This window comes from Agelaius phoeniceus, chromosome 4 (genome assembly GCF_051311805.1).
Source record: "Agelaius phoeniceus isolate bAgePho1 chromosome 4, bAgePho1.hap1, whole genome shotgun sequence".
Classification (NCBI taxonomy): domain Eukaryota; kingdom Metazoa; phylum Chordata; class Aves; order Passeriformes; family Icteridae; genus Agelaius; species Agelaius phoeniceus.
This window is the reverse complement of record NC_135268.1, coordinates 66488273-66632451: the sequence shown is the minus strand read 5'-3', so window position 1 is coordinate 66632451 and position 144179 is coordinate 66488273. Positions and strand designations below refer to the sequence as shown.

The 144179-nt window shown below is 45.2% G+C and overlaps 1 protein-coding gene across 3 annotated transcripts; it reads left to right on the top strand.

Annotated features, from left to right (window-relative positions):
• The first annotated feature begins 82423 nt into the window (after positions 1-82423).
• On the top strand, positions 82424-137954 carry FGFR3 (fibroblast growth factor receptor 3). Of its 3 annotated transcripts, none has more exons than XM_077177810.1 (18): positions 82424-82549; positions 82737-82965; positions 103666-103929; positions 108238-108291; positions 114237-114406; positions 119099-119222; positions 119641-119831; positions 124344-124488; positions 127084-127271; positions 128128-128273; positions 128380-128501; positions 129727-129837; positions 129972-130162; positions 130849-130971; positions 132584-132654; positions 134072-134209; positions 134688-134793; positions 134882-137954. In XM_077177810.1, the coding sequence occupies exons 2-18, from the start codon at positions 82788-82790 to the stop codon at positions 135044-135046; spliced, it is 2487 nt and encodes an 828-aa protein (XP_077033925.1). In that variant the 5' UTR covers positions 82424-82549; positions 82737-82787; the 3' UTR covers positions 135047-137954. The 3 variants fall into 3 exon arrangements, with proteins under 3 accessions (XP_077033925.1, XP_077033924.1, XP_077033923.1); XM_077177809.1 differs by having other exon boundaries at positions 128125-128273; XM_077177808.1 differs by having other exon boundaries at positions 127084-127278; positions 128129-128273.
• The last annotated feature ends 6225 nt before the right edge of the window (positions 137955-144179 follow it).

The window sequence follows — 144179 nt, the reverse complement described above, 5'->3', positions numbered from 1 at the left end:
TGTTAAAACAAAACCGACGCCAATCTGGCACACTGGTGTTTTATTCTGTTTTAGTGCTGGAATAGTTCCCTCCAGCAGAAAACAAACAAATAAAAAAAAAACCAAAAAGCTGCAACGACAACAACAACAAAAAACCCAAACAAAGAAGCAAACAAACAAAGCAACATAACCAAACAAACAAAATAAAAAGTCTGAACCTCAGAAAGGAAAATAATTCGGTCCAGGCTAAGGGTATTTCTGACAGTCCCAAAAGAATAACTTCACATGAAGGAAGCTGTTTTAAGAAACAAGGACATTAAGGTGATTTCCACACCATTTCGGGGCTTTCTATGATAACCTTATTATGCCAACTTTTTCAGTCTTCTGTGCCTGAAATCAAGCCTTGTCATAGAAGCCCGTGTTCCCAACACCTCCAAGAGCCAGAACTGCTTTCATGTAGGAACCAAAATCCAGACTTTTAGGTGTCAGCATACCTGTGTGTAAGTGAAGGCATATGTTTGTAACTCTGTTGGTTTCCTTGTTAGGAGGAAGCTTATTGTTAATACCAGAGGGTCAAACTGTATGAAGTGAATTTGTGCAGGAATTCACCAAAACCACATCAGCTCTCTGACAGGAAGGACCTAAAGAAAGGAATTAGCAGGATCGGATGTGGTGCCTTCTGACAGAGGGCCAAACCTACAAGGTCAAAACAAGAAGCCAGTGAAAAAATAGATTTATGCTTAAAATGAAATGTGCACAATTCCCCTTTTTATTGCCATGCTCTGGATTAAAGAGCTATTGCATGGAAGTTTATATATCCAATAGCCCTAGGCTCAAAAAGCCCATTTCACCATAACTTAGTCCTCATTCAACAGGGCTGCAGATGCAGCATTTCTAGTGGTATTTTCCCCACTTTCTTCCCCAAAGGAACAGGGATCTGCACGATTTTTCCCAGGGCTGTACATCCCAGGCTGCTTTGGAGCACCATGCAGCTGAGCCACCACAGCCAGGGCTCCCTGCACGTTTCCCTCTCTCTTTACCCCATCCACCACCTTGCCCAGGGTTTTTAAGGACAGGGTGACATTCTTCAGCCTGGAAAGGGGATGTTCCCATTGCCCAAGGTGGACTGTCAGAAGTGCACAGGATCCCTTTCCCTGTGAATACGAGGCTTTGCCCATGCAGACCACATAACCACAGTGATAAGTAGCTGCTTCCTGAGGCATGGGAGCAAATGTCCTGCAAGAACAGTGTGAGAACCCACATTCCAAACTTCAGCCTGAAAGTGCTGACCTGTGCTGAAAATAGCCTCAGCAGATTGCATGGGGAGGCTCATTGTTCTGTCTCTCATGGCCTTAACTATTCACTGGCAAATGTTCAGGTGGTGAGTAAGCTTCTCATTCCAGTCTGTCCCTTATTGCCTGGTTGGGAGCAGCTCCTTGGAGAGAACCCCCTTGTTCCACGTGCCTCATGTTTAACCTGATCCTGTCCTTCCAGGTCAGGCATCTCCAGAAGGGAACATCCTACAAATGGAAAATATTTACCTTCAAGATATTACCATCCAGGTGAAGGGTGATTCAGATGAGTTTCCAGCTCTATGCTTAAAAACTGCTTAATCAGGTTCACCAATTTTCGACACTTTCATCAGCGTGTTTTAGACATGCTTAGTGAGATGTCAGCATCAAAACTTCACTCCTTGTTCAGTACTGCCCACCATGAAGGCACCTGAAAGGGGACCACTGCTTACATCTCCTCAGGAGCCACCTCAGTGGACCAGAATTGATCCACACGAGGACAGAGAGCTGAACGAGGCACCTGTAAGTGCACCTGTGTTATCCAAGGGGACAGCAGGTTTCCATCCACCCAGAATGGAATTTTCATCACTTTCCTTTTCATACCAGCTGTGGGAAGCAGCAAGTGATTTGTTTACTCCACATGGCTCAGCTTTACCAGGCTAGAAGTTTTTACTAGGACTTGTAAACTCTGTGGTGGCACTGGGAGTAATTAACACCATCTTTGCTCATGCTGCCTGCCCACACCTGGGATGCACTCTGCACATCCCTAGGCCAACCTGCAAAGCCTCTGCTCTGCTCTTTTACCCACAAGGTCACCATTCCTTGCCCATGAACCAGAGCAGGAGGGAAATAAGAGGGCACAAGCTGCTGTTGAAATGGGGCACACAGAGGTGTGGGTACAGTGCTCCTGGGGTGACTGCTGAGGTGCCGTGCCTTTGGCAAGATGTCAAGATGCACAGCTGGCTAATATAGACCCTTCTTTTCTCCAGAGCCACCTCAGAACCAGCTATTGATTCTTAAGGCAGTAATATTCATCTGGCATCTCATTCATTCCAAGTTAATTGCTTAAATGGGTGGAAAAGGAAATTTGTGAAACGAAATGTGCTGCTGCATCGGGCATAAAGGAAACTTCATCCCTATTAAGCTGAAAATGCTTCCCAAAGACAACACATAGGCTCTGCTGTGCTGAGGCACTTTAGTTCAATTCTTCAGTGGGGCCACTGTTTAAAGAAAGCATTACCAACTCAGTCACAGCAAGCTTCTGTGCTTCAGCTTCCCAGTCGCTCAGTTTACTCTTCAGGATGGTTTCCCCTACAGCTTAAAAATATGACCTTGGAAAGAATTGCTAAATAAGTAAATACTTGAGTCTACCAGGGTTTTCTTCCTAGATCCTAACCCTGGCACAGGTTGAAGCCTTGCAACTATGTCCTATCTGCTAAGGAGACTTCTGTTGGTATTGAGTGGCATATTGTTTAGAGAAATAACACATTTTCATTACGGAAGGAGAGAAATATTCCAAATAAGCTGCTGGTCAAACACACATTTTTATGCATGTCAGCAGCTTGAGAAGAATAAGGAGAAGGGAGCAGTTTCATTTTAAGTGATTCACTGAAGAAAAGTTCCAGTTTACATTACCATGAATTTCTCCTTCAGAGTGCTTCTCATTTTCAGGATGCAATTTTGTGCTTCCTTCTCACAGCAGACTTTTCACAATCTTTGTAGCAGTGCTCATTTTAGAATTGGCTGTTTCACCTCTCTAAATAAAGCTGCTTTAGTACCTGCATTAATTCCTTGCCCTGGCCATTACTAACATTAAAACATGCCTTTATGCAGAGATACTGCCACTGCAGCTATTCACTGAATTATTGAAACTAGTTGGTGTCTTTTAAAGCAGCTCTTTTAACGTTTCTATTCATTATTTGTTTTTACTGGTGACCTCCATTGTATTGGCTCACAGTTAGGTAAGTCTGGAGAAGTTTCTTTTCCCTGAATTAAGGCCTGATGAAGGTCTGAGGGGTGTTCAAGGGATTGGCCCAGATGCCATCCTGGGGTCTGCTGCCATCAGCTTTCCTGTGCCTGTGAGCAATTTTCTCCAGGAAAAAAACCCAAAAAACAACAAACCAGTCAAAGGAGACTTTAATCCTCTGTGGAGTGTTTTTTCTTCCCCAGCTCTGGTACTGCCATGTGACGAGCTGTTCTCTCCTTACACCTTAGCTACCAGCAGCCTCAAGGAGCCAATGCAACCCATGATTGCCAAAATAGAGACCTGTTCCTGTGCTCTCGTGGTCCTCAAGGCTCTCCAGCTCAGTGGCAGTAGGGTAAGCCAGGCATTGCCAGCTCCTATGGGTTCCTAATCCAGAGCTCCCATTCCCAGCTCTTGGTTCAGAGACCTGGTGCGGTCTAGGAGTGCATGACTTTGCTGGAGAACATCTCCTCCAACTGCAAGGGCCTGCTCAGTTTAAGTTTTCTCAAAAGGAAACTAAAAAACACCTTTTTTTTTTTTCTATTTTTTTCCCCTGAAGAAAATGCCATATTGTCATGTTTGTGGTTTTGTTTAAGGGGTGAGGTGAAAACTACTGTGCAGTCAAATTCTGTGGGATATGGTTGAGTGGTCAGTTCAAGAGTTAAAATTACAGGCAGTCAGAGAAAGGTGAGAGAGAAAAAAAGGAGGAGCAGCAAAGAACTAAAAGGAACTGTCAGAGATTGAAGTGGAGCAAGGCAAATCTGGAGGAATGGTGCTGAGAAAGTCAGGATTTTTTTGAAAGTGGCAGAACAAGTTTTGTGCAGTTTGGTGCAAGTCTGTAGCTGTGAATTCATTGGCCTCACTTCAGGCATCAGCAAAACAGGCAAAAATTCTTTAAACTCAATATTCCCTCATATTCTGACTAAAGGGGCATTTAGCTGCTTTTTTGGTACTGAAACACTTCACTTTGCTGCTCTGGAAGGAGGTGGCTGCAATGAGGTTGGTAATGACAGCAGACAGCAAGATTTGGTGCTCAAGCAATGAGAACACCATTGCCTTGCTGGGCAACTGGCTTCACCAAGGCTGAGGAAACAACAATTTAACCTGGATCTCTAAGCCCATCCTTTTTCTATCAGGCATGCACAGAAACAGCAAATCAATTCCTCCTTCTCTATGTCAGCAGCTTTCTTGTTTCTGGAGAACCTCTCTGAATCCATTTCAGTGAATTTCCAGCTTCAGTACTGCTTCCAGGCTTTGGCTTCCCCCCAGGACTGCTGCTCTATTTTCTGCACAGCAAAACAAAGCTAGAAGTTTCTGTAAGGGTCTCTTGTAATGAAAATAAGGAGACTGACAAAAAACTAACCATTAATGCTCACTCCCACTGACATACCATGTCTGTTCATCCTTGTGGCTCTTGTTTTGCACTTGTTACTGCAGTGTATGGTTTAGAAGTAACTTCACCCTTGCTCTTTTCATGGGCACTGTTTCTAAACATGGGAGATTTCAGCAAAACAGCCACACACACCAGACACATACACCCCACCCCAAATACTAATCAGGTACTTCTGTAGGACAACCAATTTCATCTGGGGGAGGTGGAAATTATTTACAAGAAAGAGACACTTGTAAGAAAAAGGCCCTAAGAAGTAAGCCCGTAAACTGCACCTTTGAACATAAAAACCACTTTTTCTCAATCAAAACTGCTGCCCAGAGGACATGTCATACATTCTGTACAGCATCAACATTTCTACTGATGCAGAAGGTCAAGGCAGCCACTCTGTCTAGTCCATGTCTGCCATTCCTGCTGGAGGGCAGAGGGAAAAATGAGCTTTACCTGTGACACAGCTCAACACCACAACAGCATCAGGCTCTGTCCAGAACCGTGGGATTTAATGCAGCATTTCACAATCCCAGATGATTTTTAAGTGAAGCTTATAAGAAAGAAAGGCTGATGAATATTTACTCAGGAGTTTGTTCATGATTTGGCTGAGGTTACACTTCCAGAAGCCTGTGACTGGTGCTCTGCACTCTTGTTCATCAATGCACGGAGTGTTGTGGATGGTTATGGAGCAACCTCGGTTTCAGAGGAAGGGTGTGCAAGTTCAACAAAACATTGGTGTCCAAAGGAGTCTGAGGTGAAGGAGACCTCTAAAGAGCTATTAATTGAGCTAAAAAGAAAACCTTGTGAGAACACTTCAGCTTTCATAGGTTTTCTGCCCCGGGGAGATCTGCAAAGAGGGAGCCGAAAGATAAAGAAACATACTCATATTTGCCTGTTTGTTTGCCTTGGTGTCAGTTATCTGGTACTTGATAAATGCAGGAATTGTATTCACTCAACTGCTAGGATGATGAAATTTTACTTTCTTCATCTGCTGTGGTTCTGGCAAGACATAAAGAATAACAAAAACCAAGTTATTAGGAAACGCAATGGCTGAACCCTGGAATTGCTCAGGTTTAACTGACCTCTCTCAACGAGAACAGCACTCACTGCCTTCATATTTTAGGCTTAGGTCAGGAACCAAGTTCCTGAATAAATGTGCAAACCTTCCCAAAGTCTTGAGTTTGGTCTATTGAGGCTTTCATCTGCCTTCCAGAGAGATTAGGAATGGTACTAGAAGAACTAATTTCTGGAATCCAGGACGAGCAGGACTCTCACAAATCACTCCAATACAGGTTTAGTTCAAGGCAAGAGTACTGTGGAGCACTCAGTTATTCTGATATTTTTTCCTCTAGGAGAAAAGTAGTCATTCATATATCTGGACAAACTTGCCTTGCTTCCTTTCCAACCTAAATGAACACTTTGCTCTCAGTTTGGCTTCAGTACACAACAGTGAAAATGAGAAAAGGATCCAACAACACATTAATAGATTCCAGAAATTCTGTACAATGTCAATAAAGAAGTCGCTGAGCTATTTCAAAAAATGTGAAGTATTTGCAAGATATCATGAAGTGAAATAAATTGTTCCTCTTATGGCTCGTAAAAGAAGCCCTGGGAAATGTAGAAAGGATTCCAATTATTATTTTATCAGAAAGAAAATAATAATTGATTTATATTTAAGCTAAATTGTAGTAATTTATTAGAAAGATTGTTTCACTTGTAACCAAATAACTTGATTTGCAGCATGTCATTTCCACTGAGTGCAAATTTCAGGCAAACAGAAAATCCTCTTCTGCTAAATGGTTTCATCATCTTTTGTATAAATATTCTACAAATGCTCATGGTTATGCAAGCCCTAAATGAAAGATATTTTCTCAGAAAAGGTAAGGAACAAGCCCAAGAAAATTAGTAAAATACAGATAGGTCTAATAGGGGACATCTAATTAACAGTAACTCAAAAGTCACCTATGGATTAAATCAGTGCAAAAACTTTTTCCTACATGGTAAAGGAGGAATTGAGATGTCCAAATCACCTCTAACACAGGCAGCAGACAACTGGTAGGAATCTGAATTTTGGACAAATGTTTCTGCAGGAACATCTGGACAGCACATAAGCTCTAATTTCCTCTGGTGGAGTTGGGTCTCTGGTGGTTTTACTCTTCAGCTGTGAAATGGAGGTGTCTACTGTATTTTCCTTCCTCACCAGAATGTTGTGAGACTGACTCAGAATAAAACTTCCAACAGCTGGCTCTGAGGAGTGGAGGGGTTGTCTGAGATGTTAGTTTGCATTGCAGTGTCAGGAATGGTACCCACTTGATTGTCTGATAGCTACAGGGATTGATTTCTATCCAAGTGCTAAGAAAATAATTAGAGAATGTTGGGTTTCCACTTCCCTTTACCTTGTTTCCTTTCTCAAAGGCTGCTTTTTTGGGTTTACAGAACGAGATTAGTTATCACTAACTGTGGATATCACTATTTATTCAGCTTGTCAAGATGGATTGTTTTTTATTGCCTAGAAGGGAGTGCCTGCTATTTCCATTTTTGTGAGAAAAATGGGAGTTAAGACATATATCTGGAAGTAGCCTATAGTGATGACACAGGAGATCACAGACCTCTGACCACACCAGAGATTTCAAAGAGAATTTAAACACCTTAAACATTGTGGTGGGCTTGGTCACGCCATCCTACCAGAGTCATTTTAAGCTGGTTCAGGTAACTGAATTTAATTCTCCAGAATCTGGGTGTTGCTGCTGTGGTGGAACCTTCCTTTATTGCTTTGTTTTATTTTCACCAAGCAAAAGTAAATGCCAAGCACCTGATGAGGGTGAGCAATTCTTGTTTTAGAATACATTAACTACACAGCCCAAAATGTGGAATCTCTTGTCCTTTTGATTCATCCATACACCTAATTTGGGTTTCATTTCTACCCACCTCAGTTTAAGACCCAGCACCATGTAAGTGATAGAAAGACACAGGCATCTTTCTAAGTGGGATTTCTGGGGAATAAACTCCTGAATTAACAACTTGGTCTTCAAAGAAGAATCTGGTAAAGGAAAACAAAGTTATTCTGAAAACCACCACTGTTTATTATGTCCCTGGAGATCTTTATCATTCCAGAATAGCTGCAGACCTCACAAACACTGGAGAACATAGGAAATCTTGTGTTTTATCATGAATATTTTTTAATTCACTTTAAAATAGTAAAAAATCCAGCCTCCACTGAATTCCTGTACATTCAAAGGCAAAATGTAAATATTCCCCTAGAGAACAGTCTACTGGACAACTAAGGAAATGGAGAAAATTAAATTCAGGTGAATATATAATAAAAAACAACTCCTTTCATGTAGCTGCATTATTATAATTCATCTCTAACCTCTTGCTGAATTCTTAATGATGACAAAACTAATTTGTGGCAGTGGCATTAATGTTGAAATATCACACTTCAGCACAGCTTTTTTTCATTCTCTGAACTTTCATTCTCTTCCTCACTTTTCTGACTTTTCACCTCTGCTCTCTGAGCTTTTAATCAGACATATTGTGTAGGGGCTTCTAAAATTTTGTTCCAGCTCTTATTTTTTGAGGGAAAGTTTTATTTGTTTGTTTGGGGGTTTTTGGAAGGGAATAAACCTGTCACTAAAGAAATGTTAAAGGTCCCTTTTTGTCTCTGGGACTATTTCTGCATTTAAGTCTCTTGGGCCAGGACTGACTAGACCATGCTGCTCAAAGCCTTTTCCTTTGTGTAGGCAATAATTCTAATCAGTGCCATTTCTGATTTAGGGAATTCATCCTCTGACTTCATTAGAAATTGATAAGCTCATTTGCTAAATAGCCTCAAAAATTAGGTTTGTGTTGTCCTGAAAAAAAATATCTCCCTGGTGTTGGTATAAGTCTAAAGCAAATCAATTTTTTATCCTTCCCCATCTAAGTACCTCAGAATTCAGTGCATTCCCTCGTGTGCAGAGAGGTTGTAAATGTATTTCTGATTCCACTCATAGGTGAGCAACCAGGGCACAGAGCAAAGAAGGGATTTGCCCAGGGCCATACAGACACTTTGTGGAGGGCAGGGACTTGAACCAGCTTTCCCACATTCCTTCTCTGGTTCAGTGAGGGACCAAGGCAATTTCAGTCCCTAGACACCACGGGGTTCTTTGCCTGACCTGCTCTCCTGTTTCCCAGCACAGTAGCCAGGTACAATATTTTCTGCAAGATCATTCCACTTTCCTAGAGTTCCAACTTGCCTGCTTTCCTATGGATGTGCTCACTATTTCCCTCAGAAAATGCTGGCAGGAAGAATAGTGATTGTACAGTCAGTCAAAGAGCTCCAGATTTAGCAGAAACATTGTCAGAGTGGCACTTCTGGTGGCAGAGTCACAGGCAAGTGGGCTTCCTGCAAATATGCTATGTTTCTTCTTCAACAAGTTTCTGGTATACTGGTATATATATAAATCCTTTTTTTTTTTTTTTTAATCTAGGGTTTCCTCTTCAGAACTGTGCAAGAACTGCTCTGTCCTTTTCAAGGCTATAGGAATGATGAGTTACTTTTTGCCATCTCTGAAATATCTCCACTGGGATAATCTGGAAGCTCCTTACATGTAGTATTGCTCTTGTCTTGTAATATTTTGGTGCAAGCAATACTCTAAATTGCAGAGACTGTGCTTGCTTTAAAATGCTACCAATTTCTACAGTGAAGCCTAGTGTTTCTCAAACTTAGTAGGAAGAATAGAGGAAAAAAAATTAGGTGATGAATGAATTCTGTGTCTTCACTGCACTGGTAAATTCTAATACACAACTCAGGAGAGAAGAAAAAGGTTTTGAGGGATTCTAGGGACCTTTCTCATGTCTGTATGTGCAAAACACATGACAGCAAAACTAATTTGATTTATCTTCACATGACTGCTAGTGATAATTTCAGTCTGAGATTAACACCTGTATATCAGCAGGGAATGTGGGCATGCATTGAGGGGGAGGACAGAACAGCAGTAACACTATACAGCTGTTTATTAATTAACTGATAAAAGACTGCTGGTCAAAAAAATATGTGTTAAAACACCATCCTAATGTTCATGCCCTTCAGTGTATGAGCAGTTTTACTAAGGCTTCTTGGTTCAGTATTTTTGGGACTGTTTAGCATGTTTAGAACTGTTCTTGGTATTTTCCTACTTAAATCTCATATTTATCATAGTTCACAAGATCCCTCCGTGCTCAGCCCCACAAAGATGACAGAATCTTTGCGGGCACTGGTTTCACAACTGGCATCTATATCCCTTACAAGAAATAATATTCAGGAGAAAGATTTCTGAGGTGATCACACAGGAATAATAGAAATTAGGTTGGCTGCAGCTAGAAAACCACAGCATTCCCTCAATAAAATACAACGATAGGTAGTGCTCATCCTATGGGCGAGATGCTTTATCCCAACACATCTTTCTGGGAAACACTGAATTATCAGTCAGTTCAGCACTCCTGCCAGTCACCAGATGCATCCCCCAAAAGGGCACCGTGTGGCCAGTGCCAGTGTGAGGTCTGCAGCTCCCCTGCCCTGCTGAGGCTCATCCAGGAGCTGCTGGATGCTGTCACCTCATTGATGCCCCATCAAACTTGTGGGGCCTCTCTCGTGCCTCCAACCACAGGCGACTCCGTGTCTCTGAGCCTCTGAGAAATGATGTGCCAGAGTGCTGGGCTCCTTTGGAAACAGAGCTGTGACTTCCCAGGGAGAAGCATCCACAGAGAGCTAAGGAAGGTTTCTGGGCAGCAGCCAAGCTAATTCCTGCTCTCTTTTCCACCAAAATAAACCCGAAACTGTGTGACAGAAGCAGAGAAGCACATCAGCACCTCAAACCCCACACAGCTGAGATCCCCCTGCATCTGCCCACAGCAGCACCTTCCCTGTGCACACGGGCATGCCCTGCCTGGGACACAATTGGCCCGGGGCTTGTGGAGTTTGTCCTCAATCCCCCTCTGGACGAGCTCTCCTTGCAATTCCAAAAACGTAGTTCAGTAGCACAGCACAGCTTGGCTGATGACGAGGGGACACAGAGCAACTTTGGAAACACAAACTGGCACGGGGAGAGAGTCTTCTTGGCTTTGAAAGGACAGCACACACGTTCAGAGCCAGAATGTGTAAAGGCTTTTGTTCACAAACAGAAATCCCTTGTGCTGACAGGCTCCGAACAAGGCTGGCACTCTTGTGAACGCAATATGAAAGTTGCCTTGTACTGGGATTAGCTGAGTGAACAGTTAGCAGCAAATAATTGACTCAGAAAATTTAGAAGGATAGTACTCCAATATTAAAAAAAAAAAAAAAAGAAACAACAAAAAAAAACTGACTGTGAAAGCTGTGCTGTTTTGACTTTGTTCTCTCTCCATAAAATCAGCAAATGTTTCAGGAGAATGCTCTTCAGCCCAAGAGTGGCTCATGGTCTGCCTGTTACAAATATTCACTCTTCAAGGTGTGATATTCAGTCTGGGTACTGTGACTGTTGTCTATTTGCATCTCTGGAGCAATGAACTGCTCCCTGCAGCAGCAGGGCTCTTTTCCTCCACCTTACCCAAGGCTATGTAAAGTGAGTAAGGTCAGATCCCTGTGCCAAGTCACAGAGGGATTCTCAGCCAAATTTGTCTTGCTCTGTCACAGGCACATCATAATGTCAGAGACATAAGCTCTGCTGGCAAAATTGTTACCTTCCTGTAGAGGGTTCTTCACTGACAAGCAAGAAAATGGAGTGTCCACATGGACACTCTCTCCTGGCCTCAGCTCTCCCATCTGAGGCAGGATTGGCTTCCCTTGGACAAGGAGCTGCTCCATAAACTGGAGATGGAGCACAAACAGGCTGAGAAAGCTCTCTCACATGCCTTGAAGGCTTCTGTGGAGGAAAGAGGCTGAAGCCAGATTGAGCTGTTGTGCTGAAATTTTTGTTTCTGATCAAAGCCCTGTATTTTACAGGCCATTTTTCTTACTTTTTAATTTCTCCTCTAATTAATTAATTAATTCCAGATCAGTTTGGAAAAAAAAATTGCTCAAATGTCACTTTTCTCTGTGAACATTCATATGTCCCAGCTTCTCCAGACCAAGCATTCTCCAAAGAGGTCATGAGCACAGACATTATAAAATCCCAAGATTATTCCCAGCACTGTCCCCTCACTTCAGGCAGATATGAGGCTTGGTTCTGCACTACTGCTGTAATTTCACTGCAATGGTTTAGATCCTAGACCCTGTTGTGTTAATTACCTGGAATGGAGCTAATGATTACTGAATAAGTCAATTTGTGTAATGTGACTAACACTGAGAAAAGAAGAGTGAACTAAGCCTAAAAATTACTGGATTAAAAATTATGATGTTTGAATTTTTTTAGAAGTAATTAGATTTTTTTCTTTGCTAAAACTGAGTTCCACATTTCCCCTCAGTATCAAGCTTTCTGCAATGACAAGAACCTTCTTGCTGTCTCAAAGATCAGTGCCTTGTTGTTTTGCAGGGCTCATCTGGGAAAGCACCAGCATTGGCAAAAGCCCCAGTGTTTTGTGGGGACTGGGAGGGCTGTCCTGGGCAAGCAAGAATCTCAGAGAGGGACCTCAATGCCAAGGAAAACAGATTGTGCACATGATTCAGGTCCATTTGAGAGCAGTTTGGGACTAACAAATGCCCTTGAGTGGTTCCCTTGCATGGCTCAAGCCCTGTGTGTGCTGCCATCAGCTGTCTGGGATTGAGGATTTAGGGGTTTGTTGTTGTATTTCTTACATACCTGTCACAAGGCTGTGGGTCCTGTGAATCACAGAATCATAGAACAGTTTGGATTCAAAGGCATCTTAAAGATCCTCTTGCTCCAGCCCCTGTGCATGGGCAGGGACACCTTCCACTAGGCCAGGCTGTTCAAAGCCCCATCCAGCCTGGCCTTGAACACTTCCAGCAATGGGGCAGCCACAGCTTGTTCCAGCACCTCATCACCTTCACAGTAAAGAATTTCTTCCTAATATCCAACCTAAATTTCCCCACTTTTAATTTGCATCCATTACTCCTCGTCCTGTCCCTGCAGTTACTGTGAAGAGCCCCTCTCCAGCCTCCCTGTAGGCCCTGTTCAGACACTGCAAGGCTGCTGTGAGGCCTCCACACAGCCCTCCCTTCTCCAGGCTGAGCAGCCTCCCATTTCTAAGCCTGTATTCACACCTCACACTCTGTCCCACCAGGCTGTAACCACTGAGGAGCCCCAGGGAGGGTGAGTGGAAGCTGTTCTGGGGGAATTTCAAGACCAATGGCAAGCCTGTGAGACCCAAGCCTGAGCCCAGGTGGGGAAGCTTCAGGCCTTTAAAAGGACACTTTTACCTGCTTTCCTCTCTGCCACACAATGTGAAGTAGCATCTGTTCCCCACTTGCAGGACATGCCTCCAAATGGGCCTTTTTTTCCCCTTTTCCACACTTACAACCCCTTCTTCATTTCTTTACTCAGTCACTATCTCACATAGAGGGACTCTATGCAAAACCATCTGAGAGTGAATGGGAAAGACCCTTCCACTGACTATGTGGTTAGGACTCACAGGCACAAGCATTTTCCAGCAGCACTGAAAGGATTAATTGAAATGTTGAGCCAGAGCAGTAATTATTTTACCAAACAGTGAAACGCTATTCAGCCCTCACTTTTCAACTGCTACTGATGCAATCAAGGCCAAACGGAGCCAAGATATAAAATTACTGCTGCAGCCCAGCATTTTAAAAGCAATTAAAAGTGAGAGGTGCCCATGATTACAGTGTAAGAAAGAGGGTTTTCATTAAACAAATGGGTGTAATGCTTGCTCTGAAACCCTGCTTCCCAGCAAAACAAAACACACAGGACTGGACTCACTTCTGACTTTCCAGAATGAATCCATTCACTTGAGGAGAGTTACTCCAGATTTATTCGGTGAGATCAGAGTCACACCTGCACAATGAGAGACGTTAGAGGTGCTTTTGCTTTGCTTTGTGGTACTTTCCTGTAAGTGTATTTTTGTCTCTTCCTATTTGCAGTTCAAATACTGGGAAAACAATAAAAGTCCCAAAGAAGAAACTCAACTGGGTTGGGGAGCAGGAAGTGAAAATATTCCAGTCTTCATGTTTATTCTTGCCATAGGAATAAATAGGGCTTGGTTCAGTGCACAGCTCTGTCACAGCATGTTGTGCAAGCCCAAGGTTTGCTTCTCCTGAGGCTGGTGAAGCTTCACTGACTGCTGTGAAATCACCTCTGCAGTGAGCAAATAGAAGCTGGCTGATGCTCAGAGGGGACAGCAGTTATCTGGAACTGCTGAGTGATCTGCTCTCTCAGTGATCCTCACCCTCATGCTAGCCGTGAAGAGCCCTGCACATTTATCACTGTGAATCTGCCTCCTCTAGTCAGTGGAGGTGAAGGACATTTCCCCCATCTGCATTTCATGCTCTTATTTATCAACCATCTTTTCACATTTTTGTTCCTTAATACACTCTGAACTTCCAAAAAAAAATTCAACCACGTTTGCTGAAATTTTCCATGTTTCATTTCTGACCAAAGGTGGGCCCTGATTTTTTGAAAAGCCAGAGGAATATTCCATTGGCTGCTTGTGAACTGAAAAGAAGTGCCAAAACAAAGAAACTCTTTCTCCCATTTGAGACATGCCATTAGGGAGTGAAACACCAACCATCCAGCATAAAGGAGCTGCACACAAAACTTATGAAGGTCTAACCCCACCATTCAACAGGCAATAGAGCTACACCTGGACTTGCACAAGCAATGGCAGCTTGGAAACCATATGTTCAGTTGCTTTTCCTATGTATCCAACTGAAACCCTGCAGAAACCTGCAGCATCCTTCCACCCATCTGACAACAATTCAGCTGGACCTGAATATCAGCAATAATGTGGTGAGCTGTAGGGCTTCTGTCTGGATATTTTCTGTTTTGTTGCTAGTTGGATACTTATCACCCCAAAAGGCTCCCTGCATACCCTTCTGCCTTGTATCCACCTTTTATCACCAAAGCAAACATTCTTCCTAACAACTGTCCTGGTTCTAGCCTGAATTGCCAAAAAATACTCTCTGACTCTGAACAGATAACATGGCCAGTAATTTTCTACCTTTCATGGCCAACACAGAACTGGTTAGTCTCCTTCCAAAAGAACCAAACCCTGAGATAAAAAAGTCTTTGTAGATTTTCATAGGAGGAGGAGGAGGGACTATTCCATCATTGAAGGGATCTTGAAAGTTTGCAGAGATCTCCTTGATCCAGTATTGGAAAGCTCTCCTGAATGCAATTGCCTGCATAGCTTTGCTTTGGAAAATGTGAAGAATGCCAACCTTTCCTGCTATTTAAATTTAACTTTTCTTTCTTTCACTCCCATTTCTGTTTCTTTCTGCCCATTGTGATGTTATCCCTAAGCTGTTGGGAGTGTTTTGTGCTTTCTCTCTGCACTAGTGGCTGGCTACAGAGTTGTTCAGCGCCCAGAAGGAGCTCTCTGGGGCAGGACTGGAACACGTTAGGGAAGTTTATTATGGCCCCTGCCTTGGCTGGCACACTGGGATTGAGGTGGGTGCCTCCAGAGCTCAAAGCCCAGGTTGTTGCAGGCCGGGTTCAGAGCCAGGCTGCGGGGCTGGAGCAGCAGCAGCTCCGGTCCTCTGCGGATTAGCACAGAGGGGGACTTGTGAATGCTCCATGTGATATCTGCTCGGGAGGTAAACAGAGGATTTCAGTCTCCTGGGCTGTCAAACCAACTCCTTTGACAAGCTCTAAATTCACTTAAAGCCATGTAATTTGAACATGCTGTGGGGTCCAAGTCTGCTTCACCCTTGATACTGCGTAAATGGGCCCATTAAGGTTTAGCCAAGTTTTGTGTGGTTTGTTCCCAAACAGTCACCCTGACGCCTACTTCGGGGAGATAAGCTCTCCTCTGCCAGAGCACAATAGGGACTGCTCACAGGGTGAGAATCCACGGCTTTAAAATCATCAGAGGGGGAAAAAAGAGCAAAAAAAAGAGCTGTGCCCAAAAAACGTTATTAAACCTCAGCAACTTTGTTGTCCCAGATAAAGACGGTGTTTGCTAAGCTGTGATTTCATCAGCACTTGAATCATAAGCACAGTCTTTTATAAGTCAGGCATAAACTTTTACCATGGGACAGAACTTTGCATACAACTCGTCATCTATGAGAGAAACATTTTTTTTCTTTCTAATGTTAAGAAATATAAACATCATGTAGATACCTCTAAGTGCCAGGACAAGAAAATTGCATGCAGAAAAACATCATATTGCACTTATGTTTTGATTCGAAGTTTTGGGAGGTTTTTTTTTGAAGTCACTGCAGCATCAATGCAGTCTCAGCCCTCAGATTTTTCTCACAGTTCTTCTCTGAAGCAGCACCAAACACCACTTGGCAATCATATGAACCAGATGCATCTTCCATAACACTGAGTATCAGTCTCAAATGGGATGATTTGGCAAATCTGTTCCAAACTTCAACAAAAAGTACAAGCTGAACACTGTCACCTAAATATTTCTGGGAGAAAAAAAATCTGCCTTTTTGATTGGAGCCATACCAACTTCTTCAAAACAACATCTATGATTATCTTAAAGATATTTTTAAGATTCTATTTTTAAGATTTTTCCAGTGGCATCTCTGGGTAGGAGCCCAAATTATTGCCACAGGTAGGAAAAATCAGTTAAGGAGAAAGAAACAGGAGGCTGAGTGTCCCACAGATGCTGATTGAAGCCACAGGGTACATAAGGTTGCAAAGGACCAGTATTCATCTGAGTTGTTGTTTTCAAACATCTTAGAAGAGAGCATGGTTTAAAAAAAAAAATTGCTGAGAAATTGGAGACATAAGAACTCACTGTTGGTCATGCTTGTGACAGAGTAGGGCATGGAGAGGACCTGCACACAGCTGGGCAGGGTTAGAGCACTCCTGAGGGTACTGGGGGCAGGCAAAGCACAGGGCACCAAGCCTCCCAGCAGGGTCACAAACCATGCCCTTCCACACCCACAGCACCTGGTTAGAGCCACGTCCTGGCAGTTTGAGCATGGCTGTGTGACAGCACAGGCAGCCAAAGGAAGCTCTTCTTGCAGCAGACTGCTCCTTGCCCAAAGAGAGCTGGCCAGATTGTGTTATGGCTATCTGCTATCACTGGCAATATTTGCTTTATCGGTTTTGTGCCTTAGTCATCTCTATGGCATGTAATAAGTTTGCAGTGGTGGGTCAACCCTCTTTTTGTTCATATTATCCTTTGAAGGGCTGTGCTTGCAGTAGGCCCAGTGCAGAATAATTTGGATGTTGATACATTCCCACCCTGAAGGCCAGTGAAAGGCTCCCACCGACTGCTGCAGGGCAAATTCCCTCTGTTTTTTTTAAGAAGAAAGCCTATAAAAACAACTGGGAAGCAGCCCTGACCCCCTCCTGGAGCTGGATTCAATCTCATTTCACAGGACTCCTAAAGCCAAACCCCACCTTTCTGGTCCACACTTCACTCCCTGAGCCTCTGCAGCTTTCCAAGTCCCTCATCACCATTCTCCTTCGGGCTTCCTGAGTGCACACAGACCTTCTGCATCATTCCCCGGTGTTTAGGCTCAGGAGTGTCCCTTTGCATCGTGAGCTGGATGAGATGAATGCCTTTATATCAGCTGGAAAGGAGGAAACATCACCCTGCAAAACCAGCAGCCCTCCAAGCACCAAAGCTGCCGGTTCTCCAGGTGTGTCTTGGCCCCACTCAGGCACATTTGCTGGCCTTCCTTAGCCCCTTGGTGCTGCTTCAATGTTTTCCTATACACCTGGTGCTCTGTCCCTTGCCTAGGCTTCCCCCTCTTCCCTGTGTCAGTTTTCCAGCCCTCCAGTGTGGAAAGGACTATTTCTCTTACACGGTGAGACTTCAGGGAAAGTGAATGAACAGAAGAGAGCACTTAGAGCCCAGACATTGAAAGGCTTCTTACACAAAACACAAAAGAGCTTTTCTTCTCATCAGTGTTTTCAAGAGACAAAAGAAAACACATTTTCTGAAGTGTTCCTTGGAGATACTTTGTTTTGAAGTGGTTAAAGAATTTCGAATGTGAGATAAGGGGGAGACACTGGCATGGAGCAAGGATAACAGCTTGTTCCTCCAAGGGCTAGGATTAAATTGCAGGGAATGCTGGCACTCAGCCCAAGCTCAGCTTCCCCGGCCCCGACACTTGCTTGAAAAGGTAGAACTTGAAACATGTGCTTTGCACTCTCTTCTTATCATCACCCTCCCTGCTTCAGCCATTGTTCATGTGCTCTGGCACTCACAAAGCCTGCATCTAGGCTTTGCTCAGGACAGCATTGATAAGCCAGATGATGAATGTGGAAAACTCCTCCCTGAGAGGGTTTGATTGGAGCTGCATTTGAAGTTGCTGTCAAAGCACTCTTCTGTTGTTTTTTGTTGTTCCGTGCCCAGCATCAGCACAGTCCCATTCTGCAGGAGGCTGCACAATGTGAAGCAGAAATGCTCCACTTACAGGTGACTCATTATCAGGCTGGCAGTACTTATTGCTGGATTATATCAGCTTTTGTTTTGACATTATGAAACTCAGGATGCCTTCAATTAGCAGTTTACACTCTGTCTCCTCACCTGCCTCTGCTCTTTTTTTTCAGCAGCAGAGACTTGCTTGCAGACATTTCAAGCTTAGCATTATTCAAGCCATAAACTGTGCAAATCACTCACTAAGTCCTCCCCGCTCAGTTTGCAGGCATTGCTGACAGATATGAGATGTTTCACCTATCTAACCCTCAACACACAAGTTCTCACAGCAGATGGGTGAGTGGGGATTTTCATGTTCTCAAAGGCAGCATGGAGTGGCAGATTGGTCAGGTCTGTGAATCAGAAAATACTGCAAGGCCTTTTTTGTGTGCTGACAGAGAGTGTCAAGACCTGTGTTTGCCTACATCCATTTATCATGGCTTGGTATGTTCAAAAATGTTGTTGTTCTTCATTAACTCTTTCATCTGTAAAAAGCCAGGATCTTCATCCTGTCTTTGCAGCTGCATTCCTGGGGCTCCCAGGTTAATTGATTAATGAAGTGGAGCTGCTGGTATCTGAGGAAGAGAGGGCATCTTGATTTAATGTAGATACCACAAAGATGGTCACTGGAGGCCTGGTGTAAACACAGGGGGCTGGTATGCAAAAAGAAAGACAGACCCCTGAGAGCCCTATGTGTTAAATGGGAAGGCAGAATAGCATTTTACCCTTTTAAAATAAGGGAGGAGGTGGGAGCTGATGGAAATTAGGGCAGGAAACACACAGTGCCTTGTCTGAGATCAACAAGTTAGCAGTGGGACACCTAAAAGCCAGGACCCAGCCATGTGTCCTAGCCACAAATTAATCAATTTTCAGTTTTAGGTGGGTATGTCTTGTTAAGTATGTGAGCTATGTGTCTATCCCTGGCTTACTCATTATCTCCTGGAGAGAAATGAAGAACAGCCCCAACCCTAACTGGACAGAAGGCAGGGACACACAGTGAGCCTTAAAGCCCCCTGCTGGCTCCTAAACCCAGCCCCTGTAAGCAGGTAAGCTTTTAGCTGCTCCCTATCTCAATCTCCAAGAGCAATTCTGGCATGTACGAGCCTGGCTGGGCTGCAGGTGATTCTCTGTTCATCATGTGCCCAATCATAACAGGTCCCAGATCCAACACAGCTAGGCACAAATATTACTGCTGCAAAGGTTAGGATTCCCCTGGAGATCAAAGAGAATCATAAAACCCACTTCCCAGTTAGGGTACAAAACATACTGGCACTGTACTGGGGCAAAAAATGACCCATCAGCATCAGAAATGTCAGTTTGAATCTTGATCTTCTTGTGACTTCGAAGGACACTGCTGTGTGGTTTGTGTTGGCTCAGTTTCATTTGGTTTAGGGCTTTGGGAGACAAAATACAGATTCTAGCCCATATATCATAAGTAGTTGTATCACAGAGTTTGGCCTGTGTTGTCTTTGACATATTGTATACATGCAGCTTTATTTAAGTAACAGCTGGGATGTATGAACATATGTCATCTATCAAAGATTGGAGAGGGAAATGCATGAGCTGGTGCATTTTTGTATAACTTGCTGTCATCACATTCAAAAATAATTAAGTCTCAAACAAAAATACTTGTTGCTCCATCTGACCATGGAAATCTTCCTTTAACCTTATGGCCTGCATGGTTGAGTAACTGTAAGGAAAAGTTTAAGTGGATAGTACAGAGATCAAAAGAACTCTATCCATTATAAATTATTGGAGTCTCTTGTGCTTCAAAAAAACCCAGAGTCAGGTTCTGTTTCTGTTCCTGTGGGTTGTTGTTGTTTTAACCTGTTTCTTTAACTTCTTATTTTGATGCTGACTGTGCCCATCGGCCAAAGCCTGAAAATAATCATAAAATCAGGGACAGTAAGCTCTATGGAGTTAGGACACTTCATGTTTCACTCTTGGAGTGGCAGGGCTCAAGGATAAAAATAAAGGTTAGTGATTTGGGGCCCTTTCATGGACTGACAAACCTTAAGGGATCAAGCCCCTAGGGAAAACATTGTGTGTCTATGGGGACTTTGCAGGAGGCATCAGATTCCCACTTCCCTGGGTAACACAGGTGATATGGGTGTGATACAGGTGTGATACAGGGGATGGGAGAGCCTGTGGAGATCAGAGCACACCTTTGTGGGATGGATGAAATTCCACCCAAATCAAGACAGTGTCTGAAATGCATTGCTTTGGTAAAATAGCTTCTCAACAAAAGCTCCAAAAGATCCAAACACTGGCTACTGCTCACTTTAGCCTCGCTCAGACAGCAAAGGCAGCTGGACTTTGAAATACTGAATCTAGGCTAGGATAGCCTTTGTTCTTCATGCCACATTAGCAAAGTCAGTGAGGCATAAAGGAAAGACATGAAAATTGTATTTATCTTCTGCCTATCTCACCTACAGATCTACAGATTGTCTTCTCCCATCCTCAGAATACAGAAGCTGACATTTTAAAGAAGACCCAAAGCTGATCTAATCCAGCATCTTGACTCTGACAGTAGCCAGTGGCAAATACTTGAGATAACTGCATTAAATCATGACTGCAGGCAAATTTTAAGTAATCTTCCCTCTCAGAATACTCCTTTTGCACTGGAATAATTAAGGAATGACTTCATCTCTTAACAGGGAGTACTAGCCCTCCAAATGTACTTGCTGTTAGGATGTGTAACTTATGCCCAGGTATCTTCATTATTGCTAGGAATATACTTCTAACACCCAGGTATCTTCATTATTGCTAGGAATATACTTTCTGGATATGGCTAAGCCTCTCCCTGCAGCAGGGAGTGCCTTATGCCTTCACCTACCAGGAGATGGTGTTTGTTTTTATTTAGATGCCAGTTCCCCTGGAAGCCATGGTGCTTTTGCACTATGAGTTTGGAGAAACTCCTTAGAATGCCTCCCAGAAACTTATTTCTATCACATTCTCTGGTATTTGCCTCCTTTCTTGTTTTGTACAACCACTGCCTATCTGGGCCCCTCCAGTTTGAGGTGCTGTGTCCTTGGGTCCATTCCTCCCAGCAGCAAAGGCTCACACACATCTCAGCCAAATTCAGGCATCTCAGGAAGCTGACCTGAGGAGACATCTCCAGAGGACAGCTGGGATTTGATGATCATGACCCTTAAGGATCATGACCCATTCTTTCTCAGAAGGGAAAGCTGAGCTTCTCAGTGCCAACGTCTTGCATCAAGGGCAATCAAGGCATCTCCATCATGAGTTTGCCTACAACCACTCCTACCTGCAATCCACCTGCATGTCCTCTTCTGAGCCTTATCTTGATTTAGTGAAACACCATGTCTAACCATGCTCTAAGAACAGGACTCTTTCGAAAGGTGACAAGATTTACAAATATGCAGTAAACCAGTTACAGATTGCATTCAGATTTGGCTTTAAAATGCTCAACAAGTAACACCAGCTGAGGATTGTCTTCACAGCCTTCTCATGTCCTGAATTTCAGCACATGCCAGATCATGTCTTTCCCATTCCAAGCTGCTGGGTGGAAGCAGAGCTGTCACGCTGCTCTCCATTAACACCACCACTGTTCTGCTCCTCACACCCAGACTTTCTCACAGAAACCCAATTCCTTGCATGAGATGTAGGTGGGTTTCTAAGATCTAAATTTCCCTGGAAGCCTTTTCCTTACTTAAAAACATTTCCTACAGGCCTATCTGTAACTCAGTCTCTGAAAAGGCTTGACATGGATGCCACGTATCTCCACAGGCTTGCTGCTGCCCCGAGCTTGATCCTGTTATTCTGCTGCAAATAACATCATTTCACTTGTATGCATGACTCTTCAGCCAAAACCATAATCTGAACTCTGTGTGCTGGTTCTGAAGAGCTTCCCACTCCATTTCAGCACGTTGATTTAAATGTCCTTTGTGGAAAACGCTGTTAAACCCATATGGACTGGTTTTGCCATCACCAGCACTGTTCCAGTTATCCCTCTGTGAAATGCTGCCAGATCAGGAGAGCTGTGTTTTACTCTCCCTCATCCTACAGCAACTGACAGCACTGCACAGTCCCATGGTTCATGTTTAACTTAATCTACGGCTGTTGGAATTACTGGTTACTATCAAAAGACAGGAAGGAAAGAATGGAAAATCTTATTCCACAGGGCTGTGGTCAACTGAGTGTTGAAACTGGCATAGCTGACATTAGAAAGACACAGAGTGAGACAGCATATAAGTAGGAATTAAGAAAAATGATGAGCTGTGAGGATAACCCAGGTCTGTTAAGTGTCCTGCAGTCCAGGCTGGGAGTCAAAGTTCCTTAGAAGGGCATCAGATGAGCTGTTCTGCTCTCCCCATGGAAATGATGCCATGGGCAGTGGGTGACCTCTATATCTGGCTTTGCCCATTTTTGCAGCTAATGGGAGACTTTTGGTAGATGAATGAATTTTGAGAAAGAACCACTCTGGTTTCTAGCTGAGGTCTTGCAGGCCTTAACCTTGCTGGAGAAAGCAAGGCCCACAGGGTGAAATACTTTGAGACAAGGGTCATACAAAACCATGTGTGTATGGCTATTTATCATGCTCTGCACCCACACAGACCTCAACAAGCTGCCTGCAGATTTGTACCTGTACCCACCCCCAGAAGATGCTTCCTCATGGCTTTTCATCTTCTAGTGAAATGTCGGGGCAAATAGTGAGCGATTGTTTCCTCCAATTGTTGCCGCCATCCTCCACCACCCTTAAAATTATTCATTCTAAAGGAAATTTCAAAAAGCTTTTGTTTGAAAATTCCCTCCCTCTAATTGAGTGCATTGTACAGAGATCAAAGCACTGTTTTCAGTGGGTCTTGGTAGGCAGGAGTTTTCTGAACAGACTCCAAGCTTTTGCTGTAGAAAGGGTCAAAATGACCTTTGCTTTTTCCCCCTCCCACATTTATAATTAGTGACTGTTAATTCACATTACCTGGCATGGTCTAGACTTCACCTCTAGGTTGATAATTCTTACAGCCTTGTTGTTTTCTACAGAGTGGAAGAGTAAACAGTGCTCCTAAATCACACATTTGAATCTTGGAGCGTGGACCTAGAAAGGAGAATATCCCACTCAAAGTCTTTTTTATGGATACATTTCACCTCTATCAGGTTTCCTCTTGTGGGACAAAAGTAGAGGGAAGCAGAGGACTTACTGAACTCACAGCAAACCAATGTTAAAGAGACCAGATCCCACATGTGGGTGAGTTTCCTAATCTAGGACTCTTAGAGGTAGGCAGAGCAAAAAATAACTCATTTTGTAGCCCTAAACATGACAGAAATATTCATCACAACGAGGAACAGGGACTGTTAAGGACCGAAAAAAGAATAATAAACAAGCAAATTTTATACATCATCCCTGGGGAAAATCTCCTCCCACGCACAAGTGTCAGATGCTAGTCTTGGCTTGACTAATGGTAAAACACTAAAAAAGGGAAGGAGATGGGCACTCCAGCATGGCTTCAAAGCTGCATCTCATGGAAGGAGACATTCATCACCTGCAGGAAGTCCTGCATTTAGAAGGGCCAATGGGTTATCAGAGAAAAGCAGTGGTGGAATGGCTCCAGAGAGAAATATTTAATGGAAAAAAAGCAAAATAGAAGAGCAGAGAAAGATAATGTGAGGATTTACTCGTAAACAGACACATTTCACTGCTGCCAAATCAGCAATCTTACTAATGAGGGTTTAGAGAGTCTCTTGCCAAATAACTAATATTACAGTGTGTAAAAAAGCTCAGGTTTTCTAAATGCATGACTCTCCAGCCAAAACCAGCTGAATGCTTCCTCATTTAATGCTCAGTAAAATGTTTTATTTAAATATCCCATAATGCTTCCAGTGTTTCTAGCATACTGAAATGCAATATGTATCATTTAAAACCTGAAAATACAAGCACTCTGCAGGTTTGTTCAAGCTACCAAATATATCATATTGTCCAATGCTGCTATATTTAGGACCATTTTAAGGAGAGACATAAGTCCAAAACAGTATTCATGTTACAGTAGTTTCCCAGTCTCAGACAATTTTTTTCCTAATTTTCAAAGTCTGCAACAATCCATCTGGAATTTTACATCCATGATCTTTTGGAAGAACGGGTTTTTCTCTCTGGAAAGTTTGAAGTAGAAGTGGACAAAGCTTCTTTGAGACCTTGAGATTCAACAAATGAGGTGTTTTCATTCTTGGAATAGTTGCCCAGTTTGTGTTTATTTTGGCTCATCTGATTGTACATGGCTGGAGCTACAGACAACCAGGCAGGATCAATGCTTTTCACCAGCTTTTAGGAATGTTGTTTAGGGACAAGGACTGGAGACCTGGCCCAACAGATGGAATTTAAAAAATGGGCCAACACACTGGAGTTAAAAGCTGAAAATCTTAACATGAAAGATCATCAAGTCCAAGAGGCAGCTAAATTACATTTGCCTAAATGAATGAGGCTCTTCATATATGGTACTGTGGGGTTATTTGAGAAGGAGGAGGACTGTCAAATTCACATTAAATGCAACATAATTTTTCCAGTGGTTCCCTTAGCCCTTTCTCCCTGGCAGAGCTGTCTCCAGGGGATGTCCTGCTGGGCTGCAGCTCCCCTTCCCAGCAGTGAAGTTAAAGTCCTGCCCCCACTGCTGATCCTCAGCCACATCCACCTTTGTGTTCCTGGACTTTGTACCTAACTTCTTCACCTTCTGACCCACTGGGGTCAAATCACTTTGGATGTTTCCAGCAACTGGAAGTTCATTTTCCTCCAACTATCCTTTGACTATTCCAGCATTGAATGTTTGCAAAGATGTGACTAAGCTGTGCAAGTAGCACAAATTGTTGAATCTTGTTTACACTTACCCTTTCCTACGCCCTTTCTTAGGCACCTGCTACTGGCCAAGGCTTAGAATTAAGATAGTGGGATGACAGGGTCTTTATAAACTAATTACTATGTTCTTGAGCTTTTATACCACATTGTTTCTGTTATTTTATAATAAACATAAATCTGTGTGAGTGATGAGTCTGTATTACTTTCAGGAAAAAGGATGTTTCTTCTTTTAGGTGGAGCACTGATCTGTGTGTGCTTATTAACTATCCTTTCTGTCTCATCCACAAAGGAAGTGAATTTAGGACTGGCAACTCAACAGAAGGTGTGGCTGCAGCCATGGCAGTTCAATCCAGGCAGAACATTCACAGCAGCACTGGCAAATGGTGGTGCTGGGTTTAGCAGTGGCACTGCCAGTGAGGATCATGGTCCCAGGAGAATTCTCACCAAAGCTCTTGCGGTGGGGTCTTTGCTGCTGCTGCCATTTGCTCCAAACATTTACCCTCTGAATCCACATTCCACATTTCTGATGGAAATTTAAGCCTGTTTTTAGAGACTGCTGCCTTTCCAAGCTTGATGCCCAGTGTGAGCTCAAACCAAGGACATCCAGGTGGCCAAAGCTGTTCTGCACTCCTACACACAACTCGATTTCTCTACTGTAACCTTAATTCAACCCACAGACACCAGAAAGGCAAAAGCTCTGCTGAAACCACATGGCTTCACTTCCACAGCATTGCATCAGCCCTGAATTTTGAAAAGTCCTATGCCCTTTGCAATGCCAAGGTGTTTGGGAGAAGTCACAGAGGCTGAGCCAACCCCTCACACTTCCTTGCCCCACTTTGCCATTACAGCACTTTTTGTGTCATATCACCCAAAATATTAAAGACCAGCATGGAATGACACATGTCAAACACCACTCCAGCCAACAGATTACCAACATGTAATCATGTGAAAATTAATGATTGGAAAAGAAAACAAATATTTTGTGGTTTCTAATTATAAATATGCTTATGCAGCTACAGTAATAATGTTTGTTTGATCTTAGCCAATCTGCTTCAATAAATGTAATGTAAAATACCTCCTAGAAGGAGTTCAGGATACTGAAGAGTTGGAAATTGACTCGGATGAATAATAAAGAAAACAACTTTCCTTTTAAATTAAAAGCCAAGCTGATGGAGGCGTACAAGAGGAATTTTCAAATGTGACAGTCAATGATTAGAAGCTTGTCTGTGTTCAGTTGTACACATATAAGTGCCAGTGAAACAGAAAACTGCTTACAAGGAAAAAATTCATTCCAGGTCCTGGATGGGAGAGTAGATGAGAGAGGAGCAGCAGCATCAAGGCTTGTGTCACTTGATCTGCAGCCTTCTAGGCAATGTCATTATTCTTTTCAAGTTACTGTATAAGCTGCCTGGATAAAGAAGCTGTGTCTCTGCAGCATGAGGGTGCTCTGTCTCTGGAAAGTCTCAGTCACTTGGAAACAGAAGTGGTAAATGCTGGCAGTTTTAGCAGAGTCATTTTTCCATCACCTGCAAGTTGTTTTTTGTCTCCAATCTCTTCAACACAAATAGCTTGATTTGGGGGAAAAAAAAAAGTGAGTACACAAAGAAAAACAGAATGGGAAGGAAACATGTTTGAAGTGAGCATTTATCTGGGTCCTGTTGTAACTTCTGTATTTTCAGGGTTCACAGGTTGCCCACTTCATATTACAAAAAATCATAGATAAGCACTCTACAAAATCCTGAGATTTTCTTTAAAAATCGTGAGATGTTTGATACATGAGCAACAAACTTTTACTACTTTGAATTCTAAAAATTAAAGCATCATGGCCCATATTCTCGGCCTCTTCTTTGCAACTGCTGCTTATTTCTTTGGGTTTTCTTAAAGGTAAATTCTTGTGTAGTCACCCTTAGGAAAACAGTCATAAAAAGTTCACAGAGGCTGGTGATTTTGGCTCAGTCAGGTGCTTATCCAGATGAATGCAGACAGCAATGTCATGGTCCTGCTAGAAATCTCACAATGTTCTGTGGTTTTGCTAAAGGTCCATCAGGTGGGATAAAGAGATGAGTATGAAAATTCAGCTTTCAGTTGGAAAAGAAAGGGACATCTAGGCTTTTATATTGCAGAGAAATATTTATATGTGTGAGGCTGAGGCTCAGATGTTGGTTCAGATCCTAAAGGCATGACTTTTACAGCGAGATGTCAACATTTTTGACTGAGTTTCTCAGGTCTAAAGGCCTGGCTCAGAGTTCAGGCCATGGGATTAGGATTTTAGTGGTACTCCAAAATGCTGAGCCAGTATGGGGAAAATCTGAGGTTGATTGCACAGGGAGGACACTAATTGAACATGTGCCTCTGTTACAGGTGCTGTTTATATACAGACCAGTCTATACATGTTTAAAAAACCTGTATATTAACAGCAGCAAGCTCTGGGAGCATTGAGAATGCTCATGGTGTAATTCAATGATGATCCCAGTTTACAAACCTGGGATGCAATAGCTGCAATGAAGGAATGCACAGCTTGGATTCTTCTCAAGCAACAGTGAAATGTGAATGATAAAGCTACCATGTAAACAGCAGCACATTCTAACACCACCTTTTACACCTCTGAGCCTTGTTTGGAAGGTTACTGTAGGAAACCCAGATCTGGTGCATGAGACATATGAGACACATGAGACACAACTACTGGCAGGATGCAAAATGATTCCAAGTGCTGTGGTTCAAGATATGCTTCCCTGTATCCAAGAGTGACATGGGGACAGCCAGAGCAATGCCTGGCTTGGCACCTCTGCACAAAGGAAACAGGCACCACCTCACCTACAAACAAAAGCTGGAATTTTATGTCTTCTGTGACAGTCACAAAGAGACATCCATCAGTCTGTATGCAGCATGTATGCCACAGAATTATAGAATGGTTTGTGTTGGAAGGGACCTTGCAGATCATCTCATTCCAACCCCCAGGCCATGGGCAGGGTCACTTCCACTGGACCAGTTCACTCAAAGCCCCACCCAACTTGGCCTTGGATACTGCCAGGGATGGGGCATCCACAACTTCTCTGGGCAGCCTCTCCCAGAATCTCACCACTTTCACAGGAAAGAATTTCATCCTAATATTTAACCTAAACATCATCATCATCATCATCATCATCATCATCATCATCCTCCTACTATTTAATCTAAATCAAGTCTCTTTCAGATTAAAGCTGTTTTCCCTTGTAATGTGGGTATGCAGTCCAGCACCAAAAGAACATTCCAGAGTCAGGCTGCTGCTGCTGCAGGAAATTCTGAAAGCTGTGGGTCACAGTGGATGAGTCTGGCTATGGAGGGTCAGACCTTTGCTCTGCTCCTACCTCAGCCTGCAAGGGACCTCAAGGAAACCATCATTTAACTTGGGTGTCAGACAGGTGAATGATGGGCAGCTCCTCCACAGGGCAGAGGCATAAGGTCACGGCTCTTAACAGAGCTACAAGCAGCACAGCAATGTTCATTCTGGCACTGAGGCTCAGCTGGGACATGAGCACATTGCTCCCAGTGGCTGCAGAGCCTCTCCAAACCCAGGCTGGGTCTCCCTGCAGGGCCAGCAGCAAGGAATGAGCAGGAATGCAGACTGCAGCTCTGGGATGGAGCAGCCTGGATCCATTTTCCCGGAGCTTGCTTTGGGGGATGTTTTCGTTTATCCAGCTCAGCCATTTGTATTTGCTGCTTTGCTATTTCACCTCAGAAGAGCTTGCTAAGCAATTCTTCTGGGCTGCAAGCACTGGCAGGGTGCAGCCTTCCACCAGACACTGCTGGGACTCTTCTCCAGCTCTGTGGAATGAGTCACTTCAGCATTCTCTCCTCCCCTCTTCTCCTGCTCCCTGGGCACAGAGACATTTGTGAGACACAAAAGGATAAAAGTTCTCCTCTAAACTGCCAGCCTCGTGCTGACACTTCTTGCCACACAACTGACAGGACTGAGCTTATAAAAATAAATCTCGACAATGAAGAGCTCAGGATATTGTTAAACTCAAAAAGATCCATTTGCTCAGCTGGGGAGGTCCTCTGGAAATCACCATCCACGGGGATTTCACCTTGGTTTCCTTCTGTTGAGACAATCACTTTTATTATGATCAAAACATGCCTTGACTGAATAAAGAATTTGGAAATAGATTTGAAGATTATCTTACTTCCCCTCCATATTTTGTGCTCAGGGTTAATCGGCCTTGCTGTTTTAATTATTTAAATTGTTTTTCCATGCTTTACCTCCCCTGTGAATTTGACTGTCCTGGAATTCCAGGCTGAGCTTCTTCTTACTGGTTCTTATTGTGCTGCTCTCCAGCTGAATTCGAAAAGCCCTTGTAGTGCCCGGTATCTCTGGAATGTACTTGGACACTCGATCAAGTCGACTCCCCAATCTTCCTTTTATTGTCCTATTTATCTGGAGGACAGGAGGGAAATGGGTCACATGGAGACAGCCTGAGGGAAGTCACAGGTAGCTGGGGCTGTGTCCAGCTCTGAAGGGATTACCTCAAGCCTCCCAAGCACCCACTCCTGGCTTTTTAGATGCAATCCAGGAGAACCATTCTGCTGAGGGCTCCTTTCTTCACCCACTGCCTTGGGAACTCATCCCTGCCCCAGGAAGAATGTAGGAGATATTCTGGGGAAATTAAATGGCATAATGGCACAGCCACTCCGAGGAGCTTGAGCCCATCAACAAGGGCACTCTACCAGGAACCCAGATTTCTTTGGTTTCATTCCCCTTTACAATAATCTTCTTTTGTGTTGGCATTTTTGCCTCAAAGCCTGTTGTCGGCAGGTTCTGATCCTTTCTCTCTGACTGCTGGACTACAAATTCCCGGGAGAAGGATCCCAGTCTCCCCACATCTACAAAGCACCAGAGGCATCCCCTGTGCAAGGAGGCCAAGCTGTGTCCCCGGTGTGAAAGGTGGTGCTTGTTGGTGGACATGAGCCTCTCCAGTGTGCAGTGCATTGTTCTTCACAAGTCTGCTCCCTGACTTGTCCAGCAGTTTTGTGTTGGAGTGCCCATGCCTCAGTTTTCCCAGCCACTGGAAGCATTTCAGTGAGGTTATCAGTGCTATTAAGAAGGAACACACTCTCCTCATGGAGTGGGACCAGAGGCGTGGTGCAGAGGTGCTCTAAGTGGTGGTTCTCAGATATGAACTGATTGGTTCCTTAGATCTTATGAGAAAGAGGACAGCCCTTACCAGGGTAAAAAAAAAAAAAAAAAAAAAAAGGCATTTTAAGCAGCAAATGCAGAGAGCTTTTATTTTGCAGCCTAGCAGCGACTGAATTTCACGCCCTTTCTCACTGAAATGGACCTAGGATTTCTTCCCTCAATTTTTCCTGCCTCAAAATCCAGGTTGGTTTGTTGAAATAAGAAGTAAACATAATGACTTTAATGGGATGAGCTTGCAGGGCTGTTGGCTGACTGAGGCCACCCAGCTAGAGTTCAGTGTGAGACAGTCTGCACCTTATAAGGCCAAGAGATGAAGGCATTTAAAACAAAAAAATAAAGGATCTGAACATGTTATTTAAATCATGGTGAAGGCAATTTTTTTTAATTCTTTTTTTCCCCTTCTGGTTCATGACAAAACCTGATATATGCAAGTGAATATAATGTCTAACATTTGTTAAACCCAGACTGAAGGCCAGCCAGATAGCTCTGAAAACAAACTGTGAATATTTTAAATGGAGTGAGATATACATGACCGAGTAAATAAAGGGCACATACCACATAAGAAAAATTGGACAAAGTTCAAATGCTATTCATCTTGGAGAAAGGCTTTTGAGCAGAGCAGTGCAGCTTGAAACACTTGCATGTGCTTTAGGGTCCATTACTGGGGTCTGGCTTTTGGGGGCAAGGGGAGTAAAATCATTAAAAAGAAAAAGGAAAAAAAAATTGCCAGCCCAGGTATTGCATGCTCTTAGGTAACTCTGAAGTGCTAGAAAAAGAGAATAAGGGTTGTATTAGGCAATAGGTGGAAGTGGTCCAACATGTCAAGAGTTCAGTGCTACTTCTAGGACTTAAGTGCTAATAAAATAAGCTTCTAAACTGCTGAAGGCACATGTCCAGCCCCAAATGCTGTCCAGTTCCTTAGCAGTTATTACTTTTTCTGTCTCTTCTAGCATTTTTAACTCTACTTCTCTGAGTTCAGACATGCTCCCAAATTTGGCTTGTTTTGTCTTTCTTTGGATGCTTTTTCAGTTGACACCATTCTGGAAATTGAAACCCTTGAACTGAAATTCCTGCTACACATAATGCCACTTCTCCAATGTTTAAAAACTTGTCTCACTCTGCTTGTGGGTTTGGTGGGAATCCCAGCCATGAAAAAAGATGACATACACGAACATATACAAGAAAAAATACGAATACAAAGAATACATACAAGGAAAAAAAGGATATAATTTACCCATATATCAGTATATCAGTATATTTACCCATATATCAGTACCCATATATCAGTAATTTGCTCTGTGCAAGCAGTCGGTTCAACTTTATGGCTGGAGAGAAGTTGCCCAAAAGGAAAAAAAAAAAGGATTTGTGAAAAAAAATATTATTTTTAGGAATGTTAGGACTGGACTTGGGACCTGACAAGTGGTAACTTGTGTTTAGGGGTACATGATAATAAATAAGTGATAGCTCGACATCCCAGTGGCACTGATGGAAGTTTTTAAGCTCTCAGCAGAGTTGAAGCATGCTGGCTGGCTGGGGAGGTTTGCAAGGCAGTTTATTCTGGTGAGAACTGGAGACATTCTTGTGGGGCAGCAGGAGAGTTGACAGAACTGCACCCACGATCTCCTCGCAGCCCCTTCCCCAAAACCCAGCTTATCACTCTCCCCCTCAGCCAAAAGCTGACAGCTCCTGGCAGCCTGGCCTGGCGTGGCTGTTGCTTTTAATCACATTGCTTAATTTCTGTTTTCACTCTGTGCTCATGTGCCTGCTGCCCATGAACTCTGCATTTTAGCAGCAGCGCGTCAAAGGAGCGCTCAGCCGCGCTTTGGAGGATGAGCAGGGGGGGCTCGTTTGTCATCTCCCACAATTTGGGCAGCTCGGCCTGTTTGGATATCTCCACGGGACCTGTTTGCCAGGGTGGAAGGCTACAATATTTTTCCAAAGGCTCTTCTCTCAATCAAATGACAGGGGTCTTTGTGCTACCTCATGGGAGTCCCTCTCACCCCACACTGCCCCTGGAATAAAAAAGCAGAGAAGCACGCTGTTTAAATATGCATATAAAGCTCTGCTGCACAATAGATTAACTGCTGTCAGCTTTCTATTTAGTGTGAGGAAAAAACAGTAGAGATTTTTAATTGATAATTCAGAAAGACACTCCATTGAATGGTGTTAATAATTACATCTGCCTATTCTGAGCTCTTCATCTACGCAGGGGTAATAGAGCCTTGTCCCTCAGGGACTGGAGCCCAGCTGAGAAGGCGGGACACCAAGCAAAGGAGTTGTAATTTGTATTTTGTCAACAAAAGCTGCTTAATCCTCCAGAAAGGCATCCTTCAGAGAGGCAAGCCTTTGTCCCAGGGTTTTCAGAGTGGAGGGGGAGGATGGAGAGGGAGGGAGAGAGGGAGAAAAGGGAATTACTGGCCACATGTAATTTATGGTTGAAAAGGTTCATTTATAGCTATCCCACTGTTGTATGCTTAGCCTGAGACCCTACTAGCTTCTCATTCTCTCATCAAGTTTGCCTTTTGTGGCTATAGGAATGGTAATGATTTGAGGAGAGGCTGGTCATGGTTGTTAAGAGTCATCTAGCATGATCAGAACTGAAGTCTCAAATTGATATTCATGTCTAAATACATTTCGGCAGCATGAAATTTGGGGGTCCTTGCAGTAACCATCTAGGAGCAGGCAGTCATGATGCAGTGCTATGCATACATGTATTTATTAGCCTCCTTTCTATAAGTTTTCTAAGTTTCAGATGACACAAAGTGTTTTCAGCATCTGGCAGAAATTTTTAATGTATAAGAGGAATAAATAGATAATGAAAGGATTGGAATTGGAGATGTAGCTACGAGCTCTGGTGACCAGAACATACTATCTAGTTTTGCTTTCAGGTCACATCCAAGCCAGAAGACACCTATTTTAGTTTGGGTACAGTGAGAAGCCCTGAAACACAAAGCAAGAAGCCCTGTAAGGGCAGCAGCTGCTTGGCACCCATGCCTCATTAGGCTGGCATCTCATGGGAGCAGCATCACCCTGTTCTCCCATCTGACTTCCATTCTGGACATTCTGTGCAGGTCCCCAGCCCATGAGACAGAGCATTGAACACCTTCACAGCAGATATTTCAGCAGGCTGGCCACAGGTACCAGCAGAGCTGATGTGCTCACCCTGAACCTTTGCAAGGTGTGATTGCCCATGTGTGGAGTCAGCCTCATGCCCAGAACAGTGAGAATCCTCCACCCCAGGAGTCTGAAAGGTGCAAGATAGGCCATGAGTAATTACAAGGAGTGATCTACAAAAAAATAAAAATGGGCTGAAGCCAACAAACCTTCTGCCATCCTCAGGCTCAAGTCCTGTGGTGTAGCACCACTTCCAAAAAGCTGTTCAGGTGTACTTTGCTACGTGTGGATCCTCATTTGTCCACCAATGGGTGTCTGGCCAGGCACCTTCTCTGCAATGGGCTCCTCCTGGCTTCAAGGCAGAGAAATGGCTGGGGGATAAAGGCTGAGAGAGGAAGAAGGATCTTCCTCAGTACAGGACAAAAAGTTGCTGGCAGCAAGGGGGCCATATCAGTGTGGGGCAGTTGCAAAGCACAGCCTGGCCAGCAAAGCGTTTACTCCCTAAGCTGAGGTTAAGTTATTGTTCAGGAAACTCATTATTGGAAATGTAATGCCAAACTGCACATCTAAACACACCCAAATCTGAGGACATTTGAAATCCAAATTTGCACCTTAATTTGTATTTTGTCATGGAGTCCTGGGTCTGTGACCAACCCAAAAGCCTCATTTCAATTTATATCAATTCATTCCATAAAAATTGGTTATTTGAAGCTGGGCTGGCATGGGGATAGGCCAGCCTCCAGAACTGGATCTGAGCTTGATGCTTTTGATCCATCCTTATATATTTTCCTTCCTTACAGCTTCCTCCTTTCTTCCTTCTTCTCTCCCATCCTGCCCACCTTCTCTCTATCTTTCTAAATGAAATTGCACACCCTGTCCCACTTCTAGATGATGGCCTTGTCATAGAAAGTTTAATTTCAAGTTCCAGTGTACTTTGAGGATTTCCATTCTCTTAAAGAATGTCATTTTAAAGGATGAGCAGAAGCAGCAAGGGCATTTCTGGGACAGAAAGAAAAGGCACTTTGCAAACCAGATCAATAAGTGTTCCTGCAGCAGACTAATCATTAATTTATGCATATGGCGTGTTATCAGTGCATCCTTCCAACAGGAAACTCAGAAAGCAGAAGTTATTCTCCTCTGTGCAGTTCATACCATGGATGATTTCTTCACTCAAAGGCATTTTTCAGGAGATCAATGGGACTAAGCCACTGTCACGCCACAATTACTGCACAACCTCCAGTGAACTCCTCACCCTCCAACCTCAGGGAGGTTTTACCTGGCTTGCAGACCTATAATACCAGTGTTTCTTTATGTCCTGACAGCTACCCAGTCTGCAAGCATGTTAGAGTACTTTTTCATCCAATTTTTTAGCAAATCAAGAGTTGAAGGCCATTGCCACATTTCTATGTTCTGCCTTTGTCTCAAGTTTCACTGCAGATTTGATCTTTGTGAAAGCAAACAGGGACAAATAATTGTATGTACATATGGACAGAGGAAAAAATGGTTCCTGGAGACAATCCACTGAATGCAAATTGTAATTTAAAATCATTACCCAGGTAATGAATTTGTCCCTTCTGCATTACCTCTGCTAATACATGCAGTAAATGCCTCTGAGTAAATGTCTCTCAGCAAATGTCTCTTAGCAATGGGCTGTCATTTAGTTTTAACTGTGTTTTAACACAGCAGTTTCCTTGCCCATGCCTCTCTAAACACCTTTGATCTTGCATTTGGGCCATTAGGAACAGGTTATTACCTGGTTACTAATGCTGGGTCTGTGTAATTTCTCTGTGGCATTACCTGAGTTAACAATTGAGTCATAGGGAAAAGGGCTCCGTGCACCATGGGACCAGGGCAGACACCTGGGCTGCTTTGGGGTGGCTGAAGCAGGGTGGTGATGGCTGGTGGGACAGTGCTGGGTGCTGGCTCCTGGCACAGCATTGGCTGGTATTGATGTGTGCCTGTGTTGATATGCTGCAGCCACAGGAGCAGGGGTCACTTGCCTGTTTAGAAGCGTCACGCTTGCTTTACTTCCCTTTGGTAACTGTTTGCATTACCTCTCCTTGCCTTTATTATTACTGAAGGGGGACCAGTGTGTTCTTAATTGCAAAAAAGACTTGGACATGTACCTGATAAACCAGAAAAACAGGATAGGAACAATGTCTTGAGGGAAGCTTACTGCTCTTACAGAGTCAGTGACTTGGTAGAGGAGCTGCTGAGAGTGGGATCAGGATCTCCTCCCAGTTATTTCCCTCTGTATCCCCACATCTCCATGGAATAGGAGAGGTTTTTCTGGTCTGTAAATAAAACCAGAACAGAGACTTTTTTTTTTTTTGGTCCTCTCATCATTCACAAGATGAACATTAGATCACTTAAAAACCCATTAACTAAAATCCTTTTGCTGAGGCAGGAACTGAATCAGCTTGACCAAAACACGCTGCTCCGTGCCTGTGTTTGTGAGAGGATGACTCCAAATAACACTTGGGGTTTACTCACAAAACAAAAACAGTGTGTTTCTGTTGAGCCAAAACCCATTTAAGGGTTTCATATGCAGCAGACCAGCTTCAGCCAAAGAGGCCGTGCCAGACTGCTGAATTCACTCAAACTTTTCCGTTTGTCTAAATCAAGAGGGAAAAAAAGGCACTTTCAGCAAGGGAATTAAATAGTTGCACTAATTTACCCCTTCCCCGTGCTCCTTGGGCAGTGTGTCAAAGGGAAGTCCTTGTCCATCTTTTCAATGGGGAAGATGGAAGAAAGAAAGAAAGAGATAAATTAAGTTTTTCCTTTCATAACTTAACCAAATGCTATCAGCTCATTGCTAGCAACTGAGGTGGTCTTTTTACTTCTCCTGCATAATTTTTCTGAGTTTTGCTATATTTCAGGTGAGAAAACTCATATTGTCATCAAGAAATGAGGTTTTAGGTTATTTAGCTGTGCCAGTTCTATTCGCTTCCTACATAAACCAGAAAAAAACATTTCACTGCTACCCCACATTTCATTATCTGTTCTTATCTTGCTGGTTGAATTTTCTCACTGTTTATTTCTATTCCATGAGAAATTACTTATCCCAGAAGCAATATTTTCCCAGCAAACTGCCAGCATTGTTACAATTTTCCATTTTTTTTTTTCTTCCACCCCCACTTGTTATGATTTGCATTGACAGAAGAAGGTGGGCTAGCAGGGTTCTCCCAGGCTCTGGATTCAGTCCTGGCCCTCAGGACATGCCATCCCTGCCAGAACTGGCCAGGAACCATCCAAGCTCAGCCCAGCCCTCACTCCCTCCACTGCTGCTGGGAGCCTGTGTCAGAGCAGCCCTGCTCAGGTGGCTGAAAAACATCTTCTATCTCCTGGCTATGTCTATTAGTGACCAGTTTATAGCCATTTGTTCTTGTGCCAACTGAGTCTTTTGCTTTAATAGCTCTTTTCCCTCCTTTGTATTTACATCCCTGCTGTATTTATAGGCAGCAGTCATGTTCCCTTCATTTTGCTGGGCTTAACAAATCAATCTCTTTTAGTCCTGTCTCATAAAACAGGCTTTCCAGGCCCTGATTATCCTCCATCCTAGTTGCTTTTCTCTGCACCTGTTCCTGTTTGAATTCATCTTTTGTGATAAAGTCAAACCAGTTTAAAATCACTGAAATATCCCACTGACTCAAGGAGACTGGATTTGATTATTTTTCCAGCCAGAAGCATTGTAATAAAGCTCAGTATTATTTTATGAGGGCTATGAACAAAAGCTATGTATTTTCTTAGGTTCAGGTATTATCTAATTATTACTTGAGGACCACACTACTTAATAAAGCTGCTTTTCTGACTGCTCAGGAGACACGTGGCTGTGATTGGCATGAAGCAGATGCTTGCTCTGCCTGTGACATCGTTCCATTCTGTGCTGGGAGAGAATCTATTTATTTAACTCTACCAGTTAACCTTTATTTTTTAAAGTTTGCAATATCATCCATCAAACTGGGAGGATTGCTTTTCACAGGTGCAAATGAGTCATCACATGTTTGCCAGCTTGGAAAACATTTAGAAAATTAGGGGCTAGAACTTCAAGAAGGAAAAAAAAAAAAATAAAGGGAAGAGAAAAGAAACTTAAGGAACTACAGTCAGTGTCACTGCCCTTGCTGGGTTGTGGCTGTTCCACACGAAGCAGAGATGGGTTTTCTTCCATCTCAGGTTTTGTGCTGGTTTCTGAGATCCTTGTCAGCAAACATCAGTGGTTCTAAAGCTGAGCCCATCCCGTAATGAAACAGTTATCCCAGCCTTAAAGGCAGGATTAGCTACCCGAAGTGGAGCAGAGAGCCCCTCTGCACTTTTTAACACCTCATGAAGAGATCTGGCTGCCAACAAAAGGAAAATCCTAATGTGTAAAAAATGCATAATAATAAGGACTTTGGCTGAGTGGAATTCCATCACGGATCAGATGAAATTGCCTTGTGCAACTTGCTGAGGGCTCCATGCTATGCTAAATGACCTTTGTACCATGTAAAATGGGCACTGCAGCAGGATGCAGGGAGGATCAGGGGCTGGGCTGCTCTTTTATTTTCCCCCCCTATGGAGTTCAAGCTTGTCAAGAATACAACAAAAACGAGAGGGAGAAAGAGGGGGAAGAAACGTCCCATTGAATTTTTCAGAATGATTTTTGTCAGAGGAGAAGGAACATCTGTGTTTATGAAGGGTCTGAGGAGGGGACACAGAGAAGGCAGGATGCCCCTGGCTGCTCCTGGGCACCCAGGGAAGTGTGCAAAGCCCCATTCCAGTGGTAAAATCCAACCTGTGCTGCAATATTTCAAGGCTACATCTGAAAAGGACCCTGCCTTTGCCCTCAGTCTTGTCTGCCTGCTTTGCACTTGTGAGGCAGCAGTGATTCCCAGAGGATTTGGGTCTGAGATTCAGTGGGTCTGGATGCTCAGCACCCTAAAAACCAAGCCTTTTCTTCCTCAAAATGATGAAAACCTCATGACAGCCCCATTAGATCATGTGTCTGAGAAGGGCTGTGGTGGCCAGGCAGGTTCATGTCCCTCTCCACATGGGACTGATCATCACCTGAGACCATCCATGGGTGCCCCTAGAACCTGTCAGGAGCTTTTCTTTCTTCTTTTTCTTCTTCTTTTCTTTCTTCTTCTTCTTTTTTTTTTTTTTTTTTCCTTGCTGGGGTTTCCTCACCTCCCTCAGAAGCACTTGGGGCTGACCAGAGCTGGAAAGGTGAAGCAGGGAAGGACAGAGGGGCCTACACTACATTTGGCACCATATTTGAGACCAGCAGTCAGCCTCTCTCAGCTCTGACTGGCAGGAGCTGTGGGGCTCTTTCCTTTTGCTTGAAGTAAGGGCTGTGAGCCTTTCTGTGGAGCCAAGGGGGAATTCTACTTCACAATTTCTCTCCTGTGTTGTGATCAAAGATGCCCTTGAGGAATCCTCCACCAACAGCACAGCTCTGAGTCTCTGACTGTAAATCTGCAGTTTATTACTGCAGGGCAATGGTTTTATCCCATGGAGGTGGACATGTGGAGCAGCTGCCCAGTGGTGACTTTGGGACTGGACTTGTGTTGCAGAGCTGCCTGTCATGAAGGAAGACTGAGCTCAGCATCATCAGGTCTGCAGTCAGTTCTGTTTGTGCTGGGAGCCCAGGCACAATCTTACACCTGCCACTAGCATAGGATGCTCCCTTAGTAAAATGAAAAATAAATAAATAGACTCCCAAAACTGATGAAAGGGATCCCAGGTATCTCACCTGTAGGTCTGCAGAAGCAGGATATGAGCATCTGTTGTCATACACTCAGTGGCTTTGTATTTGATCTGGCTGTGCATCAAGTGTCAAACTTCCCAAGAGCTCACAATTCAAACCATGGCTAGATTTCAAAACAAATGTTTTTCACCAGAGCTCACCAGGTCAGCAGCCACCCTGAAAGCTTGCCCAGGAGGGTGATGAAGAGTTCTGAAAGAAGCAAGCTGATTGCAGTGCAGAGCACCCAAAGATCAGCCCCTGAGTTGTTGTCAAGACTTGTAGTTCTGCTGTTACCTTCTGCTCCCAAACAATCCTGCACTGCCCCACAGGTTCACACCCACGTACCCCGAAGGGTGAGCAAGCCTGAACAGGCTGAGATGAGAATCTGCACCCTGGCATTGGGTGCCTGAAGTGCTGCAGTCTCCTGAGGGCTGTCCATGCTGCCTTGCAGCTCTTCAGACAAAGATTCCCCCAGAAAAGACACAAAACTCACACAGAATTCCTGCAGGCCAAAAGGCACATGGAAAACACAGCCAGAGAGGAGCTGGAGTCCTGGGTTCTTCTTCTACCCACTCCAGTACCATTTTGCATGACTCAAAATTGTTTATTCACTCTACCTCCAAATCTCTTTTCGCCTATCTATGGAATTCATACCCACCTGCCAGGAATTTTTCACTAATTAGCTGGGTCTGGGAATGTTGGAAGAGCTGTTGCTGAAACACAAAGGGGATTTAAAAAAATACTATTATATTTGCTAAATCTTGTTCCTCCCCCCACTACTCCCTCCACCCACTGCCCATGGCCAGAAGGCTACACTCCACCTTCTGAGGGCATTGCAGAGCAAGTGCTTCCACAAATCTCCCTGGAACTTCCCTCCACATGGGCTGGTATCATCACTCAGAGACCTGATCCATCTGGAGATAACAGGAGTAATTTATATTTTGTGGCAGCTCATCTTCTTGCCCAGACATCCTCAGTGCTGAAGCAGGGTGGAATCTTTGGAGGACAGGAAGGAGAAATTGCCCTTGATAACCTCTTTTTATGTTGGCAGCAGCAACATTTGACTCTGGTGATGTCCAATGCCCCTTCCCTGGCTGAGAAAACCACAGAACAGACACAGGAAGCATACCTGTTGTAATTCCAGCTTTTCCTCCCATGCTGCCTCCCCTTGGAGGGGTTTTGCTCTTAATGCAGAGTTGGATCTCCAGGCAAGGGCTCAGGGGTGGAGGTTCCCTCTGCCCCATCACACTCCATGTGAGAGCACCAAGGCAGCTGAGCAAAGTTCCTCCAGCCCCAGTGATGGACCTCAGACCTCTGCAGCTCTGAGGAAGGACCATTCCCCAGGGACACCACTGGACACACAGTCCTGTTTGTGCTTTTTGGTCAGCACACTGCAAGCACTGCCCTGTGCCCCACAGCAGAGTCAGTGGTGCTCTGCCAGCCCCCACCACTCCACAGTGTCTTCCTCCAGCACCAACCAGTCCCCCCACAGCAACCCCTTTCTTCTTCAGTTCAAAGTGCTCTGGCACTTCATCTGGAAAATTCTTTAAATCTACATTACCTCTGCCTTATTTAATCTTTTCGGGAGCACTGACAACCAGCGCATGAAAAAAAAAGAGATTTTAAGCTGAAAAGAAAGCAGCCCCTGATCACTTCTTGGGGCTAAGTTACACACTGAATTGGAAACTGGAAGGTGAAAAGAATATGTTACCTTTTAAGTGTCACGTTTTTCTCTGCAAAAATGCCTTTTAGCTGAGCTGTTGCAGAAGGCATAGAAATAGCATCAAGCCATGGCCTTAGATCTTGCTCTGTGCTTAGCTCCTAAACAGGTGCCTTTGGTGCTGGCTTTGCTTTTGCAGAAATGGGGGCCACCAGGCATTTACTTGGAATTTGGAAATCTCTCAGACTTGGGAAGATTTCTGTCTCTATGTTGAAGCACTGAGAGTCCCCACTGCTTACAACACTTCATAGCACAAATCAGATCCATCCTCAGCATCAGCAGCACACGGAGAGACCTGGACACAGCAGATACCAGAAGGAAAAGCAAAGAGGAATTTGTAGGCAGCACCAATGTAGCTGAACATTATAAATCCCTATCTGTCACATCTGAGAGGTGGAAGCCACAATGCCACTTGGAGATAGCCTGGGTTTCAGCTGAGGGGCTGCAGACTGCGTATCTGAGGTGAAGGATGTGCAGCAGCACACGGTACAAACATTCCCCCCATGCTGCAGGACACAGGGCAGGCAGCACTTCCATGATCCTGGCTGGATCCCCATCCACAGGACTATTTTGGGACACAGTCAGGGGAGGACACAGCCCAGAGCACATCACCTCTCCAGGAGGCACAGCTGCCTCCAGCTGATTATGGGTCAAAACACATCCAAGGTCACCACAGCCCCAAAGTGCCTCCCTGCATCAAAGCATCTGTTTACCTAGGGTGGAAAAAACACCATCTAGCCCATGGCACATCCCAGCAGGACTCTTCACACACTTCTGGTGGATTTGCAGGTGCCCATGATAGAGAGGAGATGGGCAAAGGTGCTGGGGCAGGACAGGGAGATGCATGGGTTCACTGCACAGGCCCAAGGCAGATGGAAGAAAGGCTGGAGCAGCACTCCAGGGCTGGTTTTTCCCTGTGAATCTCACAAATATCAGAATCTTCAACATCTTTGCTGCAGCTGCACCCCCATCTGCACCAGGCTCACATCCTTGGGGTCCAGTCCCTCCTACCTGGTGGCTGTCTCTTGGCCCCCTTTCACCAGCCACCCCTGTCCTCTCATTTCTGAGTTTAGCTCTGAAATACTTTTGTGTCTGACCCTTTTTCCTTTTTGTCCCACAGGACACTCACCTGAGCTGGGACCCATCAATTTTGATGGAACTTCAGCAGGAATTTTGCCCAGTTAAGAAAAAGAAAGCCACAATTTCCCTACAGATGAGATAATTTCTGCTGTTTGTGAGCAAACAGGCTGTAGGACAAAAGGTAAGAACAGTGTAACAGAATAAAACACTATTCAAACATCAGACCGGCTGACAAATGTTGATTAAAATGTCTTCTTTCATAATCAAATGACAAATATAAAGATATATTTTCTTATCTGTTGAGGAGCTTTTATAGCAGCCTAGGACAGAAATGTTTGATGCTGTACAGTGCCCAGTGATGTGAGTGCTCTTTGCAGGAACAGGCCCAAGCCTTTTTGGCAGGAGATCTTGTCTCAGTTTTCTCTGACAGTGACTTGATTTAAGACAGCTCAATCCAGTTGTTTATGCACAGGTATCCAGTGCCATCAGACATGGTCTTCAGGGTCCCTCTAGCCCCCAGGTGACACAAATGTCCCCAGCCCTTCTGTTTGATCTGCTGGACACCTTCAGGTGTTTGACAAACTCCCAGTCTTGTCCAGAGCAGCAGATACCCAGTTCAAGGTGGTCAGATTGAGCTCTTAATCCTCTGTGCATCAAGCTCCAGTTTGCAAAACCTGAAATATGTTTTCCTCCTTGTTTTTTTAAAATATCTGGGAGATCTGGGAATGGGATATCCAGCAAGGCCCTTTGTTAAGCAGGCACCATCATATCCTTCTCTGATGCACATACCAAAGCAATCTAGTGGAGAGCTCTTTCCCAGAGCACTGATTAGAGGTTTATTGATCTCCCTTGGGATGCTGGAGAGCTCCCCATGTGTGTACCTCCCCTGCATGCTGTGAGACCACTGAGTATGAAAACAAAACGCAAACAATAAGGAGCAAATTGCTTTTTGTTTTGCTTTTTGTTTATACAACAAAGCTGCAGGCATGCAGGGCAGAGGAAGCTCCTTCTCTGCCTCCCTGTGAGCATCAGGTAGAGCCTCAGCTCAGCAAGGCTTTATCAGCATCCAGCAGCTCCAGGGACAGCACTGGCTGGTGGAAGGGAAGAGGGGGAAGCAGGGCTGTGTTTGCACCACAGTGCTGTGGCCTCCACCCTACCAGCTTGAGCTTTACGAGTGATGGATGCATGTGCAAAATCTTGGGAGCAAATCCCACTCCTGAGCAGATGCAGACAGCCAGGAGCTGGAAATGTGTCTGCTACCAAAGCTGCAGCTGGAGGGAGGGCTGGAGGGAGGGCTGGCTCCAGCAGCCCCAGCAGGGCAGCCCCAGGACAAGCTCTGGTGCAGCCAGCTCTGACTCACCAGCTCTCCAGATCTGTCCTGGAGCAGGAGGGAAGGGTGAGCCTGCACAGCCCCACAAGGATGATGTGTGTTCCCTCACAGCAGCAGCTGTGCAGGGGTGTGAGCCAGGGGAGATGGAAATACTGCTCACTGCTTGCCCTGCTCTCCATCCCATCTCTTGCACAGACAGGACAAACAGGAGGAGTCCTGCTCAGTTCTTGACAGGCCAGGACACTGAAGGAGGTGCTGGCAGGCAGCAGACTAAGACCAAGACACTGATGACAGAAGAAAGAGGCAAAGCAGGGAGCTGAACACGGATCCTCACAGGATCCTTTGCTGGTCGCTGTGACCCCAAGAAATGTTAAAAGTCTCTTTTCCCAGCCTGAGCACTTGAAGAGTGAGTTGGAGCTCTTCAGTTCTCCGTCTCAAGGTTGTTTACTGCCTTGTTCACTCTTATCTATAAAAATTTTTCTCCTGAGGTCCGCTCAGCAGGACAGTTCCAGGCACCCTGCCTGCCCCAGGGCGGTGTTATGTCTTTATACTAAAAACTACCTGTACAATGTTTACAATTACTTTCCAATACCTATCACCTATGTTAGACAGTGAGCTTCTACTCTAAACCAATCTAAAAGTACCAACATCACAGCAGAAGATGGAGGCCAAGAAGAAGAAGGAGAAAGGCTGGACATGCCCAGATCCCTCCATCTTGCCCCCTGAACCCCCATTCTAGAAACCCCAAAATCTACTTTTCCACCCCGTGATAATTTCACTATTATTCTACTTAAACTGTTGTGGCTTGCTGATATTCATGTAAGGTTGGTAATTTGCTCCACAGGTCATAATCAAACCCACAGGTGCTTTGGGCTCCGTGCCAGGGCTTCTGAGCCCCCTGGCAGGGGTCTTGGCCACCCTGGACAGCCAGAGGGGTGTCCTGGGTTCCCACAGGATCCCTTGGGGTGATTCACCCACCTGGCGGGGTCTCCTCTCTAAGGAAAAGCACTCCAGTTAAACACCCATTTCTCCAATGTTTATGCACACCTGAGTTTGCCAATGCCTCTCATCACTGCCAGGGCCTCCCTCTCCCAGAGCACCCCAAATGTGCAATAATTCCCAGCTGGAGCCGCCCCAGGGAGGATGGGCTTGGCTCTGGTGCCAAGCAGACAGGTGAGCGCTGATGGTACCGCAGCTCCTCCAGGGGAATGATTACCTGATTTATCTCCAGCCAAATCCTCCCTGATGTAAATTGTAGAAGCTCTCTTGGCAGGAAGCCCCATCCCCTTATATAAGCTGAAATATTGCCCTTTGAGATTTATCCATTACTGCCAGACTGCTGAGCCGTCTGTCTTCAGCAAGGGCCCCAGAAGAGGAGAGGATGGTTGTGTTCATACTGGTTTTGTCTGTGCAAGGTAAATATTATTGCTCATTTTCCCCTGCAGCAGAGAGCCCAATGTCACCTAGACCAAGATTCCTCCTCTCTGCTGTGCCAGGACACTGGCTCAAATAGCAGGAATTCAGTTTGACTCTGTAAATATCTTTCACATCTAAATGCTTGATCTTGTGGGGGGAGGGAAGTCTCTTTTGGAGGTCTGAAATTTATATATATATGCACAGAGAAAAATGTTTCTGAAGAAAAAGTCCAAGCAGGAAATCACTGTGCACATGGGGATAGGTATTGAGTAAACTGCAATCCCATTCCCCTTCAGTCCTTCCTCCCTTCCTTCCCACCCACAGTGGTACAACCACACCAACACCACCAGAGCCAAGCACACCCCTGGCCCTGCCCAACTGCTCTCCCACACAACCAGCACCTCTCCAGCCATTTGTGCCCCAGTTTCCTGGAGGGATCTGGTCCCCATCCCCACAGCAATCACACTGCACTGTTGGACCTGTTGTGTTTGGAGAGATACATGCTGAAACCCTCTGAGGGCTGACAGGCCCAGGGAAGGAAGGCAGCTCTTCCCCTGCAAAGCTCTGATAAGGCCAAGGTCCTGGCTGACAGACCTGGAGGGGCTGATGGGGTCTGCTGAGGTTGGAAATTCACATTACGTAACTGCAGATTGCAGAGGAGAGCAAACCTGGTACCCAAGTGTAAATCTAGAGATAGGGACAGGGAGCATGGAATTACACTGGCTGAGACATGGCTTCCCTCATTTAATGTCACTTGAACTTAATGATAAACTTCATGACATAAAAGATGCCACATGAACTTAAAGCCCCTTCCTTGCACTGGGGTTTAATAGTTCTCCTGTGGCTGCTCATTCCTGAATCCACTGTTGAGCACTGGCACGAGAGGAGCTCGTGCAGAGAGGTTTCTGGGCACAGCTGGGTCAGGTCTTCCCAACTTGGAGACAATTCACAGCCCTGAGCAGGAGCATCCCCTGAGAGCTCTTGTCCTGGAAAGAACCCCTCTTCCCTTTCCATCTCCATGTCCCAGTCTCATTCAGAGAGAGAACTTTCACCTCATCCTGCCCAGCCCACTACTTTGAGCTCATTCCTCTCTGCCATTCCCACAGCACTGGGGCAAACCTCTGCTTCTCCAAGGGGAAGCCAGCTTGGATGCAATTTTCCCCAGCTGCAAGGGCAGCAGGGGAGTGACCTGCTGGCTGTCACTGCAGGAATTGCTGTGCCCCTTCCTGGTGCATCCTCTCTTTGACTCCTCTTGTGACAGACCCCTTTGCCACCTGGCTGCAGGGAAGAGCCTCATATGAACCCCCAAAAAAGCATCTGAAGTGTGAGATCCTGGACTAGGTAAACCCCAATTTACAGTAAGACAGCTCCCCATCCCCTTCAGAGTGCTGTCATGTTTCTCAAGGGCTGGGGACCATTGTTAGAGAACAAAGCAGCATTTCTATAAAAGAGGAGAGCACAGTTAATAAGTTCACTAACTGAGAAAAACAGCCTTTTAATATCTCTCTTTGTGACTCATAGTGTGAGAGCCAGCTGTTACTACTGGAGAGAAATTCCTTGCTGATTAGTCTTTTAAAGGGCTTCCCAGATAATTAAATAATGATTTCTCTCCCCATTCATTCTAAGTGACAGGAGAGCCTGGCAAACCCACTAAGCATGGAAGGGCAGCATGTTTTCCCAAGCCTTAGAGGAGCTTAGCTATTCTGCAGCTAATCCGGTGCTTAAACCCAGCCGCAGATCCCTGCATGGAGGGACAGGCTGTGCCACCTTCCTGCGGCTCCAGGGCTGACCTGGGACAGCCTGAAATCCTGAAAATGGGCTCCAGGCCAGGGCTGTGTTTTTAAAGATGAAATTACAATAGGAAGGATGGTCTCACCTGAGCAGATAGATTAACTTTTCTTCACCTCTGCTTCCTGAGAAATCAGCTTTCCCTGGGGTTTGCAGGAGCTCAGCGTGGTGAAGGGGAATCAATCCCTCCCTGTCCTTCCTGGACTGTGCTCAGAGCCACCACTAGCAAGAATGAGTGACCCATACAGAGGCCAGCTGGGGCTTTTTCTGGGATGATCTGGCCATCAGCACATCCACTGCATTTCCAAGGCACAGCATAAATCACAGTGATTTGCTCAGAAAATTGCATGGCCTTTCTGGGTACAGATCCACGGTGCTGATGGAGTTATCCTGGATTTCACCTAAAAGGGGAAGAACAACCCCTGTGCTCTCCAGGTGAAACCAGGTGTAATCAGGTATATCCAGTCCATGCAGGATTGGGAATCAGGCATGTCTACACCTGAATAACTGCATTCTCACTTATTTTCATGTATTTGGCTTTCAGAGAGGGTCCTTACCTCATACCTTACTAAACCAGTGGGAAATTTCAGGATTCACTAACCTCTGGGGAAAATTAAGGTCAAAAATTAAGGTCACTAGCAATAGAAAAAAGATGCAGCACATATTTTACCAAAGATCCAGACTGGTTTGTAGCTTCAGTTGTGCTGAAACATTTTTTCCAGTAAGCAGATGCTTTTATTTAATTGAAAACCAATGAGAAATATCATCTGAGACAGAAAAACATTGACCAACCATATAAATATGTGAAAATGAGCTTGTGAGTTTTGCCCATTCCTAATTGAGAATCTGTTCTCGTGGTTAATTGAGAATCTGTTTAGGGGCAAGACAGGGGTGGGATAGATAGAAGGGAGAAATATTTAAGAAGCAAGTGTTCTATCAGTAACATATTGTAATGAGAATCTAGCAAAAAAAATTAATTTTTTTTTTAACTAAGATCCATCTGGACATCTTGGCAAGGGAAAAAAATGCAGCATTAGCAAAATAGATTTTTGAAGAAGATGTTCCAACCTCAATGCAACCCACAAGAGATGTTCAGGCACTTGGAAATGTTATGGATTTGTAATGTCCTCACAGAACCTGTTGTTAACCATTGAATTGGCAGGTAAACTGAGGCAGAGAATGGTTAAGTAATACAACTGTGTGACAAAACCTGTCAGAGGATGAAGGGCTTCCTCCTCTCTTTGCTCCAGCCCTCAAGGAAACATCACCCAGCCATAATGGAACCCCGAAATGGAGTGAACTCTCTGGTGACGGGAGATTTTGGGTGAACTGCTCCCCAGCCTGCAGCCATGAAGGCAATGGGCACTGCAAAACTTTCCGTGGAAGCCTGGCTGGGGGAGGATTCTCCTAGGAAAACTTGCATCTAAATGGCATTGAGCACTTAGCCTGACAAAAGGCAGGAAACTCAAAGCAAAGGCTGACACTCTGTCTTTAACTTACATTTTTATGCCTCTAATTCCTTTCTTCCCCGCAGTGCAAATCAAGGACAGGGGGTCAAACTGAATCCCTCAGGATTCCCCGGGTTCAGAGATCTCCTACCAGAGATGTCTGGTGGCCTGTACCATCAGACTAAGCAATTTTTCCTGGGAATAGGAAATTTGGGCATGATTTTGTAATTCACAGTGCAGAAGAGCTCCATGGCCACCCTTGTTCCAGGGGAGCCAGAGCTCCTGGGTCCCAGTCCCTTGACCCTGGAGGGAAGGTTAGTGAGACAGAGGTGCTGGGAGACAGGAAGGAACAGGGGTGCTTTGTAAACTGATAATGTTCCCTTTGATCTGAAAAGAGTGAAGGAAGGCAGAACCTTTTTTAGATAAGCCATGGAAAGAGCAGCCCAGAGCATGAGGGCTGAGCTTCAGCAGAGGCTGGAAGAAAGATGGACCTCTTGCTAAAAGATAAATGCTTCAAACCCCCAAAGCTGAGCTTTCTGAGCAACGATTTCCTTTTTACTATCATCTTTAATTCAACAAATTCTGGTTTGCTCATCTGTTGAAACCATTTAAAAAATTCTAAAAACCCTCAGCAAAACTACCCTGAATCCAGGGAGTCCTAGGCACTGAGAATTTCAAACTTATGGTCAAAATGCTACCACTCCCAATTCCTTCTTATTAGCTGAGTCCTTAGGAAAAAATTACTTTTAAAGCATTATTACATAATTTGCCACGTGAAAGATCCCTGTTGTTTTGTCTCATTATTCTGCTCCTCTGCAAAGGCAGCCCCAGACCATGTTCCCTACTGGATCAGGAGGAAAGCAAACCCTGCTGGTGGGCTTGTTGGACAGCAGGACCAGCAGTGGGTGCAACAACCAGCATCTGGGAATTAAGGCTGGCTCTCTGCTCTTTCCATTGCTTTGTACAAGGGTCTCCAGGTGAATAATTATCCCCGGGTGAATCTTGGCCTTCCCAATCTCCACAGTCACTTTTGAGCTGCACTGGGAAGGGAGCTGTGGTGCCACAGTGAAGCCGTTCATGTTTCCAGAGGGAGCTGCACATCCAGGTAACTCTGCTGTTTACCCACCAAACACAGCCCTGGCATCGTGGCTGGCACCAGAAGTCTGATTTTTAATGCCTTCAACTACTGGCAGCCAGTCCCTTGCAATCTCAGCTGGTAACATATTGATAAAGCAATGAAACCCTGGATGCAAGGAGCAGCATCTGCTTCAGCCTGGGGATCTGGGGTGGGTAGAAGTTCGATTTTGTCTTTTTTTTTAACTATTAGGAAAACATGATAATCAAATCTCTCTGCCACTCTTAATTAGCAAGGGGGAAAAGCAGTACAAAGAATAATTAGCAGATGCAACCTTCCTTTAATATGAGGCCACAGCCAGCCCCCCCCAGGCGATCCAAGCACATCGGATTGTGCAGGGGCATTCAAAGTCAGCTACAAAAGCAGAGCAACTCCCCTACATGCTAACATTACTGCCCTCCTTATATTGCACTATAAAACCGGGGTGTCAAAAAGGCTAGAGATTTTACACTTAGTGTCAGTGGTTTATAGTCATTAGACTAATTATGTTGGTGTTTTTACCACCTTTATTCTACTAATTGGTCTAAAAGCCAAACAGGGACATCATTACTTTACACAAACAAGCAATTATTGGGCCATAAACACACCCTGGTTTGTGTTCCCTGGGTGAGGAGGGAGCTCCTAATGCTCTCTCTGTGGTGTCTGCCACAATAACAGGCATTACTGATGCACTTGACTTTAGCTCTGCTGACAAAGAGGCCTCAAAGCTGCTGATACACAAGAGAAACTGGCTATTTGTTACCTCCCTTCCAACAGATTAAGGAAAATGGCACCACTCCAGGTTCAGCCCATGCATTGCTCTTTGTGCCAGCACAGCTCGACTTCATTTTTGGTTGGGTTTTGTTGTGTATTTGCTCTTCTAGGAAGGGACAGCTCAGTGGAAGCAGCAAGAATAATTTGTTTATGAGATACCCATGAGAAATGCTCTATTTCCAAAAAATTTGGTCTCCTTGCAGGCTACTGGGTGGAACATAAGCCGTGACATTCCAAGACTTGTCATTGCCTCGAGCTCTGCTAAATTAATTCATCTGCTTATCCCGAAAGGGCAGCATCTTCCCAGGTTACACACCCTGGCAGTCCTTCCCCACTCATTGCTCTCCCACTTTGGCTGTGTCACTAAACGCTTCCAGAGAGCAGTGCCTGCTCCCCATTGCTCCTTGCACTCCTGGCAAGGCCATTCCTGCTGGATCCAGCGTTTTGCTTGAAGGCTCTGTGCACATCACACATGCAAGCACAGGCTGCAGTTTGCAATTGCACTTACTGGAGAGCAAACATTTATTTGCACGTGGTCAGAAGAGCTGGGTTTATGTGTCACCTGGAAGCAGCACTGCCTGGGATCAGAGACCTGGGCTCTTCATCACCCACAGCAAAGGTTTCAATACCATAATCCCTCTCAGAAACCCTAACACACCTATTTCCAGTGACTGTGTGTGCAAGGGGTGCTTCAGCAAGGTATGGGAAAAAAAAAAAAAAAAAAACAAAAACAAAAAACCAAAAGAGAAATCCACCTTAATATTACCACACTGGCGATATAAAAATTATCTAATATGAATATCATGGTCTAATACTTCATTTTATTTTACCACCATACAGATAGATCCTCTTCAGATGAGATTATAAACTGAATTTATCTTTGAGGAGAACAAATGTTGACCATTCATTGTCTTTAAGAAGCAATAGTGATTTTCTGCAAGCACTAGGATATCAGGAAAAGATTAGGGCATTTGGAAGAAGGAGGTTTATCTCAGGCAAAGTAGGGAATGACCTTGCACCATCCAAAATTCCTTCCCCAGTGTCCCCTGGGTGTGATAGTCCTGATTCCAATGTGTTTCAACAAATTGAAAGGCAGCGTTGTCATGAACCATTAAATTATACATGTGTTTCCTACAAGGGTGATCTACCTTGAAATGTTTTTTGAAACAGGCTGTGTGGTTAGCCTGAGTTCAGATGCTGGAAACCTCTGTGTTTCACCTTAATAAAGTGCTCTGAGGCCTTTTTAGGTTGCTGAAGGGTTCTGAAATCCTTGCTTCCTTACCATGTCACTGTTTTTTTAAGCCCTTTCCCTGAAAACTTCATCAAGTAGTCTCACTTCAAAACTGATGACACAAAATGGTCCATTAGAATTAAATACATATGAAGAAAAAGTCAAATGCTCAGTGTTTCACAAATGCTTTCTGCAGCAGGACTCTGGCTGCTGTATTTACTGAACACGTCAGATTTTTGACTCTACAGTTTCTTAAACAAGCCAAGTTTTTGTTTTATTTTATGTTCCATAAATCCCTTTAAATTGGGCTATAATAGTTAATTTTAAGCCCTCTCTCAAATGTTTCTAAGGGGCTCTGTAATATCCAACAGAGCTGGCTCCCCTCCTTTGGAAATAAGAAACTGCAGCTTCAGAAACACTATCTGAACAATGTCTTCTTTAAACAGCCCCCAGAAGCGCTGCATTTCCAACTCTAAGGGGAATTTGCATGTGCTTCAGCATCAAAGCTTGATATGACCCTATCACCTAGGGACTGTCATGTTATCTAAGTGCCCGCATATCAGGAGCACGATAACATTGTGTGGCTCACAGCTGCTGCAGAAACTACATATTTTCTGAATTAACCTAGGCTCGGCTTTATATAAACTATCCCTGATAACATCTGCCCAGGGCTCCCCTTTGAAAATGAGCAGAGATGCTGCCCGAGCGCGCTCCCTTCTGCAGCGGGAGCGGACAGAACCCCGAACCAAACCCCCTCCCTCTCCCTGCAGAAGCCACGCTCGGATTCGTGACGCTCACCCCAAGAAACGGTGGAGAAAAAACCGTGTTGAGCGGCGAAGGTAGAACAATGAAGATGTCAAGTGGCTTCTCGGGAGCCAGCCGCTGTGTCTTGTCATGCTTGGACATGAACGGGGAAAAAAATGTCTTTATTACCGGCGCGGCAACCCCGCAGCGCGCCGCCGGCTTGATCCTATAACTTTCCCATTAGAAGAGGGCGCCCGCAATCCTAATGAGGCACAATAAGTAGATTATGGGAGTCCTTTTGTTTTGCTAAACAGGCGCTTTTTCTGGCGGGGGTCACACAAAGGTGTGCGGGGCCCCGGTGCGGGGCCGGCCCGGCCGCGCCGTGTCGGCTCGGGCGGAGCGGGGATGGGGCTCATCGGTGCCGGGGCTCTGCCCATTGTATCTGGGCTATAAAGCTGTCAGAGCAGCCCGATTGAATGTTCCCTCACTCCTACCCTGGCGCTTCCTCCCCTCTCAGCAGAGAGCTAAGCCCCGGGATCTTTTGTTTTCATGAGAAACCACTGGCATCTCACATTTATAAGGAGTTTTAAAGCTCTGCTATGAAAAATAGCTCTGTCTTAAAAATACTGGGGGATTTTCTCGTTGTTGTTGTTGGGTTTCTCTTAATTGCATGCAAACCGGCCAGTGAATTCGTGCAGTCCTCTGAGAAGTTATTTTTACAGGGAGATCAGTGGTTGTTTAGGATGCAAAGGAGAGCACAGCTTTTCACCAGGCTGCAATCTTTCCACCTTGCATATTCATTTCGATTACTAGAGTAGGAGACTGCTCCAGGGGAAAAATAGCAGGGATGGATTCCTGCCTCTATGAAGGGGCTGGATCTGCTGGAAAGATAAGACACAATTGCAAGTGGGCCCACCACCCCTGTAATGGGTTTCTTAGCTGTGTTTCTGTAACTATTTGCATGCTGGATGGATGTGGAAAAGATATTAGAAGTGTGAAAAAGGTGATAGGAATGACCAAACCAGCCTGTAGGCTGAGGTGCAGCGTGCAACATTGTATTCTCATTTTCTGTTGGTTTTAATTAGGCCACCCAACCTTTGAAAACTGAGGTTGAGGAATTGCAGGTCACATGAGGACCCTGCAAGGAGAAAGACTGCACAGCCAAGCAGAAAGTTTCATCACAGCCTGCTCAGATGTTGCTTGTCATCACTCTGGTCAAACTGGAGATTTACGGAGAACAGCCTCTCCTACTCTGCTTTGGTCTGTCCATGTGACTCTGACAACAGAGAGAAAAGAAGTATAAATTTTGTGCAAACAAGTAAAAGTAACTGGGGTTTGAGATCACTAGGAAGCTCTGTTTTGTGTTATAAAGTACTCTAGTTGCACCTTCAAGGGGGCAAAGTTGCCCTGGTGTCCTGGCCAACCTGTCCACAGGGACAGGCTGTGCACATCTCTGCAAATCCTCATTTCACCAGCAAAGCCCATGAGTGCCTGGACACAAAGCCTGGGCAAAGATCTTCTCAAACTAGAAGCAAATGTTCATGCATTGAACACTTCTGGTGGATCTGGAAATATTTGCTGAGGAGTTTCCCTGACAGTCCTTGGTCTGGAATTGTATCTTAATTTTTTCAGTGGATACTCCTGTGGAATTTCATTGCAAATCTGATGTTTTTAATCGTCCAGAACCATTGCAAGTGTTTCTACTGAACTGGGACTGCAAGAGGGAGAGGAGGCTATTCAGATTGTCACTGCATGCTCCTTCTTTAGTGTGATTAATTCTATCTTAATGGTGGCATTAACCCATCATGGATTGAGATCCCACTATGTGAACCAACATACCAGGGCAGATGGATGTCAGAAACCCATTTTTTCCCACAGAAGGGCTCACCCAAGGCACCAATATGAAGCCATACAACTAACAGTGTCATCCCCAAGAGTAGATATTTTTGTATCTCATAATCCAGGAAAGAAGACTCAGTTGATTGGTCACATCACTCAGCACTTGAATCAACTGCTGGGTTCATCTCAGTCAGCTGAAATAAAGTACAGCACAAATGTGATGAAACTGATTAAAGTTTTACCAAAAATAACACTGATTAAAGTTTTACCAAAAATAACACAGGGAAGGATTTTGGATGTCAGGTACTTTGAACTTCCTCTGTATTAGAAAAACAAAACCAACCAACCAACCAAACCCCAAAGCAATCATTTCAAACCCTATCCAAGCAGCTGGCAATGTTTTTTACTGAGACTTGAGACATGTTACAGGTGTGTTGTTGGGACCTAGCACTCTTGGTTTGTACCCAAGCACTAAGCACTGCCTGAAGAAGCCCTCCTAGAGTTATCTTATCCTTAGATTGTATTAGTGCATTTTGAAGGATTTTCCCAAAAAAATTTCTCTTTGATCTCCCTAGTGCCCCATTGGTTTTACATTTTTTTCTTCCCCATCACTGCCTGCTCCTTGCTCTGCACTGCCAAAGGGCTCAGGGAGCTGCCTCTTCCCCAAGCTTGGATGAGGACTCTCCTCACAGCCATGGCAAAGCCTCTGCATCCTTAAAAACACATTGCAGGGCATCACACTACACGCTCTACCACAATTTAAAACCACTCTTCTCATGGGATCCCAAAAAACCAGCACACCCTGACTTCTGAGAAAACTGGGAAGACATCTGCAGCCTTGGGCTGTGGGATAGTTTGGAGTAGGGTGCCCAAAACCCCAACAATACCAAAGGCAGCTACACTGCCCCCCTCTAAGGTCTGCCCATCCTTCAGAAGCCCCTCCTAAGAGTCCACCCTGGACCCCCAGGGGACAGCAGCAGTTGGTGGGAAGCAGCTGGGGATGTTGCAGCACCAGAACTTTCCGACACACAAAATACAGCCTCCGGTTACCCAGTCCTGGATTTCTCCATGGAGCATCTAGGGATGTGCTTAGATAAAAGATATTGTTGAGAAAAATCTTGCTTTTCAACCGTTTTTACTCTTGGCAATGGGTGGGCCACTGGAAAAAAGGACTGTTAGAAAACAAAACTGAATCTGTATTGTTGGCCAGGGCAGAAAACAATTGTCCAAAATAAAGCATAAAACTTGTTAATGAGCAAAGCACACTATTGGATTCAATGGCAACAGGAGTAGGCAAAAAAATATGAAAACCTTCTCCAGGCACTCTGAACACAGCCCTTATGAACTAAACCCTTTCAGAAATGTTATTTTATTTCTTGTACCCTACCCCACTTTTTTTAAGGGCTTGGTTTTATTTTTAGCAGCAATCCTGTTTTTTTCTTCTTTTTCAGATATTTTCCTGTAAATAATAATTGGTTCTTTTGTGGCAGCATTTCCACATTGGCAGGGGTGTGTAGGGCTTTCTTGGAGGTGGCAAGAAAAAAAGGGAGTGATTTGTTTCAATGGGTTATTGTTGAGTGAATGCAAATATCTGCAGCCACTGGAGCAAATAGGAGCAGGGGATTAGGTGCAGGAAGCTGGCTGAGTGGCATAGGCCATCTGTCCCGGGCCTGAGAAAAGAGGACTCTCGTTTGCAGTGTATGTTAATTAGTTAGATGATTGGCTCAGCTGTCACCTTTGCAGAGTGAAAGCGCACGGGCACAATTAAATTCATGTCCATGTATGTTTATCAAAGCACACGTTTTTAGACAGCTTTTGGTTTTTAGGTGTAATTTTGTCTTCTCAGGCACCGAGAGGATTCTTCGCTATTGTGCCCACAAATGGAGGGGACAAAAAAAGGAAGAAAGAAAAAAGAAAGAAGAAGAAGAAAGAAAATACCTTAATTAAAACATGATCTGGATTGTTTGCTGAAGCGTTTCTGGCCGCATTCTTTAATGCACTTGAAATTACCCATTTGCATCAATAGGCGTTAGCTGAATTTATTTCCATTCAAATGTATTCCCTTGATGTTTCTACAGAAGGTGGTAGGTTTGGAAATATATGTATGGCAAGTTTGGGCTCCTAGGGTGCCCCCATTCAAACACAATGTCAATATCCTACACTTAAAAGGGACCCGTTAGTTAAAGTGAAACGCTCCCAGTTTGGGGTGGGTTTTGGTTTTGTTGTCATTACATTGACATCTCCAACACAGCACCCCCAGTAACTTTCCTTGGGAAGAAGTTGTCTGCTGGCAAGACCCAGGCAGTTATTTCCCATGGTGTCATTTCAATTATTTTTGATTTATTTGTTTACTGTCTTCCAGTCCTTGTCACAATGGGCCACGTCTCCCCCTCCACAGGCACACAGGGCCCTGCCTGCAGGGTTTTGGGACACTGGAGGAGCCATGGGACATCTGCCCAAGTGCCACTCGTGCACTTCAGGGGCTTGTGCAGAGAGGGCAGGCAAGGGGACAAGCAGGGCATGGACAAGGGACCCTCCCTGGCTGGGGACACTGACATTGACCTTCACACAGAGGCAGGAAAAAGCTGCAGAGGCTCTTGGTTCCAGGATGGAGGAGCAGTCACGGAGATGCTCTCCTGAGGCTGCTTTGCAGCAATGCAGGAGTTTTTTCCTCACTGGTCTCAGAGGAGAAATGTGCCACTCATCCCACTTGGCTTAGGCAAGTCCTGGGGAGAGGAGCAGCCTCAAAAGGCTCCAGCCCAGCGCCATGGGACTGTGTTCACAGACTCAGTTGTCTGGAGAAAAACCCAGCCCCTGTCCTCCCCATCCTCTGGCAGGGTCTGGCCATGGCTTCTCAGGCTACAAAACCAGGCAAGGGCCATTTATTTATGTCCTGGGGAGATGCTGTGCCCCTTGTTTGCCTGTGTCCTCCTGCAGGGATTCCCTACAAGCCGACTCTGGATTCACAAAGCAGAGTGGGAAAATAAATTGCCAAGAGCTCCCTTTATTGCAAAACCCAAGAGCAAATGCATTCAGAGCTTCAATGGCCAGAAAGAGAGGGGGAAATGTTTATATGCAAAAAAGGCAGCTCCTAGTTGTGAGCTGTGTAAGAGGAATACACATCTGTCTGCCAAGGACTCAGATACTCTTTAGGAGTGAGGAGGAGCAGGGGCATGAGGGTATCATCATGGTGATGGGGCTGTTTGCCAGCTGATGGACCAGTTTATAACCCAGCATGTTTGAATGCTCACCTCTGCAGGGGTAAGACATCTTCTGTATCTTCTGTATGCACACAATTTGATAAAACATGTACCAAAATCCAGGAGAACATAACACCTTCTTCTTCTGTTAGTGCTCTCACCCTTTGCCTGCTCAGTCTTTCCTTCCTTCCTTCCTTCCTTCCTTCCTTCCTTCCTTCCTTCCTTCCTTCCTTCCTTCCTTCCTTCCTTCCTTCCTTCCTTCCTTCCTTCCTTCCTTCCTTCCTTCCTTCCTTCCTTCCTTCCTTCCTTCCTTCCTTCCTTCCTTCCTTCCTTCCTTCCTTCCTTCCTTCCTTCCTTCCTTCCTTCCTTCCTTCCTTCTCCTTTTCCCTCTTTTTTTGACATGGGGCACCATCCTCAAGCCATGGCACTTTGCTGGAATGGTGAAAGCTGGTTTGAGGGCAAGCACTCACTGGGATGCTAAATCCTGTGAGAGGAGAGACAACTAGGAGAGACAAGCAACGTCACCAACATGGCCTTTACTGGATGTCAGGCTGTTTTGGAAGATTGTTCAGCCCTCAGAGTGAATTGATCCCAAGTACATTTTGCCATTTAATGGCTAAATCTGGCTAAATCTGGCTTAATGGCTGAATCTGTGTGATTCAGGGGTTCTGGCCAGCTCTATTTCCTAATACCTTTCATAGGCACCCCCTTACAGGTTCCGTATAAATGTGTGTCTTATTCCTTTTTTAAGACAAAGCACTATATCATCTATATTTATAGAGGATCAGCAGATGGCCAGCAAGCTGGGGAAAAAAAATTGTATTTGTCAGGCTTATAAATCTGAAAGGGGAGTTTCAGCAAAACCTCACAGCACTTGATGAAATTAATTTTTGGAATGGGATTTTGTCTCTGAAAAACTATCCCAGGCATCCCTTCAGTGCACGGAGGGTGCATGGAATCATGTGGGTGCCCTAACAGCAGCATCCAAGAGCTCCTGGTGTGTCCTTAGAGCTCCAAGGAGGAAGAGTGCTGCTGTACTGACAAAATAAAGGGAAGAAACACTGGGCTGCTCCTGTGCTGAGCATCCCACAGCAAAAAGGGGAACTGAATTTGGGTTCAGGGCGCAGCCAGAGACATGGGATGAGCACAGCCCTTCCCATTCACCAGGTGCTCGAGGTACATCTGTGCTGACTCTAAGGCATTTCACTCACTGACTGTTCTGGACATCAGTGAACATCCCATATCTCTGCAGGAATTTTGGGGAAGCCTGGGAGGAACCCCAACACAAGAATAAAGAGAAAAGCTGGAGAAGCTCGGGGAGGCAGAGACAACCTTTGTCTTCTCGTCCATCAGAGAGGGAAAGGCAGAAGTCCTGCAGGGGTGAGTAGATGTTCTCCCAGCATGATCCCAGAAATGGCACAACTAATGTAAGACAAGTTACCCCTTTTTTCTTTAACCACTTGGCTAAATGTGTCCAGAGAGTCATGCCATGGCACTGCAGTGCTTCCTCTCACCTCCTAGTTAACCTGTAACCAGTTTACTCCCTCTCACTACTGGAGACATAGAGCCTTACTCAACTGGGTTTAAAAATGCATGTAATGTATTAGTGAAAATTGCCAGAAGTCCTGATTGAGATGGTTAAAACTGTGCATTAACATCAGCTGATCAGAGCAATCCCTGGGAGTTCCCCTCAGTAACACAGCAGGTGTGAAAATATAACTGGTCCCCTCTACGGGAGGCTTTAGGATGCATTAGCTGAAATGCTCTTAAAATACACTTTTCCCTCTAATTAAAACCAGCTTTCTGCATCCTGTTACTTTGGAGTCACAGCTTTTAGAGGCAGAGAATTGCTTTATGGTGGGTTTTAACATATCTCAGAGCATGGGATGGTGAATCTGCCCAGCCACTGAAGGCGTGGGAGCACCGCTGTGCCAGGAGATGCACTGAGCACCTGCTGGTCCTTCCTCACAACAACTCCCTTTCCACTGAGGAGAAACAGCAAGTGCATGTACAAAAATAACCACCAGTGCTCCAAGGTCATTACTTTTGATTACACTATTACTTGGCTCAGGACTACCACAAAATTATCCTGATTTGCCACTGTCTTAAGCAGATGTTTAAGCCAGCACAAATGGAGTGCTAAGTGGGTGTAAATCAATAACAACTCCTGAACAGAGATTTCTGGCATGTCAGAGTTTTAAATTCCATTTCTGTAGCAGCAAAGGATACCATATGCAACAGTGGAAAATCAGTTCCTCCCTCCCTAATTTTACCTGCAAGATCTCTAAATGGTGAGCAGACCTCACTTGGATCATTCCCAGCGGTGAATCTCATATATACACACAACTTCCCTTGGAAATCCTTCCTATTTCACTTTTTCAATCCTTTTGCCCTCAAACTTCCAACAGCAAGTGATAGCTCAGCATCACTGAGGCTGTTTGTCTTCCACAGATTGGCAACTCTCCATGTTTCATTTAAGAGCTATCTCAAAACAGCCAGAGTTTTCCTCTGAAAAAATAAATAAAGCTCTGAACCCCATTCCTCAGAGAAAAACCCTCCCCAAAACCCAGCAAGAATCAAAGCTGAAATATCCAGGAAAGTTTATTCCTTAAAAAGGACAAGTGAAGTTATTTTGGAAGACAGCTGCCAGAGGTACTGTGAGAACACTGATATCCAAAGCTGTCATAATATTTGACCCTCAGAAAATAGGGCTATCCATCCCTTGGGTAAACTGGGATAATATGAAATGGGGAGAGGCAAAGAAAACACTTGTTTTCCTTTGGAAGAGGGACGTGGAGCTGCAGCAGAGCTCCTCGGCCGAGCATGCAGGCAATGGGGAGATCAAAAGCTGAGCTCCACGTCAGGAGCCTTTCATCTGCAGCTCTGCCAGCATTCAGAGATGAAAGTCCTGGAGTTTCACTGGGAGTGACGAAAAACATTCCTTAGGACCTTGCTTGAAAGCATGGCTGTCTGCAGAATGGATTCGTATTTAGGTTTTATGCTGATTTCCTTTTTTTTTTAATCCCGATTCCTAGGACCTAAATTACCCATGTTGGGTGAAACGCAGAAGTGGAGAAATTTCAAGCGAAGGAGATGGAGCTGGGATGTAGGATCTGCTCCACTGACTGTGGGTTTCAACCCCAGCCCCTCCAAACTGATGTGTATGAAGGGTGGTCTTATTTCCCCCAGAAAGAGAGTCTTGTCTTTAATCTTCTCCCTCCATTTCAGCTCTCCTGGCTGTCTCCAGGAGAGCAGACGGGGAAGGAGGTGACCAGACTGCGGCTGCCACGGAAAGCGTCGGATATGCAACTATTCAGTGAATTCTCACAAATGATGGTTCTGTTCTCAGAAATCAGGATTACTCAGCATACGCTTCACAAACAGGAGGGGATAAATCCATGGGATAATTTATTCACAATGAATAATTCAACCAGCAGAAGTGACTACTCCAAAGATCGGGTCAAAAGTTGAGTACTTGAATAAATGAATTGCCCTTTCAGAAATATAAAAAGCAGAAATCTCAATATTTATCATTTTCAGACACACAAATATTCCAGAACAACATTTTCTAATGAAGTGGGGAGGGGTGTTAATAATAAATTCTATTGATAACAGGAGTTAGAAAAGCAAATAATAACTGACTGGAATATGTTTATATATGAAAACTGACTTTTCAAACAAACTATCAACAGTGGGCTGCATTATAAGACTATTAGGAAATAGAAACTCTGCAAATAACTTGCCTACCCTGGCAACTGCTGAACCTACTGCCAGTAAATAAGCATTACCCTGGAGCACGAGCCAAGCTGTCACAAGCTCAGAGACATATGGCAAAAGCACAAGCAGAGAGACTCGAGATCCACAGCTGAGACCAGATGTGCAGCTGACCGAGGTGAAAAATGGGAACCATCAGAGTCCTCTCCCAGTGTCACATCCCTAGAGGAGTCTCATCCCCTCCCTGGCTGGGTGGGAGATGGGTTTAGCTGTCACTGCTGCTCAAGGACTCTGTGCAGCCTGGGACGTGTGCCTGCATGGCAGGGCAGCCAGACACTGACCACCTTCAACCCAACCAGCATGGCCAGCAGCCTGGGACGTGTGCCTGCATGGCAGGACAGCCAGAGACACCCACCTTCAACCCAACCAGCATGGCCAGCAGCCTGGGACGTGTGCCTGCATGGCAGGACAGCCAGAGACACCCACCTTCAACCCAACCAGCATGGCCAGCAGCCTGGGACGTGTGCCTGCATGGCAGGGCAGCCAGACACTGACCACCTTCAACCCAACCAGCATGGCCAGCAGCCTGGGACGTGTGCCTGCATGGCAGGGCAGCCAGACACTGACCACCTTCAACCCAACCAGCATGGCCAGCAGCCTGGGACGTGTGCCTGCATGGCAGGACAGCCAGAGACATCCACCTTCAACCCAACCAGCATGGCCAGCAGCCTGGGACGTGTGCCTGCATGGCAGGACAGCCAGAGACACCCACCTTCAACCCAACCAGCATGGCCAGCAGCCTGGGACGTGTGCCTGCATGGCAGGACAGCCAGAGACACCCACCTTCAACCCAACCAGCATGGCCAGCACAGCCTTTGCGGCACAAGCAGCCACACTGAGGCTCTTCTGGTTGGACCAGACCATGAGAAGCATTCAGTTTGTGCCTCATCTTTTGTCTGTCTATTGTGAGATGCCCATGGGGGCTCACTGTGCTTTCTAGGAAAGATGTTGTCCACAGTTCCTCCGGAGCTGTGGGAGAGTCTGCCCTCAGTGTCCCACCTGCTGTGCCTTTGGGTGAACCTGCCCTTTTCCAGTAATCATAGGGACACATCAGCCTAGAGGCAGGAGCTGATATGAGCTCATCAACTCCTTTCACCTGAACTACTGCTGGTCATACCTGCTTGGGTCTGACTAATCCATGGCAGGAATTCCTCAGCCCTGGGGCATCCTTGGCCACCTTGCTGGCAGCAGCAACTGAACTTCAGACAGATTTAGGGGAATTTGACTCTGTGCAGTTTGGGCTGATGAAAATTAGGGTGCAAGTCCTGTTGGTTGGCTTACTCCAGTCTTGAGGCAATGCCTTGAGCTCACATTTGGAATCATCACAGCACCAGGTAGAGAATTAAATTGAATTTTTCTCATACTGTTGATAGCTGTAGTGAGCAGAGATCAGTCTCTGGCACATGCAGAGTGGGAAAAATTACTTGATACATGAACAATCTCCAAAAAAGGGGAGAGGAGGTTGGTGAGAGGCAGAGGCACAGCTAACAGGGATTAGAGATTAGATTTCCTTCTGCCATGGAGGTGCAGACAAAAAGCATCCCAAATAGTGCCTTCCTATGGGGTCCTTCACCTGCTCCAAAGAACAGACACCTCCAACTACCCCTGAAGACCAGCTTGGTGTTCCTGACCTCCAAAGACTGAGCTCCACTTTGCTCTGCCATGAAGCCCTGCCTGCTGGGGAGAGCCATGGGCCACACAGCAGCTTGGTGGCCAAAGCAGCACTCTCAGCCACTTTGGAGTCCCCATCCCCTCACTGCAGCCAGAGCACAGCCTCTCACTCAACTGTAGACTCAGAATGCAAGAAATGGAGTTTTTAAAATTTTATTTTATTTCTTGAGAAAAAAGGAAAAGGCCATTTTCAGTTTGGCTGCAATAATAACAAACACACAAGAGCTGAGAGCCTTGATTTGTGTTTGCATTTCTACGGTTTCATCTCAACAAGGATTCTGGACCCAGGAGAGGCAAATAGTGCTCCTACCCTATAAAAGAGGTAGGAGGGGGGGCAAGAATGCAGTCCAGTAATTATAGAAATGGTCTGGAGTCAGAAGGACTCTACTACGAGCAATTAAAAAGAAAATTAACCATAAGAAAAGTTTTCTTTTGGTTTTATAGCTTAATCCACAAATAGAAGAAATACTGTACTGCTGAACTCAAACAAACAAGCATGCCTGATTTTAATGAGCAAAATGAAGGGCTTGTTTTATGGGATATGTAATATAATAGTACCATGGTAAGGAAGTCTATTTCTCCACTGTACTGCACTGCATGCAGTTATTCCAAGTGGTGTGAAGTGGATGCAAAACATTACCAAACCCAAAAGTCCTCCTTTTGTCCTCCTTCAGTCCTCTCCTACACCCCCTGAATGTATGTGTGCACCACTGTGCTGCATGTGGATCAGCAGATTAAAGGGAAAGGACAAGTACTGCAGTTGGGAAAGGAGAGGAAGGGAAGCAGGCAGGTTCTGGATTCATCCCCTTGCCACAAACTTCCTGTAGGATCCTGGCTGAGTCACCTGATTTTGGCAGGAGGTGTGATGGCAGAGCTCTGGCAGAGGCCCAGAGGTCCCAGTCCCTGGTGAGGGTGGGATGCAGGGAACTGGCAGATGTGAAGCACCAGTGCCATGGTTGAGCCATGCATCTTCCCACTTGATGCTCCTTAAGTGCTCCCGTGGAACTCTAACTCTGCTCTCAGGGACAAAGTACCATTCCTCATGTGGCTATAGCCATCAAGGCACTCAAATACCCCTACAACAGAGGTGCACCAGCGTTTGGAGGTGAATTTTGCTGTTACTGTGGCAAAAACTGCTGTGGTCAATGAATATAGAGACAATAAGCAGAAGGCTGGCAGCAGCAAGGATGCTGTCCCAAAAATTCCCTGGGGGAGCTGCAGACAGCTGGGCTCTCCCTCCATGCCAGCAAAGACCATGGATGTGTGTGAGGGACACCATCACACACAACACAGCCTCATCCCTTCCCAACACACCCCTCCTTGCATTCCCTGGGCTCTCTCATACCAGAGTTAAAAACCCTAACTATGCTTATAGCCCCCACCAGAGCCACCACCCTTTGTCCCACAAACTGATCTGTGCTTACTTGCCCAAACGTTCTAAAACAAAAAGGCAACTTGTTGTTTATAAATGCAAAAGAAAATATATGACTTGTTTGCCAGGGTCTTAAGGGAAATAGTCTTAAGGCTATATAACAAAAATTATTTCCAGTTGACTCCTTCCACCCCATCAGTTACAAAGAACCAATTTGTTGGCTACTTTGTTTTTGCTTTATTCAAAAAGAAAAGCTATTTATTTTTTTTTTTTTAATTATTCTAGCTCTCATATTTCATGCCATTCTTCCTGTGGGCAAGAGCAAAACAGGGACAATACCAGCACAGAGAAGAGAGGAAGGTCTGAGCAGCAGCTGGGTACGAGTGAAAGCAGTAATCTTCAAAGCTGGCTTTTGTCTCTCCCAGCCCCTATGGTAGGAGACAGTGATCTCAGCCAGGGTCATGCTCCTGCTCCTTCTCTTCCTCCTGCCTCTTCTCTCTCAGTTTGGGTGTTGTTGGTAGAGGCTGCCCTGTCAGAGACAAAAAAACCCAGGGCTGCCTGTCTCAGGGCACAGCACGTGGTGAAGCTCCGAGCATCCCTGACTGCACTTTCCAAGGTGGTGACAGCCCAGGGCCTTCCCCCAAAGATGGGTTTGGCTGCCAGAGAGGCCAAGCAGCCAGGATCAACTCCAGGCAGACAGCACTGCAGGCCTTGGGTGCCACAAGGGTTGTGGAAATGACTCAAACACAATGACCCAAACACAACGACCCAAACACAATGACCATGGGTGGTTTGGATGGCAACCTGGTCTAGTGGAAGGTGGCAGGGGGTTGAAACAAGCTGATATTTAAGGCCCTTACAACCCAAGCCATTCTATGATTCTGTGATTGCAAACCAGGTCAAGTTGCTGCTCCTCAGCAATTTCTCAGGGATACCAACAAGCTCTGGAGCAACCAATCTCACCGACTGCATCACCTCCATCCCTGGGGAATGCCTTACTTTGAGCCAGTAAGGGAGTCACCATCCCCACCAAGTTTGCTGGAGGGTGGACTGTTGAAGAGGGGGATGAGGAAGCAACACCAGTTTGGCACTCACATCCCCCAGAGTGAGAAAAAAACTCTCTGTAGTGGCTGCAGCAGAGGTTCTAAAGGCAGAGCTATCCACTGTCCTTGTCCTGGGCCAATGCAAAGTCCATTTCAGAGGTGCCCAGCTGCTCTTCCTCCCCATCCATACAACAGCAGCATCCAGAGCTGATTCTCAGAGATATGCAGGGCATTTCATATTTGTTTTATTCTGGGTTGGGCTTTTTCTTTTCAGTAACAGCAAGTAAATCAGAAATTAAAGATTTTGGAAGATTAATTTGCTTGCAAATTCAGGGTGATCTGGGCTGATAGTTTCAGCCAGAGGGGGGAAATAAAAAAAAAGAAACTAAGAGAATAGAGTGGGAGGAGAATTCTGAAAAAATTTCAAAACACATTGTTTCAAAATCTTCTAAACAAAATGGGTTGGGTTTTTTTCTGAAATACAAAAATGTTGCATTTCGACATTTTCCCATTCGGGTCTCAAAACAGCCTTTTTGTTTTACAAACTAATATAAATCAAAAGAAAACAAAGTTGAATGAAAAGGTTAATAAATGCAATAAAACATTTGGTGTTTGGACTGAAGAAAATACTTGGTCTTGACCCTACAGGAATCTCTTCCCTTTTTTTCCCTCAGTTTGCCAAGAAAATGCAAATAATTTGTTTTGGTTTGACCTGAAGCAATTTATTTATCATTCTTGGAACATGAAACGCCATTGTTTACCTAGATCAACTCATCAGGTCCCTGGCACCCTTTTCTTGGGGGAATTAAGGAGATCAAGGGGATTAAGAGAGACCACATTGAGCTGCTGCCAGGAAGGTTGATGTGGGGTCTGGGCTTTTTGATCCCAAGAGAAGTGCTTAGGTGCTGTATTTCCCACAGTGCCCTCGGGAGAAGAAGCAGATGTGGAGAAAAGTGAGATTTTTTTTATTAGACTAAAATAAAAGATTAATGAAAGATGTTATCTACACTCACAAGACTTACCTTGCCTGGAAGATGAGGCATGGTCACTGCTAAAGCACAGCTCTGTCCCAGAGGACACCATAACATCCTGACAGAGTAGATTTTACAGGCTTTGGAAAGAAAATCAGGATGGACAGGTTTCACAACTTGCCCTCTGAGAAAAAAGGAGCAAATCCTGTCCCTGTCCATATCTTTGAGAGCTGTCAGACAGACAGACAGACAGACATGGGAACAATGTGGAGGATCCTAAAACAGGGCTGGCCCCAGGTTGAGCTCCTCACTGTGCCATGCCAGGGGCTGCTGCATAACATGTGATTGATTTTGGTTGCGTAATGCTGAGCTGTAAGACCTCATCAGCTGCTACTCATTACACAGGCACAGCCCTTCTTGAATAGAAACCATAGCAGAAAATAGATCTGGGGATGTAAAACCTGACATCTTGAATTCATAAACGGAGCGACAGCATTCTTGTTTAGAGTCTGAGGGTGGCCTGTTCTGAACTCGCCTTTTTTTATACCAGATGAGTCTAACCTCAGAGCCAGGATGACTCCAGCTCGTATCATTAGCCTAAGGCAAAGAAAAGACCATGTCTCAAGTCTCAGTGCTAGAGTCTCTACAAAGTGCTCAAGCAGGGACACTGAGTCTGATCCTGCCATCTCAGCAGACCCACTGACTCTCCTCAGCAGGGACAAAGGGTCCAGGCTGCAGTCAGACTGTCTCACACACAGATATCCTAATCAGGAATGAGTCCTAGCCACTAGAAAGAGGCAGAAAATAAACCGAGAAATCACTCTCCTCCCTACCCCACTACCAAATCTGTTTCTCTTCTGAAAGCAGTGACCCAGAGCTGTGTCAAAGAGAGGGACAAGATCAGCTGTTGTCATTTACCAGCGCAGGGCCTGAGGGAAGGACTCACTGACCTCACAAGGTCTTCTACAATTTTTCAGTCTTCATAATTTTCTTTACAGTTCCACATACTTGTTTAATTTAGATGTGGGTTTGGGGAGATTCAGTCTTTATGCCAAATCTCCTGTATGAGCCCAGGGAGGACATCTGACCTCTTCCTGCCTTTCCAAACCCATGATAATATATATTGACAGACCCACAGTGCTGGCTTGGCTGGAATAGAGTTAATCTTCACAGTGGCTACTATGGGGCTGTGTTTGGTGCTGGAAGCAGTGCTGATAACCCAGGGGTGTTTTTGTTGCTGCTGCCCAGGACTCACACACAGCCAAGGCCTTTCCTGCTCCTCACCCCACCCCAGCAGGAGGAGGCCAGGGGTGCACAAGGAGCTGGGAGGGGACACAGCTGGGGCAGCTGACCCCACATGACCCAAGGATATTCCACACCATATAGATGGCATCAGGCTCAGGATATAAAGCTGGGGCAGGGAGGAGCAAGGGGGGTGTTTGGAGTGGTGGAATTTCTCTTCCCAGGTCACCATTACGTGTGATGGAGCCCGGCTGTCCTGGGCATGGCTGAACACCTGCCTGGGGAAAGTGCTGAGTTTATTCCTTGCTCTGCTCTGTTGCATGCACAGCTTTTGCTTTACCCATTAAACTGTCTTTATCTCAACCCATGAATTTTCTCCCTTTTACTCTTCTGATTCTCTCCCCCACCGCTCTGAAAGGTGAGTGAGCAGCTCTGTGGGGCTGAGTTGATGGCTGGAGTTAAACCAGGATCCATTCATGATAGTGAGATACTTAGATAGTGGTGCTGGAGACATGAAGTATCCATCTGGCCAGCAGGTATGGACAACTGCAAAAGTAACCTGAGAAAGTACTAATTTGTCTCAAATACCCCCTATCACTGTCCCTAACCTGCCCATATCCAGTCTTCTTCAGTACATCCACTAACAACAGTGAGGTCTTCCCCTGTAGCTCCTTTTGCAGCTCCTTGTGCCCTCTCCACACCATGGATCACCCCTTTGCAGATTCTTTCCAAGATGTCTGGCAGTGCAAGCCCCTTTCTCACCTACACAGTGTGAGGGATGAAATCAAACATGAGATAAAAACACACCCTGAGCAGCAGCCTGGCTTAAGCATGCTGTCACCAGGTCCTGTCTGTTTATTCTTTGTCAGCTCTTTCTGCTTCCTCCATCTTTCCTCACATATTTCAAATCTGCATCTAATTCAAGTATTACATCCATTTATTTTCCTAATGCTCCTATTCCCCTGCACTGTGTTTTTGTGCTGGGCAGCCGTGTCTGGAAGCACAGTGCTGAAATAAGGCACTTATTGGCTGCAGCTCCAGGGATTTTAACCGGATATCTGCCTTTGTTTAAATTAAGTAAACCAGGATGTTTCCTAAACACCATAAGGACAGAAGTTTAGACTTCTACTGAATCAGCTTTTTGACCTAAAGCCAGAAATGCTTCAGTCAAGGACATGCCCCAAAGGAGTCCAAGGAGCCTGAAAATCCCCTTCCATCAGGTCCAAGGGGCTCTGTGACTCACTCTGTGGGGACACCGATCCCAATCCTTTGGAGGGGATGCCCACCCCTATAAAGTGTCTTCCCATAGCCATTCAAAACTACATGACATACATCCCACTCTTCAAATGCATTTTTGGACACAAGGCTGAAGTCTGTATACTTAGAGCCATACTGACTCATGCTCCACAATGAAAACAAACCTGTAGCCAGTGATGGGGAACAGCTTTGGACACTTCTACAGAGCCATGGGCTGATACCTTCAGTTTTTATCAGGTGAGGAGTTTCCAAAGTGCTCAAAGGTGGACATTATGGTGAATTCAAAGTAAAACAGAGATTTCAGCCTGTTTACACCGATAACTTTCTGGAAGCCTAGAAGTTTAGTATACAATTTCCATAAGCAACAAATGGCAGATGGATGTATCTTCCAAGCAGATCCACAGCCTCTGAAGACTGGAGAGTCCCAAAAGCCAAGCCTTTAAGGCATCTCTGCATCTTCAAACTTGCATTTTTATTTCCTTCTGAAGAACCGAACCATGGTGGCCCAGATGCAGCGCAGAGGGATCCAAATGAATAGGAAAGTATCAGTGTACCCAAAGAAAATTGACTGCTGCAAATATTGACTGCTGGGTGAAGAGGGAGGGTGAGTAATTCCTATCAGAAATTGGTTCAATTATTGGAAATGCTGACAAAAGCAAAATGCACAATAAACTATGGCTGTTCCCAGCCAAAGGCTCAAACAGCTTTGCTGTCCTTCAGCCACAGGGCACCGACAAAACAACCCAGAAACTGCTGATGAAATTAATCATTAATTCTCTTAATTAAACAACTGAGAAAAAGCTTTGTAATCAAATATCCACCTTCCTTTTGTCAAGAACAGCTAACACTTCGCCAACACAGGGTTTGGAGAACAATCTCTCAAGGTCAGTTTTGGATTGAACTGATTCCCATTTGAAGCTCTGAGGTGCTTGGCTGGGTTGTTTCCCTGTGAGCTCCACCCATAAACCATTAACTGGGGTTTTACTCTTCCAGCCTCTTTCCCTAAAGTCAGCTGCTCTATTTAAGGAAAGAGACACTTCTCTCTAGGAATGATGTTAGTAAAATATGACCAGCAGTCCTGACTGTGGCATGCCTACGGAGGTCACTGGCTTTGAAGGACTTGTTAAATATGTTTTATTTGTCTCAGGTAATGCCATTGTGGTGATTCACCCTGGTTTTGTATGCCAGCAAAATGAAGGAGCATTACTAATGTTTTATATCAAGGTGCAGAGTGCATCATTAAATGCCTTCACACAGACAACTAACGTCACACAAGGGTTTTTTTCCTTCACTTCTCCTCCTTGGCATTGCCCAGGACTTCATCAGGAGAAAAAGCACACATAGATGCAACACAGGCCTCATGTGGCTCAGCAGCAGTGCCCTACATCACTCAGATTTTACTAGCAGCACAGCTTTTAGATGAGAGCTGTACTCACATATAAACAGAGCTCAAAATGTTGTCCAGATCAGCAAAAAAAGGAAGTTAAATAATTAGCTATTTAAAAAAAGCAAACTTAATGAGAAGCCAGGTAATGCCTAACTGAATGTGATATTAGAAAGCAAAGGAATCTAAGTGAGGCAATTTACATATCTTGGCAGCAATGTGCAGCTCAGTAGGAATGTCTGGAAGGAAATCACATCCACAGTCAGCACAGCAGTGTTAACCAAGATTTGAGCCTCAAAAATCTACAACTTAAATTGCCATCACTCAGGCTCCAGTTCATATGTTATTCCCATGTTAGCAAATGGGTAGAAAACCAGAAAAAATCCTCTGAAGGTCCAGAGAGCCAGCCAAAGGACTTTGGATGCAAACTCCTTGGGAAGAATGATATATGACTAAAGGAGTTTATTTCAGACAGTGCAGAAGTTGATCAAAGGCTCTGCTGTAGAAGAGATAACCTGTAGACATACCTTGAAGCAGCTTTAACCATATAATTAGCAACAGCCTAAGCCAAAAGCATAGTGGAGTAACTACTCACACACTCACCCCTTCTTTGGATGGGTTTTGTCACTGCTTTGGACCTGGCTGCTGCTAAAATGATATGGTTTGGATTAATCTGCTCAATGCTTCAGCCACAACAGTTATGGCAGAAAGGAGTCTCAGAGTTCTGAGACTCCAGCATTACCCAGTGCTGGAGAGGCACACAGCAGATAGATGCCAAAAATGACAGCAGAACATCTGCAGAGGTTGTCTTGCCACCAGGCACCTGGAAGGAAGCACAGATGGGGATGGCTGCAGCATGCTCCTCAAAGGAAGAGACGTTCAAAGAGCAGCTCAAGACAGACCGGGCTGACTAAGAAATTGTCTCAAGTACCCGATGGTGAGGGAAGCATCCAAATTCAGTTTCTTCAGTCTTGTAAGTGGGTAGCAGAAGCTGCAGACAAAGGAAATAATTAATTTTAAAGCTTGTTTCCACTACTGTCCTTCAGAGCCCTCAGAGCTAAAACTAACTGAAGTGCAGCTGGGTAAACACAAACCAACCCAAAACCCAGTCTGCTTCTTGAAAACCTCACTAGTGGCTGCTTATTTGCAACTAGTTTGAGAGTTTAGGACCTGCTGGACGCCAAAGACAGTCTGCAGGGACATAATCCTGCTCCCAGCTGCTAGAGCAGCCTGGTCCTGCTCACCACAGCCCCTGGGGAGCACCCAGCTGCCCAGGCACAGAGCTAGGAGCAAAGGTCCTCCCCAGCACCGCTCTGCAGGATGGCCCTTGAGCAAAGGCGCTTCCAAGGGTAAATGCTGCTGCCCCTATCTTTTCTTTCACCTCTTTAATCTTATTAGTCTGCCTAAACCTGGTCTAACAGGCCATCCAAGGGACAGTGATTGCCTCAGGGGTGGACATGCAATGGGAGAGAGCCTGCCAAGTATGCAGATGGTTGTTATCTGCAGCAGCATTGCTGTGCAACAGGCTGAGCCAGACTCTCAGCCATCTCCTGGGCAAGAGTAGAGCATGTCCCAGTGTTCCCATCCTTCAGCCTTTTGAATTCAGCCTCAGCAGAGGCTGCCTTTGATCAGATCATCACCAAACCCTCCCCAGATTAAATTCCCCCAAGCAACTCCTCAGCTGTGGTAAATCAGTGGCTCCCCCAGGGTGGATGGAGGATGGTGAAACCCCTGTGCCTGAGGAGCCATCCAGCCCTCTGTCATCCAGATCGAGCATCAGTGATAAATGCAGCTACTTCCAAACGCCTTTGTCTGCCTGATGGAAGAATGCAGATTGTGAAATGGGAATTTGCAATGCTAACAAAATCCCCAGGAAGGGCCTCAGAGAAAAATAACTGCAAACAAACATGACCAAGCCCTCTCTAGTTTAGAAGATTCACAGCATCCCAAGGAGGTCAGAGCAGGGAGTCAGAAAACAACTCCACTTTCTGAGGTAGGTCTGTGGGCAAAGGACACCTGATATTGCAGAGGGACCTGCTGGCTGCTTTGCAAAACCCTGAAGATTCACACAGCCATGATGGAGCTGTGCACCACAGAGGTTTTGGCCTGCCCTGCTTTCTCCTCACATTTGCATTTACTGTGGACACAATCCCCACATTTCTGCTAAACTCTGGTAGTGCCTTGGCACAATGCACTGCCAAGGTGTAGCATTGCACTGGTCAGTGGAAATGACCCCTGTGAAGAATATGAAAGCACAGACCCTCACTCCACCCACCCACCCACCCGCTCAGCTCCTCCCCTGGTTTTCTTGCACCTTCTCTCAATTCTGAGAAACTCACCCTCAGCTCAGTTCCTCCATCTGCAAAGTCTTTCATCTGGCATTAAAAACAGAGTTGTTGTAGGCAATTTCTGGACTCGCTGTGAGTATGGAGAGGTGAGATGTGAAAACTGACTTTGCACCAATTCTGGCCCAAATTCCCTGCAGCTCACCTCTTGCATTTTCTGCCCCAGTGAAAAGGCCATACTCAGAGCTTTGAGGAACAGAAGGGTTACCTTTCATTGCCTTTGCACAGGACTGCAGTCCTTGGGCCTTCCCTTTAAGGTTTAACATCCTTGGGAAGCAAAAATTACAGTACAGACCAAGGAGGGAAACACAGAAAATAGCAAGTACCACAGCAAGTACCACCAGGTGTACTAGAGCAAAAGAAACACATTTGACTTAAGCAAGGCATGACCTCTCCTGCTTCTTCTGGATCTGCAGAACTCAGCATGAATCCCCCACAACTCTTTCCCCAGATCCTCTCTAAGAACAGTCCTCAAGACACCCCTGAGCCCCTCACTGCCATGGGACAGGCACTGCCCTCTAACATTTTTTCCCCACAAATTACTTCGAGCCTAAATTTGCCAGTGGTGACCTGTGGTGTCAGAGCACAGCCAGGTCCCCAAACACAGAAGCTTTGTATAAATAAAGATTAGTCTGCAGGTGTGAAAATGGCACAGCATTTTTATTCCCTTTCACATGGGTCACTGCAAACACACAGGTGAGGCTGAAGCACATCAAATGAAGGCAGAGAAAAAGACTGAGTGCAACAGAATAAAAGAAGCCAGCATAAGGACAAGTGGTTATTGCATATAATAACCAAAGGAAAAATAACATTTTTCAGTCTTCCTCCCTCCAGTATTTGTGACAAGGAAGAAGCCAAAGTCCAAATCTTTCTCCTTTTTTCCCCCAAACAAGCATCACAGCCTCTTGGCAAAATTAATTTCACCCTGAAAATTTAGCTGACACCAGTTAAATTCACAGATCTCTAGTTTTCCAACATCACCCACCTAAAAAAAACCCACATTAAAAGTGCTGCAAGAGCCTCTTTGATTTGGAGAATTTTCCTTGTTCACTCCCAGGCCTGATCATATGGTTGGCATTCCAGCATCCTTTTCTAAAGGCTAAACACCCCCATCTTCCCCAGCTGCTCCTCATAAAACCTGTGCTCCAGCCCCTTCCCCAGCTCCATTGTCCTTCTCTGGACACATTCAGCGCCTCAGTGCTGTGCTCAATTCACCCCTCTTGTTGTGAGGGGCCAGAGCTGGGCACAGGGCTCAAGGGGTGGCCTCAGCAGTGCCCAGCACACGGGGACAATCCCTGCCCTGGTCCTGCTGGACACACTCCTGTTGACACAAGCCAGGATGCCACTGGCTTTCCTGGCCACCTGGGAGCAAGCATCCTCAGAGAAACACCTTTTCCCTAAGGTACATCCTGTGTTTCCACTTGTGGGTAGGTTTTTCTTTGGCTTTCAGCTGGGAGGTTAATTCTGATAAGCCACAATACCTTGTTTTAAATTGTTTTTTTTAACCAGTTTGACACATTAGACTAATATTTATTTTTCAAATCATTCCATGAAATACCTTACTGATACAATTGAAATGGATATTAACTTAATGGATATTAACTTAATGCTTGGTCTTCTTGGGACCAATATTCACCTGGTATCTCAAATCTGTCCAAGCCTGCATATGAATGTTTTTGAAAGCTGAAGTGAGGTAGAAGCAAATACAGTATATTTCACACATAGTAAGAGACCAAGAGAACTCAAAGTTAGCATATGAGTCCATTTCCTGCCACCAAACCCCCGAATGCTCTTTTAATTTCTCTGAACACAATATTCCTCCTACAAAATGATCCATAAGCAGCTGTTTATCAGACTTCAGACCTTCTAGTAATGCTTGCAATTTCCTGAAAAGTCAACATTTATTTTTCAAGTGGCTGAGTCAGGCCTCAAGTAATTTATTGGCCGAAACAAAAACATGAAGTGAGGCATTTTGAAAGCTAATGTATAACTCTGGATGATATCCATTGTGCCATAATGTGTTTGAGATACCAGCAGTGATGACCATGATAGTAATCTTTTGTTGTGTTTATGTTTCATTACTGTGTTATGTCATACACTCCTGCATAGTCAAAGTCAGTGCTTTAATTTTGAATCATCTCACAGCACACTACAAAAAAATATATGGAATAAAAGCAGCATACTTCAGTCATCTAGCATGTCTCTCCATCAACCTTATCTTTATTATCTTTAAGGAAAACTATAATTGGATAATCTTTACTTAATGTAAACTTCTAAAAGCTGGAAGCCATTTCAAGATTACACAGATTAACTGTGGCTACCTGTGAGAACATGCTTCAACATTTTGATGAGTTCAGGGTGGATAAAATCAAGCGTCTCCAGTATTTACAAAACTATTTTGGCAAAGAAGTGACTGAAAATTTTTCACACAGCCTTGAAGAAAAAAAAATTATAACTTTACTCTGGTGTCCTTGTCTTTTTTATTACCCCATGAGCCAGTCATATGGCTGGAAGCAAATAGTGGTTTTAATTTTCTTTGCAGACAGAGTTCTCTCTGGCTCCCGGGTTAACTTTAGCACTGTCAGCTGCAGAAAGGAATATATTTTCAAAGTTCAGATAATTTGATTTTGGTATCCTTTTTTCATGTGCACATATCCCTTGTTATGAGCTGCACAGCTGCCTGCAGAGAAATCAGCCTGACAGTGATTATCCCCCTTCCACTCTGTAGTAAGATACAAACTATTACAAATATTTTTATATTTCTATGGTTTGAGGCATCAACAGCCACAGAGAAAATATGCCCTTTTAAACCAAGTTCCTACTTGTGTTCTCAATTGAAAGAGGAGCAAATATATTCCTGGCAATATACAACGCTTTTGTCTTACCATGGCAAATGATTAATACTACGCCTAAAATTTGGGGAAGGACACAAATTTGCTGTCACAATCAAATGGCTTGTGTGAGCCAGAGTGGATACTGCAGTCACCTCCTTGTGATTGCTTCCAAAGTGCCCAGCTTTGTGCTTTTTTCCTCACAGAAAATGAGGATTTTTCTCCAGCAATGGGCTACAGAGGTTCCTTGGATCTGCACTGTTTGCTGCTGTCTCCCACGTGCTCACCATAAGCAATTAAGAAATAATTTCTGGGTAAACTACATTAAGCCTTTTGGCAATAATTGCTATTATTCTGATTCATTTAAGGTCTTTTCTCCCTTCATTGAAACTAGTTCAGAAAGGGGTGATTAAGAGGAGTAACTTGTTTTTGTCCATTAATAATAGTTCCCAGTTACTGCTGTTGTTACACTCCACATAGGGACATCACTAAATATTTGAAAATATATAAATAATATTTGTCTTCAGCCTTGGAGAAAATGTCTGTCCCACCTACCTAGAAAGCCCACAGGTTCCAGACACTATAGAGACTGAAGCAGACAGTTCACATAAATATATGGCAATATCTATTGCCCGTCCTATTTAGTTCAGAAGAATAAATAGATGGCAGTTTTCAGTTTCACTGTAGTTTGTAGGTCTTTGGGGTGCACTGACTTTTGAATGGTCTACAAAAATTCATAAGAAAAATTAGCATATTGCCAGTAGGCTTCAATTTAACTCTATGAGGGGCTGAAGCTCTGCTGGTAAAAAATGTGAATGCCTGCAAACGAAAAAGATTGAAAACCACTGACTGAAAACCACTGGCTACTCTGGCTGTTTGGGTTTTTTTTTTAAGGAGGACTGGAGTCATGCTGTAAAAACGCTTTCAAAAGGACCTATTTATCTTTCCCTAGTACTGAAAACATATTTGAGTGGGGTTTGCAATGAAATTGTGTTCTTTGGATTTAATAATGATGCACAAATGAGAAATGGTGCTGTATGAAATGAAGCCTTAAGGGACCATGGGACTCCTGCCTTGGACCCACCTGTGGCACTTCCAGCCAGTGTCCATGGAGTCAGGGGAGTCCTGTCTCTCTCTGCACCACAGGGAAGCCTTCAAGCCCCTCCATCATCAGAAAGCAACACTTGAGGCTGATAAAAAGGGGTGAAAAACAACCCCCCTTCTTCAGCTGAGCATCCCAGATCCCTCCAGTATCAGCAGAGAGAGACAAGCACCATTAGAAGAAATGTAAGTTCATAAAGTCAGGTTTTTGAGGCATAATGTTCTTATCAACCATAGCTGAGATCCCTCACGTTCCTAATTCAGGTGTTTATTAACTTCACTTGAAATCATGGGAGTTTTTCAGCCTACATGGGCAACACAGTGTCACAGGGAGAGGAGATGCTCAGAGAGGGTGGGGAGTTTCTAGAGTCACACAGTTAATGGCAAATCTGGGGGTAAGCCTTGGGTCTCCTCCATAAATAAAAACCTTTGACCTGTCGGTGAATCTTTTACAAGGTGCTCAAGATCAGTGGTACCTGGCACCCAGGGTTTCCAAATGCTTATTAATGATTCATCTGATCCACTGACCTGAAGCAGAATTAGCTGTGAAAAGCATGGCAAATCCATGCAGGCCTTGCAGGCCTGGTACACTTGTCCCCCAGAAATTTTCTGGTCACGTTTTAAATGAGTCAGGCCTTCCTTTCAGAACAGAGAGAACCAATGTGTTAAAAGTATATGCAAAATAATTGGGGCAAAGTGCAACAGAGGATGGAGCCATCACCATGTTCTGGAAAAATATATCACAAGCAATTTTTTAATATAAAAGGATAATAAGGAAAAGAATTTCTATCACAGGAAAAGATCCCAGCATTGAGTTCACTCCTCTTCTAAGAAGAGGAAATTTGTCCAGTATAGGAGGAAAGTGCTGTCATTTATTAAAAACATTAATTTGCCCATCTCTCCCAGTACCACCAGGACAAACACCTGCCCCTGCCCATGGCAGCTCCTCCTTTCCAGCTCCTCTGGAAAGGCTGTTTGAACATTGTAAACTGCACTAGAACTCTAGCAATCAATTCCCTCCCTAGGAAAGAGGCTGCTAGAGCATCACAGTGTTCCTGGAATGTTTGGAAATACTTGTCAAAACACGACTCTGGTTTCACTGTTAGTTCTATTAACATTCAAACATTTCCCTTGTTGATTAAAGGCATTGGCTCCGTGAAGCATCTTGAAGTCAATGCCTACCTGCCTCCTATCCAATTTCTTATGCAACTGCTGCTTTCCACACCACAAATGTTTTTCCCTTAATGGTAAATGAAATTATTTATGCCACAATTACTACACAGAGGCCTTTTAAGGCTGATGGAGGCCAAACCTCCCTGACCACAGGTTGCATTCTTCATTGTGTTTGATCTGGACATGCAGCATGCTGCGTGAGGGGAATCACATTCCTGCAAAAGCACAAGATCCCTGAGGTAGTAATCACTTTATTGTGACAGAGTTGGACATGGTCCCACAAGCCAAGCTGCAGACCAGGAGCTGATATTTGGGAAGGCATTTTGCCTTCCTGGGCTTTGGAATGACTGAGTGTACCACAGGGATAATAACACTTCACTATTCCCTACAGGATTATCTCTGTTTGTAAAACCCTCAATTGCTTTTCCTCTGCAGAGCTGCTGGACATGCACACTGAATACATGTCTGTTGTTTCTTATTTCAAAGGCCACTAAAAGCTGTGGAGTCACCCAATTCTGTAATTCATCCTGTATATTTAATATGCTGATACATGTTTGATCCACCCACCCTACCTCTGCAGCAGAATACACCCAGAGCAGAGTTTGCATCATGCCCTTTGGAAAAATAAAACTACCATGGGAATTGCAGGAAGACAGCCATTCAAATCAGGCTCTAAATGTGGCTGGGCTGATGTCAGACTGTGTCTGCACTGGCTTGAGGGAGCATACAGTCTGTATTAAAGCAGAATTGAGCATGACTGAATTGTCCCCATATTCGAGCTTCCTCCCAAGTAAGTCAACCTTCCACTGAGAAAGAGCTTGCCTTAAAGTCATAGCAATAATGACTAATATTGACCATAGTTCTGCTGTCCCTTACAGATGGAAGACCTGAACTTGTATTTATTTTAGGATGTAGCTGCTTGTTCTGAAAGCTCCCAGGCCACTCACTACTCATCCCTTTCCCTACCTTGGAGTGGGGCAGAACAGGGGAAAACCCCTGGAGAAAGGAGAGCCACCAGCAGCACAGTGGGGCCAGGACCTGGGGAAGAGTCCAGTGTGTGTGAGCTCTAAAGGGCTGCAGAAAAGGGAAGTTTCTGTAACCCCTGCTGCAGGTGAGCAGTCAGGGTGGATGGCAGCAGCACACAGCTGGTGCCCTTTGGTGGCCACATCCAGGAGAGAAGACTTCAAGGGCAGCTGTTGGACTCCCAGAAGCTCCTCTTGGCAGTGTGTGATTTCTCCTTGCAGGCAGCAGCCTGCACAGGTAAGGGATTAAACAGGCTGTGGCTTCATTTCAAATGCCCCTCTAAGTGAGGTGCCCTGCTACACCCACAAGTGCAACCCTGCTGCACACACATTTGCCTGAAATATCCTATGTGGCCATGGCATGAAGAGGTCTGGCAGGCAGCAGTGATCTCTGTCTCATCCCCTCCAGGCTCCAGCACACTGCCTTGGTTTACTCCAAGGACAGGCAACACCCAGCCTGTACAGGTGGACAGTGACACCTCTGAGAGCCACTTGTGACCCTGGTGCAGTGCCCTGGCTGCACACACACAGCTGCTCTGCTGAGTCAGCATTATTTCAAGGTCTGATTTTAAATCCTTGCTTCTCACACTCTCCAGAGGCTTGTTACAGGTTTTTTTTCTCTCTTTTTTTTTTTTTTTCTCCCTGCTTTCTCCAATTGCCTGCTTTGCTTTCCAGGCTGACAAATTATTTTACCTCTGCCAGCACCTCCCCATACACAGCTCTTGCAGAAGAGATCCAGCGTGCCTCTCCAGTTCACTTCTTCCTTCTTATTTCACCTCAAATAAAACAACTCACTCGTTGCAGAGCCCTCTATTCCTTGTCTGTTCCATGCTGCTCAGTGGGAAACAAATCCAGCAGGATAAGATTTTGTTGCAACCAGCTCACAGAGGGTGCAGGCACAGAGGGGTCCTTCACAAGGTGCTTGACTGCTCACAGTGTTTACCCTGACAATCATTTGGATCCTTAATCTTAGCAACAATGACTTTTGAGCTGGAAATTCAATAAACCAGCCTGGAACTGCAGTTCTAAGGGCTGGCTAGCTAATAAAAAGGGGTTTAGCCGTTCCAATGCACCTTATTGATATAAATGGATAGTGACATGAGCTCTGGAAAATGTACCCCAGTGCTGGCATCCACTGATGCTATTTAACCCTTGAAGGCTAAGGGTGAACAGCTTGGGATTCTACTCATGCACACTGATACTGACCTCTGAACCAATATTTCAATTCAGTTTCATGTGAGCTCGTAGCATTGGGCTGGGCTGAAGGAACAGCCTGTTATTACAGCATTGTGAGGCCACAACACTCAGCCTGGCTCACAGGTCAGCTAACAAGACCCAGTTTTGATAAGAAATATTTGGGAATATTTACTTTGTGTACTTAACCTGATATGATTCAGCAACTTATGTGACCGAGACTCTGATCAAACTTGCCAGCATATAAAAATTTGAATTAAAGTTTCACCTACTTCAGTGCTCTGCTCCAAGCTCAGTCTTGATTCAGGAATTGCTTTCTGCTGGCTGAGGAAGCAGCTCCTGTGAGTATCAGATGTATGAGGGCACCAGACCCCAGTGTAATTTTTGCAAGACCCTTGCTGAGGCCAGCACTGGTACCTGAGCCTTCTGGCTGCCATGGTACATCTGACAGCTCAGATGTGCAGGGGAGAGCTTTGCACAGCTCAGATGTGCAGGGGAGAGCTTTGCACAGCTCAGATGTGCAGGGGGAGCTTTGCACAGCTCAGATGTGCAGGGGAGAGCTTTGCACAGCTCAGATGTGCAGGGGGAGCTTTGCACAGCTCAGATGTGCAGGGGGGGCTTTGCACAGGGCACGAGGGGGGCTGCAGGGGAAGGGAAGTGATTGCAGGCTCTCTGACAGCAATGTCATCAAGGCTGACATTGGCATGAATAAAGCCTCTCTCCCTTCATGCCTCTCCAGAGCCTCAGTCACAAGGGCTTTGGGACAAACCTCTGACAGCCTGTCCTGTCCCCATCTCCTGGACAGAGGGGCAGAAGGGACTGCTTAAAGCATTCACACCTGGAGCCAATTTTGCTCCATTTTTTTTGACAGCATCCTTCATGTAACTTAATTTGAGACTATCAACAGGTTGCACTTTCACAGAGAGAGATTAGCAGCCTCCCTCTAATGTAGGGCTTTGGAGAGAGGCACAAAGGGAGGGAGGGAGGGGGTTTAGCCATTCAAATGCCCCCAGGGCCTGCAAGGCTCTCCAAAAACTGTCCCAGGGCAGCCGGTCTCAGTGGCTGAGCCCCCAGTGGGGTCTGGGCAGATGGAGGTGTGTGACAGTGACAGGCTTGGAGCCACTCACTCAAAAAAGGGCAACCACTCACCATCCCTGAGCTGCTGAAAGGGGGTTGATTTTCATCACAGACAGCTTTGGATATTAAGGGGATAAACAAATATAAAGTTCTGGGAAGGGAATTCTTATAAAGGGTAAAAGGAGAACAAACATGTTGGCAGAGAAAGTATCCCTACATGGAGGGGGGTGCATGCTCCTAGCCTGAGGGGGAAGAAAAACTTTGGGGCTAATATATGGCTTATGGCATAACAGTGCTGAAATAAATGCAACTGTGTTGTGCAGGCTTTACTAGCCTATGTACATGGATTTTTTTTTTTTTAATAGTAAGAAAGTGGCTGAGACACAGTCCAGAGCTGCAGTTTTTGCTGCACAGCACTACATCCTGGGCTCTCTTACAGTGGCCACCACTGTGACAAAGCAGCATCAAGAAATCTGTACTTAATCGGGTCTGTGCTCCCCAACACCACATGAGTGTTCTGCATTGGTTAATAAATGGGAAATCTAAAAATATCCCGCTGTAGGGAAAACTGCAAACCTTGAAGTCCTTCGTACAGGACTATCTCAATACCCATTTGATTTCCTGTTGTAAAGGGCTTCCAAATGTTATAAGCTCTTGGTTTTTTTCCAAATGAAAACCAGTTCAAAACCATTAAAGGGCTGAGCTAACTTGATCCACGGTGCAGACCTTTGCATCTCCCAGCAACCTTAAAACTCTCAGGGTTCAGATCTGCCGTTTCCATCCTGTTACTCCAGGAGCAGCATGAGCATGTTTACCTGATAGAAAGGAACAATCACAGTGGCGCTTTTAAAACTTCACACTCACAGTGTGAAAAAACACACTGATTTCTCATGGACGTTTTTATTTTTTCTGCGAATTTAGGAAAGCTCCTGGTCCTCCTTTGCGGCTCTCCTCTTGGAAAATTGGGGTAGTAGTAGTAACAATACTAACACTAGCAATAGGAACAACAATGTCACAACAACAATCTTACCCTGGTGGCTTTACTTGAGAGCAGAATTTGGCTCTGCTTTCGCAATTCTGTCTTCAAAGTAATGACGCCAACAACTCCTTGTGCAGTGTTATAATTATGATACTGTTGTTTTAATTTTTAGTGATTTTCTGGCACCTCCAGCACAGCAGTTATGAAAGCAAACATCGTACAGCTTGACGTGCTGCCAAACCTTCTCTGTGACGGTGAAATAAGCACATTTTATTTATATGTCTGTTTTTCCCTCCATTGTTTTCATTTAAAACCGACGGTGTCACCGGCGAGGGTCTCCGCTGACATGTAGGATTTCCTCGCCGCAGCCCCGTCTCAATGCTTCCCCACACAATGCCACAGTATTGAGATGTCAGAGCCTCTGTGCCTGATAAAGGTGTCAAGAGAGATCCCGGTTGCAGCGACAACTGCGAACGCCGAGCCCTCCACGGCGGCCAGGAGCGATCGCCGCTGTTTGCCCTCGCTGCGAGCCAAACCTCCGCACTGCCCGCCTTTCCTCTGACCCAGAAAAACTCCCCTTGACTCTTATGCAGGTTGGGTTTTTTGGGCCCCTTCTGCCGGGCATTTTCAGCTCTGATAATATCTGCGTCTATTTTCAGCGAATGAGCTGCTGTGTCAAGTGGGATTAAAGCGGAGCTGTGACTTCTCTGTATGAGGCAGCTCAGCTCGCTGTCAGCAGTAACTGATGCATGTCACTTCAGCAACTCGGCCGTGTCGGGGGTCTCTGAGATGGCCACAACACCCCGAACCGTAACTGTGATAGTGACTAGAACACGGTAATCCTAACTGTAAATGTGACTAGATCCATTTAGTCAGACTTTATTAACACAGCTACTCCAGCGGGCAGAAGAGAACACGCGGAGTGGAGTGGAGTCTGTCATTATCCCATACACGCTCCGCAGCGATTATGGGTGTGGGGGAGTGAAGTCAGGGTGCTCGAAGCGGGCGGCTTCACTTCGGGGTACAGAGGGGCAGCCATGCAGGGGGAACGGGCTCACGGGCTGACCGAACTGCTGCACGCACAGAGCTGTCCCCAGCCCACGGATCCCCTTCCCGCCGCCTCTCCTCAGAAATCACGCTGTTCGCGGGCCAGCAGAAGGGGACGCGCGGGTGACCGCCGCGGGATCCACCACGGGAGCACCGCGCCAACTTTAATCCCGGTCTGTGGGAAGCGGGTGCCGCTCCCCCCCGAGGGTTGGCGGGCGCCCCCCGCGCAGCCGCGGGGCCGGGCGCGGAGCGGAGCGGCGCGGGGCGGGCGCGGCCCCCCGCGGCGGCGGGGCGGGGCGGGGCGGGGCGGGCGGTCCGGCCCGGCCCGGCGGGCGGGGACATCGCGGCCGCCCCGCTCCGCGCCCGCTGCGCGCCGGGCAGACGCAGGAGCGCCGCGGCGGCGGGCGGGCGGCAGCGGCGGCTCCTGCGGGCGCTCGCTCCCTCCCTCCCTCCCTCCCTCGCTCGATGCGCGGTGCGCGGCCGGCCGCGGGGCTTGCGCAGGTAGGCGCCCCGCCGCCGCTCGGCGCACGGCTTCGCCCGGCCCCCTGCACTTTTTTTACTGCTCCCACCACTTTTTTTCCGTCTTTTTGCTATTATTTTTCCTGTTCCTCCTCCGTGCGGGCACTAGGGGCGGGGGGTTTTCTCGTCCTCCTCCCCGCGCTGAGCGCCTCTCTCCCTCTCCCGGCAGCGCGGCGGCGGAGCGGAGCGGTGAGCGGCAGCAGCATGCGGCGGCCGGGGGATGTCTGAGGCGGGCGGTGCGGCGGCGGCCGCGCTGCCCCGGCGCCGCTCCGGAGGCATGCGGGCGGCCTGGGGCTCCGTCTGGTGCCTGTGCCTGGCGGCGGCCGTCGGCGGGATGCCGGCGGCACGGCGGCAAGGCGGCGGCAAGGCGGCGGCGAGGAGCGGCGGGCAGCCGGCAGGTAAGGGCTGCGCGGCCGCGCACACACACGTGCTCTGCGGGGACGGCTCCGGCCCGGCCGGGTTCGGAGTCCCCGTCGCTGAGCGAGCGGAGTGGGGCGGATGGATGGAGAGCGCCGGAGGCGGCTGTGGAGCGGGAGTTACGAACGCGGGGCCGCGGCGCTTCCACCTCGCCGTGGCTCGGGGTAGTCTCAGAGGCGCCCAGGAGGGAACCAAGGGCTTTTAAGAGGATCCCTGTCTGCCAGGAAGCCTCTCCCAGCAAGGCAGTGCATGGGGCACCCCGTGGGTAGCAAGCTGGGAAGATGCTTGCCTGCGTGTGTAGCGGCGCATCTTCGGCGCTCATCGGGAATGCTCTGACTGCGTGTGTTCGGGTGGGAAAAGTAAGGAGAGGTCATTTATATCCTCATATTGGGAGCAGAAGGCGTGTTGCCACAGCTCCGGGTAGGCACAAGCTGGGTTGCAGCTGAATAAGCGGCTGTGCTGAGAAGGGAAGCGCGTTTCGGGGGAGTCGGCGACGATCTCCCCTGGAGTGGCAGCACCGCAGTTGCAAGTGAAAAAAAGTTAACACGTCGGGCAAAAGCTGGGTTTTGCTTTTTTCCTTCTTCTTTCCAAGTAATATACGGCGGGTTTGAAACATCGTGTCTCTCTGATCCGCCTCAGCTGCTACCTGAGTCCCTGTTTATTTTTCAAAGCTCTTTAATGGAAGGGAGCCCCCTCGCAGCCCCCTGTCCTCTGGTTTGCATGTACCCGGCAGAAAGTTTCCATTGTTCAGGAAAGGGTTTGAAGCCTGTTTGCCAAAAAAGTGACAGGGGAATAAATGGACTTCATGGAGGCTGGGGGGTGGGGGGCATTACTTTCATACCCCTTTTGGTTAAAGCTATAAATCACACAGGGGGCTGGGTTTGTTTTCAAGAAAGTCCTAATAAAACACCAGATTCTTAGTGTAACTCGTTTGGCTCATTTTTCACAGCCAAAAGACTTGATTTATGGGGCAACATCGCGGGGACTTGGTCAGAGCAGATGAGGTCGGTGTGCGGGAGGCGGCGAGCAGCCTGTGCTGGCCACAGGGCTGCGAGTGACAGAAGCGAAGTGTCTGTCCCCAGCTCGCTCTGGCTTAGCCTGAAGTGCGTGTTGGTGCTGTCAGTTCAGCGACAGTCGATCCCATGGGGGTGAGGAGCAACCTCGGTGGCCGCCTCAGTGGTCCCTGGGCTTCCACCCCCACCTGCAGCCCATAGCTGGGGTCGATGATGTGTTAAAGTGGTGCTAAACCTTTCCCGTGCTCTAAGATAGTTTTGGAAGTTAAAGCTTTGGGACGCTGTTGGAATCGTAGCAAGTGGCACACTCGGAGGTCACACGGAGGGAAACATCCTTCCAGTGATGTCTGTGAAGTGAGTGATGGGTTGGGATTTCCAGGGCCTCCCGTGGAAATCCTCGGGACAGGCTCTCTTCCCGCTCAGTCAGCTTTCTCCAAAGCCAAGGTGGCACTGTCAACTCCTGCTCTGCTCCCTGGAATGGGATTCCTCCCTGAACCAGGAGGGTTCCCGTCAACCCCAACCCCTAGAAATGTCTTCAAGAGTTGCCTCCATCACTGTGGGCTGTTGAAAACTCCTGTGGACAGGGACTGTGAGGGGAGAGACAGCTTTTCAGTGCCAGTGGCCATCCCACCATCATCTTCCACATGCGTGGGGAAGCGTGAAGCCAGCGCTGCTTCCCCAGCTCTGTGCCAAAGCCATCGGCTCTGCGACCCAGAGGGCACCCTCTGCCTGTCCGACCTGGGGGGGAAAAGGTTGTGCAAAAGAAACTGTAAAGAATATAAACCTTCAGAGCCAAGTAAAAACACATTTTACTTTTTCAGCCTTTTTGAATTGAATGGTAAAAAGCAAATTCTTTCTCCTAGTCAAATGGGCCATGGGGTATTGGCTCATTACTGAGGGTTGTTGTTCGCTGGGCTTTGCATTTACAGTCTAAGGCCTTATTTTCCATAAAGGGGCTTGGAAGGATTTTTCCCCAGTGATCTAATTCTCCACACGGGGCTGTGAAGGCTATAACAGCTACTGCTTTGTGCCTATACTCAGCTACATAAAACACACATTGAAGGGAGGCATTCTCGAGGTATGTGTATGTTTGCTAATATGAATACTGGCTATTAGCGGAGGTGGAGGGGGTGCAGGTTTTAACATCTCCGCAGGGAGGTGTTCGGCTGTTGGCAGGAAGGAGGCAGATGGCGGGGCTGTTGCTGAATAGAAGCTAAACTAAAAACACCAGGGGCCTCATCTGGGCTGAGTTTCTCTTCTCTCCCGTTCTCGGGGCTGCTGTAGGAAGAACAATGTCAAATTTCCCCCCTCTCTCCTTTTTTTTTTTTTTTTTTATGAATGAAAGTAAGAGAGGCGAGGCAGGATTGAATGTGTATGTCATTCAGGGGCTATGACAGAGATGATTAGGGAGGTCAGTGAACTCCTTTGCAGCCTTGAGCATGCGGTCACTCTATTCAGCAGCCACAGAATAGACATCAATATAAAAAAGCCCGTCCAATTTGCATTAGTATTCAGATAAAGATATTACTTCGTACGATTTGTGAATGTCAAGTAATGCTGGCTATTTTCTTAGAGAGCAGCCCAACTGAAACAGCAGCATTAAACTTTTAAGAAATTCTGATAACCAACCATCCTGTCTCCTGTAACTGGCTCTGTGCATGTCTGCACACGGTATATGTGAAAAAGGCAATTTCTGGGCTCTTCAGGGTTTGTGTTGCACTAGTTAGCTGCTGAGGCTGTCTGAGTGCATTGAAAGAGTTGTATAGAGAGCTGCTAATGTTTGATCAGGTTTGTGCGGGAAGGGGAGGGGAGGGGAGAGCTCTCCCAGTCTGTCAGGAGCAGGAACCGAAGTTTCCTTATGCAAGGAGTGGAATTGTCACAAGCAGCTTTTTTTCCATAAAGACAGAACAAGGACCATTTAGGGATTTGTTTGAATTAAATGGGAGGGCATGTACCAATTCCTGTGACTTTTTTGTGTGGAAAGAAGTGGTGATGTGCTGGCTGCGGTGTTTTTCATGCAGCTGGTGGCAACTGGGCTCTTGTAGCCTTCCAGCATGAGCTCAGCAAGGGCTCCAAGGTGTAGGGTACGCCGATCTGTGTCACTTTGCTTTGTGTATCTGAGTGTTTCAAAGTTCATCCTGAAATTATAGGGGTATTGAAGCGAGTGCCAAGTGGCACTGGCTGTTCCTGGAGCTGGCCTTGGGGTTTATGCATTCAAACCCTCTGCAAAGAGTCTCTCGTGTATTGATGGTGCTGCTGATTTTGTGCCCTACACCAGAAATGTTTTAGATTCAGTGGGCAGCTGTGAGTGATAGTTTTGAGATTAAAACTTGATCCATTTGTTCTCATGAACAGTAGCAGTTAAAGCTAGTTAAGTCTTTAATATTGAGACTAGCATATTGTGCTATATGCAATAAAATAAGAGGACACAAATAAAAGATGATGAAACATCACTTCTTTTAAAAAAAACCTATTTCTTACCTTGCAAATAGTGAACTAGAAACTGAACTCTGTTCCAGTGCAGACATGGACTCAATATATTCAATAGTAGCTGTATAACATGATCCCTTCTACACCTACTGACAAGGGTCACTCCAATTAAATCTGAGGATTTTTTCTTTTAATAAAGACTTTATTATCAACTGCTGAGTTGGAAATGTGATGAAAGTAGATCTGAAAATTGTGTAGCAAAGTGTTGATCTGCTAATTAAATTATGCAATTAAAGTAAGCCGCTCTAACTGGCATGTTAACTTTTACAACTCCCTCCAAAAAAATCCTCAATGCTATTTGGGAAGGTGAACCTGTCCTGAAGCCTGACTGAACCTGGGTTTTCAAATTAGGTGAACACCAAAGAACTCTCGATTATGGCATTCCCACTGTATCCAGACCATTTCCATACGGTGGGACCCAGTCTGCTGGTTGCACAAAGCTGAAATTCTTCATAAACCTGGAGGAGGGTTCTCCCCCCACACCTTATAAGGCTGAGAAACAAAATTTTTCCTTTTAAAATAACAGTGAACTTTGATATCCACCTGAATGCTTAGAAAGCTGTCCTTTTGAATACTTACTGTGTACATCTGCTATTTACTTAGAGATCCTAAAGGATAGGGAATCAGCCTGGTTTCTGAGCAATTTAAACAATTTTCAGTTTATAAAAGCTTTGGATCAAGGTGTTTCTGACAGTGATCTCTTGTTGGCATGCAGAGCTGTGACTGAAGACATTTGCTGCACCTTAATTTTAGCTAAGGTTAGGGCATGGCCTGCTGGTGGCTTTTTCTGGTTGGTCATTGAAGTGTGCAGGAGCCTGAGTGTGAGCCATTAGGTTTCATGGAGAAGTGGCTGTGTTGTCATGATGGTTTACCTTTTGCAATTTTTACTATATATAAGGTAGACCCATCAGGCTTATAACAAATCCAGATATTTATACTGAAAATTGAGTTGAAATTCCCTCTGCAGTTTTTCCCAGCTCAGCTGAACCTGATACACAGCTAAACAATGAATCTGGCTATTTTTCTTCTGTTTCCCTGTTTGAATAGATTTCTGTCTACGTGCTTGTAACTTTTCATGTGTCCTGGGAGTTTGTCTGACTCTGCATATCTGTTTCTTCCCTTTTTTTCTGACCCTTAAAAAATACTCCAGCCTTGAAATTGCCTGCTGACTCCCAAGCCATTGAATGGAGTTGTTTGATGTAGCTGTTTCAGTGTTTGCCATTTCATCTCTTTTAACAGCGATTAGTGATAAACTTGATTGTACATGTACCAGACTGTGTGCCAGAGAGGATGGTGCCTGCTAAAAGTTTGCCTTGCACTGGGTTTTTTCAGCAAATGGGACTCTGGTTCAGCACAGCCACTCGTGGTATGTGGCAGCAGGCAGCCCAGACTGTAGGAGGAAAGCACCTGAAAGCACCTCTCTGCAAAGGCTGGGCTAAAATCTTGTCTGAAGATGCATACAAAGCCAAAAGCACCTTAAAATACCTTGTTACACCCTCAATGTTTTTTCCTTGGCCTCCTACATAGCTTGTCAGTTCAGCCGTTTCTCCTCTTTTGGCTGTTTATCTGGTGGTCTTGTTAAAAAAAACCCTTTTTTCTCTGAGGTAAAGCTGACTCCCCCAGTGTCTCCCTTCTCATACACCCAGAGCTCAGGTTGCCAAGTGCCACAGTGTGATTCAAAGCTCTATATGTGTGAACAAGGGCTTTTATTCCTGGTGTGCTTACCCCTAAAGTATCTGCTCCTTGGCTTGAATGACCAGGAAGTTTCTGCAGTATCAAAAGCAAACAAGAACTGTGAGATATGGGCTGAGTAAAACCTTTAGCAAACTTGGTAGTTAAAATGTGAAAGGTAATCAGATGTAAACCTGCCCTATTATTCTGATAGGCTATCAGGGCTTTTGCATTCAGGTGAATAGGAACTAGCCAGGAATAGATAAACCAATTTTTTTTTTTTTTTGGTGCAGTGACACTCGCGTTACTCAATGTAGCAAAGCTATTTTTGAAGAATAGCAGCAGCACAGTCAAGTAAGAAAATATTTCTCCAGTCATTGCTTCAGTTTCAGATGTATTAATCTAAAAAAGGGGTGGTATTTATTGCAGAGATGGAGGTTAGGTCTAGTGCGCTCTTCTTGCTTTCTCAAATCCAGAGAGCAAGGCAAGATAACGAGCTGGTTAAATAAAAAGGTTATATTGAAACTTGGAAGTAGATCTCTTTATCATGCAGAACTGTATGCAAAACAATTTCCATGTGCTTACATGTTTAGCATCTGTGAGATTTTGGGGCTGTGCCATTTCTGCAGGTTGTGAGGGGTTAAAAGCATTAATAACTCAAGTGAGACGGGTTCCAAGTTTTTGGGTGAGGAAGGGATGGAGCCCAGGGCTGCTCTCTGGGAGCAGGCTCTGCTCCACAGGCTGCTGTGTGTGCCAAAGGCTCTTCCCTGGGAGCATCACAGCACCAGGACCTGCTGGTGCACTGCTGTTTGCAGCAGCACAGCCAGGGGTGTGCTCTGACCTGCTGAACCACCTGCAGATGTCACACTGACACATGGCAGCATGCTGGCTTGCATTTTCTCCCCTCATTTCCTTTTCATCCAAGCAGCCAAGCCATCATTTAAGTTCCTTGAGTATGAGGCTTTTAGGGAAAGACAGTAACAGGCAGTGATAGTGCACTATGGCATGCCAGAACCCTCCAGAGGTGACTTCCCAACTGTTGCTTTTTCACAACTGATAAAAATGTTTGTGAGTTTATCTTCATTTAAAACTTTTGCCCTGGAAAGTGAAGCGTTTTATAGTTGTGCCTTGATTTCACTGAGCTACCTTGTGGTGTTCACAAGGAATCTAAATCCCTAAATTATTTCAGCTGATGTAGTTAAATCAGTAGAGCTTTGGAGACCAATGCTGCGTTATAAGGATTGGACTATTATCCAAAAGCAGTGGATTTTAAGCATTTTGGAGTTGACCTGGCTCGAGCTGGGTGTAGGGGAGGCAGCAAAATAGCTGGGTATTGCTTAGGGGCCAGACCTTGTGGGGTTTTGGTGTGTGGGTGGGTTCTCATGATGCCAAGAGGGTGTAAAATAACAGGCAAGAAGGGCAGGACTTCACTGTCAGAGAGCTCCAAGGAGGGTGCTGAGGATGAGAGCATCTCTGATGCTCCTCTTACAAGAGGCAGGTGGCACTTGGCTCTGTGAAAATGGGATTCAGGCATGGTCCTTGTAGCAGGATCATGTCCCAGGAGCCATCTGGGCCCCTGTGTTGCTGGTGGTGCCTCTGCAGAGGGGATTTCTGGGGGTTTTGCTGTGGTGTGTGGCAGAGGAGGTCATGTGAAGCCCTGGAGCTGTTTCTGTTCCACAGGGCACCGCAGGGTAGCCAGCATCACCCTGAACTGACAGCTCACCCCCTCTTGCTCACTCCCCCTGGGGAAGGTGAAATACACCTCTGTGAAGGCTTTTCTTTGGAGTAAAAAAGGAGCTACAGGAGATGTCTCAGGATCCAAATGATGAGGCCAGCCTTTCTCAACCTTCCGCTTTCCCTGTCAGAAAACTGAAAAGATGCCAAGAATTAGATTTTTGATTTTATTTTGATGCTTGACAGAGCCTGTAAAGATTCTTCACAGCAAATTTGGCTCCCAGTTTGGAGGGTCATTGCTTTCTTTAGGGGTTTTGCCATTCTCTGCTTCTTGTCCTGTAAAAATAATAATGAGGTCCTGATCTTGTGCCTTTTGAATCCTAGGCAAAAAAAGCCCCCATTGATTTCCAAGAGAGCAGCCTGAAGCTCTTCACAGTTCGTGGTGGGAGCAGCTATTTAGCATAAGCAGGGATTGTTTGGGAAGTTTTCTAATGACCCAAACATTTTAACAAGCAGAGGAAACTCTGGCGAGTAAAAGGGCTCCCAGTTTGGGGGTGGAGGTCCCTGGAAATGGCTTTCAGTGACCTCCCATTCCTCTCTGTTTCTCCCAGCTGTAACACAGACCTTCACTTCCATCTTCTTTCTGTAACTCCAGCTTCGATGGGAGCCCGTGGCAGTGTCACAGCCCAAGCTAAACAGCGGTGACAGCCACCCCCCAGCTGCCTGTGCCTCTGTGGGGCTGAGCTGCTGTGCTGCCCACTGGCCCCTCCTGCCCCATCCTTGCTGCTGTTCTATCAGTGTTGCCAGCATCAGCCCCAGTGCCATGAGCTGCAGGCAGCACAGTGCACAGCAAAGTGTTAATAATTTCCTATTAATAATTCTGTGGGTGAGCCTGAGCCCTGGGACCCTGCCCCACACAGGAGCCCGTGGAGGAGCTTTCCTGGCACTTCCTGGGCAGACAGAACACAAGAATAAGTTTTCCCACAGGATTCAGGATTCTTCTTTTTTTACTTTTATTTTTTTTTTAACCCCACTTTCATGGGTGAGACTCAAGTAAAAGCAATTCCCTCCCAGCAAAATACTTGTGTGGAGACTGTAGGGCCTGAACTAACTGGTGATTTCATTTTTGTTTGAAATTTTTTAACTTCTCTCTATAGATTTCCCCCAGGCAGGCATTTTGTTTCTAGGCAGTAGCAGGATCTGTGTGAGATATGCCAAGATGTGCCTTGGGAGATGGGAGTCTCACAGCTAAAAGTGAAGAGGAGAAACCAATTGCAGAGAGAAGGTTAAGGAGTTCTGAGTGTGCCCTGACAATTAGCATGTTCAAGTGAAGATAAATCCTCAATGAGCCTTTCTTTAATTAAAAGAATGATTGGAATTGGACATAGTATCATCTCTCCTGGTCAGTGTCATGAGTATCTGTACGAATAAAGCATTTCTGAGGAGGGAGAGAAGCACCAGATTTTAATCTTCCTTTGGTAGCCGATGTGTCTGCCTTTTGCAAGGGCACATTTCTCCCTGTCTTGGAGTACCCAGGCTTGTTGACAGTAAACAACTGTCACTTGGCAGTTTATGAAAGAAGAATGTTTTAAGAAAACATGTCCAGTTTAAATAGTTATGTTAATAGGCTGGGGATTCATGCAGAACTGAGGGGATCTGGTAAATGGAGGTACATAAATTAGCTGGCATTTAGAACCATAGGATCGTGGATTGGTTTGTGTTGGACAGGACCTTAAATATCACCTTGTTCCAACCTCCAGTACTCACTGTGTAAGAAAAAAGCTGAACGCAGCTGGGGGAGAAAAATAAAAAATACTTTTCATTTTTACAGTCAGTGTGTTATGCATGAATTCACAGCTTTCTGTGAAAGCATAATTTTTTTTTTCCAAAGAAAATTCCGAAAGCCTCTTCCAGCATGTGGTGGGTTGGGCCTGGGAGGCCCCTGGGTGGGATGAGCTGCAGGGCTGGGACCCCAGTGCTCCCACTGAGTGCCCCAAATGCTGCTCCCAGCTCCATTTGGGCTTTGCAGCTGCCCTGCCTTGTGCTCAGCCTTTGCCTCACAGGGGTGGTCACAAGAGGAGGCTGCAAGAAAACTTTGCCTCCTGATTTATGAATTGATGAATTACAGAAAGGAAGGGGTGGGGATGGGGAGTGGGGGAAAGTAAGGAACAGCAGATGGTGTCCTCTCTGCATCCCTGCCCAAAGTTGCTACAAATCCATCACCCACCTTCTTTTGGGTTAAACCCTGCTGGATGTAGTGAGAGATGAGTGAGTGCAAAGTGTTTGTTCCAGCTCAGCCCAAAGTCATCACTGTCAAAATATAATGAGTGGGGGCCTGGTGTCAGGCACTTGAAATCTGTAATCAAGCATAAAAAATATGTTTCAGGCTTTCCAGGCTCCTGGTTCACCCTCCTTGGGAAGAGGGTGTAAGTGGCTGATGGGGGATACTGCATTAGATTTGAAGATACTGGGTAAAACCACTCTCCTGCACTCCAGCTGCCCTCCTGGGATAGAATATAAATATATTAAATACCGTGGAGTTTAAATACAGAGTACTGTGTTACAGATACCCCAGGCTAAAAGAAAGTACCTCAGAGAGGGGCATCTTGATAGCAGCACCTTCTGCCCTTGTTGCAGATAGGGCAGGAGAGTTGGAGAAGCAAATGGGAACCACCAGAGTTTTGACAAAAGAGTCCCACTCAATTTTCTTTTGCCCAGTGGTTCAGTTAGTATTGCCATTATTTGAACTAGGAGCCAGAGGAAACCCAAACATGAAGCTTCCCACTACAGAAATGGTTTGCAATCTGCCCAGGCAAAAAAGGAAAATAACTCCTGGAAAGTGTTAATGGAGTTGTGCTGGGGCTCCAGCCTGTGAATTATTTAGTGAAGGAATGAGATTTCTGCCTCATTTTGAAGTGCAGGCATGCTGGCATCTTGACTTCAGGGAGGCAGTGGGCTTCTGCATTGCAAAAGCCTTCATGAAGGGAAGCACAGAGGGGGCAGCAGGGGTTCTCCTTTGCCCTGTCTCCCTCAGTGCAGGGACAAAAAGGGACAGGTTTGTGCCCACCCTGTGGTGTCAGTGATGGGTCCCTGCCTGAGCCCTGGGTCTGGTGGCCCCACGCCCTGCAAATCCTTCCTGTGAGGAGTCACTGCATGCTCTGAGCAAGATTGTCCTGTGGCTGGAATGTGTTAGTCCTGGCAAAAAAAGGGCCTGAAAGCTCCTCAGGTGCTTTCAAAACACATGTAAATGTTTGAAGTAGAGGTTTTCTCCCTCTCTGTCCCCCCCTCCCAGTGCATTGCAAATGAAGTGCAGACAAGAGGTGCAGTCTTTGCAGCAATAACTTAACCCAGTGTTTGAGCCCAGCTGTTTTGGGCATGAGACAGAGCAGTTGAAGGGGTGACAGAGGATGTCTCAGGCCAGGCAGGAAGAAAAGATGACCCTGGATTAGCCACCCACCCCTGGAAAGGGAGTGGAGGGGACAGCATGCTGTGTGCAGCTCTTGCTCCATTTATGGGTTATGCATCAAGGGAGGTTGTCCAGCTTCATGTTTTCATGAGTAATGCACAGTGATGGTTCATCCCACCCAAGGGAGCATGGCAGGAGCTTTGGTGCCTGACTTTCAGACAAATGCAGCCCGTTAGTGGCTGCTGGGCTCAGTTTTTATCATCTCTATCTTCTACCTGGCAGGGAGCTGTTTTCTTCCTCCCTTGCCTTGCCTGATGCACTGACCATCTTTGGCATGACAGCAGCATCTATCTAATTCTTAGAGGCTCATTTGCACAGAGAAGAATTTATAAGTGTTTCTGGTGGGGAAAGGAAAAGCTGGGGAAATGAGAGTCAGAAGAATGGGGAATATATCCCAAAATGCCTGTGGAAGGTCCCTGGTTCATGCAGGTAGGACCAGCCACGTCCTCTTGTAGGAAGGCGGAAATAGCCCTCTGAAGAGAGTTTGCATTTCCTTACAGCAGCACTAAAATATCTCTGCACAGAGGGATCTACCCTGCTTCTGGAAGTTCTGGATCCTAATGTGGTGCAGGTTGTAGATGATTATTTGGGAGCCCTAAAACTGCTTGAAGGCAGTGGGAACCAAGACACGCATGACTTCCTTGAACTCTCTCTTAATTTGTAAAGTGGAGTCCCAACCCTGCTGTAATAGATAGGGTTACAGGAGACCATTAAAAGGTCCCTCCTGGTGAACCTGATGCCCTGGTGCTGCTGCTGGAAATGATAAACCTCTGCATTCAGGTTGGATGGTATGCCATGCCCTGAGTCTATGTGCCTATGCATGGGAGCTGGTAAGTCCTGCTAATTTAGGGATTGTTTTCCAAGTCTGTTTTCTATAACCCTGTAGACTTAGTACAAATAAAGAACTGACTAAGTTTCCTGTGAGAAGCGCAGAACAAACGCAAAGGGTGGGATTTTAATGCAGAAAGGTGAAAACACAAATGTATACAGAAACAGCAAGTCAAACAAGCTGAAAAAATATTGTAAGGTTGATTTAACAGAGCAGTGAACTCAAAGCTGTCTAATCCCTTTAGCAGCCTTCTTTAAAGAGGAGAAATAAAAGAATTTTTGACATTACTTTTCTTTACCATTTCTCTCAACTCTTTCTAATAATGCTGAAGGATAAGACTTGAGTTTAGCACAAGGACAAAGTGTTGCAGCTTTAGTTAGAGGTGTTTTCTAAATAACAAAATCTTAGTTTGTCATTCATGATGTTAAAGTGGATCAGACTTCCTGAAAGGAGATTACTGTTAAATTTCTCCAATTGGGGTACCTGGCACCTAAATCTGGCTTGAGACTCTGAAATAACAAGCTTGGTTTTGAAAGATGCTGAGCCAGGTCAGGCTCTGCATTTAAATCGTTTAAGCACTCTCAGAATCTGGCTATTCATTTTGATGCATAGATATGGATTTCTGGGCTTAATCACCGACCTTTGCATTTCAAATGTTTGACCTTTGTTTTCTTTACTAAGTATGCAGACAGAGTGGCCCCCAAATTATTATTATTTTTCCCTTTTACACAGCTGAAAACGGCCAGCAGAGAAGACTTGAAGTTCTGCATCTTATTACTGAGAAATAGGGATCTTTGAAAATAGCATTTTATGTTACTCAAGGGAAACTTGCAAAAAGGGGAATATTTTCTTATTTTCATTCACGTGAACATGATCCTTCATATATCTAAAACCCACAATCAGCTGGAAAAAAACCCACCCAAACTACCCTAAACCTTTGCCCTCTCTTAATCCCTGTACAAGAGGGTTTTTTTTAAGATGTCCTTTTCTCCCCCCTGAAATAAAGGCAATTGATAGGCTTATAAACAAATACCAAACATTAAGTCCTAATCTCCATATAGAGGAGCCTGACCCTTTTTATGGAGAGAGAGGGTAGAGGGAGGAAACGGGGCCAGGAGTTTCAGGTTTAATGCTTATTAAAGTTTTAGTGGGTGGGAAAATGCAATCAATAAATTTTGTTTAATGCCTCAAAACTGGTGTTAGTTTTCACTAGCTACACCGGAGAGTAGTTTTTATTTTGAAACTAGGACACTCGTAGTTGGAATGACAATTAATGTGGAGTGAATATGGTCCCAGTTGGAAGCCGTTTTTTGAATAGCATGAGAACTCCCCCCACCTCCCTGCCTTGGCTCCAAAGTGGGGTAGCTTCCGTTTTTAATTAGCAAACCCGGCAAAATTTAGCTCATTGTGTCTTTCTGATCCTTTGGCCCAGTGGATAGCTTGGGTTTCTCCATCTTGCTGTCTTGAGGCTGTTCTTTTTATTTTTTTTTCCTTCAGTTTTGGCGCGGGAAGGAAAGGGGGGCTTCAGGATACTTAGGATTAAAGTCATTGTTTGGGGGTATTTGCAGCCAGCTGCCTGCATTAAATGAAGATTAGAGGAGTGCACATTAAAAGTGCAAGGGAAATACAGAGGACCTGGGATTTGGGAGCTGCATAGCTGTGAACCGAAGGGGAAAGGTTGGGGCTTTATGGCAAATTTTTTCTGATGCCATGTGATCTTAAAGCCCACTTCAGAAACATCACAAGTAGCTTCCTGGGCAAAACTGGCTTGGGAATTGGAAAGGAAGCAGGAGCATTTGCATCCCATAGAAAGTTCCTCTGAGGTGAACCTAAACTTTTGAACCTGGGAATTTTTATGAAATACCTTATGTATTTCATAAAAATTCATCTGCAGATGAATTGAGAGGTGGTGAAATTTGGATAGAACTGACCAAGTAGCTGAAAGCCCACCCTGGGGGTCAAAGCTCCAGAAGGATTTTTAGGAAGGAAATGAGAGTACAGAGAAAGAGCCCAGGAAAAAAATAACCAGAAGAATCATTCAGCAGCATTATAAGAAAGTTTAAAAATATTTCCGAAGATACATCTGCTCTCCTTTTTGCTGTGCTTTGTGCAGCAGTCATTTGTGTAAGCTGTGTCCTTGTAGCAAACTCTGCTAATTCCTTGGGCCGTGTCACCTACAAAATCCTTTGAGTCACCCTGGAGTAGGAGGGGTGCTGTGGTGCACTGATGCTGAAGAGCACAGGTTTGACCAGGACCTCCAGAGTTTGGCAGGACCAAGTTCTGCTCCAGTGGAGTTTGGGGCAAGCTTTGCCCAGTCTGTTGGGGTGCTGGGAAGCCTTGTCCTGTGCCTCAGTTTACACAGCTGCTGCCACTGGGTTTGAAAGGGCTCCTGGTAGTTGCTTGCTTGCTGCAGTGATGAGGGGTTTTTGGACTTCCTCAGGCATGTAGAGCAGAAATGTAAAACATCAGCTGCTTTGTGGTGGGATCTGTCTGTCACCATCAAGCTGGGATGCCCCTGCTGTGCTGAGCAAGAGCTGAGGCCAAGTTGGCCACTGCTCCTCAGAGGCAGCAAGAGACAAGGCACCAAAAGGATGAAAACACAGTCTCTTGTGCTCCCCAAGGATCAGCCCAGGGAGTTCCATCACTGCCTGGAGCAGGGAGCAGTGTGGGCTGGCCATGTTTGGCACCAGGCCTGGTGAGGTGGTCTGTGCTCATGGTGGCATGCAGCTGCAAGGGTGTGCTCATGGTGGGATGCAGCTGCAAGGGTGTGCTCATGGTGGCATGCAGCTGCAAGGCTGTGCTCATGGTGGCATGCAGCTGCAAGGGTGTGTGCTCATCATGGGATGCAGCTGCAAGGGTGTGCTCATGGTGCCAGGCTGGGGCTGGTGTCCCCCCACCGTGAGAATTGCTGCAGCTCATTGTTGCCCTCCTGGAGGAAAGCACAGGGACTTTGGCACCTGGGAGAGCTGGAGCCATCTGCATGGGCATCCTTGAGCAGGAGCTCTCACAGCCTGGGGGCTCAGCATGCCCATGCTGCCTCCCATCTGCTGCTCCCTGTCTTTGGGGACAGTTCATGAAGTGGAGACATTTCATATCAGTTCTTTTATTTCTCTAAAACAAGTTCCATTCTAAGTTCAAAAAGTTCAGTGCAGAACTCTGAGCTGACTAGATACATACAAGGGGTGTTCGCTTCCCTGTTTTCAGTGGGGAACCGAGTGTTTGCTTGTACCATCTGGCCAGATTTTAGGGAAAACTCCCCATCACTGCTTGTTCTTTTAAGCCAGCAATCCCCAGCTGAAGGCTTGGGATCAGTTCTGGGCTCTCAGCAGCAAGCAAAGCTTTGTGCCCCTTGGAGGGGTTTGCATTCCCATCTTTTTAGGTGTAGCCAGGAGACCCCTTTGATTTGCTCTCTGGTGGGTTTTTTTCTGTCCTCCTCAGGGCTTCCAAGTGTCGGAGGGAAATCTTCCTGGCCAAAGTGTTTTTGTAACTGTTTTAGCTTTGTGACAATTTATTTCTTTAAACTCTCTGTGCCTGAATTGGGTGATCTATGAAAACAGTCCATTAAAAGGAGGATACTGTAGAGTCCTGATGAATCCTGTTTTCTACTTGGCCGATGGAACAGAAAGCTAATTGCCAGTAGTAAATCCATTCAAAGGAGAGCTGGAGGGAGGGAGAAAAGCTAATATTCCTCCTTGAATGCCATTTAATCTCTGAAACCTTTCATGCAGATGTAAATTAGGATTTGCACAACAGAGTCAACAGTTGCTCCCTAGATAAGGCAGATTTGTAACATCTGCTTTTTCCATTTTGGAAGCTCTTCCAAAGTCGGGGATAGCCAAGCTAAACAGTAGAGATTTTTTTAATTCCTTTCCATAATCTCTTGTTTATAAAGAAAGCTGCATATGACAGAACTAAACCTAGTTATTGTTTTGCTAATTCTCTAGGAAAAAGGTTTGCTTTTTTCCTAAAACAGATCTAAGAAAACTCCCATAGGGTTTTAACACAGTGCAGTTACTTGTTAATGTCTTTGAAAGAAATGTCTGGTAACAAATGCATAGGCCACTGCAGTGCAAATACAGTATAAACAGTCTACTTTGCATTATTATTATTATTATTATTATTATTATTATTATTATTATTATTATTATTATTGCAGCTGTTTTAAGCTTTTCCAGGAGAACTGCCTCCTCCTAAACACATGCAATATAGGAAAGATGAAGTGGTACCTTTGGGTGATCTGGTCTAGGGGAAGATGTCCTTGCCCATGGCAGGGATGTTGGAATGAGATCATGTTTAAGATCCCTTCCAACACAAACCATTCTGTGGTTCTATGATTCTGTGAAATAATGGAAGCAAACCTTTTCCAGATATGATTATCTAAAGACATATTTTTATATCACAGTTTAGACTTCTACAGATACAGATATTTTATTTTTGCAGTATTTTATTTCTGGGTGTGAGCCCCACTGAGCAGGGGAGATAACCCAGCAAAAACACTTTGGGAGGTGATACTGCTTCAGCACAGCATCCTGTGCTGCTGTGATTGCCAGAGCAAGCCCCTTCTTCCCAGGATGGCTGCAGCTGGCACTGGGAAGTGTGGTGCAAGAGGGGTCTTGACCCCACAAGGGGGAGAGGAGCTGGGGAAGAGAAAAAACAGAAGGTTTTCTATAATACTTTTTATTTTATAAATAATAGAAAAATATGTACACAAAATACTTTATATAATATCATGCATGTATTTGCTATATTTGCTGTGCCAGGCTGGTGAGGTGCCTTTTGGGGTGACAGGGCCATAGCCAGAAAGGGATGTTCCACCTCTGGCACATCACATCTGTGCAGAAAGGAGGGGAAGCTGTGCCCTGCATAAAGCACTGCCAAATATATATATAAATATAAATCAATATAAAACATATAAAATATATTTATGTAGAAAAAAATATATAAATGTAAAATATATATAAAATATATTTTTATAAATACAAATAAATAAATATATATATATATATATGTGTGTGTGTGTGTGTGTGTGTGTGTGTGTATGTATTGCATGGTTCCTATGGGGAGGTGACACTGATGCCACTTGTCACTTTTCCTGGCTGCTTTTTAGATTTACACAGATCCTAAATGAACAGTATTTGGCAAAGAAAGTATTTTATTTCCCTTCTGGGAAGCTTGCTTTTCCCAGTGCAGAAGTCCCAAGGTGAGGTAGGGACTCCATCCCAAGAACAGACACACAGGTATTGTGGAAAACACTTAAATATTATTCAGTGGGTGAATAATACTCAGTTAACGCAGGTAGGACACTTATTTAGGATCAACCAGGGCTAAATAGACAGGACACAGTGCTGGTCAGAGTCTGGAGATAGTGGTGTACATGCTCTTTGCCACCATGGCTGTGTTCATCCCCCTAGTGCTGGAGGTTTTCATACACCTCCAGCAATTATCCACCAGCTATCCCAGCTGGCTGGGACCATGATCCCCCTGGGAATGGGATAACAAACTCAACAGGAGAAAGCTCTGGCATGGCTGTTGCTCTGTGATCCTATAATGTATCCTGTCATGGTGGATTTGGTGCATCAAAATACATAGAACAAGAAACTATTTCAGATTAACCTGATGAGAGAAATGCGTGGAGCGCTGCTGTCTCTGTGCTTGTTAACGTGCCAGATACAGCTTGTCCAGCTTGAAAAGGGAAAAATATGATCTGCTTAGTGCTGAGCCTTAGTCCATTCCAGCACTGGGCTGTGGAGCAGTCCTGGAGAGCCTCTGGGTGGGTTGCTGGGGCTCAGGGTGGGGTGAGGAATCTCCTGCTGGTGCTACAGGAGGTTGTGTGCCTCAAGTGCTCTGTGGGGCAGTCCCAGTGTAGCCTGAGCTGTGGTGGATGCTCCCCTGCTGCAGGATCTCCACTGAGGGAAAAGGATGATGGTGATGGGGAATGCACGTACCCCACCAGAGCAGACTCCTGAACACTTCAGTGCTTGAAAAAGTAGGGCTGTGGGAAGTCATTCCCAGGGAAAAATTAAAGGTGAAGAGAAAGAGATTTTCTGGAGCCAGAACCCAGCGCCCTGTGAGGTGACATGGGACCATGGGGCTCCCTCACCCCTCACTGTGAGCCTTTGCTGCCCAGCAGCAGTCCTCAGCAGCATGTGGAAATAGTCCCTGGCACCCAGGAGGGCATCAGGCAGCCTTGAGGTTGGCTTGGATTTTCTGGGGGCCATAAGCAGCCCAGGAATAGCCCACCACCCTCCACCTCCTCCTCGTCCTTTTGTGCCTGAATAAAAAATAACTTGGGAGCTGCATGCGTTAAAACCAAAATAAAACATTTCCAGGCTCAGCCAGAAACAAGTATTGATGTCTGAGAGGAGCAGACAGCTGATGGAAATACTGACACACTTAAGTACTTGGAGCTGTGAACCACACAGAAAGTGAATTATTGCTGGGATGAGCCAAGCAGCCATGGAGATGAAGTATCTTATCCTTATAAGTGAATACATACAAAAGCATTTCAGCATTGCTGGGCCAACTGCTCCTCATTGTGGAAGGTGTTTCCAGCCAGTTGCTGCCTTTTTGCTCCTCTGAACAGCTTAAAAATGGTCTCTTTCTCTGTTGTGTGTTTTTTTACGAGCAGTGATGATGCTGCAAGTGCTGATCTTCATCAGATGCATCTCTTGGTGGTTCTCAAGTCATTACTGCTTTGGCTAAACTAATAATTTGTTGAGTTTTAGTCATACCTTGGGAGCCCACAACCCAGATTGCCTCTTTCTCTCAAAGAACCTGTTACAGCTGCAAATGTGTTAATCCCTGCTCTGCTGGCAAGTGTCAGAGTGGTATCCTGTAGCCCCTACAGGGTTAACTCCCTGGTAATTTATATTTGTGTGTCATGGTTTAATCCTCTCTGGGAACTCAGCCCCACACTGCAGCTTGCTCACCCCAACTCGGAGGATGGAGGAGAGAATTGGAAGAGTAAAGGTGAGAAAACCACCCATAAGGGTGGTGATAAAGACAGTGTAATAAGAGAAGCAAGGGCTGCACACATAAGCAAAGCAGAACAAGGAATTAGTTCACCACTTCCCCAGGCAGGTGTTCAGCCCTCCCCAGGACAGCCAGGCTTCCTCATAGGGTGACTGAGAAAGACAAATGCCACCACCCCAAAAAATTCCCCTTCCTCCTTCTTCCCCCAGCTTTATTGCTGAGCACGGTGTCATGTGGCCTGGAATATCCCTTCAGTCAGCTGGGCTCAGCTGTCCTGGCTGTGTCCTCTCCCATTTTTTTTATAGCTGGCTTCAGAGGGGGCAACTTCATGTCTCCTTCATGTCTTGGTGTCTCAGGTTGAAAAGGTGTTGGAAACACCAGGCACATGCAGCTGGAGGGCAGGAAGGAGGTGCTGGACTCTGGCCACCCTGTGGGAGATGTGAGCTTTGCCTCCCTCCTTTGAAGTCCTGCTGTTTCAAGCATGGAAATGAGACTGTCTCTGCTTTCAGATTTATCTTTGTACTTGAAAGCTATATAAGGAGCGAGAGTAAAAATTGGTTCTCCAAGGTCACGGTTGGAAAAGTGCTTAAAAGCATTTGAGTGCCCATTTAAATACTTTATGGAGATCTCTCATTTGGGTCCTGTTTATTTTTTAAGCCATAAGTATATAAACAAAAGTTTGGAAAACAGTTTACAGAAGTGAGATTAAGACCATTTGTAGTGTTCTCCTTTTAATTCATTGCTACATCTACCCCAAGATTATTCCCAGTCAGTACAAATGAAGTCACTAGAACCAAACTTTGCATCACAACATCTGCTGGGGAGATTAAAGGTAGAGATGCCAAAATCAAGTTGTCAGAAACAAGAGGTGCTGCCTCATCCCACAGAAGAAGCTTGAGACCCCAGTCCATCTGCTGAGTCTTACTTTCCTCTTCATTCCAGCGTTCCCTGTATACATTTTATAAAAATTCTTTGTTTCTTTGTCATTAACCCAGGTTCATTATGGTTTTTGAAAAAGAGTTATTTCCTTTTAAACAGCTAACCAGTACAGTTTGGGCTGTGCTTAGTCTGGGCTTGTTCCTGTTCAGTAGGTTTATAATACAAAAGCCAAAATATACAAGGCTTGATCGTCTGGCAAACAGCTTTGGTAGAACTGTGTTTTGAGTGGAGGAGTTGTGCAGTTGTGTGGGGTTTGTTTTCCAGTAGATGAAATTAGCAAGAGGTTCCATCAAAGTTAGACCAGTACCCAGTCTTGCAAGTGCAAAGCTGTCCACAGGGCTTTTTAATGTGAAGCCAAGGTTGATAACAGTGAAAAAAGTCCTCATAGTCTAGAAGAAGGAAGAAAAAACTTGAACATTTAAACCAGAATATTTCTTGACCGTATTTTTCCCAGAGATATATCCCAGTTGGAAATAGATCATGAGTGAACACTCAAATGTAGCAATCAGTGCTGGTCTGATGGCAAGGAGATTCTGCATGGAGCTCAGTCTTCTTCTTTTGATTTACTAAAAGTGTATGCTTTCAGGGAAAAATTTTATTAAAAGGGAAAAAACCCCAATGCCCTAAACCTCTGACTGCATGAACACCACAACATTCTGGCCAAACCATAAAATATTTGGGTTGGAATTGGTGCCATGGTATGAGGAAAGGTTTTTTGTAATCCCAGTGAGTGTGGGCTTTGCCTCCTGTGAGACAATACCTCCCATGAAATGCCACATTTTCAGGCTCTCAGAATCCTTTCTTTCTACCCAGCAAGGCTATTGACTACAGCATTTTTATATTTTAAATCTTTACCTTTATACAAGAATAAAAACACACATGGCAAGAAGAGAAAAGCAATACATTTTTCTCTTATAGCCTGCTCCAGCTCTTTCACCTCAAGGCAAAAGAGCAGCCTGGAGTCAGTGCTACATCCTCAGGTATTTGAAGCTGCTCTACTTGCACTGGTTTCACAGTGAAGTCATAGTATATGAAGTTATCTTTGGTTCTGCACTTTTGCTGCACACAGAATAACTTCAGCAGGAAGCTAGTGATGGTTTCATTTATTTTAGCAATTCCAGCCTTTATCTTCTGTCCAGCTTTCCATCTGTTTTCTTCAGCCCACAGAGATTGCCTTTGGGTCACCCAGAGTCACATAAGAAATTTGGTTTATCCCCAGTTCTGCTCCTTTCTGTCCTTGCTGGGTCTCATAGGGTTTGTGGGCAGGCTCACAGCAATAGACAAAAGGAAGTCTGGAGACTGAGCTGTGAACTTGCCAGCACACACTTATTTGTGCCAGATCACCCCCTCACCTGCAGCACTGGGTGTTGCAATGACCCTTCTAGAGGTCTGTGCTGTTTGTTGGGATGCACCTGGTGGGGTGGCTGTATTTTGGTTGCTACAGGATCAAAGCCATCCTTGTAGATCAGACCTGACTGTCTTTGCACAGCTACCTGCCTGTGGCAGGCAAGGGGAAGGTCTGGGTCATGGAAGCATCAGTAGAGCAAATACAAGATAGGTTTCTTTTTTAAACACTCTTCTATCTCTGCTCTTATTTATTCATCTCCATTTCTTTCTCCCTTTGCAGAATACTTGAGGAGCGAGACCGCCTTTCTGGAAGAGTTGGTGTTTGGAAATGGAGATACCATTGAACTTTCCTGCAACACCCAAGGCTCTTCTGTGTCTGTTTTCTGGTTTAAAGATGGTATTGGAATTGCACCTACCAACAGGACTCATATTGGACAAAAACTGTTGAAGATAATCAATGTGTCATATGATGACTCGGGGCTATACAGTTGCAAGCCAAGGCATTCCAACGAGGTCCTGGGAAACTTTACAGTCAGAGTTACAGGTATGTACAGAAATGCAGAAATTCTATCCTTTTTTTTTTTTTTTTTTTTTTTTAATTTCTGCCCTTTCACATGTTCAGCACAACTGGTGGTTTGTGGTGTTTGTCTTTCCTTGGAAGGTCTGTACCTCCCTGGTAGCTTCTGACAATGATTAGACTGGCAAAACAAACCAATTGAAGAATGCTTGCGTGTCCATACCAAATGCTGAACCTTGATGTTAATACTGAGAGAGACTTAGAAAGGATGCTGGTCAGATTAAACCTCAGATCCCCCTTAACACTCAGATAGATGCAATGCTACATGTGGCTTTGAAGTTTTTTGTGAGTGAACTGTGGCTCACAGAGGGTAAATGATTTTTATGTTATGTGGCAAATCAGTGGCAAAGTTGCACATAAGAGCTGGAAGTTCCTGAAGACTGTTTCTCTGTTGTAGCTGGTCTCTGCCCTCCATCACAGGTATCACAAATTGCTAGCTTGTGTTAGAGGTAGCTTATCTGTAAACTGTGTATATCCAAAATATGTGCTTCATCAAAGTTACTTACTGGGATTCATACATTGCAAACAAGTGGTGTTAGCAAAGCACATGCTGGCATTTGCTTGGCCATATTTTTTGTGATGAGGACGATAGAACAGAACAGCTACAAGCTGTTCAAGCCTGGATCACTAAACACAGAGTGCCAGAAAAATCTGTTGTTTCCAGATAGCTAACCACCAAAACAAAGGTCATTTTCATGATTTCAGGCTGGTGCATTGGTAGGTGGATCACTGTGAGCAGATAGAAACTCTCCTGATCACAGGTTAAAAGCCTGAATTTTCGGGAGAATTAGCCCCTTTGAAAACTTCCATTTGCCCTTAAACTATTGGAGCTCTTTCAAGAATCCTTGAATAGTAGGTCCTTTCTCCAAAAGTTGAGTTCCCTCAAAAAGTAAGAGTCTCTGTCTGAAAACCAAACACAGAGATGTTTGTGATTGTGAATCACATCCACTCCATAGAGAGCTTTCTTGTGCAATAGAATTTTGTGTGAGAGAAAACCATCATGAGAATAAAAGCTCGTTTCACCAAGCCTTCAGCAACATCTGCTTTTTATTGAGCGTTACTGGAGATTGCTGTGAATGCTTCAAGGTCATATCAATTAAATGGTTAAAGAAGTATTTGGCCCTTGAAAGGCTTTCTTTAACTAGGTACGATTATTGGAGCTATCCAGCAAACTGCAGGTTGTTAGAAATGTTACTCTCTTTTTTTCCTAAGTGACATGAAAATGCTTTTGAGTTCAAGGGGCAGCAGGGATGCAGGAGAGGGCAGCTGGTTACATGCTCAAATGAAACAGCTGCCAGCCCCAAAAGTTTGTAAAGTGAGAAATTGTTTTTAAAAGTGGAAGGACTGATAATCCTCTGCTTTTAAAAAGTTTAAGCCCCTGTATTTTTCCTCTTCACTAATAATAGCTAATAACAGCTTAAGAACTAGCGAGTAACCTGAACCTGCTTTCTGACAACATTATGAGTCTTTGATTCTATTAGCCCACTGTCATTACCACCAAAGTGCTGGTAATGTGGGAGCCTCCTTTTTAGCTGTCAGCAGCACTTGTTTTAAACTTTGAAGCTCTGCTTTATGTGGCAATAGTGGCGCCTCTCATATACTCAGATATTTCTTCATAATTAGTATTGATTGCTCCGTGTGGCACTGCAGAGATGAGATTGTGATCAGAGATTTGTGGTTTGTGTCCCCAATTCTTGAAGGTAATGCCAGCAATTAGCTCAGGTATCTGGTCAGGTGTTCATGTGGATATCTGATGTTTGGGGCTGGAGTTACTCTCTGCATTAAACTGGTTTAAAGCTGTACTAACAGACTGGAATTGCTCTGATCTCTGTTCTTAAGTGAGCAAAGCTAGGCTAGGTGTGTTTGGAATAACTGATCCACATACAAGTTCCATTTTGAGAATGCTTCCATGTCCCAGGTGCATATGAGGATTTTGCTCCACAGAGCCACGAGATTTGAGTCTGCAACAAACTGACTGTGCTGCAGTGACTCTGACTGTGCACAGGGGGATGTTTGATGCTGGAAGCAGAGCAAGTAGATGCTGGAGCTGGCATTCAAGGGCTGAGAACCAGGCTGATTAATAGCAGGATTTGACATCTCTAAAATTCCTCCCTTGACAGACAAGGGCTTGAGTGTTTTGCTAGTTTACAAAAACAAACATACTGTCCCCTAAAAACCTGAGCACTTGGAGAGGATTGTGTAGAGGCTGCGTGCCCAAACTGATATCCAGCCCTAAGTTGGCAGAAGCTCCATTTCTGCAGCCATTTCACGCACAGAACAGCCTTTGGATTTAGTGGCTGAGCAGCACCCCTGTGATGAGCATGGACTGCAGGCTGGCACCAGCAAACAGTGCTTTCAAAATACCCAAGGCCAAGCATTTCAAAACAGGTGACTGAACAAATTAAGTCCCTTTTCATTCATAATTAAAGCCCTTTTGACAAGTTCTTGCCAATACTTCAACAACTTCTGGTAAGGATTACTCTTTTAGTAAATTATAAACAAATAGCTTATAATTTTTAGTCACCTTTTGAAAAAGATGATGTTTTAGTAACTTGAATAGGACAGTAGCTATGCATACGGGATATTTGGTCTTAAAGTCTAAGCTGCACTTTTCATCTTAAAAACAAGCAAAGTCAAAGACTTCCCTCAACCTTGTGAAAAGGATTTTGTATTAGTTTAAAAATTGATTTCTACTCCTCTGGTTATGATGGATTCATTGGAAAGCAAAAGTAAACTATAATCATGTGTTAATATGTGGGTAACCAAATCTGAGAGCAGAGCTGAGAAGGTGCTGATTTCTCCTCGATGCTGGTGGGGATTTGGCTCAGTTTCTGCCTGACTTGAGTAAACCTGCTGGATCAGCCAGAGCACCTAAACATCCACTTCACTTTCAGCAAGCCCCATGGCATTTCCCTAGTTCTGCTGCCAGCAGGACCTCAAGTGTGGATTTGCAGTTTGAGACGTGCTTGGAGTCGTCCTTGGGGCTTTGCCAAGGAGAAGTTGCAAAGCACCATGAGCCCCTGCAGACCAAGGCAGGGAGATGTTTCCTGTGTTGCTTCTGTGGGTGATGAAAGTGCCTGGAAGGCCATTCCAGATTCTGCAGGGAAGAACTATTTGTTGTTACCTTTCCTTTTCTTCCCCCTCCTTTTATCCCCTCCCCACCTTTTTGTTATTCCATTTTTACCTCCACTGTGCTGATCAGAAGACAGTAGAAGACTCAAGTGCATCTTGCAGTGAAGGATGGCTTGATCTGAAGCAGCTCTTTACATTTCTGGCAACATGCTGAACACTCATAATGTTTCCTGTTTTCTAGTGTTTAAGGCCAAGTTCTCTTACCACTGTCTCAGAACATAAAGGCTGCTGGGTTATTAGCATTTTGCCTTTATTTGAAAGAAAAATTCCTGGAGATTATGTAACATCAGTGATGCTAAATCTTCCAGATGCTGAAGTGTACTAAACTAAACTGTGTAAATTAAATCAAACACTAAGCTGCTATTTGATAATGGCATTTACATTTACAGTAGTCAGTTGATGGGGGGAAGAGGGACTGAGCCTTCATTGTGGACAGCTTGGAGAAGGTGAAATGTTAGACCACATTAAAAAAAACCAGTTTGGAATGTTTTGGAGAGATACAGATGGAAAATTCCCACCTGTTTACCTGTATTGAGTTACAGCTTTGAGGTCCCTCTGTGGGAGGAATATAACTAAAGAGAACTGGAATAGCCATCAAAACATTGATGGAGAGAGGTTTGATTGCAAGAAGTTCAAAAGTTTTGGTCTTAGTGTTTGAACAAGGAGTTAATGAAGGGAGGTGTGGCAGGAGGATATTGAGTTAAAAGAAAAATTCAGGGAAAGTGAATTAGAAATGCTGACCTGTCATTTTGAGACATGGTAAAATAAAAGGTCTTCAGAGTGAATGCTAGAGGGAAGGGAAAAAAAAGCAGTCAGAGAGCTTGTTCTGCAAAAAATGAAATTTTCCGGTTTAGAATTCTTTTTGTATTTATGAGGAAGAGAACATTTCACACAGGGAGAAGTATTTGACATTGGACCACGTTTTCAGAGCCCTGGCAAACTCTTGACACCTCTCTCCCAGCTGGGACAGCTCCTGTGCGGTTGTGCCTGGCCCAGCATCACCAGAGAGGGGTGGGCTGGTGGAGCTGCAGGGAAGGGGGAGCCGCCACTTGGATGTCCCTTGTGTCACACCAACAGCCTCATCCTGCAGTGTCCCCATGTGCCATCCTCTTTCTGCTTCACTTCTTTCTTGTCTCTTTCCAGATTCCCCTTCGTCAGGTGATGATGAGGATGACGATGATGAGTCAGAAGATACAGGTAATTCATTTTTCTGGGATACAGAGGCCTTTTCTTTGCAGAAGCTGTGGCTCCCAAGCAGTACAGCTCATCTGGGTGTTCGTGTAGCCACACAGCAGCTTTGTGTTGAAATCAGTGACCTTAGGATGGAGCCATGATAAAATTTATCTAAAAATTTAGAAACAGCTGCCAGAGTGGTATTGCTGCTGTGGAATCCTACAGCAGCAGTACTGTGTGCAAATTCTCCTTGCATGTAAATCCAGACAAGCCCACTTACTATATATATATATATATATATATATATATATATATATATATATATATACACACATATATATATATATACACATACATATATATATACATACATATATATATATATATACACATATATATACACATATATATACACATATATATATATATATACACATATTTTATACCATTTCAAACCTTGACTGCTTTACTTTTAACTATTCTGATTCTGGTGCTTACCAGCATCTTGACAGGAGTCAGAGTACAAAACATAGACTAGCCAAGGGCCAGATTTACTGATGCCATAAGTGAGAGCAGCCTCTTTGGCTTTACTGGCCTTTTCTTTCACTCCTGTGAGGAAGAGAGCCCCAGGACAGTGCTTGGTGCTTTCACAGTGAATCTCTTTCAATCCCAGTGCTGCTTTCTTTAAATGCAGTAGCATTAATCAGGATCATTGCAGGCTTCAGAGGTGTTAGTGCTGGGTTTTATTCTGCTCTTTATACTTCTGCAGAGTGAGCTGCCCATGTGTATGTATTTTTAATAAATAAATGTCTTTGCATTTGAACTCCCAATCAGCTATGTACATTGGCAGAAGTTCAACATGACTGGAAAATCTCTCCTGCCCATAACATTGCACATGCAGGACTCTTTCAAACAGATCTGCCACTGCAATGAGTTAATACTGCTGTGTGAGCAGTGTGTGGACATTAATGGTGAGTTACAGTGCCAGGAGACCCATCAGCAGCAATTAGTGGTTTTCTGATAGCTTCTAATTAGGGGCCAAATCCTGCCAGGTGACAGGCACCTTTGCAGAAGTGCTCAGGGCTCCTGGTACCTGCTGAAGAATGGTACAGACATAGAGAAGGTGTGGTTTGGTCAGAATTTTTTCCTTCTGATGAGGACAACTGATTGTTCTGTGCAGTTTTTTATGTGGTTTATAGAGAACTCAATCTCTTAGCAACAGGTATCGCAAAACATCAGCTGGCTTATGGTACAGAAAGACGTTTTTCTTCACTGGAAGGGAAAACACACATTTCACCACATGTATTTATAGCCTGTTTTCTGGGTCTTCTTGACTTTGAGGCTGTCTCTGGTTTTAGACCTGGAGGTAATGGCTGGCTTTGCTTAAAGGTCTCGTTATAAAAAGTTGGTTTCTCTTCTGCTTTAAAAATGGTTGATTAGGTTAACGTGTCAGTGCGGCGAAACCTCACGGTGATATTTTGTGACATGAGTGTGCTTTGTGTTGCTTTCTTTGATGTCAGATCCTCCACTTAACCCTCAGAGGTCTCCTGAGCCCTGGGAGCTGTGTTGTTAACCCTGGTACCACCAGTGGCAGGACATCCCACCAGGAGCAGGGGCTGAAGGACCATCCCAGGCAGGCACACACGGTGTAGCCAGTGCCATGTTCTGTGAACTGCCCAAAGACCCAAGTCCTCTATCTCCTGTGGCAAAAATGTGCCCTACTAATGGGGTGTATGAGCCCCTGCTCAGGCATCAGACACATCTGTGGTCAGTAGTTAGAGGAGGAAAGGCAATAAATGCTTTCATGCAGAAGAAAAATACCACAGACTCATAGGATGGTTAGGGTTGGAAGTGACCTTAAAGGTGTCTAGTCAGTATAACTGATAGTGTTTCATATTTAGGGGGAGGCAATCCAGCCTGGACTGGCTCACTGAGTGCTGCCACGCTGCATATCACTGACTAAAATCCTATTGTCCTGGCCCCTTGTATGATAAGTTACTTTTCTGGCTTGTGTTACTCAAGAGAGTTTCTCATCCTCACATAGTGGAGAGTTCAGAAAGCTGGTTCCAATAGCATCAAGAATTTGAAGCCAATCTGGGTAATTTTAAAGGTTGGTAATACCAAATTCTGTGTGGAGTTCCCTGCTCTGCTCACTCTCAGCTTTCTCTCTGAAGGGGAGCACAGAAACAGGGCATCCCTTAGGGATGGGCAACAGAAAAGGAGAAACTTCTGCAGCTTCAGATCAGCTCGTTTGTCGCAGCCTTGTCTCAAGCCGTGATCCGCCTTTGCAGAAAGAGGCTTTCTAATACCTCTGTTCTCTACAGCTGTTTTCCCTGGCCCCGAAACAAAAACAAAACTCCCTTTTCACACACTGTGCTTCTGCCCCAGTGCTCCCTACCCCTCTTGTATCTGTTTGTTTGGAGCCCCCGCTGCGCAGCCCCAGCACCTTCAAAGAGCCCCCATAATCTCCAATTAAATCTGGCTCTGTCCTCCGAGGCGTCAGCTGGGGAAATTACACAATTAGGGTTGATTCTGTCTGCCACAGAATTTGGTGGCAGCTCCTAATTGCTAAATGAGTGCTTGGCTGTATTAATTATTCCAAGTATTGCTCTCAGGTTTTTTTTAATTGGTCATTCCAGTTGGATGGGTGGCCGGTGTCTTTGACGAACAAAACGGACCGTCAGGCTTAGTGTTTGATGATGGGAAAGGGCTGGTGATAATGTTTGGGGGTCCCTTTTTTTTTCCACACCTGCACATGCAAAACCATTGCTAGTAATTAATTTGCAGAGAGCTAGTCTAGAAAATTTTCCTGTCTTTCATCCTTCCTCTTTTCCCGCTCCCAAAACTCTCTGGAGCTTTGCAAGCTTTGCTTGAAAAGAAGAGTTAGCAACATTTTCAGGCCCTTAAAAAGTGGTAATGAAGGGACTCAGAGGGCAGAGCAAAGCAAAAGCAGGGATGTTTTGTTCGCTGCTCCTGCAAGTGAGAACAAAGGCACTGTTTTCAATGTGTAGACGCTTTCTTCCAGTTCCAGTTTGACTTGAGAGCATTGCCCTGTTTGAGTCTTGGCACAATAATCCAGGGGTGCCCAGCCCTGGCAAGCCCTGAATCTTACAGAAGAGCACTGAAATGAGGGAAAGCACTCAGGGAAGAAGTGGTGTCTAATTGCAGCAGGCAGGAGTGAATCCTGCCTTTGCTCCATATGGAGAATATCCCCAGCTGGAAACTTTCCTGGGCTCCATCTTGCTCCTCTCTGATGTCTGATAGCAAAATCCCCCTTGGCTTCAGTGACTGCATTTGCAGCCAGTGGATTGATGAATCTCCTGTGAGATTCAAACTCATCTTTAGAGTGAAAAAATGTGATAAAATGTCACCCTGCAGCACATGCAGATGTTGTGTAAAAGGAAAGAGCCCCAAAAAGCAAAAGGAGGAACCTGGTCCTGACCATGTGATGTAATTACACCTCTGTACCTAGATGATTGTCACCAACAACATAAAATGGGATTTCTTGTGGGCAGATATGTTAATCAAACAACAGGACAGGTTATTTGGCTGCCCTCTGTAGTGGTGGCAAAAAGGGACTTTTCCATCCCTGCTTGGCCTTTGCTATACCTCTCCCCTGTAGCGCTGTTAACCTCTTGTAACATCCCCAGAAAATAAAGGTGTGTTGCCAAAAGGAGCCATTTGGCCAGAAAATGGCCCAGGTGTCAAAAACCAAGGACCAACATGGGTTTCTGGAGCCCTCTTCTCTCCAGCCTTCCCAACACCATCCCAAGTGTCCTCTGCATTCACTCCTCTGTTGCTGCCTGGGGATTTACCCAGTCTTTGCTTGGTTTCTGCCCTTCCTTCATGCTATGACAGCATCATCCTTTCACCATCAAGACCCATTCCTTAATGATTGCACCCTCTGTTCTAATGTTTTTTGGAATATTCCCCATTTTTGTGCAGTTCTGCCATCTGGAGCAGTAGATGGCTGCATGATGTCCCATTTTAGCTCACTTTATCATGCACTACTTCAGGCCTTCTAGATGTGCTGTGTGTTCACAGCAAAGTTTGTGGCTGGGATTTTCCAGGGCCATGGGAATTGCGGGGATTCCTCCTTTTGCTGTTGTTTGTGCCAGCCATGCTCCTGCAGGATCCTGGCAAGAAAAGGGCCTTAAGCAGTTTCGTTATTTGAAACATGAGGCGTACGCGGGATGTGCGAGCGCAGATCCCTCTGATCCGTGGGGCTGGCTCTGATAGCATCACTCTGTTGTGCAAGGCAGGCTGAGGGCACAGGCAAACCCTCAGTACTGGATTTCCCTCCCTGAGATGGTGTTACTGAGGCACCTGTGTCCAGCCATCCCACTGCAGAGCTGGGAAAGCAGAAGGGACATGAAGTGTGCCCAGCGGGGCTGTCTCTAGCACATGGAGGGGCATTCTGGATGGAGCTCCTGGCATCCAGCTCCTCATGGACTTTGCAAGGTGGAGGAAACATGGGGAGAGTGTTGGCAGGTGCTAAAAACCAATGGGTGCATGGATTGCCTTGGCTGAGCTGTATGACCTTCCCTGCAATGTCCTTGGAGCTGGAATGCAGCAGGGAGCCTGCATGGGTAGGACCCTGGGGACCTAAGCCAAGGTGGGGTCAATGTGACTTAGTGGAGTTGTAATGGGATGGGTACCATGCAGCCAAATGCATCAGGGATAGGGAGTGCTGGAGCAGCTCCCATGCATCTCAAAGGGATGCAACAAGAGGGAAAACTTTGTACATGCTTGTCATCAAGCAGGGAATTAGAGGGGCTTCAGAGTAGCACTGAGATGAGGCTGTGATGCTGGCTGGTGTTTCTGGGCATTGTCACCACGGCAGGAGAGGCTGCAGCAAGGCTGTCCCAACAGCTTTGGTGGCTGTCATGTTCTCCAAGGCAGTTCTTGGAGAACCAGTGCCTTCAGTTTGTCTTGGCCAGAAGCACACGTACCTCTGCAACAGGTGCTCCCTGTCTGTGAGTTTTTCCTACCCAACTGGAGGAGATGCCATTTACGCTCCTTGCCCTCCTTCCTGCTGTTTTGCAGCCCAGACACTGCCTGCCCCCATCTCCCTTTGCCCTTGGTGTGGAGCACAGATCTGGGGGGCTGGATGTGGCCCTGGTGTGGCAGGGGAAACACAGCATGTGCAGCTATGCAGTGTTGCCTTAAGCAGAAATGAAAGCTTGGGAGGCTTTTTTTAAAAAAACTTTTTCTTTCTTCCCAGCATAATGAGTTTGCCGCTGCTGCTGCCTTAATTTGGAGTTAATATGTAATGTTTGTAACACAGCCAAGGAACGTAGCTGTACTTGAGGCAGATTATAAAAAGTATCTCATGCTAACACTGGTGTTTTAAAATTTATCCCTGTTCAAAGGTAACATGAATCTTTAAAACTAAAATCACTTGTACTTGAAGAACATAAACACGATAAACCAGTTTGGCACTGGCACGTTTTTTTCTTTCCTTCCCTTAAGGAGGCTACACTACATTTGTACTCACTGAGGAGGAACATTTTCCAGTGCACTCAGCTCATACGTTTTGTCTGCTCCCTTGCTGGCCCATCAACATTCTTTCACAGTTCTAACATCTTTCTGCTGTTTATGCTTCTTGGCTACTAATGTCCCAGAGGTACATCTGTATCTTTTTACACACTGAGGCCAGATTCTCGTCCTGATCTGGGATAACTCTACTTGTTGATTTAAAAGGAGCCACTTTAGATTTATACTGGCATTACCAAGACAAGAACCTGGTCATGAACCTTTCATCGCAAAACTGAAATGCAAACACCCTCTCTATGTCAATGAGAGTCATTTAGCTGGAAAGCATTTCTGTGTCATTTATCTTAACGGCAGCAGGTAGCAATTTAACTGTCAATCTGCACATGCCAAAGACTCCTCAAATGCATCTGCTCACCAGCTGATATCCTCTGCTGCAGAAAGGGACCTGTTCATCTTGGTTTTTCCTTTCTCAGGTGTCCCCTTCTGGACCCGGCCAGATAAGATGGAGAAGAAGCTGCTGGCAGTTCCCGCCGCCAACACCGTTCGCTTCCGATGTCCGGCGGGTGGAAACCCAACCCCTTCCATCTACTGGCTGAAAAATGGCAAGGAGTTCAAAGGGGAGCACAGGATTGGGGGCATTAAGGTAAGGTCTTGGTTTGGATCTCAGGTTTTTGTTATTTCTGCCAACTAGAAAATTGTATTGTGCGGTGATTAACATGGGTGGTTTTAAGAGCACTGTCATGAATGTGTAGAAATGAAGGTGGTTCTTGCACTCTTAGGAGGAATTGCTTGGCACCAAAAGTGTTAAAAAGGACTGCTGTCCTTTGGGATCAAAGACTAATTCCCTCTGAGTTTGTCTATAGTGGTCATTCAGGGAGTAGGTAAAAATGGGGCTGGGTTTATGGTTGCATTGTGAACAGGGATGAAAAAGCAGGAGCAGAAACTTCTGTCCTAATTTCTGGAGATGAGCCCAGTGCACTGAGATGTGTTGGACCAAGCCATAGCTGCTCCCACCCTCAAAGAAAACCTATTCCGTGTCCTTTGAACGTATAGGAAAAACCTCACCAAAGAGCTGGATCATCGTGCTGGTAGTCATTAACATTCTTGTGGTATAAATCACTGACCCTTGGTCAAGTGTTGGATTCCCTTGTAGCCAGAGTAATAGCATCTGCTCCTTGGCTGCTTTCTTCTTCCTGCTTCCTTTCTACTATGAGGTGTTCTGGAAAATGCTCTGGCTCATGTTTACAGATAGAGCTCAGGGACACAAAACTCCACTGCAGTCAAATTATTTAATTAGCCAGAAGTCTCTGTGCTACTTTTTATGATGAATTATGGCAGGATTTTAAAAGGAGAATCAGCTTTTCTCACATTTTGCTGCTGTTGTTATTACTTTGTCCCCTTGAGGTCACAGTCCAGCTCTTTTTTCTGGTTTTATTTGGGGACAATAAAACTGCTATAGCTCATTATAGCAAAATCATCATAGCAGGAAGGACTCTTGAGCAGCAACTTTTGCCTGCACTCTCCCAGCCCTGACATATCCCTGGATTCTGCTGCTAAGGAGAGAAGGTGCCTTGTAGGAAGGCACCTTCATCAGAGCTTGGAATAGCTGTGTGCTGATGCCTGCCACATCCGTAGTGTTTTGAAAAGGGACTGGGCGTGCAAAGTGTGCCATGCTCCAGAAACCAGAGAAGGATTCAAAAAAAGTCCCCCCTCCCCACAGTTCTGGGCTGTTTCTTTCCTGTTAGCTCAGACCTGTTCCTGAAAGAGCCTTTTGTGATGGCTTCAGTGAAGCCTTTAAAGCTCCTTCCTCAGTCCTGTCCCTGCTCCAGTCTGGATGAGGCTGAGAACACGCTCAGGTTTGGATCTTCTAAAAAGCCATGGAGGGTAAAGAAGTGGGGAGGGAACTCCTGGGGGTAAACTGCTCTTCAGCAGATGACATTCACAAAGCACGAGCATCTTTTACTAATTGCAGGCTGTAAGGATCATCCTGAAGTGTTTTCAGCCTTGCCTGCGCCATTCCAGAGGCTTTTTTACCAAACTGTGTCACATTAGCTGCACTAAATTATGCCTGCAGGAAAAAAAAAAATCTGAAGCTGAAAGCAATTCCCCTAGCCACTTTCCAGTAGTTTTAATCTATCTTTGAGTTTAAATTGACACGTTTCATCCTCGGAAACACAGTAGTGAGTCTTTGGCATCGCTGTGCTTTGTTTCTCTGGGGGCACCTTCCAGCAACAAGTCAATGCTTAAAAGAGCTATTGAAGGCAATGTCAGGACAATTACAGGAAGATTGGTTTAAGCTCTCTGTCTAGGTGTAGTTCTTTGTCCCATTCTTGATATAAAGACATCTTTCTCTGTAATTTTCCTTCCTTTATTTCCTTGCTTTTGGTCATGAGCCACAGTTAGATATAAGTAATCTAGTGTAAATCTCATCCAGTATAAATATACTGATAGATATCAGCTGAGATTTGAACCAGAAAAGGGGATTGAAAACTTGCTCGGTATCTCATGTATTTAAGATTTAAATTCCCTGTTACAACTTAACTTCATAACAGGATTAGGCAGCTTGAAAAGAATGGGCAAGATCCAGATCTGGCAGAGTTTGGTTGGCTTGCTTCATCTTGAGATCTGGTCTTAACCCAGAAATCCTTGAGCCGGGAATGTGCTCACTTGTTTTCAGTGTGTGAAAGACTTTTAATGTTGATTGTGAGAAGTCTGTTGTCAGCAAATGAAAGCTGACCACTCTTCCACATCTGCCCCTTGCACATGGCATTTAGACCCGTGTGACTGGCCAGTGTAAACCCTGCAAGAGAGAAGGGTGAGTGTTGAAAACATGGTGGGCAGGATAACCTGGTTTTGTTACAGTTCATCCTTAACTGGTAAAAGAAAGAAATTCATATGACTTATCATATGAAATTTCCCAAAGAGCATTAATGGTTAAATCCGTGTTGGAATCTCTAATATTGTAAGCCTGTGTGTGTTAAATGACCCTAGAAGGGAAGATTGAGGGGGAGGGGAGATGGAGGATTATCCCTTCCCCAGACCATTGCACTGACTTGCATACCAGTCTGGCAAACACGAGGTTCCAAGTGTGTCTGTAAATGTTTGTTTCACAAGGAGCCAAGAATGACAACACCAAATAAACCAGAGGGATTTCCAGTATCTCACCCACTTGATTAATGCCTGTGCTAAGGCACTTCATGTTTCTAGTGTTTTATCGAGTGCAGTGACTATTCTAACATGAGAATTACTATCTTTTGCCAAAGGCTTTCAAAACTAAAAATGTCTTCCTAAGTTTCCAAACAAGTTCTGCCCCATGAGTCTGTGCCCCCAGGTTCTTCTCTATTCAGAGTACTAAGTTCCCATCACAAACTCAGCGAAGAGAAGTTTTTGAAAGTGTCATAAAAGTGTCTTTAAAAGTGCATTCTTTGTAAAACACCTAATTTGGACCTAGGTTTAGAATATAGGTCAGACTAGGGAGTCATCCATGTGTCTGGAGCCCAATTTCCTTGGAGTAGCTTCTGGGGGTTCCAGATGCAAACATTTTGCAATGCTGAAAAGAGGATTTAAGGAAGCTTTAGACACCACTATGAGACAAGCCAGTATGGAAATGAGCCACTGAGCAGCCACAAATTTGCATTGAAACTTCCGTGACAGTCTGGTGTGTTCAGCTGTGGGCTTGGGGTCCAGGCTCTGTTCTCAGAGCTTCTCTTACTCTGCAATTTCTACACTGTTACAGAGATGCAGCAAGGGGGATGTTGCTTTACAAAAGGTGAGATGTTGGTTCTGCTCCTTCATTGAGCTCCTCCATTTGTGCCATCCTGGGTGGGCAGAGGTGCAGTCAGAGCTGACCAGACATCTGCCACAGCTGAGATGTCTGTACAAAATGTTTGGCCACAGCCTCCTGTTACCCATACTCTAAAATGAAAACAAATGCCATATTCAGCGTTCTCTGAAAAATGGGGTGCTCAGCAATGCTGTTTTCAGGGCTGTAGAGGTCTACAAATTGTCAAAATGACATTTGCTTGCTTATCTTGCAACTAAGCTATCTAGTCTCCTATGGTTTTAAACCTGCTCTTTGCAGAGTTCTGGCTTTGATTGCAACTTGGCCCTCTTAGGGAAAGCATGTGGATGCAATTTATGTGTAGCAAAAGAGGTTAAATGACTTCATATTTGAGTTCACCTGCTGCAGCAAGAAATCTCCAGGAGCAATTACACCCTTGTTTTTTTCCATCAGCCCCTGACATTCTATAGTGCAGCATTATTGTAAATCTCCTATTTCTGTGTCCTTGGGGTCACCTTCAAAATGTTTAATAAAGTTAAATGTTCTGCTTTGGGCAGCAGAAGGCATCAAATTAATATCCAGAGATTTGGAGATCTTTCATACTCTATGCACCCTGAAGTCATCTTTGTTACTGTTGGTTGCTTTCTGTATTAATTCAAGATTTGCTTTCCATATCCATTATTTCCTTTCTAATCATTAGAAATAAACGTTCTAGCTGAGATCACAGGGCAGCAGGTCAGGGTGGAGGTAGGGGCTGTGCTTTCCCTTCTGCTACTGAACCACCATCAGCTCTGGACATGAGCCACATCCAGAAAACCAACTAGTATAAAACTTGGTGCCAAAATAGAAGGGCTGGCCAAGCATCCTAGGGACCGGATTTGAGGCTGGACATGATTGCTTCTGTTTTTGAGAGGGAATTTAGGGGACTAACTCAGTTGGAGAAACCTGTTTCTGCTCAGACAAATGCCATAACCTGTTGCCTCCATAGCGCACACATTTTAAAATATAGGTCAGAATATTAAAACATATAAAATACATAAAATATAGATCCTATATTATGCCTGCTGAAGTCATTATTCTAGTGGGAGATGCCACATTCAGTTGTCAGCTAGCTTTGTTATTGTGATTATTGTGGAAACATAGAAGTCCCTATTGAAATCTCAATGTGTTACGTTGTGTTGCATCATTCTTTGCGTTGGTCTTAATGCCTTTTCTCACTAGGACTTGACAGAATTCACAGAATCACTGGATTGGAAGAGATCTTAAAGACCATCGAGTCCAACTCATGCCCTAACACCTCAACTAAACCATGGCATCAAGTGCCACATTCAGTCTTTTTTTAAACACATCCAGGGCTGGTGACTCCACCACCTCCTGGGCAGACCATTCCAGAACTTTATGGCTCTTTCTGTCAAAAACTTTTTCCTTTTCATTTAATTACCCTTGTAAACAGGTCCTTGAGATGTTCAGGCTTCCTCTGGGGTCCGAGTGTGTGGAAGCTCAACGATTTTTCATTGGTTTGCAAGGTCTTGATGTTTTGATTTCCTCTCCCAGCTGCGACACCAGCAGTGGAGCCTGGTGATGGAGAGCGTTGTGCCGTCGGACCGAGGGAATTACACCTGCGTCGTGGAGAACAAATATGGCAACATTAGGCACACCTACCAGCTTGATGTGCTAGGTGAGATCCCACTGCTTTCCCTCAACAGCTCATCTGTGGCCCTGTGGAACAGCTGCCTGATAGGAGATGGGAAGCAGGCACTTGGTTTCTTTCCCAAAGTGTTGGATTTTGTGTCTCCTAAAACCAACAACAAGCTTATTTTTGGCCAACAATTCGGCCTCACATCTGTGATCAGTAAATTACTTAGTGGGTCTTCAGAGGGCCCAGAGAAGGAATGGGAGGGCTGTAATGCCACCTCCCTTCCCAGGTGGTCTTTCCCTGTCTGGCTTGAGAAGCCCTGGGTAGAGCAGTGATCAGGCCACCCTAATTTGTACCCTTTCCCCTGAAAAGCCAGAAGATTAACGTTTCAGAGGAGAATACTTGCTGGGGGGAAAATAAGACAAGTAAATTAGGATTTCCCCTCTTTTCTGTTTTTCAGAAAGGTCACCCCACCGACCAATCCTGCAAGCAGGGCTCCCTGCCAACCAGACTGTGGTGGTGGGGAGCAATGTGGAATTTCACTGCAAGGTCTACAGCGATGCCCAGCCTCACATCCAGTGGCTGAAACACGTGGAAGTCAATGGCAGCAAATACGGACCCGATGGAACCCCCTATGTCACAGTGCTGAAGGTTGGTACATGCTCCTCCTTCTCACCCTCAGGGCAGTCCTTCTGTAAGCCTGCCCAGTGGATTACTCTTCTTTTTGGAGGGGATACAGCAAAAATGTCCTGAAATCGATATTCCAAACTCTTCTCTTTGCCAGAGATAACAATACTACTGTGGTGGCACAGATAAGCAAAGTTGTAAGAGCTGAGGCAATTGTGAGAAATGCAGCATAATGAAGGAGCTGTCAGATTGCATTTGACCCAAAATAGTAAAAATGCCCTTTTTTTTTTACAGCTTCAATGGAAGTATTTTCAGGGTTTATTAAAATAAAAGTCTCCCAACTAAAACACATTCTTCCTTTTCCAAGTAAGCACATTGCAGCATGCACATACCAAGTAATGCTGAACTATCAGCACCTGAGAGCCAACATAATCTTGTTCCAGACACTAAATTTGTGAACATTGCTATTATCAATGCTCAGAAAAGCCTTTTTTTTTTAATTGATCAAAAAGTACATAGCAAGACTTTACTTTGCTAAAATGCTTTCTTGAAAGGCAACTTTCAGATTACAGCCATAACAAAGCCAGGTGATTTGGTTCCCCTCAACCAATGTAAATATAATAGCAGGGAACAGGGAGTGAGGAGCACATTGAACTTCTAAAATACTTAAAAAAAAATAATTAAAGGCATCATGTGGTGGTGTTTATTAAAATATATAGGGCCAAATAGAGTTTTTCTGGCTCTGCAGTTAGTGCTGAAAGCAGATTTTGTGTCTGCAGCTTCAAGCTGAGGCTGTCCTGTGTGTGGACATTCCCTGTGCACATCCTGCTGCACACACCCTTCTTCTCTTTGTATGAAGTTTAAAAAAAAACAACCACCACTTATCAGACAGTATCTACAAAACTGCAACGCAGCCAGATACATTATAATAAAAGCCAGAGACCCTGGAAATAATTACACAGATTGAAATAACAGATTGGTTGGAAGAAATGGTTGGAGACAGTTCTTCAGGACTGGCAACATGTGCTTCTCGCGAGCTTAGAAAACTTTTTATTCCTCGCCACCTCTCCAAATGTGTTTGAATTATGCATATTTGAATTTCCCCCTGGTTTCACAGCCCAGCACCAAGCTCTGAATAGCTGGTTGTGTCACATGCCATCTCATATAGTCTCTGAGCTCCGTGTGTGGTCCCTGTGGGATAAAGTGCTACCTTTTGGAAGTTTGCAAAGCGGCTGTGAACAGTGCCTTGTGTCACAAGCACAAGCCCCCATTTTGCTTTGCTGTGGCAAAGAACATATAAATAGTCCTTATAAATAGTGTTTTAAAATTAAGTTGGAGCGGCACCGGGGTGGGTAGGTAATTAGAATTGCCAAATACCTTCTCTTCTGTGGATGGCAAAGGCTCCGCATTCCTCGAAGGGGAGCACAGGCAGGCAGTTGAAAAGCACAAGTTTTGTTTGGTTTTATGTTTTTTTGCTGAATAGGACCAGCACACGTCTATTTACTACTTCTGGTTAATCAGGAATGCTTTGAATTGTGTTAATGCCGGCATCAGCGCTGGGGCACGGAGCATTTCCATTTTGGGATGCATCTTTTGTGCTCCAGTCCTGGGCCTCCACAGAGCTGTGTCAGGCCCAGCTTTGCAGGGATTTTTTTTTTCTTTGCCTTTTTAAATGTGGTGTGCTTGTTTTTTATATGTAAAGATCTGATAAAATGATCTTGCTGTGGTCTCAGGGGTGTCCATTGGCGTTATGGAGTTGTTTCCCTCATGCCATGCAGTGCTGCTGCCTTGCCCCAGCATCCTGGCAGGAGCAGGGTGCTGTTAACAGCCCCCCTGCCCACAGAACTGCTCTCTCCTGCCCTGTGCTCTGCTGCTTGCAGGGAGATAAGGCTTTTTTATCAGCCTGCCCTTCCCTCCTGCTTTCAGGAGATTTTGTGGAGCGTAGGAGCTGCTATGGGGCAGTTGAAGTCCCAATCTCCATCACAGCAAGGGAGACAGAGAGGTGCCCAGCATGTGAAATTTCCCCCCCTACATCTAAAGGGGAGGGTGAGGGGGTGTCAAACCCCACCCAAGTCCAGATGGATAAGTTGAATGCTGTACTTTCAAACCATTTTTTAAACAGCCTGACAAAACCAAGCCATCACCTGCATCAGTTCCTGAAAGCCTGAGCTAATTTGTGATCAAAGAAAACCCCTTTTTCTTTGCAGAAGAGCACTAAATGCATTCCAGTTACAGAGGGGGACTGTGCCCAAGCTTTGTCAAAAGCTAAATAGTACATTCTGCATTGAAACATGCCTGGTTTAATTATAAACAAGGCAGCAACAGCAGGCAGGCACGTTTCCCCACTAGTCAGGGCAGACAGACTTGCACATAAGCCTTGGAGATGAGCTCAGGTCAAAACTGGTGGTGTTTGTCATCAGACATGGACCCTGGGGCTCCTCTCTGGTGCCTCCTCTGGGTTCAGTTCCTAATAACCTATCAGAGCTGGCTGCCCCAATGATTTTAATGAGCTGCAAGTCATATTGGCAGGATCAGGCTTGGAAATAAAAGGCATCAAGCCTGGGCTGGAGAGTGTAAGACCAAAACAGAGAAGACATTTGCTTTATTTTCATTTCCAGAACTGAAGCTTCTTCTGAGGCCACTTAAAACAGTTATGCATTTTCAGCCAAAATAAAAACAACTGTTTAGTGTTTAGGGAAAAAGCTGGTGTGCTGTTGTGGCAGCATAGAAGAAGAGAAATAAACCCATTGCTTAAAAGTCTGAAGTTTGTTTGATTTATATACACCACTTTATTTAGTAAAGAGGCTCCTATAAGCAGTGGAAAAAATTACAGCTAATTTCTGAAAGGCAAAGTCAGCAGCAAGTTTCAGACCGCCACTGCTTATATTTTGTTTCCAAATTCTATTTTGGAATCTGATAATTGAAACAGTATTTGCTGAGCCGGGATGCAAACACAAATCTCTGCTTTAAGCCCTCTCTCTGGTGCTCCTGTGTGTGGAGTTATTCAGAAACCATGGGGCCTTTGAGTGCTGTCAGATGGAGAAGGGGCAAACTGGTCTGTTTTTACAAAGAAATGGCATGTGTGAAGGGAAGGGAGCTCACCTGCATGTGGTTTGGGGGCCAAAGGCAGCTTCTTTTCACCACCCAGGTGCTGGGTGAGGTGTGTCAGCCCAGGGTGAGCCGGGGATGTCACCACAGCCGTGCGCAGTCAAGCCTAGCTGATGTAGGTGCCATGCAGCTATTGTTTGGTTTACTGAAGTTCAGGTTTCTGTCTATTCCTGCAGTCTTGGATCAGTAAAAACGCTGAAGCCGATGCTAACCTAAATCTGTTCAATGTGACAGAACAAGATGAAGGAGAATATCTGTGTAGAGCCAACAATTTCGTAGGCATAGCCGAAAAGCCATTTTGGCTCCACATTCGCAAACCAAAACCAGGTAAACCACAGACTCTGTCCCAAGGCCCTGGCAACTGCAAGAATGAGCTATAACATTTTTAAGAATCTAGTGATTAAAATTACTATTCATTTTGTATTATACCCTGTCAACTGATGCTGAATGGCTTTATCTTATTTTCTTGCTAATTTTTTTTTACAAGACTGTAACGCCTATACAGCAATTGCCATGGAAAAATTCCCACAATAAAATGACTGTCAAATTTTCCTATCAACTTTTCATACTTTTATTCCTTTCCTTTCTTTACAATTGAGTGCTGATAACAGAATTGCATGTTAATGACCTGTGACGTTCCAAGCTCTGGAAAACCAAACTGTTTTGAGTTTTCACCTACAAAACTGAATTAATCAGTTTTGTCCCTTGGAGAAGTAATGGAGAAATAAATATCAACATTGGCTCATGCAAGCAAACATGTTAACTAGAGGGGAGAACCAACCTCATGGGCTCTAGGATATGACTCCAGCCTAGAGGGTTGACTGCTGTATTATTTAGTGCCACTGCAGGAAAGTTCCTTACAGGCACCCTCTGGTTATCAGCCAGATTTCTACTGCAGTGTCAAGGTCTGTGTAATCAATATATGGATTTGAGATGCCCACTGAAGAAATTCTAAAAAATTCTAGAATGCTATATTTTCAATGAACTCATGAACTATAATGTTCATATATTCCTCTGATCAGCACTTGAATCTTTCCCCACTACATCTCCCCTCCTTTCCTCTTTCTTTCTGTTCGTCCTCATTTCCCATCTCTCTTTCCCCACCCCTGTACTCACCTCACTAACCCAAAGTCAGTCATATTGTGGGGGCAATTTTTCATTTGGATGCTTTTGCTTGCATGCTTCTTTAGTGGGACAGAGTAAGAACCTGGTGAAGGGAACTTTTTTTTTTTTTTTTTTTGCTTTTGACTACAGGTTGCAGAGGGGAATGAATAAATAAATGCGGAAGATGGGCCATTGGAAAATAATAAAAAAAAACCACCTTAATCTGCTTTTGAAATTTGCCTGTGGTGTCCTCACACTTGCTGGGAATGTGGCTTATTCTCTGTTTTCCCTCTTTCTATATGTGTGTGTTTTTTTTCCCCCTAGACGGCAGGTGTTAACACAACGGATAAGGAGCTAGAGATTCTGTACTTGCGAAATGTTACTTTTGAGGATGCTGGGGAATATACTTGTCTCGCAGGGAATTCTATTGGGTTCTCACATCACTCTGCTTGGCTGACGGTGCTACCAGGTATTTCCTTCTGTGCTGGCCTCTCCCTCCCTCTCCAGGATGTTTTGCTTTGGAAATGCCAAGTTCCCAGAGGCTGCCCCTTGCTTGGAGCAGGGGCGTTTTCCAGGGAAGTCTCTTCTCTGGGATTTGCTGCAGACCCCTGTTGCATACTTGCAGCTGACTCTTTTTGCATTGAATCTCAAAATTTAAATTATTGCAGTAATGATACAGTAAAATGCACAGAATCTTTTTTTCTGTCTAATAACAGGGAGGTATTCACAGCCTCTTTGTTAGGGCTGTTAAGTGCCAAAATAAGGAGCTTTGTCTTCTTACACTGACAGTGGGAGAAGAAAACCTCCCCATCAGATGATCCAGGGCACCTAAATTGGGCATGAACTGTGGATCATCTTATGAAGGATCCTTTCTGTCTGACCTCATATCTTAACCTAAAATTAGATGCATAAGTGTCTGGTGTGAGCACACCCTTCCCTGCCTGTAGCATTATTTCCACTTCACGGATGAGCAGGCCAAGATAGCGATCTCAAACAGAAGGTCAAGGAGAGTCATCTGTAGGCAGAGCACAGGAGTCCTGGCTCCCAGGGGCATTGCATGCTGCCTGCTCCAGCTGGGATCGATGAAAGCTGCAGTGGGCTTGAAACCCGAGGCCAGAGTGACCTCAATTTTGTGGTCCTTTCATGTGCAAAGCTCTTACTGACAATGAAGCCAGCACAGAATGTGCAACAGAGAGAGCTGTTCTGCAAAAGGGGGAATGAGGCTTGTGCTGCCCCTTCACCTGCTGAATCTGCCTCTGGCTGCAGGGCAGGCTTGAGCATGGTCTAGGGAAGTACCAGCAATATTCACATTGAATCTCATATGTGCTGTGCCTTGCAGGCAGTGCAGAAGCAAACCTTGAGTATGTTCAATACCCCCCTACTGAAAAGGCACCCAAAATCTTAAAGAGCCCACTTTGATTTACCCAGTCAGAGACCACATTTGGGTCCATCTCACAACACATCCATCTCAGGATGTGTTTAGGAATGGGGAACTTTGGCATTTCTAATCTTGACTTTATCTGTGCGGGTGATTTGGATGGAATCACTTTTACTGGGGCTTGAGAAGGTCTCCTCCATGCCCAACCCTGCTGCCAGTGGGATCTGCTCATCTTTCCTGTTTATTTGCCAGCTCTGTAATAGCTGATCTGATCCTTTTTCTGTTTCTGACATCCACTGGATGAGAAAACATTTCCTTTGGTTAGAAGACTAACATCTCTATTATTTTCAGATTATCATGATATTGTCTCATGTGACTCACACTCTGCTTTTACAGTTTATGAATTCACACCTCTTATTTAAGCAAAAAATAAGCAGGAGAAAACTGACCAAAAAAAACAAAAAGTAGAACTTTATTTTGAAGTCAGATGCAGTGAAGGACAGCTATCTGAGCAGCAGCAGGCCCCCACAGAGAGGGGTGCAGGATACAGCCCACCTGGGGAACTTCAGCTTGCAGTGCCCTGTCCATGCTACAGGAGGAGGGACAGAGCAGAGGGCAAGGCAGCTGCATTACCTACCACAGTGCCTGATCCCAGGAGATCTGGCACTCCTGTCTTATGGGAGGAGATGGCCATTGGCAAGATCAGGCCCTTCACAGCTGGCACACAGGCTGGAGCAGCCCCCAGTGTCACCATCAGCCCTTTCTCCATGTCCTCCTGGGCTTTGCCACCAAATACTTGAACCAGAGCCTGCTGCTGCCAGGGAAAGGCTCCTGCTGCTTGCTGAAGGGACTGCTCAGCAATGGACACGACCCATTCCTGAGCTAACCACACCAGCATGACTTCATCATAAAGCTTCCCACTGCTGACTGTCCCTCTGATGCCAGCACACCTTTGGGGGACAGAAAATCAGTCCCACCATGGCTCCTTCCTCTGGTCACCATGCCTGTCCTGAAAGGAACAAGGGGGAAAACTCAGCTGGCCTTTGCTGGTCTCTAAGAAGTCTTGCAAGCAGGTAGCCACTGCTGATGGGCTCATGCCATCACCCTCCTGGCTCTGCCACCTCTCTGGGACAGACCTTCCAGCCTCTTCCCAGCAGAACTAAGTTTTCATTAAATAATTAAGCAGATTTTTCTCTTGAGACTTTCTCCCTGTGTGATACCTTACTGCTGGGTGCTGTTCAAGCCCCTTGGTCCCTCAGGGCAGGCACTGGTCTGATGGAAATGTTTGTTGGAGAATCTGAATCAGCAAAGTGCAGCAAACTCCCAGTTCTGCACATCCAAGGCATCCCAGACACCTTGTGTGGGTTTGTGGAGAGAGCAAGATCTTGGTCAGAGGGACAGCACAGACGTGTGAAGATGCCTTCAGCCTAGAGCAGTGGTTTTCAATCTGTGGGCTGGGGGGTCTTAAAAACCCAAAGTAAAATGACCCCAAAAAGGGCAAACTGAACTAATGTTTTAACTACAGCTGCAGGTGGAAAACCACTGGCCTGGGAGAGTCCCTCGCTGAAGTCACTGACATTGATGTAGCTGAGCAAGTCCTGCCCAGATTCCCTGTGCTGTATGTGTGTAGTTGTGTGTGGGGAGCTGCCCAGCCTGTCCTGACTGCCATCTCTTGTCACCCTGCAGCCGAGGAGCTCATGGAGATGGATGATTCGGGCTCAGTGTACACTGGCATTCTCAGTTATGGCACTGGCTTTTTCCTCCTTCTCCTGGTGCTGGTCTTGGTGATTGTCTGGAGGATGAAAATGCCAAGCAAAAAAGCCATGAACACCCCCACTGTTCAGAAAGTCTCCAAATTCCCACTCAAGAGACAGGTAACAGAAAGTAGATACAAGATTCCTATTCCCCTCTATGGTATCCCTCTTTTTTTTTTTTTTTTTTCCTCCTCCATCTCTTTGAAATTCTTTCTCTAGGTGAGAAGCTCCACCAGAAAAACATTGCCCAAGAGGGACATAATTTGGCTGCAGCCTAGAAGTGTGAAATAATTAATACTTTATTTATTTCTATGCCCATGGAGCTTTGGCAGAGGTGGCAGCTGACTCTGGTTCTTGAGCAGCCCCCACTGCTGTTGGCCTTGCCCAAGAGGTTTTGGCAGTGCAGATGTGAGTGCCACAGAAAGCACATCTGGCAGGGGAAGTCCAGTCCAGGCTCCCTGGAGGAGTGGGGATTTGGGGAGAAAGAGCACTGGTTGTGCTCATTCCTGCTTTCACAGATGTCACTGGTGAGCCCAAAGCCATTCCTGTGATGGTGGCAAAGGTCCTCTCTGAAGTTAGAGATCTTCTGCTGCATGAAATTGCAGAGGGGCAGGACCAAAAGACACCATGTGAAACCCCACAGTGAGGGGTACAGATTCCAAGCTTTGGCTGCAAGCTCCCGGTGGGCATTGACAGTGCCAGGATGGGAGAAGTCAACAGAACAACTGGATGGATTACACCTCCTGATGCTGGAGGGCACTGGCTGACCTGTCCCTCCTTTCCATCTGCTAAACACTTGACCACAAGTGCCTAAAGGAGTGGATTTCTGCAAGGGTGGGGGCATTTCCCAGTTAGAAATTCCCAGAAATCTGTCCATGGGCCCAGAGAGTTCAAACCTCCTCAGTGATCCGTCTCAGACACGGCCTGCCCTGGAGATACAGTTGGCAATAACACTTCATTTGCTCTACCCAAGCAGGTGTCGCTGGAGTCCAACTCTTCCATGAATTCCAACACGCCCCTGGTCCGGATCACGCGCCTCTCCTCCAGCGATGGGCCCATGCTGGCCAACGTCTCTGAGCTGGAACTACCTCCAGATCCCAAGTGGGAATTGACACGGTCTCGGTCAGTCAGAGCCACCAGGGCTGGGGTCTCTGTGCCTGCTGGGAGTGTCCCCACACCAGGACCCCCTAACTTACCTGTCTGTCTGTCTGTCTGTTCCTCCCTCCAGCCTGACCTTGGGGAAGCCGCTTGGCGAGGGCTGTTTTGGCCAAGTGGTGATGGCAGAAGCCATTGGGATTGATAAGGACAAGCCAAACAAGGCCATCACAGTTGCTGTCAAGATGCTGAAAGGTATGGGGAGTCCACAGAGGACAGAACAGCTGGGATTTCCTCTCTTTGCTCCTCTTTTAAGTCTTTTATTCAAACTAGACACAAACAGAAGAAAGCAGGAACAGCCTCTCCTCCTCCCCTTTACCCACATAGCCTAGGGGTGAGGGCTGTCCCTGGAGAACAGGCAAAAGTGCAAATCCCATCAGGAAGAGGCACTGGGAATTAACCCAGTTCTCTGCCAGGGGGTAATAGCATCCCTGAGGAGAAGGGGAATCCCCCTCACTTCTAGCCAGCTCCATGAATCAGCCCACTCCTTACTCCTCCCCTAACCAGCGCTGCCTGTTCTACCAAAAGCTTGTGTAGCAACCTCAGATGGAGTTTGTGGAATTTCAGCTGAAAAACTCCTTCTTGAGGAACTTTTTCATTGAGAAAACTTGGTCCCAGACACCTGAGAAGTTAAAGGGAGACAGAAATGGAGGACTCAGTGGGTGCCTCTGGATAAGTCTCCATTTCCCATCCTGCCCCCAGACACAGTAACCACAGACAGCTGAGGAGTTCACCTGGAGCAAGGAGGGCAGTGAGCAGCCTGGGCTTGAGGTTACATGGGGAAAAAAAAATATTTCTTATCAGAAATGGGTTTGGTTAATTTACATTTCCTTAATTTCTTATCAGAAATGGATTTGATTAATTTACATTTCCTTGAGTCTTTTCTGAAGCTGGTTTTAGAAGTAGGAGCATTTCCATCTTTCCAAACCAAAACATTCCTTTGGGGAGGTTTTGCAAATTTTTCTACTTTCGTAGATAGTTTTTTCTAATTTTGTAGAGAAATTGCAACTTTTAATCCAAAAAATACATTCCCTCCCAGCCCTGACCTTCCACCATCATTAACTGCTGTCCCCTAGAGATGAGGGACAGAAACCATCAGAAAAGCAGGTACCAGATACCAACATGTGAATTTTTTTTAAATACTTGCGAGGATGAAACAGAAGACAAAAGGCATTATTTGTTTCGATATGAACATTTACCTCCACTTATTTGTTCCTTTGTCTTTTTTTGTTGCCATGGTAGTAGGTTTTGTTTTTATTTTGATCCTTCTTCCCAAAGTAGAATAAAGCCAAATACTTCCATATTCTGAGTATTGTTTCCCCATCAAAGCCCCACATGGCTCCACAGCAGTTGTAACTGTACTCCTAAACACTCATTTTCTTCCTGACATTTTTTTGCATTCCTCCTCTGCTTTCTCCAGATGATGCAACAGACAAAGACCTTTCTGACCTGGTCTCTGAGATGGAAATGATGAAAATGATTGGGAAGCACAAAAACATTATTAACCTCCTCGGTGCCTGCACACAGGATGGTACGTAGCAGGGTCGTGGGAGGCTCAGATTTGGCCATCCCCTCTTTGTAATCACTGGCTGCCCAAACTGGCCCAGGTGAGATTTGGGTGGTCAGCTCTTCCTCTGCTGGATGCTGACGGGCTGTTCCTCGCAGGACCACTCTACGTGTTGGTGGAATACGCGTCAAAGGGGAACTTGCGGGAATACCTCAGGGCACGGCGCCCACCTGGCATGGACTATTCCTTTGACACCTGCAAGCTGCCCGAGGAGCAGCTGACATTTAAGGACCTGGTTTCCTGTGCCTACCAGGTGGCGCGGGGCATGGAGTACTTGGCATCTCAGAAAGTGAGTTGAGAAACCTCATTTGGTAGAAGCCTTGGTCAAAGTCATGTATTCAAAGGCAGGGAATGCTCTGTTAATTGGACAACCCCAGGCAAAACATTGCAGGCTTCTCCCTTTAGAGGCCAAACTTTGCTGGATGAAGTATGTTGGGGGTTTTGAAGCTGGAGGCTTCATCCATGTGCAAAGTCCCCATATGCTGGCTGCATTCCTGAACCATGCAGCTGCACAGGTGTCATCTGCAGGACCATTAGCACCCACAAAATGCCTGTAAAAGCACCAGCGACCCAGACCATTCTTTGAGTCTGTGCATTTTAGATGTAGGTGGGATACCTTAATTTGAAGATCCTTAAACATCACCCTGCACTCCCCTTCCTGGGGGAAACAGCACAGAAAAGCAGCTGTGCATCCCAGGGGAGGGAAGTTGGTTCTCTCATCCCTAAATCCCATCTGGAGAGCAAAGGCGCGTGCGTGGCCGCGCCGGCTCCGAGGCCACCAATTCAGTGTTACTAAGAGGTGGTTCCCACTGAGCAGGCACAGTGGGGTGGTGACACACAGAGCCAGGAGCTGAGCATTGCCCACAGCTTTATGAGCCCGGGAGTCAATGAAACAGCAGCTCAGCTCATAAACCACACGGTGCCGTTGGTTCCAGCTAACGAGCCCTTATTTATTGCCTCGCTCACCTTTCACAGTGCATTCATCGCGACTTGGCAGCCAGGAACGTGTTAGTCACTGAAGATAATGTGATGAAAATTGCTGATTTTGGCCTCGCTAGAGACGTTCACAACATTGACTATTACAAGAAAACCACCAATGTAAGTACAGAGCTGCCAAGCACACGCAGTTCTACTTCTGGCAGGGGGCTCGGTCATCCCTGCAGCAAGAGGCCCTTGTCCCACATCTCCCTTCCTAGAGGGGCTTAGGAGGAAGAAATCTGACAGGGACTTCACCTGGTGAGGGACTGTAGATAGGCTGGTCCCAGCAGTCTATCCACCATCTGTTTTTTTTCCTGACAGATACTGGTCTTGCTAGCAGCTGGTTGTGAGGTTTCAGCTCTGGCCACAATGCTTTAGACTAAGAGAAACTCAGGTTTCTCCCAAACAGGAATGGAGAATGGAGCCCTTTCCAGTCTGCTCCACTACTGTTCATAAAGGTCCCAAGGAGCTAACTTCTGTCTCACCAGAGCCGTTGACAGAGGAATGTCACTTCTTGTATACCTGGATCTACCTGTCTTTCATGTATTTCTCTCTTTTTTACATCCGAGCTTCTTGGCTCCACTGCCAAGAGTGAGAACATGGCCCCAGACAAGGGCTGAGGCCTGGAGTTGTTTATATTTTCTGTAGAGAAAAATTTGCAAATGAAGGGCTGAGAGAAGAAGCCCTGTGTCTTGGTTCAGAGCCTGCAGCAGATATTGAGCTCTGAGAGAAAATCCTAACTAGGACAGAGTGAGGAGATGGCAGTGGAAGATTGAGGGCAGTGCAGAACCTGGGTCTTGGGATTGGAAGGGGTTTAAATATCCAAGCAGTCCTTGGAAGTCCACCATGTCCATCCTGATCCACTTCAATAGCATATCAGAAATCTTCCTTAATTGCCAGGATTTCTTAATCATAAATTAATAACAATTCTTGGGAATTTTAATCACAGATCAGATGGATTTTCCCCTGTTTAAACTGTGTGGAACAACTGAGAGCATAATCCCATTTGTATATCCTGCCTGTGTCTCATCTCTGGTTGTCTCCCACAGTGAGACAGTGGGTGAGAAGAGGACAAAGTTCCCCCATATCCAAATCATGGTTCAAACACAAAACAGTACTTTCTGTCTCCCTCCAGGGAGGGAGACAAACAAAGCCCCAGAGAATTATGATTAATCTAGCCTTTCTCATCTTGTATCTCTCACATGACAGTCTGTGTTTATGACCCTGATGTAGGATGGGATCTGACCTCCTCCTTTAGCCTCCAGCAGGATCAGGATTTGTTTCTTAGAGGACCTGGCCCTTGCCTTCACTCTTTGGAAGTTTCCCTTCAAGTTGAGCCTAAACTGGGTTTGGACTTGGAGTCAACTGTACTTTCCAGACAAAGAGATGGAAAGTGTTGTCCCATGCTCTGCCACAGAGTTCACTGCATCTATGAGCCCTGGATGCTGTTCCCATGCAAAGATTTAGATGCACTGATATGTTAAACCTGCCTTGGCAGTGAAATACAGTCCTCTACAGAGAGCATTCACTGCAGAGATTGTCAGTGAAGATCCAGGGATCAAATGCTCTAATCTGTTTATATGGCCACTGCTGCTTTGCCCAGTGACCGGGAAGGCAGATGTGGCTGTTAATGAAAATGTTTCAAACTGGATTAGAAAAGAAGATTCAGATGGTGCCGTTGTGGCTGGGGGAATATGCTGATGGGATGTTCCCATTGTCTTCCTAATTACAGGGTCGGCTGCCTGTGAAATGGATGGCTCCAGAAGCCTTGTTTGACCGGGTCTACACTCACCAGAGCGATGTGTAAGCAAACCCACACTTAAAAAAAAATAAATAATACAACAGGGAAATCAACACCTATAGTATCTTACAGACAAAAGTACTGCTAAGCCTGACCAGGGATCATTCCCTGCTGGAGTACCTGGGGATGCAAAAGTACAGGAATTGATTCCAAGCTGCGTCTTCACGCACGTGGTTTTATTTTGCTGTTATCTGGTTGCTTTCATCTGAGGGTCTCTAGGGAGCTGCTGAAAAATTACTGGAAAGCAGGCAGGTACTTCATCCACTTTATAGATGAGGTGATTCATCCAGCAGTTGAAAAATATTGTGCCAAAAAAACCTCATGAGAAAAAAAATTACCCTCTGCGTCCTCCACACTTTGCCCCAGACTGTTACACTTCAGTCAAGGATGTGGAATGAGCTTGAAATATTCTGTCTCTTGTTAGAATTGATCAAAGAATATTCAACAAATATAGTCTAAGATTAATTTTGCCATTTCATTTATTTTCTTTATTGTTTCTAATCCTGTCTCATCTGTTTTAGTGCCTCTGCACAGTAACCAAACAGCAGAGCACTCCTTACATGTAAATCAGTAACACATCTGAATTTTGCAAGGACTGAAGCAGCTCCACATATAAAGTAGCTTTTTATTTTAATATTTGATCAATAATTTTGTAGTTAGCTTGCCTTCTCCCCAGAGCTCACCGCTCACAAGTGGACAAACAAATCCTTTCTATTTCTGTAATTTTCAGGTATTTTGGCTTTTATTAATCTTAAATCATACTTTCCTAGCTTAGGTAATGCTGCAGAGGGCATGACAGATAAATCAAAGCTAGAGAATGGGAGAGTGAGTGTGCATGAAAGCGAAACAGAGACAGATAATCCCTGTTTTTAGAAAGAAAATGAAGAAGGGAAAAGATATTTTTGAAAAAAAGGACTTTTAACCAGAGCACAGCTGCAGGACTAAAGTGTGTAACATTAGTGCTCTGCTGATTTTTGTTGGGGTATTTTTCCCCCAGCTTGGCCAGTGAAATGGGTGTTGTAACAAGCAAGTTTTGGTATCAGCTTGCACAATTAGTGGCCTGTGGTTCCAAGCCTGCAATTCAGTGAAGCCGTGCATGAATAATTTGATTTGTTCCATTCAGTGGAGCTGGTGGAAAACCTAACAAAGAGCTGGCGGTGATAGATGGGCTGTCACCTATCTGATTAAATGCTCATTTCAATTTCAGACTTGGTGCCTGGGATTTCTTTGCTATTGAGTTGGATCAGCAGAGATCTCCAAGTAACTAGTAAAAATGGCCTAGGCAATTAGTCATGCTATTGATGACTTTGTTAGCTATGCATGGCTGCACAGAAATAAAGCCAAGCAAGGGGGATGGGATATGGGGGGGCTTGGAAAAAAAACCTCATTGAATTTTAAAGATCTTTCTTTGGTTTCCAGCTGGTCTTTTGGAGTGCTACTATGGGAGATCTTCACTTTGGGAGGGTCTCCATACCCAGGAATTCCCGTTGAGGAACTCTTCAAGCTCTTGAAGGAAGGCCATCGGATGGACAAACCTGCAAACTGCACCCATGATTTGTGAGTGTGTGCTGGGGGCTGACCTTGCTGCACTCCCCATTCCCTCTGAGGCCAAATACACCCCGCTGGACTCTGGGTTCTGGCCTGTTGGGACATCCCCACTGGGAAGTGGTGTGGCCATCTCCAGGTAGACTTTCCTCAGCCCAAGGCTACTGAGTGACACGCAGCACCTCCCCTCACTGGGCAGGTGGCACCTGGGGGTGTAGCTCTGGTGTGTCACCTTCAGGACAGGTCCTCCTCCTGCTCTGAGGGCACAGTCATGTGTCAGTCATGATCAGTGATGAGGACCATGGCTCCACAAAACCATCAGATGATCACTAATGAGGACCACAGCTCCTCAAACCCCTCCTCTTCCCCTCAGCTGGCCATGGCTGAAGCTGCATTGGCCACAGCCATGCCTTCAGCCATTTGGAGATGGGTGGGCAGGTGGGTGGGTGTCACTTGATCACACGTGACTGTGCCATGTCCCCGCGTGCAGGTACATGATCATGCGGGAGTGCTGGCACGCCGTCCCCTCACAGCGGCCCACCTTCAAGCAGCTGGTGGAAGACCTGGACAGGGTGCTCACTGTGACATCCACCGACGTGAGTGTGGTGTGGTGGGTTTGGGAGGGGGTCACTTGGTCCCTGGCATGGGGGACCCCCAGCGCTGATGGCTCTGTCACCCTGGCAGGAGTACCTGGACCTCTCGGTGCCCTTCGAGCAGTACTCGCCGGCCGGGCAGGACACCCACAGCACCTGCTCCTCAGGGGATGACTCGGTCTTTGCACATGACCTGCTGCCTGATGAGCCCTGCCTGCCCAAGCACCCGCCCTGCAACGGCGTCATCCGGACGTGAGCACCCCCGGGCACGTGGACGGACAGACGGACAGACGGACAGGCGATTGGGCAGCATGCCTGGGGAGGCACGAGTGCGGGGCGCCGAGCGTGAAACCGTTCTGAAGGATCTTCCAGTGGAACTGTGTGTGATGGTGCCTGGAGATTTGTGTTGTTGACAAGCTGTTCAGGGTAAAAAGAAAAAAAGAAAAAAAAAAAGTAACTTTTTTTTCATCAATTGTTTTTTAATTTTTTTTTTTTTTTCCCTATTGCTGTATGAAAAGTCAAGAAGCACTGTTTGGCCTGAAGGAACTAATCTCTTGCCAAGATGATCTATCCTAGATTATTTTTTTTTGTTTGTTTTTTTTTGTTTACTTTCCATTTTGTTAGGGATTTTTCCTTTACCAAGGAGAATGTTGAACCTGGGGGGTGCTGAGCTCCCTGACCTCCCAGCCTCCGCGTTCCGAGTGCCACAGTAACCGTTCTGTGCCTGCAATACGAAGAAAAGAGAAAAAGAAATCTTCCTTTTAAAAAAAAAAAAAAAACAACAAAAAAAAGTGTCAAGAATGTGGAAATTCTTCACTTATGCAATCTGTACATGAACCTTTTTGGTGGAGCTGAAAAGCCACGTTGCCTGCAGGGATTCATATATTTATAAAAATATCTATATTTTTGTTGTCGTCGTTTTTATAGCTTCACGATCGTACTACCCAGCTACATAGAAGGAATCCTTTCTGGAAGAAGAGAGAACAAAGCTAAGTAAAATGCAAATTTGTCATGGAGAAATGAAAGCAAAAATGGTAAAAAGAGATGGTCAAGTCATCTGAAGTGTCAGCGCCTTGGCCCTTGCACGGGGCTGGGAGCGACTGGGTCGGTGCCAGGGCAGGAGCAGAGCCCAGGGATGGCAGAGACCCCGCGGGGTCCCTGGGGAGCAGAGCATCACACCCTGACCTTTGAGACCGGCCAGTTGGGGGGGAAAAAAAGGATAAATCTCATTTTTGGGGTTTGCCTGTTCTTGCTTGCCCGGGGTGAGTGCAGGGAGGGAGCAGCTCCTCCATGCACCCCTCGAGGCCAGAGGTTTGGCTCCATCTACGTGCAGTGACTTGGAGAAAGAAGTTACGGGTACCTGTAGGCAAGAGCCTTTAACTTATATCAAAAAGGTTTATTCCAGAGAATCTGTGTATATATCTATAAATATATCGTGTATATATATAAATAAATATATTAAAAGAAAAGAATGTATAATACTAATGCAACATAAAGCAGTACTGAGAGAGAGAGAGTCTCAAAATACGAGCATTGCAATCTAGGATATACTGATCTGGGCAAAAGAAAAGATGTTTTTGATTGTTTGTTTTGTATCTTCACAGTTTTGTTTTAAAAATTGTACCTTAACATGTATATTTGTAAAGTTATTTATAGACATTAACATATCTGTTCATTGGTTTAAATAGCATAGCGTTACTGTAAACTTTAAATTTCACCAAACTTAAGGGTGTTTTTTTTAACTTATTAAAAATGGAGAAAAAATATATTAATCAAGTTTTTCCTTTGTGTTTATGGGAAATATTGAAAGAATGTATAGTTGTACAGTCCTTTAACAAATTACATTTAATGTTATAAATATATATATGTATTCATTAAAAAAATATTAGTTTATCCTGGATTGCAGTGAGCAAAGGTAAGTTTATTTTTCAATACATCACCAGTGGTTAAAACCAAACAAATAGCAGCAGAGAGATGATTTTTACACATTTCAGAAAAACAGGGCCAAGAATTCTTCCATCAGTTTAACCACTGTGCATTAAGGGGGTGTGGGTGTTTATTTTTCTATTTTCAAATGAAGGTATTCTTTGTGGTCGATTTAATAACAAGTATGCAGCGAAGTGAAATGTTGACTTTGGATGGTGCAGGGTAGGTTTTTTTCTCTCCCCTTTGCCAGTACTGTTGTATTTTGGGCTTCAGAAATGCCATGTGAGCAAAATAGTGACACTGTTTGCAGGAGAGCTGCTACAGCTGCATATTTCTTTTGCATCTAACACATTGGAAAGTGCCAGTGATGCCTGATTTTTGGTGTTCAGAGTGCTATGCTGTTTTGTTCCTCAACGCCAGATAGCTGTGTAAAAGCACAGGAGTGACCTAAAGAATGTTAGCATGGATCAAGCTGACAGTGGGGGATGTTTGGGCTGAGGATTTTTTGTGGGTGGGGTTTCTGTTTATTGTCCAGAAGACTTCTTTATGTACTACCAGAAGAGGCAAAGCAAATTACATCCTGAATTCTTTCTTTTCATTTTTCTCTGGTGCATATTGCATATCAATGTTTCAGAATAACAGGATGACAGCATCTCATTTAATTTTTTTTTTTCTTCTTAGAGCCACAGAATCCTTATCCTAAAATAAATAATTTATAGTTTGAGGTTACTTCAGTGGAAGTTTGAGAAGGTAGATTTCTATAGATTTTTGTTTTGTTGGAATAAAAAAAAAAAGAATTTTTTGGTATTTTCTTACAAATGTCTGCTAATTGTGTACATTCCAAGTACTCGAAGCAAAGAGTTTTCCTGTACTGAAAAAAAAAATGTACAAAACTGTGCATGGTTTTAAATGTTACTAGATATTATAAATATATATATAATTTATTGAGTTTTTACAAGATGTATCTGTTGTAGACTTGTTGACTTTAACATTTCTTATTCAATGCTTATATAGTTTTATAGCCTGGACTATTATCTTTAAAAGCTTAAAAAAAATTAAAAGTTCCAATTTTGTTACATTTTATACTGTTGATGTTACAATCCACAGGTTTGCATAGTGTGATTTTTGCAATGAGCAACTCTGTTCAGTTTATTTTAATACTGTACTTCTGTGCCTGACAGCTGCAGCTGTCAAAGGTGTGAGATGAACACTAAATAAAACCATTCTGCTTTTGTTAACATGGGAAACTTACTTCTACCAAAAAAAAAAAAATAAACAAGTTGATAAATTTTGGGGTTTATTCCCAGTTCTGAGGGTCCTTTGCAAAACCAGGTGTTCCAGGCACTGGGACTTGTAGTGCCAGGAAGGTTTAAATTATTTTTTATAGTGCTGCTTTGCAAGTCTTGGCCAGTTCAGGTTTTGTATTCATAATAAATTACAGCCATTTTGGTGGAAGGGCAGTCTTCTGTATTTGTTAGTGGGTTATTTGTAGCCACACCAGCCATTGTGTGCACAGCCCTGGCTTTGACCTGGGGGGGCTAAGCAAGGGAGCTCAGTAAAACCTTGTTTCGCTGCTAGCAGACTGCAGGGGATGTTGCAGCTTGGGAACTTTTGGGCCAATCCTTCCAGCACTTTCATATTATACAGATTCTACAAGTGATCCTGTTGAAATGCATCCCAGACACCTGGATGTGGGCATGCAAGTGTGCCTACCTGTGTACAACCTGCCCACTCTCCAACCTATGTGCTTTAAGCAGCTGGGCATGGAATGGTATCCATCCATCCATGTATCCAAGGAGGTTGGATCTGTGGCACTGGGACTGGCACCAGCACTGTTCCATCCTAGATTTAAAAACATATTAAAAATTACATGGGGCTCAGGTAATTTCCTTGTAAGAAAAGACACCATTCTTTTAGCACCACTGTGTTGTGAGAGGAGTCTTGCTGCCTGTAATGAGTTGCTTCCATGCTTTAAGGACACACTTTGGTGGCCAGCCCTGAGCCCAGCCCCAGCAGGAGCAGCATGAGGACCAGCCCTGGCCATGCAGGGCTGCAGGCAGAGCGTGGCTAAATGGCCTTTTGCTTCATCAGGGCAGGGTGGTGAGGATGTTGTGCTCCATTTGCCACCACCAGGACTGGAAAAGCAGAGAGGACCAGATCCTTCTGTAGTGAGCTGTGGTGTATAGCACACCTGTGGTTGAAAGCTTTCCCAATAAAAGCCTGCTGGACAAACAGAGAACACAGAAAGTCACAAAGAGGAAAGTCTGTCCTGGTGCAGTGGCTGACCTGCACATGGTGCTGACTTGGTGTTTGCTTTCCCTCTTGGGTTTCATGATGTCATTCTTCCTCTGCTGGCCTTCCCTCACAGCCGTGTTTGCTTGTGGCCCAGGGAGGAGAGGGAATATTTGACTTTAATTGCCCTACAATGCATCCAGTCCTAAGCCCAGGATGAACATTTGGCTGCAGCGTGTGATGTGCATTGAGCAATGCACAAAACAACCTCAACGAAAATTTGCACATTTACTTGGTTAGGCTGTGTGGCTGGAGCTCATCTCCCCTTCAGTGGCTGCTGCCTTCCACCCAAACCCAAAATGCCCTTTACACATGACAGAGTTATTTTTCAAAGCAAAACTAACGTCTTCTTTCCTCTGTGGGTGACTGCACAAACAGAGCCTCTCACTGGCTGCCCTGACCTGTTTCATAGCAACATTCAAATAAATTCCTAAAATTGTGATTAATTTCCATTGGTCATGGCTCCATGGTGAGACAGGGAGGATTTGGCAAAAGGAAGAAAAGTCTGAAGCCCTGCAAGTGTCAGTAGGAGAAGGCAGCTAGAACCAGAGCAGCAAAGTTTCCTGGTGGTTGGTGCCATTTCAAGCTCTCAAAGGAGGTGTTTCCTGCTTGTGACTCTCCTGAGCAAACTCATCCCTCCCAGGGGCTATATAATCTCCAGAAAAGGGAATATGGAGACATGTTGTGCTTTTGAAAAGAAAATGTGAAAAAGGAGAATAAAGGGTGAGTGATGGCTCTGCTCAACACAGCAGAGCTATAACAGGAGGGCACAAGGGAACAGCCAGAGGAGATGCCAGGAGCTGAAGAACTTTCATGGGCTTTGTGGCCCAGGACCGTGGGCTCACCAGAGACAGGGAAATTATTTGTCACTCTTGTTTATGCCCTCTTTTTCCTTCACTTTCTCAGGCATGTTAGCTTTTACTTAGTTCCTCTGTTTCATAACCATCGTGTTGCTTTTCACAAACAGCATCTCAGGTGTCGTTAACATGTCAAGCTGAAAAAGCGTTGTGCCCTGCCCCAACAAGATTGTTATCTAAAACCAAGAGAGAAATCATTGTTGTAGTGTGCAGTGTTGCAATCAGAGCCTGTTGGGGACATTTCTGGCCACACACAGCTCTGGGTTATGGTGCCCATTGAAGACCAGCCCTGTCCCAGACTTTTTTTATTTCCCTTGGGTGGTGGTGCCTGGCAGGAGCAGGGTTTGGGGAAGCATGCAAGCAGAAGAAAGGTATTTCCCCAAATATGCAAGTGAGATTGGCACAGGAATGATTTTGCTTAAGGCCAAAGTCTGCATCACACTCACCATACATGGTTTGCTCCAGGTTCCTCACCAGTGCAGGAAAAACTGGCATTTCCATCAAGAAGGAAGGACCCCAGCTGGGAGAAGAGAGCAGAAACAAGGGACAAAGCCAAGTGCATCTTCCAACCCAGTGCTACATTCATATAGGCATTGGGCATAAAATTTAAACAGTAAAAGCAAGAGGAAATGTGGCACCAGGAGACCATAAGGTACCTCCCCACCTCCAGGACACCTGGGTGCACTCACTACACATTTGGCCAGAAAATCAGGCAGCACAAACTGATACTGGGTAGAACAAGATGGACAATCAGCACAATATCTCTGCAGTGATAACACACCCTGCCTAGCCCTTGTTGCTGGCATTTAGCTAAATGCCATGCACACTCAGCTCTGGGGCTGCCTGGGCACCCCCTGCATGCTCACTGAGATGGGGTGGGAGGTGTTAGCACTGCCTTGCATGCCAGGTAGGCACTGGGTTCAGCCAACCCTGAGCCAAAGGCAACATGGATGTTGGTGTAATGAGAGACTTCCATGTGTTACAGACTGTATTAAAGAGCAGGTTACAAGCAGGAGTGGTGAAACTTTTGACTCATACCAGCAAAACCTCTTAATAGGAGAGGAGCAGAACTATGGGCAGCAGAAAATCAAGGCTGAGAAAGGCAATATAAAACACAGCACATCCCCTGAGGGCTCTGCCAGACTGGTAGAACTGGGGAAAAAACCCAAATGAATTCTTACAAGTTCTCAGTGAAGCTGCCTCAAGCAGCTTTGGAGAATAACTTAGTGCTGCAGAGACACAGCACTGAGCTCCTTGAAGAAGTGCTGTGATGCACTCCTGACGTGTTCCTGCACAGCCAGAACAGCTGCCTGGACACCCAGGATCCAGCCAGCAGTTTGCCACTTTCCCAGGAGCCAGCATGATACTCTATGTGGTAGCTGAGATCCTGGTGAATCTGCCCAAACCCAACACAAGAGAAGTCATTCCTTGTCTTTCCTGGGTAGCACAGTTATCTTTTCCCCCAGCAGAGAAAATAACTTCGTCAAGAAATTCCTCTTTCTGCTGACCTTCCATCAGACACTTGTCTAGTCTGCTCAGCAAAGCAGAAAACACATTTATTGGTTTCAGCCATTTTTTCCACTTTCACACCAATAATACAGAGGAGGCAGAAAAAGCCAATTTTCTCCCAAACAAGAAATGAGCTTGCCTTTGCAGAAGTTTTCAAGCAGACCCTGCTACCAAACCTGCTTTAGTAGTGCTGACAGGCAACCTCTTCATATTGCAGGAGACAGAGATTTGTTTTCCTCCTCCTGTGCCTCCCGGCAGCGTTTGTCTGTCCCACATCCATGTCTGTCCCACAGGCAATGGCAGGCCCTGAGGTGATGGTGCCTGAGGCTATTCTGGAGGAACAAAGTTAAACAGCATTGACAGATGCTCACTGGACATTACAGGGCTCCAGATCAACCACCTCCCTCCCTGTCCTGGAGCGACAGACACACATCTCCCACGTGGGAAGGACTTTACATGGATGATGCCCTCCGTATTTTCATTCATTAATTTCATTCATGCCTTCATGCACCTCCATGAGGGCTGAGCAGAGGGACAGGATCAGCTCTTGGATGTGTCTAATTGATTGAGTTTGGCCAGTGGCTTCAGAGGATGTCCAGTGCCAGTCCTAGGGTTTTGCCTAATACCATCTTCCAGGGATGTCTTCTCCCATTTGAGGGCAGTTTCTTGTCTTAGCAGCAGCCTGGCCTCCACCACACAACTCCTGGCCCAGCCAAGGAAATCCAGCAGGTGATAACTACAGGACCATGGACTTTAAACCCTCAGGAAACTGCTGAGCAGGCAGTGCTGGGCATGCCAGCATAAAGGCACGGAGATGTTCTGCTGGTAAAGGCAACATGGAAACCAAAGGAGAAGAACAAAGATGGGCACAGGGGAAGCTGAGTCACCTTTGTAAAAGGAGGGAAAGCTCCAAGCTGTCAGATGGTTTCCTAAGAAAGATGCAATACCTTTCCAGTTCTGAGTTCACACACTGGGAATGTGCTGCAGTCAGAAAGAGCCACTCATTTACAGCCTGCATGTGAGAATTTCAAAGCTGTGGTAGTCTGAAAGCCATCTCAGAGCTCTTATTACACACATACTGCAAATATCTGGTGATATTCTTTCTTGGACAGAAACTGTGCAGCCAACTCTAACTACACAAGGGATGCAGGAGGTAAATTTTAGGCCTTTTTGATCTGGCATTGTAAAATGCTTTTGTGGAAATGCCCTTGTCAGCACATACATTCCTCTGGAATGCTTCTGTTGGAGGTTTATGGTTTACACATGCAAAACCTCTGCAACTACCTCCCAAAGGCATTTATGGTCAAACTCTGGGAGAACACCTGCACCATCTTGATGAGACCATGCAGAGTCTCCCTCTTCAAAAAAGTCATTCCACTCAGAACAACCCTTATTGCCTCAGCCTGGGGTGTATAAACACCCAAATGATAAAAATCATCTGCCAAAAGCCCTTCACAAACTACCCAAGGAAATATTCATATGACAAAAACACACGAAAATTAGGTAATGCTTTTGCAAGTTTTATCATCTTTCAAAGAGCTCAAGAGAGAGGAAAAGTGCAATATAACCCTGATGACCAGGGACTTCATCTGGCAAATCAGCTACCACGGTCTGAAACCACCATATCTGGCTCCAGGACAGCACAGTGACTATTAGATTAAAAAATTTTAAAGAAGGAAAAAAAGGAAAGAAAGAAAAGAAGAAAAGAAAGAAAGCAAATAAATGCAACGCACCTTTTGAGGCTGATGCTAAAACAACACTGAGATCCAGACAGAGCTGCTGGCTCCAGGCTGCAAGGGGGGAAGGCAAAGGAGCTCCCATCTCTCCTGGCACAGGCTGAGCAAAGAGGTTCACGATGGATGAGTGGAGCTGGACCTCCTGCAGCCTAATAATGGCAGAAAATTGGTGTTTCTGCCCAGATCAATGTCTGTGCAGAGGGCAGCAGGGTACACCTGGAGCTCTGCCAGGTGGGCATCACTCTCCTTTCTCTGCAAGTGTTTTTTTCCTGCTATTAACAAATACACTGTAATTAATATATAGTGATATCTGTATGCCTGCTAGGTACAATTTCAGCCTAGGAACAGTTCTGTTGTTAGGTTAAAATTCTGGGAAAATGGATGCTTTTTGTATTGCTTACCAGTTTTATTGATCTTTACCACTAAGACTAATTCTACCTTAAGCTGGAGAAAGTCTCAGATGGGCTGAAACATTCTGGGTGAACTTCCTTCCATCCTTCCTTCCACCTGTGCCCCCTAACTGTTAATTACTTGTGATGAGATTTTTTCATCAAAAGGGTCTCAGAGCAAAGGAGATACATGCACACTTTGTCTTTATTTCAAATTATTATTTATTTGTGATGATGATTTCTTTTTCTCTTTTAAAAAAATAAACAGGATTTAAAACACCTGAGCCAGTGAGAGCCTTCAGGTACCAAGTTCACTTCATGCAAAACCCCACCATCAGTTTTCACTCTTTGGGAATGATTTTAATGACATTTTCAGGAATTGAGTTTGCAAAAGCAAGGCTGTTGCTGGATATTCACAAAACAGAAAGGTAAGTGCTGTGTTCATTACATTACAGAGTGCTCTTGGCATACTTTTCCAAGTCTTGTATTCAAAAGTAGAATTTAAGAAATTTTTACAAGGTAGAGAAAGGGCAAGAAATTTCTGGCAAAAGGGGTTGCTCTGAGGTTACAGAATCCAAAATAATTTTGGTTGACTGATCAACAACTAGTTAATTTTTCTGAATGCATCACAATCCTCATGTCAGGAGTACAACTTATATTTGCCTTGCCCAGATCAGTGA

Coding starts and splice junctions, on each gene's coding strand:
- FGFR3 (XM_077177808.1), top strand. CDS start 82,788: ATGTCTGAGGCGGGCGGTGCGGCGGCGGCCGCGCTGCCCCGGCGCCGC. Junction 119,223..119,640: donor CTACCAGCTTGATGTGCTAG/GTGAGATCCCAC, acceptor TCTGTTTTTCAG/AAAGGTCACCCCACCGACCA. Junction 128,274..128,379: donor TGGGAATTGACACGGTCTCG/GTCAGTCAGAGC, acceptor TCCTCCCTCCAG/CCTGACCTTGGGGAAGCCGC.